The 144,179-nt window shown below is 38.3% G+C and overlaps 1 long non-coding RNA gene across 3 annotated transcripts in view; it reads right to left on the minus strand.

The window, feature by feature from the left end:
* LOC135299689 (uncharacterized) overlaps nt 1-4,164 on the minus strand; it is an 18,377-nt gene extending 14,213 nt beyond the window's left edge. For all 3 annotated transcript variants that reach the window (XR_010361650.1, XR_010361639.1, XR_010361643.1), the window contains exon 1: nt 3,853-4,164. This is a non-coding gene — a long non-coding RNA (uncharacterized LOC135299689). The remainder of the gene's footprint in view (nt 1-3,852) is intronic.
* Between the last annotated feature and the right edge of the window lie 140,015 nt (nt 4,165-144,179).

Genomic DNA, 144,179 nt, shown 5'->3' on the forward strand with positions numbered 1-144,179 from the left:
TCCTGGAACAAAGATAATAGATTTACACATACAGTAGTTGCTTTATATTTATCTCCTTAAACCTATTTTCATTATCGCCTTAGAATTAAACAGTCACTGTAAAGCCATTATCCAGTCACAGGTTCACAACACATAATTTGATTAAACATATTACAAAATTAAAGAAAGGGTTTTTTTCCATCGTGCTTTACCAGAACCATGAAGAGATGCCATGCACAACAATTCCCTCCTCAAAACAATTCACACAGACACGTTCTTTGTTTGCAAAGCTTCTTTGTCCTGTGATGCTTAATTAAGGATATAATGGAGAATATTACAGTCATTTTAGAATCATTTGGAAGTAATGATGCCTGAGGCCAAGCATGGAGCTCTGTTTAACTCAGCTAAACGTAGAAATGTTGGCAATGGCCATTAAAAATGGACCCTATTGCCATCCCAGTTTTCAGAAATAATTTGCTGTTCCCTTCTCCTCCCTTCTCCCCCCGTAGCTACACTTTTTAATTTCTTGGGTGCCATGCCTCTCAGCAGCATAAAGTTGCATTTTGTAAGAGCTTATCTTTCTCCTTTATTAAACAGCAAGCCTTGAAATCATTTCATGCTAGCACAAAGTTCCCAGAGGCATGTAACTCCCATCACAGGTTGTAGCTGCATCTATTGAGTTAGTCACGTGCATCATAGAGGCACCATAGCTGTTTGTGCTAAATAAAAAGATCTAGAGGTGAACAGCTAAATTCCATGAAGACTTACTGTAGTTTTATGGGTTTTCAAGAGGACCTCTCACCAGCACAGTCTAGTTTCTAAGGAAGATCAGGGTGGAGTTGTTACACCTCAAGCTCTAGTCAGACTAAGAGGAATTATTTTTGATATGCACAGTCTTACTAGAAAGTTTTCCAACACATATACTTAAAGCATGCTTTCATAAACAGTGTTTGGACTGTAGTAAAATAATGATTTTTCATAGGTATTTTACAGAGACACTATGCACCATAGATTAACGGGTGGAAAATGAGGTACTTCTTCTAATGAAGATTTTGAATTTGTCTCAAAATCAGTTTTATCAATCTTAACAATTTATGGAATCAGAATAAAAACCTTAAATATACAAGTCTGTTCCCACAGGAGAAGGAGTCCTGGACTATGCTAAGCCAGGTTAGATGCTGGAGCAATGAAAGACAGCCCATAGTCCAAAATATTTGCTTAAACCCAAGGGAGATCTCTCCAGTATAGCTCAATGTTTCACACTCATTTAACTTCTCCATTGAAACAGGTAAATTTTGATGCATAAATCTGTGCACTGTGAGGTGGACTGTTGCCTTAAGCTGCCATTCCCCAAGGCAAGGCTGCCAGGCATAGAACAGCAAGTTTCACTCTTTTTTTCTACTCCAAGAGTTAGTACCTCTTGAAATCTTTTGTTGGGGAACCAGTACATGCAATGAGCCCATTTGAAATTAAATCTATAGAGACAGGGGAGTTGGAAAACTTCTCCAAATTCTGTCCCACAGATAGGACAGTACATTAAAATTATCAGCAACTCAGTGAAACCAGCAGGAAAACCTCCAGAAGCCTTTTTTTTTTTTTTTCTGGTAAATCCTCAAAACTCTCAACCTTTTCTGCTGTGCAAAAGCAACAATATGTTATTTATCCGTCACTCCCAAGGCACAAGTTTCTAGATTAATATCCCCAGCCTTCTGGACATGCCAACTTGAGGTGAGCTTCTGCCCAGCACAGCCAAGGTGTAAAGCAAATGATGCAAAAGGAACAAATCTCATCATAACTCTGGTTGCTATATATTTTTCTACCTGCCCTTGCTTATCAGCTTTGAAATAGTCCCCCTCAAAGCCATGTATACATTTCAATTTTATCTAATATTTTATCTAATTTTTTTTTTCCCTCCACAGACTGGAATGTTTCTTCTTAGGCTAAAGAAATAAGAAAAAAAAATTAATTTTGGAGCCATGCACTCCAGGACACTTCACATTAAACTGTAGACACTACAGGCAACTAGATAACACTAATAGCACCTGAGGCAATTTCCCCTCCTATATTTCTTCTCAGTTGCCAGCTGGAGTCTGGGCTAAAAATAGCCTTGTCATGACAGAATAATGAATCCCAGCGATAAGTGTATTTTGCAGAAATGCAGTGAGGTCATTATCTGAGCCTTAATGGATGAACAGGGTGGGAAAGAGAGGGAAGGCGTTATTGGGTGGTACAATAAAAATGCAGAATGAATGAAAGAAATGCGAACAAACGTTACTCAAAAGGCTCTGAAAATCATAGCCTGCTTTCCTGTTTATGTTAGTGTAGGAATAATTTACATGACATTAAAAATTGAAAATACTCATAAGAAATTCTTAGCTGGCAATTTGTCTGCATAAACAATTACTGCTTTCCAGGGTCTGTGAAATTATTCTGTTTTATCTATAGGACATTTCAATAATTGTTCCATATATCTGTTAGTTACAGTACCACTGTACCAATATGTAAGGGAAACATAGGCCAAAGATTATCCACTTAAAAAACCCCAAACCAACCACTAAGTCATCCAAATCCAAGACCTCTGAACTTGTTGTTGCCTGCAGTATTTTATCCCTTAAAACTACAAATAAACAAAGAACAGTATAGCTACATTCTCATTATTATGATCTGTGTTGAAGCTGTAAATCTGCAGCTAGCTACATCTGACTTAGGGCATGAATTTCAGACTAAGATTACCTAATGAAAAAAAATAAAAATCTTATTGCTGCTGTAATAGCTAATATTACTATGCCCCCCCAAAAAATCAGTCTTTTTGCCTTCCAGACTGCCACTTTGACATAATTTGCCCACTGGCAGTTTCAGCTTTTCCTCTCTTTAGAAACCATATGATTGTATCTTTCTTCATTGTCTTTAAAGACAGCACTAAGACAGAGAAAGTACATTTTAATACTCATATTTTAAGCCAGCTGTCCTTTCTCCTCATTGAACAGGGAGCAGAGAGGTTTCCACTTAGGAGAAACATCTTATTTCCACTTGAGAGACACATTGTGTGACTGCCTGAGAGAGACAGGATGTGTAGATATACTATACACGCCAAAGACCAAGAAAGTTGCTGAGAATGGTTAATAAATAATATCAGATAGTTAGTTCAGCAGGTAGAGGAGGGGAACTTGCTCCAGAACATTCACAGGGAGGCCTTGATTCCAGAAAACCACAAAACCTGCTAAGCTTGAATTGAACTGCCTGCTTGGGCCCAGCAGCAAAGCTTAATTGCTTATTTTGCAACACCATCAGAATGCAGATTTGCTTGGTTAGAGCATTTAATACAGCATGACTTAATGTTCTGGACTCCCATGCATTAGGAGAGAAAAGCACAGCAATAGGTCTTGTATAAAAGTTTGATACATTAAAGGCAAAATAAAAATACTTTTACTGCAGACCAATTATCAGTAACCCACAATGTAATGACAACACTTCAGACTAAAGAACAGAGGCAGCCGCTGGTCCTGCAAGCCTTTATTAGCCTGCACTTCCCTACCATGAGTAATTTCTTCAGGATTCCATGAGGCTGCATAATAGAAAAATTAAACCATGTATCATCATTTGAAAAGCACACATCTGAAACAAATACCATCTACAGTCTCCACTTTATTTGCTAAGCAGAGGAGAGAAAAGAAGGGAAAAAAAGTGAAAAACTTCTCTAACAAAGGGCTTGCTTTTCTCTGTGGCTGAAGAGAAAAGAAGACATTATCACCAAAAAAATTGCACAAATATTAACAGTCAAATGATCACTACATTTTCAAGTTGAAGAGGTCAGGATTGATTTACCTAATAAAACTGGTAGGTCTAGACTCATCCTGTCTTGTCTCAGCTCACCTTTTTCAAGAGAAGCCAGGACATTGTGTATGGATGCAGCTCTCTTCACAGAGACCAGCAAGCACAACCTTCCCAGGATTTCTCCTGGGGAAGGCAGTGAGAAAGCACAGAGAAAGAAGAGAAAACAATTCTTATCTCTATTTGCTGCTCCTGTTGTTTGGCACATGTGGAATGTGTTATGGAGATTGTGATATCAAAAGTGATTTGTTAATTGGGCTCTGGTGATGGTTGTTTTGACTGATTGACTAATTAGGTCAAAGTTGTGTCGTGACTGTCTGTAAGGAGTCATGGGTTTTTCTTTAGTATAGAATAATATAGTATTAGTGTAGTATGTAATGTAATATAATATAGTTTAATAAAGAAATTGTTCAGCCTTCTGAAATCATTGGAGTCACTGCATGTTATTCCCTGGCTCGGGGTCATCCTGCATCAATAATTGAGCCTTCTTACATGAGTCCCAAAGGTAAACCCCTAAAATGGACCCAAATCACAGCATTTGTGTACGCACAATGGCTACTTACATCTTCTAAGTCTGGTTTTCAATACAACTATTTAAGTCTACATTTCCATCTTCTATTGCTGATATCTACTCCAAATCTGGGTTTGGGGTTTTTGGCTTGCTTTTATTTTAGAGAAAATTCCTTCTGCATATTTTTCAAGTGAAGAGTTTGTCCCACACAAACTGATAGAGCAGGCTGTAATCTTCTGTTCATCTACACTGTGCACTTGCTGGTGCTTCAGGAGATATGACCGGGGTCAGACAGGGGCTCAGACTGGGAAAGTCTGCTTGTAGTGGTCTATGACCCAGCCAGTATCTCAGGGAGGAAAATGGATATGGCCACAAGCTCTGCCCCCTCACTTTGGATGTGCCATTTCAAGAGATACTGAGGTTATGATACGGAATGCACAGACAATGACAGCCCAACACTGTGCCTAAGAAAGGAATGGCTGGAGGTTTAGGTATGAAATGGATTGGCAATACATATTAATCTTTTCAAATTCTATAAGTACACCAATTTGATAGTTCCAAAGCCAGGCTTCTGAGTCTTCCCAGGCTTCCTGGCTAAGTTAGGATTTTAATGTTGCTCTTTCATCTGTGATCTTGCTGCTGTCGTCCACTCCTTTTTTCTCCTGCACTCTTGGCTTACTGAATACATTATGGTGAGAATGGAAGCACCAGTAGTAAACAAGAACAATTACTAAAACTTGGTAGCTGAGGAGTTTCTTCTTATACAGAAGGCAAGTTTTTTAATAGTTGGCACAATCGTAATGGATGACCTGCCTCCATGTTGCAGCCACAATGTCAGGAGGGACAGATCACCAACACACAATACAAATATACGTTTATAAATTGCACTATAAACAACATCTGAGATGCAAACCTTTAACAGGAAAAAAATTAATTAATTTTTCATGCATTTAAGCATGAATTAATATTTATTAACTCTTTCCAAATATTTGTTTAGTACCTTCAAACTGGCACTGATTTTTACATTTTAAAATAAATAGCAAAATACAAATTAAAAGAATTTGCTGGCAAGCTAAATAACCCCCTCAAAGATATTAATATTCAAACATTCTTTCTTCAAATAATTTGGGGACAAAAAACCCCCAACAACCTAGATTTAATTTTAATATTTTCTAGGCAAATGTTTTAAATAACAACAAAGCAGTTTGGAACTGGAGAACAGCTCCTGGAAAGAAGTTTTGAATTCATAACAGCTGAGAAATGGTTAAGTAGAAATTTACTGAAACACAATTGAATTGATGCTGTGCACAATGCAGCATGAAATAAGGGACTGAGAGGAAGGAAGCATATTAAGGAATTAAGAGTTTCTATTACAGGCTCATATCAGCACATATCAAAGATTTATCTTCCTTCAGAAATTTTGCTCTCAAGCATATTCACACTGCTTGCTATGAAAACAAAACAAAATTTAAAAAAAGAAAACCAAACAAAACCTTCTTCAAAAATACTTAGTTTAATATTCTCTCTCCCATATGTATCTCAGGCAACAGTAGATATGATCAAGTAACGTTAGTCTAGAATAGCAAACATATTACATACAGAACTGTTGTCGCTTCTAAGTACCAGAGACATAGGATCATGCATTATTAGTATTAAACAGAAAGAAACTTTCAATACTTCCTTTCCTAACACTCCTCCAGAATGCAGCTGCCACTTCCCAGCTTTGTTTTCTGACATCCACATGTCTCCTCTACACTCTGTTCTATATGTAAAATAGTTTCAGGGTTGGCTCTGGACCAAGACACATGCCAGGCCATCTCTCCACTATCTCAGATAATGAACACAGGCTCCTTTATCTTAGTTTCTCCAGCAACAGCATAGAAACAGAAAGAAGCAAGAATACTAACACTGGGCTAGGCAACATTAATTACAAGGTACAAAACCTGCTGAGAGGAAGGAAGCATATTCCAGAAAGGACCCACATATGTTTCATAACTGGAATAAACACAGCATATCCCAAAGCTACTTGCAAATGGAGCCAAATCTGAACACAAAAAATACATCCATTCAGCAGCATGCAATTTCTCTTTCAATTTAAGGATTGTGTCCTTGCTGATGAAATTTTCTAATTCAAGCTACTTGATTAAAATTCTGTGACTAATACATGCTTAGATAGCAGCTCAACTGCATGCAAGGTATTCTTCAAAGCAGATTTGGACAGATGTATCTATATTGCATTATAGATGCTGTTGCCAGACACTAGCAATAGCTCCCATTTTGAGCTTGTGCGTCAGTCAAGCGCTTATTAAAAGGTGAGACCGTTTGGGGAATTTTTCTTCAATGACAACAAACCAGTGCACTTTCAATTTCTCCAGATAGGTTTATTTTCACAGTTTAACTCTGTGACTTTATTGCTTCAGAAAATATAATATTCTCCAGTGTCTCAACAAAAGATACCATATATCCCACCTGCTCCCACAGGTACTGGAGCCCGATGTACAGACCAACTGAAAAATGTCAGGAAAGCAAGACAAACTGAAGAGGCCTCACATCATCACCTGATATGTTGCCCATATCAAAGAGGTACATGTGGCAACTGCTGGTGTGGCTTCCCTGCAGTACCAAACCCTAATGGTCACAGAAAGGCACAGGTGAAGCACAGTCAATACAGGCACTATCAGAAGCATACTCAGATCTTACCATGACAGTAGATGGATGAGATCAAAACCTGCATAAATAGGTTAATTCCTCATGTATTGCCTGCACACAAAGGTCTTTCTTCCCTCTTAAACTAGCATAAGGCATAGAAATTAGAGCAGTTCTGGAGATAGAGCAGTTTCTGATACAAAGCTTCATGTAGCAGACACAAAGTAATCCTCTCTCACTGGCAGGCTCTCATCCAGTTTAGCTCACCATGTATTTCTGAAAGAGGTGCATTACCACTTGCTGAGAGAGACCACTCACAGGGGCATTTTTCCTCACTGTCTGTGTAGATTGTGATGTAAAACTGCATAAATCGTCATGGCATTGAGTTGTGACAGCTGCTCCAACATTCCTTTCTGCACCATGAAGACAAAATCCTTTGAAGCAAGAGCCCCTGATCTGATCTGAAGATAGTGCAACACAGCTTTCAAAAACTATACCAGATTCACAATAACCCTGACTCAACTTTTGTCTCAGATACCTGGTGCTCATGGTCTGCTACTGCAAACCTCCACAACCAGAGTCATGCTGTTTGTAATTTGCTTCTTAGGTAAACATTAATGTACCAAAAAGAGACACATAGCACATGGAAGAAGCTTTTGGTCTATGCTTGTAAGATTTAACTTATTTTTTAAAATACATAGAAAGAGAGAACGTGAGAGAATGCGACTTGTAACATCAGTTGAGCATTATGAATCCAAATCTACTGTCATTTTTGAGAATATCTGATTAAAATCAAGAAGTCTATAATAGCAGTCATTACTTCAATGTGGAAATTAGGGGTATTGTTAATCCTTTTCATCATGTATCAGCTCCCTTCTAATTGGATCTATATTCATTACTGAAACTGAAATTAAAGAACAGCTATGAAAGGCTTTTGATGTCAGCTGTATATATCATGCCCCGAATTAAGTTACAAAAATGGTTAATACATTATGTGACTCTTCAAGCACCTATTTCACTCCATTTAGCTGCACAGGTCCTGAGTACTAGCTGAGGTACTGCACTAACACAGCAAACTTTTAGGACTGGTAGAAGAACTCATTCCATTTGAATTGCTGAAAAATGCATGGATCATGACACCAAACCTCCTTGAAGTCTGTTGGTTTACAATTGATTTGTCTGCCAGATGCAGGATCTGCTCAATAAATGAGGTGTAGGACAGGGAAGAAATAGACACTTTCAGTTACTTCCCACCAGAAATGCCACAAGAATACCAAGTAAAAGCTGTTTGAACTTGGGTAAATGTACTATGCCATGGCCACTGCAAACTTTTTTTTTTCCTAAATTAACTGTGGAAGAAAAGAAGAAGAAAAGAGGAACAGTTTGTGCTCAGTTTCAGACTTTTTTCAGAACTTCCCTTCTGTCTCACACAGGTTAATTTTTTCTTTTCTTTTGCACTGGATCAAAAGGAAGGAGAAAAAAAAAATAAGTGTATTGTACCAGTCCCTCAGACTGTTAAAATTTTCTTTCTCCTACTTTTTGCCATAAAGGCAAAAACACATATATTCTCATGCCTTCAAAACCTAAACCCCATAGCACTTCTTGCTTGTTATGTGTGGCACAAAATCATGTGGGAATAGTTTTCCTTACCTTAACTAATCCAGACTGGAGAGGCAGAAGAGGGAAGAACAGGTTGCCCTAACACTTTCATTTGCTCTCTTTTGAATGCAATCCTGTTTTCCAGGTATCAACAGCAAACATTTCAACTAACTGGAGAAAAGGGACGAGCTCTTTGTACCTCGTAAAGATAGATAAAATAAAGAAAGACAATGCAGCAGCTGCTACAGGATGCCAGTTTGCTGCACTCTGAGCTATAACAGAGCAAAAGCTGGCAGGAAAACAGTGGGTGCAGTCCAGAAATCTGCTTCTATCTTTGGGCTGTAAACCAGTATTTCCCAGTAGAGACAGACCAGAGATCTCCTACTTGAATGAATACTCCTTTTTCTTTAGGTCATGATCTTTAGCTAGTGCTTACAGGCCTCTGAGAGGGGCTCTTAAGAGCTTTAATAAGGGTACTAAAGCATGTTAAAACATGTTACACTTTCATTTCTGAATGTGGAACTACTAGACAAGGCTACCTCTCTGGATAGGACTGTTTAGGTCCATAATCAAAAAAGCATTTATTTTGTGCAGGTGCATTCTAAGAGAAGGCTGGGGCAGACCAGCCTTCACTGAACTTTAAAACAACTTAAAAATATTAATATACTTCTTACAAACAGTTTATTTAAAAAAGGAAACTCTGTACTTTCCCAGCAAGCCTGAGCTATCCACTAGCAAAAAACGAGCATAATTTCCAAAATGAGCATCATTTCCTTCCAGAGAGTATGTCCCCTTGTCTATGGGAATTCTGCCTTATCTGGACTGCTGCAGGTTTAACCTTTCTGCCTTTTCAAAACAGCACACCTGACATTTGCTCAGACTTTCAGAAATGAAGCAGACAAGCCACTCAAATTTTATTTGACCAGAACAAAACCTTGAAGTAATTAATGCAAAGTAGAGTAAGAGAGATATGGCTAAAGAATAGGTATATTCCATTTACTCCAATTATCCTGGCTATAGTTCACCAGTTTGTAATGATAAAAAGCCATTAATGAGCTTTGTCACTGATAGCATTACTTTCTAATCTTAATTCTTTTAAGATTATTAGCTTTAAAGGCACTTGAAAGAAGATAAATTAATTTATACTAAAATGAAATTGAAGAGTAATGCTTAGATGGAGCAGTATCTACACAATAAAGCAGCTTTACAAACGTTCACTTGAATAAACATCACTAATTCACTTGTTATTCACTAAACACTATTCACTAAATTTGTGAGGAAACAAATTTTGAATAAATCACAGTGACACACGTTGAAGTAAAAAAACCACATAAAAGTTAATCACATCCTCCAATTTTTTATTGAGTTTGATGTTCACCCGAGCTCTCTTTGCTTTCTCTATCATGTTGAGAACTTTTCCTTGGTTAGTCATTGTGTTTCTCATGACAAATTTTAGAAATTCCTCTTCCTAACTCAGCAGGCCTTCTTGGGTTGGGGATTCGCATGGGGGGAATAACCCAAACTACCTTTTTTTCTCCAAGAAACTCATGACAGAAATAGTTCTAATAGGGAAAGTTGGTTAGAAATGTAATCGAGATTATGAAGCAAGTAGCTGCTGGAGGCACTAATGCAGGACATTTAAATCAGTTGGTTTTTGGATTTTTTTTTTTGTTTTTTTTTTTCCCTTGGCTGCTAGTTGAACATTTTTATTAAATGAGAAATGTCATCACTCCTAGCAACAGGGGCTTCTCTGGAGTACACCTGATGAACTTGAGGGATATTCTATCTTTATTAGAAACAGTAATACTATCTATCCGAGAAAGGCATGCAGAGTTGCTCATCAGTCCTACAGTAAATTAGGCTTTAGACCACTGAAGTAAAATCCAGAACAGAGACAGAAACCTCCACAGTGGGATCCATATGTCTATATTTAAGGATCTACCATCATTTTAGACATCCCTAGGCTTGAGAGGCATCCATACATAGTAGATAGAAAGGGTGAGCTGTACTTGGCAAGATTCTTTAAGTAACTGCATTATTTTAGGTATCGTAAGATAGTCCACGAGTCCACCTACATTTACAATCTTGAGTTTTGCTCTCTCCCACCTCCTTGCTCACTACACATAGTGAATTAAATATTTAAGAATAAGATTCAAACCATATAAACTACATATAGAGATTTTAAGTAGTATGTCCTGCTCCCAAAAAAGGTGAGTGCAGGGAAGAACAGAAACAAGTAGATTAATCAGACTTTAAGCTCTATACACATGTATTAATAAGTTACAGTACGACATCTTTGCTTGGGATTTACCTGGATGCCAGATTCACAGAGATGTTTACATTCCTGCAGGGTTTCCTGGCTTTAAGTCAAAGACAGCTGTTCTCCACCTCTTCCTTTCTTATGGAAGTCCACACATAGCTCCAGCTCTGTTGTGGGACCAGCTTTAATTTGTTACTCACTCAGGGGCTGCCTCCCACATCAAGCTCCCTATGGTCCTGCAACCTGGCAGGACATCCCAAATCAGTGCTTGGTCACAGCAGGCCTGGGAACATTCACATTAAACATGAGGGGCTTGGAGAGTTCAGGCACATTCAAAATTACATGGTACCATTGCAGGAGAGATGGCTGTGAAAATGCCTTGCGATACTAATTAGTGAAATGATTTAGGTTAGAAAGATCTGCTTGGAAACTTCTCTGCTCCAGGGAAAGTGAGGACTTGTAAAGCAAGTACATAAGAAATAGTCTTTCTACCCCCTTCTCCACAAAAAAAAAAAAAAAAAAAAAGAGAGAGAGATAAAAATGCACTAATGATACATGTAATGCTGACCATAATCCTAGCTGGACTGGCTGGCACAATTTCTCACTTTCACAGCTGGAAGCACAGATGCTGTGGATGTTGAGAGAAAAGGGGGAGACAGGAATAGGTTGAGCAGCCAGGTGGTTCCTTTTCCAGCACATCATCTGGAGTTCATGTACTCCAGCAGAAAAGAAAGAGCTGTCTTCAGGTCCTTGTTCCACTGCAGTAAATGAATTCCTAACTCACAGATGTTCACTTAATTCATGATGTTGCAGAAAGTTTCACTGGCTATGTCAGAAGAGCCCTGCTGGTTCCAGGCACCACTGCAGAGGCACAGCACCTTTCTAAAGGCATTGCATCTGGATAATTGAGAGGGACTGTAAATTCTAAATTTTATCAATCTTTTGCTGATAGTTATGTTTAATGACTTGCAGAGAAAAGTGGATTTGGGGACTAGAGGAATTTTCCTAGGCAAATGTCTTGCGGCTTTTTCTTGTTAATATTCAATACTGAAAAATAATCAAGTATTAATAAGTGGATTAAAGGGAAAATGGGGATATTTGCTGCCCATATGTCTTGATCAACAGATCACTCCCACAGTGAGAGCTACAGGGCCAGTTCCCTCTACTTGCCAGGGGCAGAAATCCTATGACCTCAAGGATATAAAACTGAAATAAAACTAGGAGAGGTTAAAGCCTTAGTCAGGATTAGGGAAATATTCGGACTCTATCCACATGGGTTTTGCTGTAGCATATTCTTAGAGCTTCTGGCCAGAAGAATTTCACTGCTTCCTTCTATACACATACAGGGCTGATGAAAAGGTATGGGGTTTTCAAGACTGTCCAGTTCAGCTACAGCCTTGGGCATCAGCAAACCTTCTTAGCTGTCAGAGGGAGCAGAGCTGGGACAGTGCCAAGCACTTCTGCAATCCCATCTGCCCAGGGGAAGGCATGGAAACGGGAAGGGATGAGAGGATTGACCCCTCTGTCAGGAAAGAAAGGATTTCAGGCTCCAGAAATGTCAGATAGACGGTCTACCAAATTTGTCTCTTATAGACCAGAGAAAGAAAGAAAAGCCCCTTGAAAAGTTTGCAGCTATGTGTGGGATGATGCTAGATGCAAGGAAGCTCTTTTTTAGTGTACATTAAAAGTATGTAATTAAAAGCCCTTTAGACCCATCATTTATCTAAAAAATATTTAAAACCAAACACCACAACACAGAAAATAATGAAAGCCAAAACCCCAAATATAGAAATAGAAATATTTGTTATTCTTTATTGTACTTGGTAATTATGGGTAATGATTTGTTTTTCATATTTATGAGATTACAATACTGCATCAAGCTGTTCAGCTTTTCTTTTACCTTTCTCTGGACATAGAAGATATGGTTTGATCACAAACTTTGTACAAAATTTACAGGAAATACTGAAAATTCTTTCTTTTCTCAAATTCCTTGTCATAATTAAGTACAAATACAACTAAAAATAAATTTTGGAAAAAAATATACAATTAATTAAATCAGTACTTTTAGTTGCCTAGTTTCCCCTTATTTTTTGATGAAGAAAACCTTTATCAATCGCTGTCTGCTCTTCTCTTCCCAGGAGGAAAAGGGCTTCAGCATGAACTGAGCCATCATCTGTTGTGTGTGACCTCCCAATATGTGCACAGCAATTTACCTACTAAGTGACTTGTCAGCACATGCACTTCTCAGCTCTGATCCCTGTACCTATAGCTTTTCATGCTCAGTGGGTGGTCAGGGGACATGAGAGTGAGCCAAGAGAGAGCAGAGCCATGAGAAGCCAGGGAGGAGCCCCTGCAGTGGGTAGGACCACAGGGGTTAGTGTGTAAAAGCACAGAGAAGTTGGCATTCCCATTTTGCTCCTCGGGAACTAACCTGACTGTTATTTGGGAGGTTTTCCCTGATGCTTAAAAAGACATTTCTATTCTATATGAGGGCTCTCACTTCTTTCTAAGTAAGTGGTGCAGAACACTGTAGGGTTTGTGTACATGTGTGCCATTCATTGGCTGTTCAACACAGTGGGACAAAATAAAACATTTGCTTCTGTGCAGGGCTAACATGTTGCTTGCATGAATCCTACCACTGGGACTAACCCAAAATGTTTAAAAAAACGCAGCCTGGGAGCCACAGATATGGCTTTAATGGAGAGCACTCAACAACCGTGGCTACTCCTGATTCTCTAACGGGGGCTCAAGTCTTCTCTACAACCAGGAGAACAGATCTAGGAAACATCATGTTCCAGGGCTACCTCAGTTGCATCTGCTCTACAAGTAAACTGAGAAATTTAACTCTAGGGGCATCAACAACCTGGCAATTTTCACTAAACTTTAGCTCAAGTTAAATCTTTTGGCTAGAAACTTGGCTAGAAAATGAAAACAAATGCACTTTGATTCACAGGTGAACAATTTCTTCAGTCAGCTGCATCAGAGCTTTTTCTTTTCTCTGGCCACAGAACAAACCTGAAGCTGCACAAAGATTATTTTCTTTTCCTTGAGGGAAGAAGTCTAAGTTTAAGTAATAATCAATAGCAGACAGTAAATAAACCAATTTCTTAATGGATTGCAAAGAGACTTCAGAGGTTTATGTGCTGCATGGCAGCCACTACCAAAAGAGCAGGCAATCATCTTTAAAGAGCAAAGACAAAGTGTCTGTGCCAAAGAAAGGTCACACTCAACAACAAAAATACATGCTAAACCTTAGAAAGCCTGAAAGCAGCTGAGGTAGTAGGATGGATCATTCTCTCTCTAAGTGGACAATGCATCTTGAAGAATGTTTGCCACTGCTCTGCTGTACAAAAACTATTGCAATTCCCAAAGTCAGACATAAAGGAAGTAACAGCCATCAACAATAATATAAAGATCCATATGCTACAGCTTAAAAATTTTTAAGAAGATCCTAGAGGGTCCAGAAATAAACTTTCTGCTGTTGAAAAGCAGTCTGAGGCACTGCTGATGATATGACATAATGCAGATTTATCTGTATTTGCAGAATAGAAACAGTTGTCACAGAAACAAAGGATTAGTGACCAATCACACCAAAACATAATCACAAATATCTAATATTCATAGCACTAACATTCTTAAAATTGTATCCCACTCAGGTCAATTCACATAATTTGCTACCCTTTGTATTCTCTTTTTACACCTTCGTTCCCTCCCAAGCTCTTCTCCCTTGCCACCTTCATTCCCTTTCTAATAAAAAGCCACTGTGTCTTTGCACTTTCCGATGGGCACAGCTTGGCTGATTTTACACTCTTATTCAATGTTTGTGACATGGTAGTGTTACAGTTATTTCAGTCTTGGTCAGCAGTTATGTTATAAGTTGCTACGCCACATTTTGTTTTACTTGCAATGTCTCTCTTGGCTTCTGCTTCTCAGTAACTGGAAGCCATGTGTGGCCTTTTGTCAGCACAACTCAACAACTTCTATGCTTTAGTTCCTTATCTGTATTATGGGTGTATCTTTTCCAATGCCACTTTCCTGCCTTATCCATTTCGAAAAATGGACAGTGGACATCCCTTCATTTAAGCACCTGATTGCAGATGAAGGCATTCAAGTAATACTGATGTAAAAATAGGCAAGCAGACAAGTAACAGCATAACCACACACACCTCTAAACACTTCTTTTAACCTTTGTCTCCTTACCAAAACACAGCTAGAAAGTAGAGTTCCCAAATTGAAAAATAGAATAAATCTCAAGATTATTACACCATACAGTTATACTCTTCCTCAACTTACTGCATCTACTTCTTCTTAGAAAGTCTCTACTTTTCACATTCCCAGATTATTTAGTCAAAAATAAACTAAGACAAATATAGCTGGAGTCCACAAAACACAAAAAAAGTGTAACAATATAGGGGATACACAAAAGTATCCCCTATATTCTTATAACAATTTTGCTGTTGTGCTTCCAGGGAAAAACAGTCATGGGGTTCCTGTGGCTACCTATGTTCATATAGCAACATTCAGCAGCTGCTCTCCACCTGTGCCAAACACCCAATGTAAGCACACCTTCTTGGAAATGAAAAAGAAATGCGTTCAACAAGAGAAGCAGCAGTAGGTCCCGTCTTTGGACCTGGGCTGAAGAGTTGCAAGAAGATGCAGTAGTTTGAAAGCAAATAAGTTATAAAAGTATTTTGGCCAAGTTTCATTTTCTCCTTGCAATGGTCTACCTGAAGCAAACAACTGTTTTTCTTGATTAACCTAGAGTAGTTGAGTTTTCATTGGTGAGCACTTATCTCATGCCCTAAATAGACTATCATTCAAGCCTGGAGATTTTATTCTGATGAATTACACTATGGATGTGAAAAATCAAAAGTAACAGTCAGGAGCTGCTTTCCCACTGCATATTTTTGAGTTGCACTGATTGGTTGCTCAAAAGCAAAACCTGTTTAAGAAATCAAAACAAAATAGCACAAATGAAATAATCTGAGGAGAGACAAGAGAAGCATAACATTCACAGTCTATCCATGCTGTATACATTGGGTTCAAATGTTAAAAGAAATAAAAACCACTTCTGGCTACAAGTGATACATGACTGAGATGTGCTATAAATTAAAATCTTTGGATTTGATAAACTGCATAACAATGTCATGAAAATTTAGAAGTCCTACCACTTTTAGCAGGGGGAAGAAATCTCTATGATAGCATGCCCTTCAGCTCTCATGGTGCTAAACCAAAAAGTCATGGATTATAAAACTATTAATTAAGCTTAAGATAAAACTGAAATCTCTAAGTTAGGCACCTTTTTTTTTTTTTTTGGTGGTGTTTTGGGGGGGTTGTTGTTTTTGGGGGTGTTTTGTTTTATTTTGTTGGTTTTGTTTTTGTTTTGTTTTTGGGTTTTTTTGTTTTGTGGTTTTTTTTGTTTGTTTGTTTGTTTTGTTTTGGTTTTTTGGTGTTTTTTTTTTGCTGATGTTCTGCTCCATTACCTGTCTGAGAAAGGAGCAGATGGTTGTAAAAGATTCAGATAAGTATCTTGCTAGGGAGAGAGTAAATCCAGCTGGGCGATTTTAGCATCTGTACAGCTTCCAAGAATACAGAGAAATGCACTGAAGTGGTTTAAAAAAAGGAGCTGGAAGGTTGGAACAAGGGCAGGCGTGGTGTGGAGCAGGTCCATTTGAAAGCAGCCTGGATATCAGTTGATATTCCTCACATTATTCTGGATTTCTGAAAATTTCTTCACGTTTCTTCTTTCTGACTCCATTTCTTTTCCAGATTTACTAGTAGGACAGTCCTTTCTTGGTGATACTGGTGCCCTAGGGGCTTTGATTCTACATGCTATTTAGAACCTGATCACCAGTGTGGGTTCTTTGAATTTTAATGCAGACACCAAACTTTCTTAGAGCAACATACAGCTTTAGGACATAATGTAAAATGTGACGAGCACATGGGAAGCTAAAAGTTGAAGGCTATAGTTGATGCAGCAATGTGTTTTACTATGTAAATTACTTTGTAATGCTTTAGCTTTAAAACCAGAAGCATTTTATTTATTTTGAAATAAATCTGACAAGGTTAAATCAGACAAGTCACCAGTGTTGAAGGATTGCCGCTAAAAGCTAACTTACAGGTCTGACAGGGAAGTTGGAGGCTGAGTTTGCCCGACCTTCAGAAGCTGTGAAAGACACTGAGAAATGCAGGGGTCAAATCCACCAAAGCCAACTGATCTGCTCACAAGCACTAGGGTGTCAGGGCATATTAAACAGGCGAAACAAAAAGCACAGAGGATGGATATATTAGGAAAAGAAAACAAATTTTGACAGGAAAGTTCTGTTTCATAAAAGGTACAGACAGCAGGGGGGCTGGAGTTTAAAAAGCAGGCAAGAAAGCCAGCATTAATTAAGGTCTATTGAATAGGCATCAGAAATATGATGAGAGCAGTCAGGAGGCCATGGACACCTAAACTGAGCTGGTGGAGAGGACAGAGGAGAGCTGTAAATCCAATCTTCTGCATCAGGGAGGGAGACTTCATGAGGACAAAGTGGGTATGACTTCAGGTGACTGGAATCTCCCCTGGAGCTGCAATTCCCCTCACTCATTTACATTTATTGCTTTTACTGATACTCCTTTCCTTTCTCTCCTGTTGATTTCTACTATTATGTTCTCATTTGTGCCTTGCTGATTTAAACACTTGTGAGTTCTGGGAGAACAAAAGAAGATGTATTGATGAGACCCCCTACTTCAGAAGGAGAAGAAATATACATGAAAATGACAGTTCACTTTTGATGACTTAAGGCTTTCTAAGTGCATGCATATCTGCAAATGGTGGGCCAAGGCTCTCTGTCTTTCTGCTTTAGGAGGCACAGTACATGAACATTAAGAGAGGAACCACTTAGAAGCCACATCCTTTGAGACTACTGAGAAACAGCTGGAAGAACAAAGAATATGACAAAAATTTATTGTGTAAAACTACACAATAAATCAACATGAAGTAGCAGTCAGGCGAGCAATAAGCCATGACAAATGCAGGTATGAGAAATAAAGTCATACAGAACAGAGACAGACATCTGGTGTGTATCTCAGCAGGTTTTTTTTACAGAATAAAAAGCAAAGAAATACAAATAAATAGCTCATTTGTGATCTAGTTTAACAGATAAAAAGCATAACAATGAAATTTCCAGATGCCAGTAACAATGTCTCTAGCTGCTTAAGTCACCAGCTTTCTATCTATAAGCAGCTTGTTTTATATGACTGTTATTTTAAAAATATTATTCAATTGATTTTAATGGGGGTTAATTTTAACTTTTCCCTAAAAAGTAATTGTGCTTGGTATTTGGTTAGCACAGTTGTTGCTCTCTGAATATAAGGAAATAAGAAAAGAGAAATTACAGTTAGGTCATTGGGCCTTTGATTTGTCTTCAGAGAAAGCAAAAGTGGTCTGTGATCTTCAAGCTGAAAAACAGAAATCTGTACATCTTATGCCATCTCCTTTCTGTGCTCCTGGAACATTTCATCAGATGGCTGTTGTTAAAATAATACACAGAATATATGAAAAGGTGTTATTTGGTTGTTTTTTTTCCTTTTGGAGAGAGGAGTTCATGGTTTCAGGGGCTTAGCCTGTCAAGATTTAGGTATAGAAAGAATAGTAACCATTAAGGGAGAGTAATGACAATGCTGAACATAAGGTCCCTTCTGTGAGCATGCAATGGGACAGACTCATTTCATTCAACTAACACAGCACCCATACTCCAAACCCTGTAGGATAAGCTCTGTGAGAAGTAGGTATGTTGTATTTCCATCCATAATCCTTAAAGACACCACCCAACAAAACAGATGCCAGAAGAACTCTAGAAGCAATGAAGAAGACCTAAAAAGATTGGCCTGAGTGAGTGAGCTACTTCCTGAGTGAGGTTCTTCCTTCCTGTCTCCCCCAACATGGGATTCCCTGTGGAACTGGCAGCTCCCCAGATTTTGTCAGCTGTTAGGCTTAGTATCTTCACAGGGACTGCTGTGCAGGATGTTGGCTGTTGAACAGAGCCATCTGTTTAACCTGCTGACACAGGCCTTGAGTTAAAGGGTTTCTCTGGGGGACTCTGAACAGCCCACTGATCATTCCTGTCCTGCAAGGAGGGAGTCATCTGGCAGGAGCATCAGCATGTGCTTTAAGCAATGATGAGCATCAGATATTGACATTTTGGAAGAACCCAGGCTGAAGAACTGCACAGAGACCTAGACCACCAGCCTGTCTGGTAGAGTCATGTCTGATAGGGATTGACTTTTCCAAAGTACACTGTGCTCTCTCCTTACTCATGGAAATTACCAAAGCAAAAATATGTATCTTTTAATTTGGATAATTATTTTGGCATGCATGAAGTGGCTGTTGATATCATATTGCCAAAGTAAGAAGAACAAGTGGAAGGTTTTTGTTGTAAAATGGAGTGCAATAATCAGTAACTAGACAGAGACATAATTCTTTAGTTTAAATATTGAAGGAGACATTATTTCATCTTCTATCCTATATAGAATTGTCCTTACATCAGGATTACAGAATTTCCTAATGAAATTAATTACATCCACATTTGAATGATGCATATGTTTTGGGGTTTTTGTTTGTTTTTGTTTGTTTTTTTTTTTAATTATTATTTTCTGACTAACAGATTCCCAAAATATGAGAAGCCTGAGCAGTGGCAGGAGCTGATAAATGAAAAGCACCTCCTGATAAGCTATCCGTTGATTTTACGTTTTGTTCTTAGGTATGACAGGTGGAAGAGTTTGCTATCTTGGAGTTGAATACAGACTCACAGCAGAGGATTGTCAGCACCTTCTACAAGTAGGAGGAGAAAAGTAAGAGAAATGGAACAGACAGAATTCAAGCACACATCTTTTTGAGTTTCATCCAAAACTGTCCTGTTTTTAATGCATCTAAAGAGACCGTCACATAACTGATTTTCCCAGGTATGTAGTGTACCATAAAAAAAATTATTAATACATGCATCTCTGGAAACTAATATTTCTTGAAAATGTTTACCTCTGGTTCTCCTCTTACAAAAATCAATTAAACCCATGTTTTTAATGCTTCCCTCCTCATTGTTGTGAACTGGGGTTCCCAGATTTCCTCTGTCTCTCCAAACCCTCTTGAAAATAACAGCCAGAGGAAGAAATAGGGTGACCTACATGGAGGACTTATATGGAAAGAAACCTTGTCAGGCTGGGCAAGAAGCTCATTTCCTGGTAGTTTTTACTCCAACCTGTCTCCTCTTTTTTGTTCTAGAAAGACAGAGCCATGAGCATTTTTTCATCAAGTCATCTAGTCAATGGTTTCAGCCCTCCTTCCTGGTTGTAAATGATCCATGGATTCTTTTTGATTTGCATTAATATGGTGGATGTTCAAATAAACCAAATGAATGGTTTATGCAAATTTGACTGTTGTTTTGAGAGATTTCTCATTATTCATGCTGTGTGATTGATTGTCGAAGTCTCAGGGTATTGTTTCTATTCCAGGAGTGGAGAAGTCCTACAACCAAAAGGAGATTTCAAGATGGCCAAACACCATCACGGCTATTCTTTATACAAACATCAGTTGTTACCAGCATCTAAAATATTTCCTCTTTTTGCAAAAGAAAAATTAATATATAAACCAAGCCAAGGTTTTTGACATGTGAAGCAAAGGGAAAAGGATAATTTAATGAGCCTGCTACTTCTCCCCTGTAGAAATTTTCATAATTATGTGGCACTCACCCAGGAGCAATCTTTGAAATTATTTGGCAATCATTTGCAAATACATAAAAATAGTTTGTCATATAGGAGATCTTCAGAGGAAATGCCTTTAAGACTTGGTTAGTGGTTTTGCTCAGCTGATTAGCTAAGCTACCTTAATGTCACATTCTTTTTTAGGTGATTTCCTTTATAAACAAGTTAATATTGATATTGTTCACCTGTTACTGACATCTAGTCACTGACAGTGGCATGCACTGAAATCAGAATCTTTGGAGAAAAAGTGGTCAGAACAACCAAGTATCTTTTGTGAAGAAGCCCATTGCTTAAACTTAAGATCATACATAAGGGATCTGAATGCCAAATGGGAGATACTTCAGCTGCTCTTCCTCACTGTTCCCTCTTCTTAAGCCTTACAAACTTGCTACACTTGTGTAGCTCATCTGAAAAAAAAAAAAAAAAAGAAAAAGCACCTAAAGCCCATTCACAAGGGAAGGCAGTATTCTATACATTAGTATGTATAGAGTCCAGGGTTGGACATACCCTTAGCACACACTATAAAGTCATTATTTTTGTTCACTCTGTGTTTCCCTCTGTAATGGTGATTTAGGTTATTTTCCTTTCACAACTTTCTTTCTTTAAATACCACACCCATTACTTTTTACAAGGCACTTACATTATACTGTAGTCAACATGACAGCACAGAGGAACAGTCTCAAACAACACAGCTCCCAGAAATCTGGTATTTCCCAACCATCTATCACTTAGCGCTTTTTTTTCCCCCTCCAAATAAGGACCTCACAGTAAGTGCTGATATAATACTCTTATAGTCAAATGCACTGAAGGTCCTCTTAAAGGCATGTGGATACTGCCCTTCAGCAGGAGACTTGCCCTTCCTATTACCTCTGTTCTGCCCCATTTTTGAACTCTTCCTGCCCTTTTATCACAAACTCAAAAAGTCACCTTGTTGCACCCTTCTTCAGTCCCTCTCTGCATCAGCCGGCCCTTACTAATTTGTCTTAAAGTTTCCTTTGTTCTTTTTCCCTGCTTCAAAATAATTTTTATGCTCTGCTGCCTTTATAGGAAGATATATTGATTCAAATAGAAAATCCATGTTGTTACTTCCTCCCTCCAACCCCTGTTTATTGACGATATTTGGAGGGATGGGAACTTTGTACATCTGGAAAGCACCTACAGCAGAGAATCTCAGCAATAAAATCTACACAAAAAAACAAGAGACCTGAATAGTGTTTCAAGAAAACATTCCAGTTTCTGTGAGCCAGTACTGTACCTTCAACAGCAATTTCACTCCTTCTCTAAAAGAAAATTTTTACCCTCATGCATGAAATGTGTTTCCTCTTGTACACTGAATAACCTTGGTCCTTAATCTTTGGTCCTAAGTCTAGATCTGAAAATGCTGTATCTGTGGCATGCCAGATCTTTACTTCACCTAATGACTGAACTTTCTGATCTCAGACATTTAATCTCTGTGTATAAGCATGTCAAGCTGGCTCGGAAAATGAGAGTTGCAAATCACATTATCCAGAAGAGAAGTCAAATTCTCCCATTATATGAGCAATATATCTTTTATCTAAAAGATTTTAGATATATTTTGTAAATGTATTTTATGTACATAAATGTAAAATACATATGCACTTTATACATATATATACATTATGTAAAATGTATATGTATTTTGTACATATATTCTATCAACATATGATTTATCTAAAAGGACAGATACAAAGCAACATCTAAAGATCTGACACCAATTAATATTGCCCCCTAATTTCTCAAAAGAAAATTAGTGCACATAATTCTTCACACATTTATCCATCCTGGTATTTTCTGACACAACCCAGTTAAGAAACTAGGGCCATGTTGATTTATACCAGCTAAGTATTTTGATCCCATATTTGCTAACACTCTTCTGGTATTTTTCTTCTGTCTGTTGACTTTTTATTATTTAATTAATGTGTGATTTATTTTGATGAATAGGACAATTGTCCTCAATTTGCTTTTGTAATTAAGGTACATGATCAACCATTTGCTATTCAAAAGTATGTTGAACTGTTAAGGTCTGTTTAAAGAAAAAAAAAATAGTACTTTCCCTCTACAGCAACATGTGGAGTCCTTGAAAAAGCTGTAGAGATCTAGAGAAAACAATTTTAAAGTCCTTACAAGCTAAGTACTTTGCACAGACACATTATAAAGCTCTTTTCCATTTCTCAACAAGAACAATGACTTTGTAATAGAAATAAAAGCATAAAAGCATTAAAGTTATGGTGGTCATGGAGCATGCATTCACTGCACAAATATGCCCTATATTAATTGAAATGTAGTGACTGTGAAAATATTAACCCCATGCCAAGGTAGGTAGAGAGTAGAACACTGAATTAAATTACACTAATTATTTATTTCTTTTACAGCTATATTGCATTTTATTCCCACTGAATTCCAACCTGCATGAATAACTGAAATACTCACATGTCAGAGACAGGCTAGTTTTGTGGCATTTCCACCTGGGTCTCTAGCAGGAGAGATTACCTCATGAGGGAGCCTGTTCCTAAGTATACTGCAGGAAGATAAGACATTCAAGAGACACATCTCTCTTCCTGAACTTCTCTGTGCTTCACTCTACTGCAGTAGCTTCCAAACTTTTTATTGCATCCTTATATTATAGCAGCACAGGGAGAATGGCATTGGCATGTATGTGATAAGTTTGCTTTCAGATATGGGCAAAAGATAACCAAAGATATAGCAGGGTTTACCCTGCCCAAATATTTATAGGAAAGAGCAAACTCTTTAAAAGGCCAATGTAAATAACAGAAGAAAATTTTTGTTTACATTTTTATCTTGTGAGCTAAAGCATGAAAGAATTCAGCACCTTGCTTAGAGATCTCATTCCTGATCTGATGCTACTTGCCACCAGACCAGTGCTTTAATCAGTGTTAACTCACAACTTCCATATGAAGCTCAGTCTTCTCTTTCTCATTCTTTCACTAGAAAGTGTTGAGAAAAGCTACTGGAAAATTGGCAACAAAAAATCATTGAGAACACATTTCAAAAAAAAAAAGAGTTATCTATGGCAGTGGTCTTCACTGTACTGACACAATTCGCTGAAATCCTATTGAAAGAACAAGTGTTCTTCATTTGAAAAGGAAAAAAAAACATAAGAAATTCTTTCATAGTGCTAAAAGATGGGAAAAATTTGCAGCTTCCAAAATGTGAGGTTCTGGCCCAGAGTGAAAAGCATACCAGGCACATACACAAAAAGTTCTAGGACAAATACTTTCAGTAGATGAGCTTACATGAGCAGCAGAAGCCACAGAAAAGCACAAACTAGAGATAAAGGGAAGGTAATGGACTGAAAAAGGAGTGCAGCTCTGAAGAATAGCCTAGAAAGAGAACCATCTGGGCAGAATTATGTCTAAAATATGTTGGCAATGAAATATGCCCTATTCTATTCCTTGTGGGTTTAGGAAAAAGGGATTTTTTTCATTTTTTTTAAACAAATAATTTTTTTTGCATCTTTTGTTCTCTACCAATCAGCAGAACCTCAAATCTAACTTTTCTAAATACTGTAAAGATTTTTTTTACATTATTTTAGATAGCTTTTTAAAAGTATGGAGAAGTGGTGATAAATTTTGGCCTAAATTTTAAACTGCAGAAGACCAAAATTCAGATATTAGACATATATTAAAACAGGTAAATGAGCTGAGTCATTTAGGAATAACTCAGCACCACTTCTAATTTAAGATAACTTCAAATGTTTAACACTGAGCTCTGACGTCTTAAATGTCAGTTTCCTTCCTCAAGAAAGAATATTCTTTTCAAGGAGTAGCATATCTTTGTTAGACTCACTGTTAGAGTTGTGCCAGAATTTTCTGGCTCAGTATGAATGTCCTGTGGTGAAAGGAAGTTCACTCACAAGGCCATTCCAAACTGGCATTCAGATCACCCGAGGAATGGTATGGAAGATGCAAACACCTTGAGACATTGGGTAATACTTACCTTGCATGTCAGATTTGCTACCCTAATATTGGCTAGGACATTTTCTAAGTACAGTGATCTCAACCTTCTAGGAATTTTTCCAGCTGAATTTTCAGGGTTCAGTGAGTCTGGGTAAGGCTTGGATTGCTTGAGGTGCACCTTTGAAGAAGTACAAATCTTCTCAAACTCAAAATCAGTACTTATTTAATATCTCATTCCCTTTAAAGAATTTATTAAAGAAAAGCCAGACTAAGACTATTATCATTGATTCAGAGCAGCAGGAAATATAGATTCACTCCATCAAAACTAAAAGCCAGTATGTTTCTTTTCCACTTGTCACAAACAATATCTCACAAGCCCATACCCAAAACCTGACATTATCAGTTCAGAACCACCCAGGTTTACCTACAGCTTATTACTCACAAATATTCATAGACTTTTGATGTCCAAAGTAAACAATCTGTCTTTCATTTTTACCCCTTGCTCACTTTGAAGTTGTCAGCAAATCTCAGATAATGGCCACTTGATAATGTTAAGGACATAATCTCTCTCCAAATAAATTGCCATAATCATCCACTTCCTGTTATCATCTTTTCCCTTACTGTCAATCCATTCATATGCTTTTTCTCATACCTTTAATTATTTCCTTTTTTCTGCTTTTAATGTTTGTTTCTTATTTTTTAAATTTTGCTCATTTCTCTTTATTGCTGAATGCTTTGAACTGTTTCCCCTCTACATTTTTGTTCATTGTTTTTTCTTCAGTCTTTCAAAGTATTTCAGCTATCTTTCAAATGGCCTTTTATCCTACTCCTAGCTCATTTTTAGACTCTGTTCCTTTCAACTTATTTTCTTCTGTTTTGTTACCCATTTTCTTTAGATTCCTTTTCAACAGATCTGACTCTCTCAAAATGTTTCCTTGGAAATACCTCTGACATGCTAGCAATGTTTGAACCAGGATGATTTCCTTTCCATAGGTGAAAATAGCATGAAAGAATGGACTTGACATCAAAGACCCCAAAAGACACAGTCTCTGTTAATAGCCCATCTAAATGTCCAGAGGAATTCCTAATTAAAATAGGAAATGATAGAACAGACTTTTTTCACATATAGTGCTGTGCCTGTTAATATATGTTATACTGTCTGTGAAAAATGAAATGCAACACTAGACAGAAGTTGAAATACTCCAGGAAAACACAATTTAGGAGAGTATCTGGACTGATGTTTTCCACAGATTTAAAGACAAAATGCCATATGAGCATCAAACTACGATCCTACTGAAGGAAAAAAAAATATAAACCCAGCACTTATAATGCCTAAGCTTTTAATTTCTTCAGCACTTCCAGACAAATAGCAGTTTTACTGTGAAAACAACAGTGTATATATGCATGCCTGAAGTTTGGTCTGGCTCTTATGGAATACAATATTTAATGGTCCACTGGAGGCACGGTGTACATGTTGTACTAATTACTCTTTGAAGACATACTCTCTGCTTTTTATCAGGAGCACAGAACACAGCATGTGCATATTGTTTCCTACAATTGCTTTGTTCAATAAATGGGCTTTTAAAGCCAGAGGTCTCTAATTCAGCATGGGCAGTCCTTATGGTTGCAAATGGGGGACTCAATATTGTCAATACTAGCTTCTAAAAGATAATAATAATAATAATAATAATAATAATAATAATATTGAAACTTACTTACCTTTTTATCAGTCTTTTGAATTGGAAGACTCTTCACATCAGTCATAGTTAACGTGTATGGAAATGCTTCAATCTGGCTTAACCTGGCTTGAAAACATTTTGGCAGAGCCTTTAGCCACTGGCTTAAGTTTATCTGCCTGAAGACCCTTCTAGATCTGGGTGTGAAAGGCTACCTCCAACATCACAACCTCACCTTATTCTGCTTACCTTACCTTGTCTCCTCACCTTGTTCTGCTCTTTGTTGTGGTTTATCCTTTACAGCCACCTCGGCTTCTCCTCTTCAGACTTGCAGAATCCCCAGTAGAATGGCAGTGAGTGGCCAAAGCACAGGGCCATGTGTGAAAAGTGCAGGGTCACTGATCTCAGCTCCAGTTTGGGAGAGTGTTTCAGCACAATTTTAGTCCTGGTAAGGTGACTTTGCTAGACAAGAGAAAAATGTGACCTAATCCATTATTTGCTTCTACTGATTCTGATGGACTCATATTTTTAGAAAACTTATATCTTTTAGAACTATGACAAAAGTGTTCTGAGAAGAATGTTAGTGGAAGTAGGTTAAGATATGGGATGTTTAAGCTATTTGGGATTTCTCTGGGTATCCCTTTTAACTGGTAATACATGCATGGTGAGTATATCTTCATGAGATAGATTTAATAGGCTAAAGAATAAGGTTTTTTCCTTAAGTATGCTTAAGACCAGCACACCCTTTATGTAGCTAAGAAGAGAGGAAGTTCAAGATATTTTCTAGAAAACCTGAAGAAGTCTTAAACAAAGAGAGAAATAATTGATCCATGTTTAGAGTTCCAGTGGTGAGCAATTCTGCGCTAGCAAACAATGATATTTTCACCCCTTTCTTCATGCTGCTTCTCTCTTAGGAATAGCTAGCACTTATTGATTACTATTAGAGAGCACACATGGCTAAAAGAGCAACATCAGCAACAGGCAGCACTTTGACTGTTATTTTTTTCTTAAAGACTCTGAAAACAGTGTAGGAAGGGTCAGCTGTGGAAACAATTAAAAAGGTCTGAAACAAGAAACTGTGTCCCCAATTCAAACTCCTCTCCCATCAATGTAATAAAGGTTCTTTAAAATAAATCCTCAATGAGTAGCTTGTAATGATATAATGTTTTGTCAGTTGAGTGTGGGATAAAATGTTAGAACTCTTAAAAAACTAAGCAAAAACAAACACTAACAAAAAGCCAAACTGTTGGAACATCTTGTAACTTTATAAACCTCAGTAACTTTGGAGCCTATTTTACCCACTAAATAAGTAGAAACTACTTCCAGCTTTGCCTCAATGTGATTTAAGGGTGGTTTCTAGGTACTAGTGGACAGAATGGGCATTGGCCTCTACAGTAGAATGGTCTGTAAAACTAAGGTAAAACCTTTGCTGGGTGCTCAGCATCCAAATACCTCTCTCAAGATATAACTAGTGTACATTAGAGCAAAAAGCACACACAAATATGTGTTGCTCCACTAAGATGCACAAGCTGGTCGTGCACAAGCTGTATGCAAGTGTCTCCTGGTAATATTTGCTGGCTATGTAAGTTTCAGGGCTTGGTTAGGTCAGGAAGTGTGCATGGAACCTGAAGAGCCAGCACTCAAGTTTGTGAGAGAGATGCAGTTTGCTCTATTTATGCTGTTCTTTGCCTCCTCACCAAACTCATATGCTATTTCTGAATTTACCCACAAAAACTTTGAAAACATATTGGAAATTCTTGTGATTATTTCAGATAAAGAAATTAAGTTGCAGAAATTATGAACAGTATTCTTTCAGCTAATAATGTGCCTTATTTTGGAGACAAACTCAGAATAATAAAGATATTTAGAAAAGTATTTTGCTTGGTCTATCCAAGTAGTTTTGAATGTTTAGATTAGAAAAGCAGTAATCATCAATTTAGGACAGTGTGGCACTGCAGAGTAAGGACTGCAAAGTTAGCTAAATTAGATATGACCAACCAGCCTGAAGCTTTCAGTGAGTTCATATAAGCACAACATGCAAAACACAGCCTAGCCAGAAGAGCTGATGTGGCTGGGAAAAAAAAAAAAAAAAAAAAAAAAAAGCATAGCTAGTTCAGCTTGAACAGAAAAAAAAGTCTGTTGGGACAAAATCTGTTTTGGGCACATATGGAAATCTGAACCTTCCTTCCATATTCTTTAGCTGCACAGCATGACAAGCTGGAAGAAAGCACAGAGAAACAGGAGCTTGAAGCCACTGTATAGGATCAGAGGCAACTCAGTGCAAAAAAGCATGTGAATATGAATACAAGAGCCAGCTGCAATTGTGGAGACAGGAAAAAGCAGCTGGAACAAGACAGCAAGAGGAAAGCCAAGCAAGGGTTGCTGAAGAGGCAGAGGCAGGATCCAATATCCCAGGTTCTGCTTGCTCACCTCACTTTACACCCTTGGGAGCTGTGTACTCACCTTCTCTAAGAGATCTCTTTTCCTATGGAGACTCTCATATGTTACATACTAGCAGAGGTAGCAGAAAAAACATTACATACCCATTCTGATCTTTAAGTATGAATGAGAAGGACAGGAGGGAGTATGCTAGTTGTTCTCAGGACTCCAAGTCCAGATGTTGTGACAGATGTCTGAAGAATCACTGTTGTTAAAATTGCAACAGATTTGTCTGAAAGCAACAGTTTTTGAAAAATATGCTCTGAAAAGAGAGGGGATAAAGAATGAGAGACACAGGAAGAAAACACCAAAATGCCAAAACAGAAAGACTGTGAATTTTTCAACTAAATGGTTTCTCTGTGATTCACTGATTCACAGAAATGAAACTTTCCACAGCAGACTGTTTCTAATCATTTCTCAGGCAGAGGCCCACAGGCACAGCGCAGACCTCCTGAGCTGACAAGAGAAAGACTCATTGCACACAACTTACTATTGCAGGCTTAGAAATTACTTAAGTTCAGCTCATTTGCTCTGGGCTTATATTTCTCATTAAATACTCTCACCAGCAGACTACACAGCAGGAATTTTGCCACTGTTTTTTCTTACAAGATCTATATGTGTGCACAGACACACACACACACAGACATGAAAACCCCAAGAATATATAATATTTTCCTTGTGTGGCATAGGAATACTCTTCTTCAATTCCAAGCACTTCAGAGGCCGAGGCAACCATTTGATAACCCACTTTACTAATACGTTAAATAAAAATTATTATCATATCTATTAAATGCTAAACACCTATTTGCTTCTTCCAGCCAGCTGATCTGGAAATACATCTAAATTAAAGATGGCTAGTGCAAATGTATTAATTCACTAGCAGCAATATGAACATCCTTGTAAATGAGAGCTGATCAGGTGCCAAGCGAGCTTGAAGATATTTTACAGCTTTCACCTTTGCTTTGCTCAAGTTAGTGTGAAAAAGAGAACTCATATCTTTGACCTTATGAAGCAGCTTTCATCCATAAATGTGAAGATTTCTAAGCTGAGACAATAATTTTCACTGAGATGAATTTGCTACTGATGGTATAAAAAATTCATCATATGGGTATTTCCTCAAGGGTGAAATATATTTTTAAACAGTGTGCATCAAAGAAAAACACTTGTAGATCTTCCCGTTTGGCATGGAATCTGGGGCTTCTACAACCAAATGGAAAAAATATAATAGTGTGAAAAGATTTTAAGAACTATATGTATTTTAACACTGTTCTCACCCATACCTCCAAAAGCTTTTAAGAAGTAAGAGTCATATTTTCATGACATTTTATAAGTGTATCTACTGAGAAAAAGCAACATATTTCATATTTGCTTTTATATTTCTAGAAAATATCTCTGAAATTCCAGAAGCTTGAACAAGATCAACATCTTAACATTGAAAACAGAACTAACATTATTAAAAAAAAAAAAAAAATTAACCTTGCTATTTTGCATCATGTCTCATTTGCATCTTAGGGAAGCTCATAGCTGTTTTTTCATCCCACTCATTGACAAAAGGAGGTATCAAGTAGTGATTTAAGGTATTTAATCTATGCTTAACAACTTATCTTGTAATTTGTAATATTGCTAATGAGTTGCTTGTCAGGTAGTGGAAAAATATCTTTACAATTAGTGGCTTGACTTCAACTTATCTTTCATCTGTAATATGTTGCAGATCTGCACTGAAATTAATGGCATTATGATGTAAAAATGTAAAATTTGGGTAAGAGAAAGTTTAAGTGAAATGTAGCCAGATTTTTAGAAGGAAGGGAAATATAGCAGTGGTAGGGCAATTCAGTTTTCAGTAAGTCATTTTAATGCTCACTTTGACAAAAACAGAAGTCCTGGGATATTGTAAGGTGTCTTGAACTGAATAATGAGAAAATTAGCTTAAGACCAGAAAGAATCTGAAAAGGAAAGGTAATTCTTTGTCTACATTACGATTCCAACCTTGTGGAGAGAAGCCTAAATACAAACAGATGTACGTCCTGGCACGATATCCAGTTAGCCATCATATTCTTCTTCAGGAAAAACTGAGGACACTTAGATGAATGCCTTCATGTCCCAGAGTCAAAAAGAATAAATATCCCTAAATCCATTCATTTTCTTAAATGTGCTGTTTCTAGAGCTAGCTGAAAATTTCCAGACCAGGCCTCACAAATACTTGAGTCCTGAAATCATACTTTGTTCCTTTCTCCTCTTTTAGTCATTGCTTATGAACATTCACACTTGTAATTTTTTGTTTGCACATATGTTTAGACAACATCTGTTCCTTGTTCCCATCTGGTTAAGATTATCTATGTATCTATGCATGAAAAAGGCAACTGCTTGTCTGCTACTGTCACTTATTTTTATCTAACTTTATAAGCCAGAGGGAGTAGCAATGGAATAAAGCAGGAGGAGAACCTCTGCCTTTCATTAATTGCTGAAATGCATGACTTTCACATAACTCATATCATCAGCAAGTAAATATCAAGGCACTTTATTGAAGGAAGCCAGTGTCATTATCGTCAACTTGGAAACAGAAAAAAAAGACAAAGAAAGGACACCTGACCACCTGGCAGAGGTCACCAGTGGATGAGTGATCAGTGGAGGATCTTAGCCTAAGCACCAGTTCTCCTGCATCCTAGCTCCTGTCTCTCTCCTTTACTCTACACCATCTTCTTATAATAAGGGCATGAAACAATTTGTTTCATACAAATAGTTTGAAACAAATAGAGAAGATAAGAAGGGGTGTATTCATAAAGGGATAAATTATATTGGATATCCTTGGGACAACAAATACTTTTATCAGTGCAACCTAAGTAGATGAGTTCTTTTGAATGATTGATAAAGAAATTTGGACAGCAGTCAACATATAGAACCCTGCATCTGTTACATTTCTTGTTTTCCATCATTGAAGATGGCATTATTTCCTACAGGTTTGGTGTTTCAAAAAGATAGAATTTGGCTTCGATAATATATTCTTTAAAACTGTGCAAGTTCTCACAGATGCCCATCATAAGAGAACTACAATATACTTGGTAATAACATTTATTGGCTACAAGTCATGTCTGTGATTACCTCTCCTGTCAGGCATAATGTAAGAATATGTTTAGCTACAGATTTGATGCAGGCAGTCAGGCTTTTATAATGAAGGGGTTTTTAGTTATGAAACCCTGTTTTTCTAACTGTCTGGTATTGTACAGCAGAAGCAATTGTGGCAGAATTAAAGTTCCTGCTTTTTACCCCCATTTCTATTTACCTATCTGCAAAACAATCTAAATTTTCACTGCAATTCTCCTTGACATTTCCCTTATCTATTTTCCTTTCTCATTAGTCTGCCTCATGAGAAAATATGGGTGCAGAATACTAAATCAACTTTATGGTCAACACATCTGGTGTATATTGACAGACAGATTGTCCCAACACGAAAGTCTTGGGCTTGAGGGTTTTTTTTTACCAGAAGCATAAGAACATGTTCTTCTTGAACTGGAATACATTCAAGAAAAATCCATGCAAATAAAAGACTGTTATTCACCTAAAGGAAGCAGGTGGCATCATTATAAGGAAGCAATGCAAGAATACAAATGAGAGGAGAAAGATGTGTTTTCTATCCTTTTTCTGAAGATTTGGGTGGTTCATTTAGTTTACCTTTTTGATTATATATATGAAGAAATTTTCATTAAGAGGTATCCCAGGAAGAACCGGTCTGTGTCCAAGGACTTGCGATTTTTATTTTAATCTTGACAAGGCAGAATACAGTATTGCCAGGGGTCAAGACCAAGCATCAAGATTTGTGATTTCATTTCCTGGGGACTGATTCCCTTGATCATTGTGTTCAGTAGGATGGGATTCTGATATCAGCAGCAGGTCACAGGAATTTCCATGATACAGATAAACAAAATATTAAATTGAATGTATTTACACAATGTGTTTCACTAAGGGTCTTCATGACCCACCTGTGGGGCAGAGATGTTTAGCTCTGCTCATTTGTCATCTGCAGAACAGAAACCATATGACTTTTCTGTAGTCACACAGAAAGTAAGAAGTAAAGGATAGGACAGGCCTTTCTCTACTGTAGATACTCAGCCAACCCTTGGCTTTGACAAGAACATAATTTTTCTTCAAACAGAAGATTCAACCAAAATTGGTGGCACCCACCAAACATGACTGCTGCTTCTCCACTGCTGCCAGTTTACTGCAAGTGCAGTGTGATGTGTTGGACCATTTTTCAAAGTTCCTGCTAGCCACCAGCAAAAAGTATTTTGGCAAAAAGATGCATTATAGGCCCTTACGTTTTCACACTTCATCTGTAAATAGGATGTAATGGGAGAATCTAGACAGCAACAATAAAATTGTTGAAAAAAATGAGAGAAGGAAAAAGAAGGCAGAGCAACTTTGTGTTTCTAACACTCTATAATGTTTTTCTTTAGCACCAGTGAGTCTGAAGTTTTAGTTAACTCTCTCCCGAAACTTACAAATACAAACATGGCATGAGATACAAGCAAGTGAATAAGGGTATCCTAACTAGATCCTGCTCTTCACCCACTTGTAAACGTCCAATGCAATTATTCTAACTCTGTGGAAAAAATCCACAGAAAAGCACAAAATGGCTAAGGTTGGAAGGGAACTCTTGAGGTCACCTTGTCCAACACCCAGCCTAAGCAGGATCACCTAGAATTTGGTGGCTCAGGACCAAGTCCAGGCAGCTTTTTGAATATGAGATGGAGATACCCTCAGAGTAAAAATGTGCATCCTAATGTTCAGAGGGACCTGCCTGTGTTTCAGTGTGTGTCCATCACCTCTGGTCCTGTCATTGGTACCACTGACAAGAGCCTGGCTCTATTCCTTGTGCACTCTCCCCTTCAGGTATTTATAGACATTAATGAGGTCCCCATGAGACTTCTCCAGGCTGCAGAGGCCCATCTCTCTCAGTCTTTCCTCACAGGAAAGGTGATCCAGACCCTTAAACATCTCTGTGACCCTTTGCTGGACCTCAATGCATCCATCTCTCTCTTGTACTGGAGAGTCCAAAACTGGACACAGCTTTCCATGACTGACATCAAAAGGGCTGAATTAAGGGGAAGAATCATCTCCTCTAACCAGCTGGTAGCACCTCAACACTCCTAATGCAGCCCCAGGGACCATTTCCCTTATTTTTTGCGATGCAACTTTGCTGGTTCATGTTTAATTTGGTGTCTTCTGGGATCCCCAACAGTAAATCTAGGCCTAAAGTCTAACAGTAGAAAATTTACACTCAATCAGCAGTTCAGAAACAAATATTGACTTAATTTCCCTGATATAATCCAAAATTTAGATATCCATTTTTTTTGTAAGTTCAAAGACTCTAGAAATATATTTATTATGCTACATATTCTTTGTTCCACAAAAATACTAATTTGTCAAGATTCAAAGATGAAAAATATTACTTTATGTTTAATTTGACAGGACACAGATGAAATAGTTTAATTTCAGCATTATTGTGCAAAATTTTCTGTTTCAAGACCAGAAACATTGTCATTGTCTGCAACTCTCTAAAAAGAGTCTTTTTTACAAGACTGCTAAAACAATTTGTTGATTTTCCCAAGCAGTGGACAAAAGTTTCTGATCCCAAGGCTTGCCTCCCATGATTTTAATCTGACTGTAAAATTCCAGTGTCCACACATCTCCTTTCCCACCCACAAAGTGAAACCCTCAGTCCCTTCACCTCTTGTCCCCATGCTGCTCTTGATATCATTTCATGGCCTTGCTTTGCTTCCAAATCTGAGACAAAACACTAGGAAGCACTCAAAGAGTTCAGAAGCCAAGCTGTAGTTATCTGTCATCTCAGCAGCCTCTTTCTCTCTTTAAAATCCCTCTTTGGTTGGATGAAACTTGTGCAAGCAGTAATCACAGCCTTCTTACAGTGTTTACTGCTCTCTGTCTACTCACTGTGGAGCCAGATTGAGAAACAGAAGAAGAATGCCAGCAAAGTACATTGGAAGAATGTAAAAAAGAAGTAGAGAAGAAAACATGCATCATATTATTAAATACATTCTTCAGAACTGAAGTCAAACATATCCAAAAATCACCTGCCTTTTTTATTTCCTACAAAGAGTACTCCAAAGTTCACAGGCTTTTTTAAAAACAAACAAATACAAAACCACCTACAGATGCATTGTGATTTGAATGTGACAGATATACTGGAGCTGATAAAACTGTCATTTCATACATCACCCTGATTAGGACTGGGAGTTTTGGGTGACTTCCCAATACACTGCATGTCTTCTTCAACACTGATGGGATTAGGTAATGCTAGCAATTTGGAGGAGATGCTCAGCACTTTGCAGACTTTGAGACTTTGCAGTCACTGATAAGCCAATGTCTAAAAAATACATTCTTCAGTGTGATTTGTATAGGTGTTCTCAGAACATGTCAGAGCTGCATAGAATCTCACCACTCTGAGTTAATGCAGTTGTTCAGATTATGGAAATGGCTCTGGGTTTAGCGTACAAGTAGGCGTGTTCTAGCAGCACAAAAGTGGAACAAAGAAGAATAAGAAGAAGATGAGGTTAAGGAAGATGGGGGAAAAGGAGAAAAAACAGAAAGAAAAGAGCAAAAGAATATTCTCAAATATTAGAATAGGCTCAAATATATGAGCCTATGAAAATAATAGACTCATATATTAGGCTCAAATATATGAGCCTATGAAAAATATGCAAAAGATGCAAAGAAGAAGAAAAAGAGAAAAATAATATAGTTGTATAATGACAGCTTTTTAAGACCATGAATATATACTAACAACAACACTGCAAACTAACATGCTTCTTTTTTAAGTCAAGTCTTGCAAATCATACTAAGGCAAAAGAGTATACTATCTTTAACACTGAGTAGGATTTTCAGATTTCACCATTTCCTAACAGAATTTATACTTATTGTTCTCTTCTCTTTTTTATTGACACTGAAATTCCATATGAAATCTTAGTTTCGTTGAAATTAATGTCAAAACTCTCTTTTACTCTAATGGACTCAGCATTTTTTCATCATTAGGTACTACTACATGTATTAAGTAGCTTACAGACATATAATTCATTACACTGGAGACATATTTTCAGTGGCCACAGTAAAAGAGCACAGGGTCAAAGAAAACACAAGACTTTTTTATCTTTTATATTTATCTTAGTTAACAAAACTATACCATATTTTCATGCACACTTTTGAGATGGTGCATGTTCTGCTGCCCAAAACAAGTCAACCTAACCACTTCTAGTGGACAGTTTCTAATGTGAATTTGTTCTCTAAATCAACTTGCTGAATAAATTTATGATGAAGAGAAATGATGGAGATAAGAGAGAGGAAGAAACACAAAGTCAGAAATTAATATCTGTTGCTGTCCTGAGGGATAGGTCTCTTCAAGCCTTCGTGATGTTCAGGCCCCCACTGTGGAGGCAGACACAAGTTTGCTCTGCCCAAGCAACTCCAAGTCTCTGACTGTAGATATTTATGAAGCAGAAGCACGTAGCTACTTCCAGCCTTGCAAGCACTAAATTTACATCTAAACATAAAATATATTAGCTACTAATCTTCTTGTAACACGGGTGGAACATGCTTATGTCTGTCCGTGAAAGGCAGTGCAAACGTAGTCCTCTCTCTTTCTTCTGTCACTCATCACTGATCTAGTTTATTTGCACTGGTAGATCTTCTCAGAGCAGCATTCTCTTACTCCAGATCTTGTTTGAATCCCTCAGTTCAGCACAGCACCAGCAAGAGTTCTCCACTGTTTGCTCTTGTGAAAGAAGTTTTAATCTGATGTGTTTGAATAAGCCTGCACTGCAAAGCTGCAGGCAGCAGGTAATTCCCTCTCCATCACAAGATTTAATTCCCAGTTTCTAGGGAGTGGCAGTTGAGGGTGAAAGCCACAGCAGGTAGGAAGAAGGAGTGCTGCTAATTATGAACTGTGTGGGGGGCACAGATTTTCTTGCTCTCAGTACTACACAACACCATATTTTCTATGAAGCAGATCCAAATGGCAAAGCACAGTGATGTCTCTGGTGGCTCTAATGCAGACAGGAGATCGCCAAGAACATTTCAGTAGAGCTCCACTGATTTCAATAGGCTACAGAAAGAGCTGCTGAAGTTCACCTGCTGAGAAACTAATAATGGATATGGCTCCTTTTTACTCCTCTTCTTATTCTACCTGCTCTTAAGTTACTTATGTACCGATAAGAAGGTGTGCATAAAGTGAGAGAGAAAAAAGTGGGATTAGGAGGAGAGAAAAAAATGAGGGAGTTGGAAGAAAGGAAGGAGCTAGCAAATGAAATCTTGCCCTGATTATCTCATAGTTCTAATCATCTGAGAAGTGGGATTGGAAAGTACAAGAAAGAGAATAAGGAGCTTAGCGTAATGAATTAATTCATTGTTTAGGTTGTCTTCTATTCTTCAGCACAGAAAAAGAAATCAAGATGAAAAACAAAAATGAAAGTTATTAGAATAATTAAGACATAATTATGATGTTGTACTGATTTGGCTTTTTTTCTAATTATGAAAAAAGAAGCCAAATGGATCCTACTTCATAAAGTTATATTATTTCAAAACCAATAAAATTCTTATTTTTTCAGAGTAAAACCTTTTGAAGTGTGCAATTAAATACCTTTTGAAAAATAAAGGAGTATTGTACTCAAACTGAAAAGATCAGCAAAAATAATCTATTTTATATCATGCTAAGAAATTATGAAAGTCTACTCAGTTTGGACTGTTCTGTGCAAGGCATTGCACGGTAAGTGTCACCTCTCTTTCCTCTCATACCCCTACAAGAAAGTGTTCTCCTAAATGTGTTTCTGGTGCAAAATTGGAAACATGGCACGCATCTGAATTTCCCAAAGCTAAAAATTCTGCTCCTGAAGAGTTGACATTTCTAGTGTGTGATCATGGAAAGCCTCTGCTCTGGATGACCTCTGCCAGTGCAGATCCTCCAGTGTAAGGAGTGAGAAGTGTGTGGCTCCAGCCCACCTCAGCACAATCACTCTGGACCCTGCAGCGGGAGATCTGTTTAGCTGCTTCCTGCTGAAGGAGCAGAAGGGCAAAACAGCAACGGCCCCAGCTGACTTGGGAACCCCAGACTGCTTCTCCTCACAAGTGCCCTGCTGGGGGCAAAGCTGTGGGGACTACAGGTGGAGATCCACACAGGTGCTGATCCTGACAGGGAAACCACTCGTGTGCAGCCGTGGGCAGTTTTAAACCTGCTAGTGAATCTGAGGGAGGCTACCCCTGAGCCTTGCAGTGATTTGACAGCATGTACAATATGCATAATATATGCGACCAGCACAGAGACAGGGAGGATGCAGTAAACAAATGGGTGCTGTAGTGGAAAATATATGCATCACTTTGACTCGACGAAATTAAAAACACGCTGGAGCCACTGCTGAACACACAATATACTGAGATATACCGAGCTCCCTCGGCAACAACTCAGAGGTGCATGGTCTAGGGCAACAGCTAGTGCAGCTAATTCTCTGAAACACAAGGTGAACAAACTTGTGAGGATAAAAATACTGTGGCCAGCCTGGCTAGCAAAACCCAAAGAGAGCAGCAATATAATCAAATGAGGCTGATGTCTACTAATGCAGTGATCAGCCCCACAAAAGTCCTATGCAGGTTGTCTGGAATACACAGGATTTTGTTTATTACATCTGGTTACATTACTTCTTTTAATATCTTATGATTTTTGCTGTTGTTTTGGCTATGTTACTTATGGTGGTATATATTTTAAATTGTTATTATAATTATTATTGCTATTACTGTTATTATAATTATCATTAGGATCATCATATACCTCTATAACCCCTGCAAATACTGAAGATGATAAAATGTCTACTTTCAGAAACACTTTTAGAAAAAGTTATTCATCTGAGTCATTGGTAAATTTTGTCTTTTTGTCTTTCTCATGAAACTTATGTATGAAACTTACAATATGGAATTTCTTTTTTTCTCACAGTAATCCTGATTGTTGGATATTTCACATCATCAACAGACTACTCACTTGCCTAGGCTGCATTTTCCAGCACTGTGTCAAATTTGACTTTATGTGAGGATTTCAAGGAAATGGGAAAAGAAGACTTGAAAGGAAAGAGCTAACGACACCAGCTGAATGGTGTATGATATAGTGGGCCAAGATTTCAGATGATGTAAATAGTCATAGTTTTGCCAAAACTAGCAGACTTGTACTGGAAGGTAACAGAATATTTTATTAGACAGAAAGAGTATTTAACGGGAAATTTAATTTTCCAAATAATCTATCCTAGTTAACTTGTTTTGGGGATTTGAGACCTGAGAGAAGTATTTGAGAGACTTCAGAAGCAGAAAAAAAAGAAAAAAAAAAGGAAGAAAGAAAAAAAGAAAGGAAAAAACCCAACCCAAAATAGATGCTATATCATGGGAGTTTATGATCATTAGTAGACTTGGCACATATTAAAAGTTGTTCCATAATGCAGTCATTTTCATTTCAGCTATTTCTCTGCACTCTTCAATTATTAAAGTTTAATGCACAGAAATCCTCAGGGACTTTCACATTTATTAACAAAGCATTTTATGTGCTAACAGAAAATCCCAAAATTAGGAGAAATCATTTACAAGCAGACAACAGCTGTTACAGCATTAAAACTTTAATTGGCACCCCCTAACAGATCATTGGGTATTTCAGTCATCCTCTTAAGGATGTGATAATCCTTATGATATTCAGAAAGGGAACAATTTGTAAGGACAGGGTTGCACATTAGCAAAGATTGAGTGTGTGTGCAGATGCAAATATATATCTGTCCAAAACAAATGGTGCCCTGAGAAGACACTATGTGTGAGTCAGGCACCTGAATTCTGCCATTTCCCCCTAATTTTATAAAAACAATTTCTCTAATTTACTTCCCTACCCATTCCTTGCCAGTACATCTTAAAAATTCTTCAGAACTAGGGTCAATTGTTAGTATTCCTTCCATTAGACAGAACTTTCCACTACCTTGATAATGACATTAATGAAAATAGTGGGTATGTTTTGTTAACACACAAAAATACACGAAGATGATTATTTGAGTGCTGTGCAAGAAAGAAGATTTCTGCGGAGTTTCTAGCAATTGGAATCTGTACCAAAACAAATAAATCAGTCCTGACAATGCATCCAAACTCTTCTATTGTGAAAACAAATATTTGAACAATTAGGTTAGTGACTGAGAGACAGAGAACTTCATAGATGAAACTTATTAGTGGTCTGGCTCAATGGCACATTTGGAAAAAAAAATAAAATTAACAGGGTAATTGGTAGAGTAAATTATCTCTGTATTTCAACATCCATTTATCTAAAACCTGTACTGGAAAACAGTACAGGAATAAAACTGAAAACCCTTGTTGTACTTCTCCTCAGGGATTTTTTCCATCTGTGAACAACATTGTTACAAAGTTTTCTCTATTTCCTTCATTCCCAAGCACCCTCAATAAAACACTAAATGAGAATTCCAAAGATGATTAAAAGCAGTATTTAAAAAAATGCCTTGGGGTGGGTTTTCATCTCATAAGCAGCTGCTTAAGTGTTTTTGTTGATCTTGAGTCTTAGAGGAAGGTTTTCTCCAGTGGTAGGAAATACATAATAGTTTCACAACTTAGCCCTACTAACAAAATATATCAAATGCTTTCTTCACAGCATAATTAAGAAGATACTTCCTAACGTTCCTGAAGGTTTGACTTTGAAAATTATGTGGGAAACAGAAGGCTAAATAATAATTATTATTACAATAGCAACCCAACTATTTAAAGCTGTTTCAATTAACTTCAAATTTAAGCATGAAAAAAAAGGCAATGATTCAATCGAGATTTCAAATTGTTGATACCAACTAAAAAAAAAGTAATAAAGTGTAAACAGAGGTAAGAAAAACATATTTGTAAAGACTTGTCCTTATCTTGCTTTCATGGGCAACCCTCTTATTAGCTTGTGTGGTGTTATTTCATTATTGTATGTTTTTTCTGGTCAGAGCTAGTTTCCAGCTTCTGGCCAAAGAAAATACCCAGTTTATCTTTCAAAGCATAAATGCTAAAGGACTGAATGTGGACAAATATAGATCTAATTTAGCTCTAAGCAAGATCCACACTGAGGAATTTTTGACTCCACAGAGTGATTGTAACAGGCTTCCACGTATCTTTTGAGAGCCTATTCTGAATAAAAGAAAATCCTTCCTAAATACCAGTCATCCTTTTCTAACCTGTACACAGTGACATAACACGCTCTCAGGTTAGTTTTTCCAACATCCATCAATTTTTTAAAAAAATAAAATATCTGGATTATGAAAACTGCTCCTTGTAATCATCTTAAATAAGTTAAGGAATTCATGTACACCTTGAGGCGAAAGGAGATCTTTCACCCAAAGAACACAGTTACAAATAACTGATACCTCTTCTTCTGCATTGTTAAGGAGATGCTTCAAAGAAATTTGTATTTGATGTCACTCTCACAGCTATTACTCATCTGTGCTTATCTGTGCTTATCAACTGCAAAACAAGTCCATCAAGAATTGCTCAGAGGGGAAAGCTGATAAGAAAGGTAAAGGTATATCAAAAAATGAGTGACACCCTATTGGCTTAGCCTCAATCACTCTTAACATACTTTATTTTATATATATATATATGCCTGTAACAGTGTTTGAACTTCAATACATTAAGAAAACAGGCAGGACCAATACATTTTCAATTTAGATACTGAACAAATTATATTGTAAGAGTTTGTATTGTGTAACACCATAGTACTCTAAAACTAGTATTCAGCATACATGGCAATCAATACCGTAGACTGCAGATTATAACTCATGTTTTATAAAGTTTCTTCTGACTTTCTGTATGCATTTATATACATGGTGCAGTCCATCTTCAGTATCATTTTAATAGTTTGGATGACATAACATGAATGCCATAACCACATGACCTGAACCTCATCTACCTGCACAACATTTTTAATAAGATATGCTCCCTTGAGGTGGCACTACTTGGCAATCCCTCTCACACCTGTCTCTGCCAGTTCAAAGTAAGAAAGACTAAGAAGGGTTCAGGATTTGGATGCAATGCAAGGACCACACCGTTGCTTTACATTTACCTGACAACAAGGCAAGGAGCCAGACAGACGCATGCCAAAGCTTGCAGAGGTATTAATGAAAATAATGTGGATTAAACACATAAATTCACATAGTGGGAAGGCTTACTTGCTGGATCTCCAATATGAATAAATGCCAAAGAAGAAGTAATCTAAATGGTTATTAGCATAATTTGAGTGCTGAGTGCTGTTCTGCTCCAGCTACAAATGTGATTGAGACATATGCTTGCTCTGATGGAGGAAATTAGCAGAGGATTACCGTTTTCCCTAAGAAGATTAAACTAAGAAGAAAAAATAATTTGCTTTCCATTGCACTGCTATACCGTCTACCATTAAAAGAAAGCAGACCCCATTAAAAAGGACCATCAGTTTAATGGAAAGATTATTCTGACAGTTGCCAGCTTTACTGCCTGTTTAGTCATGTAAGTCAAGCCCACATAAGAAGCAACAGCAGAGGCTGCTACCTTAGCCCAGACAGTAGAAACATAAAGAATTCATAATGACAACATTAAACAAAATTAGGAGATCAGGAGTTTGTTTTAGATTCCTGCCTTGTCAGCATCATAACATTATCCTATGATCCCATCCCATCCCAACAGAGGAACCTATTCAAAACTGCCAGTTATGGGAACTGAGGACATGGACAAGAACAATTATATTCCCTTTACCCTAACTCTGCCCAAGCATTCAAGATATATTGCATAATTCAATTTCTATGTGTTCTGACTGAAAGTTGAAGTACATAGGAAAAGTGTAAAACAGTCCCTCTTAGTATCCTCAGATCCGTATTTCATGTGCCATACATCCATGTGCCAGACACGGGAAAGGGCTCAGGCTGCATGGTCCAAGTACACTGCTAATGAATATGAAGGCAGTGGCACGTGCAAAAAGTCAAAGAATGTGGCAACATTAACACAATGGGCCATAACACCTTTCCTCATTACATGACAAAAGACGCCCTATCCACTCACACAATTGCACAGTGGATTGCACAATGTTCTCTTACCAGTGCAGACAGACAAAATTTAAAAGTTTTGCAGGTATTTTTAACTGTTTCACTAGCAGGATTTATAGTTTTCCCCTTTTCTGCAATAGCCATAGCTGAATAAAGATAAGTAGTAACCTTCTTGTATGCAAATGTTTCTTAGAACTACCTGGGTATTTTCTTGAATAGAACAGTTTAGACTAGAAATACTACTGATACATCCTACTCATACCCTATGCACAGTGTTTCCCACTGCCTCAATCAGGCTCTTCAAGACACAGGAAATAACAAACATTTGGCCCAGGACATTACCTGGAATTTTGCTCTAGTGAATCTGAACACATTCCCCAGCTCTCTAAAGAGCCACAGTTTAGACACAAATTTATGATGCCTATTTGTATTAATCCCTGCATTTCTGTTCAATTGAAGCAGTCAACTGCACTTAACCTTAGTCTGCAATTAAAAGTAGTCATATCTAAACCAGTTGTGTTACTACTGTCATGTTAAGGAAAAGCCTCTTCACCTTGCCTTACACAGCCCACTCATTTGTGAAGCAGATAAAAGAAAGCATTAGGAGGCAAATATGCACTAAAGTTAGTCTTAGGTCAGTCCCAAGCACAAACACATGTTGCATGGAGAATGGATGGAGAGGAGCCCTGGACTGGGAGGTGTTTGTGGACAAGAAGCTTGACATGACACAGCAGCGTGTGCTCACAGACCAGAAAGCTAACTGTATCCTGGGTTGCTTCAAAAGAAGGGATTCTTTTCTGCTCCCATGAGACCCCATCTGGGGCCCCCAGCGTGAGCAGGACATAGACCAGCTGGAGTGAGTCTGAAGGAGGGCTATGATTTTTAGGGGACTGGAGCACCTTTCCTATGGAAACAGGCTGAGGGAGTTTGGGTTGAGAAGAGCCCAGAGAAAAGAAGGCCCTGGGAAGACCTTAGAGCAGCCTTCTGGTACCTAATTGGGGCCTACAAGAAAGTTGGGCAGGGATGTGGGAATCCATAAAATCAGAGAGTTTTGAGAAAGCTGTAAAAGGCAAGCCTCAGAGACAGCAGAACTATGATTAGAGCTAAGCAGTAGCCATAAAATAAGTGAGCAGAAAGATTATGTAAAAAGTAGAAAAGTAAGGACAAATGGAACAATGGTCTGTGTATTAACCCTTGTCTAGAATAACTCCCTAATCTGCAGAAAAGTATATCTAGTAAGATATTAGGAAGTTCTAACCTTAATAATGGAGCTCTGTGCATTGTGTTTTAAGGTTTACAAACAAGTATTGTATTCTAAATAAGCAAGCATTGGTTTAACCGAACGTGTGCTTATAGTGATTGGATGGAACTACGGTCAAGATGCTTTTGCTTTGTGCAATTAGTAAAAAAACTTATAAAGTAAGTTGTAACATTAAGTGCTTGGTCTGCTGCTTGGGATGTGAGCTGCTGGCATCTTCCCATTGTCATACCGTGTAATGAGACTGATGCTGGAAAGTAAAATGGCTCAAGACACGTTCCTAGCAGTCCCGTCCCATTCATGATTTGTACATAGCCCCTGGCCGGTGATACAGGGACTTTTCACAAGGACATGTAGTGTCAGGACAAGTGGCAATGATTTGAAACTGAAAGAGGATAGGTTTAGATTAGACTTTAGGAAGAAATTCTTTATTGTGAGGGTGATGAGACACTGAAACAGGGTGACCAGAGAAGCTGACAATGTCCCATACATGCAAGTGTTCAGTGCCAGGCTGGATGACACTTTGAGCAACCTGATCTAGTGTCAAGAGCCTCTGCCCACAGCAGGTGTCCTGGAACTAAATCTGTAAGGTCTCTTCCAACCCAAATTATTCTATGATTTTAGTCACAGCTCTAGAAAAGTGCTAGAAAACACAAACCCCTAAACTGCTGCTCCATAATGGCATTGGCAGAGTGGATCCAGGAGGCATTGTGATTCACACACTCACGGCTGAGTCACCATTCTCCTGTGCTTCCTCCCTGTTCTTGCCTGACAGCAGTTTATGGATGGTACAATTATTAGGCATCCCCTTTGCTTACTCTGTACCAGATTAGCTGTTCTTCCAACTGAGTGCTGATAAAGGGAATGATCTGAACATGTTGAACAATTCACTTCAATATTTCTGGATTACACACAGGGGAATTTTCCTTCCCTCTGAGCCTGTTTTTTGGATATGTAACTCAAAACAAAAGATGGCCAGTTGCCACTTCATGAGTTCAGTGCAGAATCACAAAAAGTAAACAAAAGGCAAGTCTTATTACGTTACTTCATTAATGTAGATATCTGGTCTTGTTAGGCAGGTGCAAGACAAATGTTTGGGTTTAATAAATAGAATGTATCAAACAAATAGATGCTTTTGAAGGCAAATGGGGGAGATACCTTTTGCATCAAGAAAATGTCCTTTTCTAAAGGATGAAAAGAGCTATTTGCATTACATCCTCAGAATGGTCTTGTTTACCCATTAAATGCTTTGTCTTGTTCCGGTTTCAGCCTTTGTATAAGTGTTCAGTACCTGTCTTACTAGTTATCTATGTTTTCTCTTAATATTAATCTTTTACCTGTCAGTGTGCTGTCCATTGAATGCCAGCTGTATTCTAGTAGCAATGCCAGGGAGCACAGGGCAGGGTCAGGGGACAGGCCAAGACAGATTGCCCTCTGACCAAGGAAGCATTCATCATCTACAGACAGCATAAAATAAAAAGGCTCCTGAGAAAAGCAAATAATTTGCTAGAGGTGACATTTAGCAGCTACTTCAACACCAGTTTTGATTTTTAGTCAGTTCACCCAAGCACAATCAAATTGTCCATAGCAAAATCGCCATTGTACCACTAAAATGAAGTTTCCTCCCCCAGACTGAAGATTCAGGTGCTGCAGGTAGCCCAGACATGTGACACACTGATGGAATGCGAGGACTCAGGGCTGCCTGTTTGGATTCAGGAAAGGAACTGCCTATACAAACAGATGATCATCACAGATCCAAGTCCTGCAAAGGGGGAAACTGCAAGGGCACAAAAATCTCTTGCATGGGTGGCTGTTTTGGATGTAGTACAATGTGCATTGAGACAAGAATACATCAGGGAGATGACAATGATTTTCTTAAGGAAACTATAATTGTTTTGTCTATAAACTGAAATCTTTCAGTAACAGAAAAAAAAAGAAAAATTGAAGCTACCTAGAATATTTATAACTCTACACATTGAAAATAAACAATACTTTGTTAGCATTCTCCTTCTCCTGATTTCTCCTGCCATGAGTTTAAACTGACCACAGTTATTTGCTTCTTGATAACTACTTCTCAGGACTGCATGGTATCAACTTTTCCAGTGCCAAAGCAGACTCTGACATAAGGAAACTAGATTTTGCTTTCAGAAAGGAATACTGTTAGATTTACACTACTTAACAGACGGCTTTCTTTTACTCAAAGACAGCTCAGACTAAGTAGTAAGTCTTTGCCCTTCTGATCTCATGGAATTAAGCAAAAGCAATCAAGGAGTCATTTTTACAACGTGGAAGGCACTTTTTACACTGCTTTCAGTTCTGCTAATATGGATGTTATCCTGATCGCAAGGCCATTTCATACTTGGTCTGTCTGGGTTTTTTTCCAACAATTCTCCTCACCCTCCCCTGAAGGAATTCCATAATGGGGACACAGATGCTTCAGTCCATACAGGCTGAAGCAGTCCCTTCATGCTAGACATTGTGACTGTAGATGCTAAATAATTTCAGTAGTAAGTGCCATCTCTCCAGCAGGTGAACAAACCCACCCATGACTGATCTCAGCCTGCACAGCTCACAACCTATGAAACAGCTGGTATTCTCAGTTCTCAAGTCTCTGAGTAAAGGCTACAGGGCAGAGAAACAATCAGCTTCTCCTTGCATGTTTATCAACCCAAATGTCTGAAGCAAGACTAATTAGAGAAAGAACAGTTATTCACTATGTCTGGACAGAATATCATTCCAATATGCTCCAACAGCAGCTTATATGACACAGGGGAAGCTGCCAGTCTGGATCTCAGCCAGGAGTACATCTCCTTTTGCTCTTTAAATCGACAGGGATTTGGCCACTGGCTGCAGTGGGAACAAGAATAAACCCTTAGTGCTGCTGTGCTTGCAGCAGTGCTCTCTGTGCCACCCGCTCTCTCTCTGCTTCCTCATTAACATCCTCTAATTGCAGTGGCTGTTTCGGGCTGGTTTACACTGCCCAAGGCAAATGAGAAAATGCCCACCTTTCCACCAGAGGGTCATCTGCATAAACAATTAATGGAGAGTTGCTGCCCTCAGCTAATGTCCTGTCTGTCAGGTTGATATAACCTAGGGCTAGTTAGATGTTCTGAACAATGATCAGTTGCTGTTAATGCTCCACTAGATTATTAAACTCCTGTTGGCAGGCTAAAGCATCAGGCAAACGCAGTGGGCTTCTTTATTAAAATATTGAAAAGACTGCATCCTGCTGTCAATAATGGTTTTGATCTCCTAAAAGAAGAAAAATACCTTGTGGCAGAAATGTAATTACAAGAGAAACACTGTACTTCCCTGATTTAGAGCAGATGGAGAAAAGGTCAGCTATCAATTAAGACATAGGATAAAATATTCTCATATAAGGAGAAGAAGAGAATGAATGAAAATAAACTCCTCTGTATAAGAATAAATGTGTTTTCTGTTTCACTTATACTACAAGAAGGTGCCTACACAAATTTAGAAGAAAAACCTCTTATGTCTAACCATGGAGCTCCATGACAACATTTTAAGATGGAGACAAAATCACAGAAGTTTAATGGTGGGAGTATGAATCACCACTAAATATGTGCAGTGACTGGCCCAGGTAGCACAGAGAGGACAGCAAAATTTGTCACAGGCAGGTGGATCCCAGAAACAGAAGGATAGACACATTAGATGAAGTAGTTGCATTTAAATCACCAGGTTAGATTTGCCCTTGGTGCCAGTCAGAGTATGCTTGGCTTATTGAAGTAGGACAGGAAAAAGTCACCTACTGTAAAATACACGTGAATTATTTTTCTCCCAAATGAACCACACACTTTTGATTTCATTCCACATAGTCTTCAAAACCTGAGACCTGCATTTAAGCAAGACCTGTCCTGTACAAGGTTGCATTTTTTGTTTCCTTTCAGCACCATCTCAACTTAAAATAATGAGGTTTTTTTTCTTTCTGGCAGAAAGGATATTTCTTGAACTATTATTAAGCCTGTCATTTAATGTTTAAAGTTTGGTGTTGTTAACAGACAGAGCTGGGTCCAAAGACAGGGAAACTCCTTGTGATGAAGACTAATTGGAGGAAAAGAGTATGATTTTAGCTGAACAATTCCAAAAGCACCAAACATTTCAAGAATTGTTCATTAAAATAAACAGTAGTTAGTTTAGTTTGGATCTCATTAAAACAGCCTTTAAATGTCATTTTTCTTGACCTAATTTTTTGAAAGACCAAATTACAGGAGAGAAAGCACAATTTTTACATTTTTACCCCTTTTCTGTATATATGGAGAGGTCCTGTCCTGAAATTTTCATGCTGAAATAAGGTGTCTGCCTTAGATATATCCAAGTTCATTTAAAAAACAACTAGAAATTACCATGGTAAAAATATTCTTAATCTTTACTCATTAAAAAACTCTTCAAAGTAAAATCATGTTTATGTTCTCCTGAAATAGCCGTGAGATTACAAGTTACATTTAGAAATATTTTTGGGCATCTCATACATTATAAACATGCATGTACAGCATGAGCCATGCAAAATTAATAAATTATAAATAATCTTCTTTCTTTTCTTTTGTTTGTGGGCATTTATTCTTGTATGATTATTAAAAATATATATTAAAAATAATAATATTTTATTTAAGTCCTGTTAAACTTTAAAGAATGAACTAGACAGTTCATTACTGATGAATGGCAGTTTAACCTAAAAATTAAAGTCATATGATTACTTGTACTCCTTATGCAGTTGTCTCCAACTTCTATCATGTTTATCCCCTTCACTTCTCACCCAATATATTTCTTTGATGGGTCCAAATAAAGTCTAAGACTCAGAAATACGTCAGTGCCAAATACAAATGACTGGTATGCATAGACAGGGCTGAACTCCTTTGTGTCATATAAGCTACAATAACACCAATAGCAAAGTTTAAGTACAGATAATTCTCAAGGGGAAAGCAATTAGTAAATGTGTCTACATTTTTAAGACATTAATTTCTTTCTTATTGATGATTGCACTGTGAACTAAATCTAATTCAGATCTTAACATATAGCTGGACTCTATTTGTTTTGAAAGAAAGCCTCTCTTTTCCCTGGTTTCAGTAGAATATAAATAGATATTAATTGTCAAAACATCAGAGTTGCAGAAGATCATTTTCCTGTTGCTTGTGCTGCAATTCAATAAGCTTGTAAGCTTTTGCTGATTTAATTTCACACGTGCCAATCACTTTCAAAATTTTGACTCAAGAAGTTAAAACCATGGTCCATCAATGCCTGCAAGCTGCTGAGAAATCAGCTTGCAGCTACTACATGGTACATTCAGCACATCACAGACTTCTGCTTACTCTAAAGAAACATTAATAGTCACAGAAAGTGTACATCCCTGAAAAGGTCTGAAAAACTAACATATATGAAAAGATGAAAAACTCTTCTATTTGCATTTCCAATAATATTTTTTGTATAAATAAGAGATTTTTTTTTTCTTTAGCGATACAAGCTAGAAATTTCGTTTTAGGCTCTGGTATAAAAAAGTATAAAAGGCATCCAGCTTAAGAACAGTGCTAAATATTATAAGCTTTGACCTATAATGCATTTCACTCTATCCTCCTCAACCACTGCCCAGTTTCTTCACAAAACAACAGTGAATTAGATCTAAGATTTCCTTTTACATTGCCTAATAAACTTTTTTGAAACAGTCACTGCTAAATCTGCCAGTAAATCTACTTTCAGAGCTATTTCCTAGCCTTCATAAATTCAAGTTTAACATTTTGAGGTAAATTTACACATTGAAAATACTCAAAGCTATTCTACTAAAGTCTAAATCTACACATAGGGGATTGAGGATATACTATATTATGGGCACCATTGATATTTACACTGCACAGGTTGACTTATTCCGTACATTGTATTTATACCAAACATTTTAAAACTCTCATCTCAATTTCTCAGATACTAGATCTCTAAATTCCAGGTCCATCAATGCAATCTTTCAAATAGAAGACTGTATTTTAAATGAAGATAGCTTAATTTTTTACAGTACAGAACTAACATAACAAAAAATTCAAACCAATTGTAGCAGGGATTAATAAAATGCTTACAAGGAGAACAATATCTGAAACAGTTAATCAGGTTTGCCTGGCAGAAATTAACAACATTTATTTGATAGTATTCTACTACTCATGATAAACCAGTGCAGTTTATAATCCTGAATCGCTCACAATTGTTTGGCTCTGCTATTGTTTGGTAACTTAAGTGCCTTGTTTTGCATATGTTTCTGAGCAGATGGAGGGTGAATTCTGATTTTGGTATTTAGTAGATGGGTCATTGAAAATAATTTTTAGTTAGTTCATATATTAGATCTTGAAAAATAGAGGCCTAATGAACTAATTTACATATAATTATTAATAATCATAATGGTATTATTCTGAGTAGGCAAGTTGCATAACTCATGTACTCAGCCGAGGGGTACATACAGCTCTAGTCATGAAAAGCTCTTGCTTTATTCAGTAGAGAAAGAATCACCTAAAAATAGCAAATGCCAGCTTGTTCCTTCTGAAACGACTTTGTATTTTAAGATGCAAAAATATTTTTTAAAAAAAAGCGTCTTATTCTGTCATTCTCAGATCAGAAAACCCCACTTTAAATGGAGCAGAAAGCTGTCAAAGGTCAGGAATCATTAGCAGAACTAAGAGTAGACCCTGTATTCCTGAGCTCAGCCCAGCCCAGGTCTCTCAAGCAGCACACTGCAGGATCCAACCATAATAAGAAACCTTCAAAGTCACAGGCCACCAGTCCTGGCTCACAACAATAACTGTTCAGCCATGATAAGGGATGAAGATACATCTTTCTACTTATCCATTTTCGTCCCTTCCTCTATCTTTTCCTTCCTTCAACTCTACTTTGTCCAAGACAAATTGCTGGGCATTCCCCGCCCTCCAGGAGGAAGAGGAAGAGGAAGAGGAAGAGGAAGAGGAAGAGGAAGAGGAAGAGGAAGAGGAAGAGGAAGAGGAAGAGGAAGAGGAAGAGGAAGAGGAAGTGGGGGGTAGGGGGTGGGGGTGGGAGGAACCAAAACAACAAAGCAAAAATCGACAAATAAACCATAACTTACCAAAGTATCATTACACTTTATTCCAGAACTGTGAACTGTATAGAAAATGAGAAAGGATCAGCCGTTCGTCATCAGTTCCTCACTGCTTAGTGAAGGTCAGGGTAATCTAGACATGTTGGAGCTGCTCTAAATTTTTCTTTGGACCTGGATCATTCCTTCATTCCTTATAGCATTTAGGACTATAGCAAGAGGTCAGTTTTTCCTCAGTCATTTGGAGGGACTATGGGTCTAACACAGCTGAGGATCCTGAAGAAAATCTCCAGGAAGGATCAAGGAACTCTAAGCATCATAGAGGAAAAGCAATTCAGAGGTGATCAGAGAGCAGGGAAGTCTCTGAACCAGGGTGGTGGTTTTGCCTGTTTTAAAGATGGATTTCGTTTCTGACAACCAGAAAATGTCCTTCAGTTTGGGTTATTTCTTGGGGTCTAATTAAATTATCCTGGGTGTCTTTCTCTCTGTAATGCTCATCAGGAGGCTGACAGATTTGTTTCCTGCATCTCAGGAAAAATTGCATGCATATGTCAGTGGACAAATCACAGTCTTCAGTCATGGTTTCTAGCAGTATAATATAAATAAATTAAATCACGTAACTGTTTTCTGTGAGATCTCTCTCTTTTCTCCCTCTCATATTTACAGATTCCTCGCTGGGCATGAGGCCTATGCAAATGTAAAAAGTGACTTTAGGGATACAAAGAGCATCCTGCTTGCTCTGAGGTTTTTAGACTGTCTTGAACAGATTATTCATGATTGTATGAAAGCCAAGAGAACAATATGGAAAACAGATTGGCTATGCACCTACAGCCCAGTGCCAACTTGGCTCTGTGTTTAGAGGCTGACATAATTTCTTGAAAGAGCTGGAGCTACAAGTCAATGTAGTTTGAAGAGGACACTCCGTGAAGCTGTGGGCAGATCACATCTCAACATGCTTGGGCTTCATGGCCCATTATTAAGTACCTATGAACTGGAGGTGTGGGGGAGTTTACCTTCAAACCATTGATATTACTTTGGCATGAAATGTATTCTGTGCTATACAGATGGTATTAACTAAAAGTCTAAAGCACCCATATAGAGAAAACAGAATACAGCAAACAAACAAAACTACAGAAAAGGGTTCCCACATGGAAAATGCTTTTTAAAATCAAAACCACGGAGATTTAGGATCTTGACATATTTGTATTTTTCAAAAAAAAATATTTTTCCAAGGAGCAAAAGTGAAGTTAAAATCCTGGAAACTAATAGGAAGTATTCCTATAGTTAAACAGCTGACAACTGCTGCAATGTATTTTAAGAAACGTTCAAGATTGCCCCATTTTTTTCCCCTCTTACTTTAAAAAACTAAAAAGAAATAGGGGAAAGGAAGAGTGAGTGAAGAAACAAGTTGCATGAATTGATAACTCAGAAGACGTTGAGGATATAATTTCTGAGTATTAGGGAATCAGCCTGATTAAAAAGTTCATTATGGGATTCCAGGACTTCAGGAGTTCAGAGGAACCTTGGGAATGCTTTTAGATCCTGGACTCCAAGATGTTATTCCTACTGAAACCTGAGGATGAAAACCTAGAATGCTCACAGGTAGACTGAGAGATTGCTACACAGCCTGCCTACAGTGATTTCATAGTCATAGAATTGCTTAGGTTGAAAAAGACCTCTAAGATTATTGAGTTCAGCTCTAAATTTAACGGTGCCTAGTCCACCATTCAACCATGTCCCCAGGTGCCACATCTACACATCTGTTAAATACCACCAGGCATGGTGACTCAACCCCTTCCCTGGCAGCCTGTTCCAATGCTTGGCAACCCTTTCAGGGAAGACTTTTTTTCTAGGATCCAATCTAAAACTCCCCTGGCACAACTTGAGGTTGTTTCTTCTCATCATGTCACCTGGGAGAAGACTGACCCCCCCCACCTGGCTGCAGCCTTACTTTAGAGGGTTGTAGAGAGCAAAACGATCCCTCCTGAGCCTCCTTTTCTCCGGGCTAAACATACTCCTTCAGCCTCTCCTCATCAACTTGTGCTCCAAACCCTACCCCAGCTCTCTTGCCTTTCTCTGGATGCGCTCCAGGCCCTCAATGTCTCTCTTGTAAAGAGGTGCCCAAAACTGAACACAGTGCTTAAGGTGCAGCCTCACCATTTCCAAGCACAGATGGATGATCACTGTCCTGGTCCTGCTGGGCACACTATTGCTGACACAAGTCAGGATGCTATTGACCTTCGTGGCCACCTGGGCACACGCTGGCTCATGTCCAGCCAGCTGTCAACCAGCAGGCCCGATCCTTTTCCACCAGGCAGCTTTACAGCCACAACTGTTAGTGAGAATCCATTAAAGAACAACTAGTTCACGTAACCAAAGAACAACAACCTATACTTAGTAATACAGTGACGAAGACATTGACCTAATTGAGCAATCAACTAACGTATGCCAGGAGAAGCCAAAGATTCTTAGGCGCTTGGATTTCTCTTCTCACTCTCAATGTTTCATTCACCTTTCACGCGCAGGATGATGGGTCAAACACAGGTCTGCCACGTGCTGAAGCTTTCATTCCACTAAATTTCATAGCTATAATCATTGGATCAAGTTTCCACTACCAAACTGAAATGACACATCACTTTTTGACCTGTCTTTGTCTTTCCTCTGAGGAGAAAAATGTCTCTTCTGCTTACCCACAGCTTCTGTACTGCAACAAATCTGAAGGTAATATTACAAATGTCATTAAAACAAGAATGAGTGAATATCATCTATGAAGTAGCTCGCTAAACTATTATTTTGACTCCACTTTTTCTCACAAATTCAGTACTAAGTTGGGACAATCTAGTTTCAAGGAGATCAGTCTGCAATGCCATCCATAGGTACTGACTGCACTGATTTCTTGTTTCTTGCACTGAACTGTGTGCTGGGACTTTTGGGATAGATATGATGGAACAAGTGCCACAGTGACGTGACCTACCCCATGAATCTTCTCCTAGCCTGTTGAAGGAGAATTTGATTCACTAATGGGTATAAACAATTTTGAACCAGCATCTCTTTTACACAAAACACTTCCATGTTCAGATATTTCAGGTTTCAATGCTGCAATTTTGTTTTTGGCAGGAAGGTGCAGTTACAGTCCAGACCCATGAAGCAAATCAATTATTAGCACAGAGGAAGGGACAGAAGAAGGGAAGAAAAATTCACAGTGACTTTTTCCTGTGGCTGGATAATAAGAGAAAATAGAGACATCCTTTCCTGCAGAGATCCCACATGCTGGTATGAAGAGATATATAGGGAGAATGTTTACAGAGGTGCTGAAATATTTGAAAATTATTTATCCTGGGATTGCACAACAAAGAGAAGAGTACCAAGACCACCTTATCTTAGGCCAACTAGCAACAAAGTCTAGTCTGTGTGAGAAAGGTCCCATTTTGGAAGTCTGTGAGAAATATGGTGATGCAGACTTAGCTCTACAAGAGGGTGAGCCACCTGACCTCACTCCTGTCAAGGCACATGAAAGCAAGAAGCATTAATAGATTTCTACATATCTGTAATAATGCCACTGAATCAAAATTACAGCAGTCAACACCACAGACACTCCCCAGAAAGGAAACACTGAGCAAGAGAATTAACTTTTTTTTTCACTAAGGACCTTTCTGGTCCTTCTAGAGCTGCAAAAACAGCCCATCTACCTGTACCAAAGTACAGGTAGATGGGCTGCTTCATAAAAACTGCAAATAATTTCTATCCACCCCTCCAAATCACATATATTAAAATGTATATCAGAACTACAAAATCACAAGTACTTTTGTTTCCTTTTTTTTTTTTTTATTTGGGATCCTGTTGTGAGTCTTATCAGAAATCTCAGTAAATACAAATTATATGTAATTTTCAAAGAATCCCAATTTCTGAAATACCTAAAAAAGGCATTTATATGACAGGAAATAAAGTAGCAAATACCATCTGATACTTACTTTAGCTGTAACTGGCAACAGAAATGCATATCATATATGCACACACACGAACACATGCACACCTCTCAACTTTCCATCTCAGAGTTTTTTATAGATTCTATGTAAGACATAGCCCTGTGCAACATATAAACAGCTGTGTTTCAGCAATATTTACAGCGAAGCTTTTATTTAAACTAAAATGATCTATCAGGGTTCATGTCACAGTTAATACAACAAAAGTAAGAGGAAGTACTGTTCTCAATTTAAGACAAATACATATTTGTGAGTTGGTACATATTTCCCCAATAAACCCCTGAACAGAACCATGTACTCTTTCAAGCTGGATACAAACCTCAAATCTACTTAGACACAGCTGTTGGGGTAAACTGACTCTGCTTGCTTCATAAACAAAAATAATTAAGAACTTGATAAAACACATGCATCAAGTTGGAGACATCATGCTACCAGCACACCCTAGTACAGAAAACCAAAAATCATTCCAGAGGGAAATCATTGCAGATTCCACCAACAAGGAAATTTTTACCCTGAAGCTCCTCTTCTACTACTTTTGAAAGGGAAAAGTATATTGCAACCTGTCTGTTGCCATTTTGCACTTTTGAACCCACGGGGAATTGAATTGTTTGATTTTCTCCAAGTTCAGAAAGCTGCTGTGTAGTTGCAGCTAAATAGAAGTTTGAATAAATAAATTTCTGAGTCATCAATCAACCTCTCATTTACTCATTTAGTGGGAGGGTGAATGTTTTTTATGAGTCTGGTGGAGCAGCATGGAGGTTAAGAACATGCTCCATCTGTTTGCTCACTGCTCAGCAGTGCTCCCTGCTTCCCAGCGCAGGGAAGGGAGGAGATTCCTGCCCTGAGCAGGGAGGGAGTGTGCCAGCTTTCCGCTAGCACGGCTCCATTTGACCTCTCGCATCCCCGTTCTCACAGCCTCCGAGCAGTGGATGCCAATCATACCGAGCTGCAGAGTGGGTTTACAACAGTCCATAATATCAGCACATTTCAAATGGCAGGTGGAGACATTTCTTTGTCAGCACAGCGAGCTGTGCAGGTTCTGGAATAAGCAGAAGTGATATAACACGCCTCACTGTAAACTGCAACTCACAGGAAGCAATCAAACACTCAGGACCAGATTCTCATCTCCCTAAAATGAACCACTTTCCCTAAAAATGAACAGAGTTACTGAAGCTAACAACACATTTTATGGATTACACTGAGAGCAAGCGTAGATCTGAACATGCTAATCCACATTTGAATTTAGGAATTTGTGCTGACTTTGATTGCGTGTAGGCAGAAGATGGCCTCTTACCACTTACATGAGGTCTCAGTAGCTCAAAACCAGCAATGCAAAACAAGTGTCATGACCGTAATTTACTTCTTAGGAAAGGGAATTTTCAAAAAAGATTAAAGGAAAAAAGGCATCCATCTGTCAGACGTAGGCTTCTCATCTCTTGAAAGAAGAAATAAAACGATGAACTGAAAGGGAAAGGAAGAATAGAGAATAAGGTGAAGCCTTACTTCACTGCTGCTTTGCACAGCTTCTTTGAAACCAGAGCATCTGTGTTGGTGTGCAGCACTTGAAAGGGCCAGAGCAGGATGAAGGGGAAAAAAACCCAACCCAATAATGTTTCAGTGGATATCCTGAGATAGCAGATGTTTCTGTGCCTTCTTCACTGACTAAAAGACAAGTTTGCATGTTGTAATGGTCTGAAAAGCTACTGAAGATTGCAAATAACAACAAAATATTTTCTTGTTATTACCCGCAATTTCAATGTTCTTTGACCAGTAGGGCACCACAGAGTGTCTACCTATGCATAAAGAACAGCTACAAATACCTTTGTAGGTTCAAATGATTAGTTAAGCTTGGAGAAGTGATACCTAAATCATTCAGGATCCCTCTACTATACTGTACTGCATCCTTTTCTCTGGACAAAACCAATATAAAAATGTGAAGTTAGTAAATCAGAAAGAAAAAAAAAAAAAAGGAAAAGAAAGGAAAAAAAAATCTATCTGCAATTCCAATATCAACCAGATTGGTAAAACCTTCCCTTGCAAAAGTACTAGGTACAGAAAGTTAGTTTTTATCCATATGCACTGTAGCTTTCAAGATTCAACTCTTATGCCCAGAATAGTAGCTTGAAACCTCTACCTCCACTCTCTAGTCTTGGAGTCCTTTGGCAAACAGTTTAGAGAATAAGATCACTGAGGGTGAGGAGTGATAATGCCTAGCAGAATTTAGCCTCAGTTATATTTTCTGCTTTTGTATAGCATAATGACATAGAGATACAGTAAAGTGCTAATCAAAAAAAAAAAAAAGGAGGAATTATCAGGCCCTGGTTTTAAAATCATTCAACATATAATTAATTCTTGTATTTGTAAATTACATAGGAAATACAAATATATTTAGAAATTACATTTATACTTCCATTATAGAATGATTAATAATCTGCTTTCAACAAATATATGAAATGTTAATTGGGAGAATGTGTGAAAGTTGCTAAAAGAATTTTGGAGACTGGGAGACTACTGGATTTTAAGGAGAGAAAAACACTCCATTTTCAGTTTTGTAACAGTTTTGTGATTTTTCAAATAGGCAAGTGAAATGAACACCTAGATTCCACTTAAAATATATATTGACAGTTTCTTTCACCCAACAGATTTGGTTTTTGAAAAGGATAATGGATTTATAATACTACATGTAACATATTCCCTGATATAACTCAGTCATATTTGTGGAAGCTGCAAAGATTACTTCCAGTATTTTTTAAAAAAATAATTTTGCATCCTTTATTTTAGATTGTACTATCAGAGACAAATGTCTTCAAAGAGATTTTCTCTGAAAAGTAAGCTATACAAAAAATGCTTATCAAAATTTTTTAACTACATTTACTTGACAGAGAGAAAGCTGAGAAAATGCTAGATTTGCCTGTCTAGATAAAGATCTGGAGGACAAAACAGTGTAGTGCCTGTCTAATACTGATTGCCCTGAAGTCCCTGAAGATTTTAGAAACTTTGACACATAATTGCATTTCCATGCACTCTAGAATGAATGCAATGTCAAATTGGTTCTGTCAAACAAATCTGACATGAATTGCTCAGAAGTGAGGTCACAAAGCTTCCTAGCTGCAACATTTTAATTGAAATATCCACTGTATTTTAGACAGTGCAGAACAACAAGCTGAATCATCATGTAAGATCCTACTGGAACATCTATTCTGGTAAAAAAGACAACAAGTTGTACCATGTGAGCAGCTGATGTTATCAGTCTCAATGTCAGAAAGCATGGAATTAAAAGAAAATATTTCTTTCAGAATGAGGTATACCATGCAGATTGATATATGGATATATAGGACATCAGGATCAGGACTACAGTAAAAGAAAACCCAGAATTCAATAGATCTATGGCAATACACAGGTTTCGTTTAGAAACAGTAGCAACAATGAAAGAGTTGAATCGAAGAGTAGCAGATCACCAGGTTTTTAAAACTGAATTTTTTTGGCCCCACTCAGGTCAGTAGCAAAATTTTCATTAACTTTCATGTATCAGGATTTCACCCAATAGCAACAAAGGAAAGACAGCAGCTACCATTTACGAAAACTTCTAATCTCTTGCCCCTGTTCCTGTCAGTAACTCCTCTCTGATGCCTAAAATCTAAAATGCAAATAGGAAAATAACATGATATAGCAGTTTTTTTCATTTTGTTTATGTAATAAATGACTGACACTTCTGTTTCCCTTTTTTGTCATCAATTACAAGCTATTTGCTAAGCTTTTTTTAGCTTCACTACTAAGTTGAAGCTTGAGACTGTGGGCTTAGGTGATCCCATGGGGGAATCTAAAAAAAAAAACAAAAAAAACCCCATGGAAACTGTGGCAGACGTGCTCTGGCTGCATTCTCAGAGCAGTTTCCTGCATGTACAGGCATAACTGCCATTATTTCTTTTAATCCTTAGCCTTTACCTCAGAGCATCTGGAATTAATACACAATGGTTAGTTTTAGCTCCTAGTATTTTTTGTAGCCTGGTTTGATCTTTCCTCACCACAATTTTTAACTCCAAGGATATGTCTTCATTGCTGAGTTAATTCACGCCAGTTAGTGTAGATCAAGGTGAAGGCAGATACATGCGACATAAATCTTGAGCAGCACAAGGCAACCAGATGACCACACAAAAAGATCAGATTTGTGTGGGGAGTATAAATATGTCAGGATGTGCTGAGCTTTAGCCTAGACTTGTATTAAAAAATCCTCAGCTCACAGCTGAAAGGGTATTTGTGTGGATTTCTGATATGAATGGTCTTCAGTGAGTGACAGTGCTTGAGTTATAACTTGAGTTATATGCTTTAAGCTCACTGATCCCATACATTATTTGCCCATGATGACAAAACAAAGGCATGTCTGGGCTCTTCCCTCTGTGAGACTGGGGATTGGAGACACTTCTTCCCCTTATGTCTCAGCTGGGTCCAGAAGACATCCCAACACACCTCTGCTGCCTTCCATCTCAAGACATAAAGATACTTCTCCAATTTGATATCATGAGCTATAGTGCTCATTTACAACCAAAATTTATGTTCCCTCGTTATTGTAATTGTTCAGCTCAGCACTGTAATTTTAAATCTGCAGCTTCAGATAATCAAGGCACTCAAGTATGGAACTCTCTGTCACATCTTTACGCTGCAGTTGAGATGCACACCAGATCACATCAGGGATCTGGCAGCTGCCATGCCTTAGCTGTCTTCTGATCCATCCGTCTTAGTTGCCTCCCATGGAAACTGGGGAGAAAGAGCACCAGGGAGGGAAATGCTTGTGTTCTGCTCAAGGTGCCATGCTAGCACAAAATTTTGATGCAGATGGAGCACAAACATGAATCTGACAGCTGGATAATTCACCCAGCAGCTTTGGAAACTTTACGGAATCACAAAACCAGGTGTTTTTTTCTTTTTTTTTCCCAGGAATTGCCAGTTTGTGAACAGCTAGATGTTGGGACAGAACCATGCTGATTTTGATTTTGAGGCCATTTTGTTTTGATGCATTCTGGGAATGCATAGTTTTGATTATCCATTTTCGAACCAAATTTTCATCTCAATTTCCATTTCCTTTAATACATCACATGAAAAAAATAAATCAGGAAAAAACACTGTGCACAAGCTCCTCTGTACCCAGCTCCCCTTCTAAAATTTCATTTATTTAGCTTCTCACTACTTTTTGCATCTATTCTCTCTGGGATTTTTAATGGGACAAGACAAAAAAATAAGCTCACAAAATTGGATTAATATACATTTGGATATAAAAACAACCAGTTCCCACTCATCTCTTCTCAAAAAGAGACTGCAGATACATTATTGCATAAGAGAACCTCACCCAATTTTTTAATTTTCTCTAACTCAGTTTTCAGTGTGGGGGAATTTTTTCCGTGTGTTTTTGAGTTCCCTGTCCGAAACTTGTCACACATCATAAACCCCAGTGCCATGCGCCTGAGGTTTGACAGGCTTTGCAATGCTGTAGGTTTCACTTCTTTCTGACATCCTAGCAATCCTTGCTGATGGTGACAGGAAAGGCCAGAGTGGAATATGAAAAGCAGCTGGGACCACACTGGAGTAAGGAGTCATTGAAGGCTTGTCCAGGCTCACTGATTTTGGTTTCAGATTGAGGCCAGCCTTTAATCAGCTCATGGCTGTAATTTTCAAAAGAACATATGCATTATTAGTCAGGCTTTTATTTATTGTCAGATCTTTGGTATTTAAATTCCTCCCTGATTTTCTGATCTCTGGTAAGGAGGGAGCAGGCCAAGAGAAAAGAAAGCTGACCTGCTTCACTAGATACTTTGCTCTGTTGTTGCAGATGAAGTGTCAGGACTGGTGCCAGTGGTATAAGGAGCCAGCTTTATTTAGTATCCAGTCTACTGTATCATTCAGACAGTAATTTGAGCTTCTTCAAGACACCTGCCCTGAGTCTTGCAGGACTCAAATGTCAGCAAGTAGGGACAGAGAGTAAATGCCTCCCCAGTTTTTCTATTTGTATTTCTATTTCTATTGGTGAGCTATTCTTCAACTCCTTTCTTGCTTTTCAGGTCATGCAGGTATATTCCCTGATGCCAGGAAGGGTCATGGACAAAGGAATATATACAATAAAAGCCTGCAAGATGGAAAGACAAGTATCTTCAGGGGCCTGAGTAAGGAAGTGTGCAGCAAACACTAAAGGAAAGCTAGAATGGTGCTGGCAGCACTGCTATCTCTGACAGACCACTGCAAACCAGAGATGAGTCATGGGGACTAAGTGTGTAATTCACACAGTCTGAACTGCTCCAGCAAATAACACATAAAAAATCAAAACCTTTTCCCTGCACATTGGATATAGAGAAGCAAACAGAGTGAAAGCATGTAGTAAGGGACCTGGCAGTACTCTGCAAATGGAAAGGCTATTTGAAAGGGGATGCATGATCTAAACAATCAGAGAGAAGAAAATGAAGTTCAATTCCTTCACAAAATTAAAGCAAGTCTAGATCAGTCACTATTAACCCCACTGAGAAGAACAGCTCAACACAGAAGAGGGTGGGCAAGATCTCTGACCTTGTACAATGAGGCAAGTGCCTCTGTCTCTCTGTCCAAAAGAATTATAATCTCGCTTAAGGCTGGTGAATAATTTCTGCTGATCCATAATGAGACACTTCCTAATTCCACTGGCATGAAAGGTGAGTTCCTGTCTTAAATATTGCAAAGGAAGCTTACAATTAGTCCAGGCTGTCAGCAGTCCCCCAGGAAACACACATTATTGCTGCAGGTTCTTTAATAGGAAGCACATTTGAAATGTGCAAGGGAGGGTTGCATTGATCCATGGAAATTAGCTCAATATTGGAGTAGTATGTGTGAATTTTCTCATGGTCTCAGAGCCAAGAAGAGCAGGAACATCAGAGAAAAAGGAATTCCCCTCTGTCCAATGCAATAGGGACACACCAGTAGGGTAGACTCCAGACACTATTCCCAAACTACCTTTTCCAAAAGTCTGAGAGGTGTTTTGTCTCTTTGGTATGACATTTCCACAGGAAAGAAATACACAATACACTTAGAAGGCTATTATCATTCAGGAATTAAAGGCAAAAGTACATTCCAGTTCTGGATACAAATTAGTGTTCCTGGGTAATGGTAGGGAAATGCTACAAAAATGGTTGTATGAGGCACCAGACTCCTGCATAGCACAAAGCTGTAATGAAGTTGGACCTTGTGACAGCTCAACAAGAATAAAGGGAAGAAGCAGTATCAAAAAATTTAACAGATCTCTTCCTCAGGAAAACACTTTCTCTAGGTGGACTTTCAGTTGTGAAAATCCTCTATTGCATAATTTGGCATAAACACTAATGCTGTCCTGCTTCAAACACCAAATGGAAATTTATTTATGTTTTTCTGCACCATTACATCCTGAGAATTACCTGAACAAAATCTATTGGTTTGAATCAATATTTCACTTTACATCCATGAGAGTCACAATACAGTTTAGAAGAGCTGCAGTTCCTGGCTTCACATGCTCCTGTTGATTTACTTTCTTGGCAAACTACACCTTGCCCAATTCATTAATATTTCGGTAGATGTTTCACTTCCTATTCTGTGACTAGTTTTAAGATACAGACACTTCCTACAGATTTGAGATGATCTCTGCCCTCCATCTCTTCACACTGTAATGAAAGAGGTGGTGTGGAAATTATTCAATAAGCTCCTCTATCCTTCCAAAATCCTACACATGGAATAAATTACTGCAGAGGAAAGATACCACGTGGTCTAAAGACTATCTATAGTCTGACACTGTAACAGTGCTTTTGAATAGCTCATTCCAGCAAATAGCAAAACATACATTAGCAGGGGAAATCTTCTCTTCCCTTGCAATATGCGGCAAACATTTTAGAAACACAAACTTTAAATTGGGTGCTTTTTTCTCTCTCTTTTTGAAAGGTTTGGTGTTCCTCTTTAGCTTTTTTTTTATTGCTTCCTACACTAAAATATGTCTCTGAATGATGCTGGAACCTTTCTCTATGGGGCCTTCATTCCAAAACCATTCAATTCTCCCTCCATTAACTAAAATGGCAGTTATGACTCCTGTTTCCTCCTAATCCAAATATTCATCCCTCACCACAAAGGACTGCAGCTCTTTGTTTCTTCTGAGCTGCCATTCTTGTCTGTGCTCCTTCCCTGGGCTGGAGGCCACCAAGGCCATCAGGCTCACCCAGTAGACTCCGTTTTCCCATTAATTTTATCCTCCCTCAAATACAATCCATAGGCAAAGTAATTTCTGTAGTCTGAGATGGCCATCTTTGGAGGGAAAAATATGGTTTCAGTTTATGCTATATTATTATATGACTTACCAACAAAAGCAAGCAAAAATCATGGAGTTTGACTTCTTTCCATCTTATGTAGCCTTTGCTTAGAAGAGAGGTACACTCCAGCGCAGTGAGAGAAAATTGCCTAAGGCCCTTACATATCCTGTAAGTACTAGATTTTGAGTATAAGAAGTGGCAAGGGTGACTAACATTGAAAGCACAGTTAAATGTAAGCAATCATGAATGTAATAAAAAGTTCCCTTGGGGCTTTTTGGAGGAGTTAGCAATAAATACAGCAGATGTTAGCAGCTATCATTAGACTCAGATTTTCTGTTGTAGCTGTAGACTGCTGGATATCATGTTTTAGTTTATACCAGGCATGCTTTTCTTAGTCTCCCTTTGCCAAAGAGTTGGAAGTAATTGACAGATGCCATCAGAGATCCCTACTCACACTTTTGAAACTCCTCACTGCTGCCTTTCTTTCCTTACACATACTTATCACAGGTAAAGAAGAAACTCCAAATTGTGTCCTTTAGGGAACTGTCTGATTGGCCAATCTCAGATGGCCTCCATCACACATAGCTGAGTTCTCCTTCTCTTCCTATGGTTAGGAGGACAGCTGTTGTAGTGTAACTCTAGCCCTGCACCTGGACACACACATTAAGCAGAAGGAAATATGCTGGATACCACACAAAATAATACTCATATTGTCCTTCCTAGGCAAGACATACTTGAGGCAGCATCATCAATGTCTTTCACGTTGTCAGTGCCACATAACAGACCTCTCTGTATTTCCATGGAAATGACATCATGGCTTCTGTTTGACATTCAGTGTTACTCATTCCCATCAGTCTTGGTGTTTGGGGCTCCTACTTAATTTCTTTCACCATTGCTTTACTTTCCTTCCTTCAGGTCCTATTTTATAAGATGTTAGCTACACAAAGAACCTCCTCCCACTAGGATTTTTGCTATTCCAGTTGCCTGACTGCTTAGGCTGGCAGAATACTTGCTACAACATATACCACATGAACACAATGCTGAGCAGCCTCTCTCTTCATAGGGCACTCAATAAGCTACCTGCTCCCCACAGATCAGCAGTCCAGATTCAGGCTGCAAGCTCAGGGCAACCCAATCCACATGACCATTCCCTCTAATCTAGATGGTTTTAGAAATCTAGCAACCACTATGTCCATAGCCACCTCCTTTCTTATCTTGTGATTTTTAACTGTGGCTAGCTTAACATCACACACTACTCTAATTAATTAAACCTTCTGCACAGATATAGGATATAGGATCACCAACACAAATGCTAGCATAAATCAGTTGACCAAACACAACTGAAGAAATGTGAAGTAGAAAGTTAGAAACATCTTTACAAGTGATCCATAACATTATACATCTCCTCTGTAGTACTGTAGACCTTATGTGTTAGAAGTTTGTTTTTCAAACTCCAGAAAAGCGGAGTTTTTTTCCTGAGCTGAGCAACAGCAGGAAAGTGAAAAAACAAAAAAATGAAATGGAGATAAGAAGTGAAAAAAGAAATTCTGAAAATCAGAACAAAGAAAGGAAAGTGTTAAAAGGCTATGCAGTTTATTAATGGGCATTAATGAGTATAATTTTTCCTCAGTCTCTTGTGTCTTACTGCTTTGCAAATGCATGGCCATGAACAAGCCAGAGAGCAGTAACACTCCTATTTCTGCTTATGGGGCTGTCACCTCCAGGTAAGTGAAAGGGACAAACACTTGGGCACATAGTGCTAATAGTGCCACCAAAAGTTTTACAAGAACTGGTTACCAGGCAACTGTTTATGAGAATAATTTAAATAGCATCCTGTTGCTACTCAGATCTGAGAAGAGTCAACCTGCACTGGTGGTGTCAGGCCACTTGGGAGAGCATGGCTGCTGCCACAAACGGGTTTGCAGCAACCACCCTCTGCTTTTCCTGAAGCTGCCCACTCTTCAGCTCTAAATTGTGTATATTAAGAAGGCAACTCTTAGAAAATGTGGATCACAGTGCATTAACTAACTAGGTGAATGTTTAAGGGGGCTTCTGGATCTCTTCCCATTACCTTGATGCTTATTTAATGGATTAGGTACTCTCACACAATAGTGATAAGTGGCATTTATGGAGATAAGAGAGAAATAGTGCTCCAACTGGGCTGGTAGTAAGCAAACAGGGGCACTCCTATAATGCTTAAGCAGTGCTCTTTGTTCTGCTGCTTTATCAAATACAAATTTTTCTCTTTTTTTTCAGGTAATTTTACTATAAAAAGTAATGTTTTTATTTTGGCATCTTTGTTTTGTTTTTTGGTGGGTTTTTTTGGGTTTTTTTTGTTTTGTTTTATTTTTGGGTTTTTTGGTGGTTTTTTGTTTTGTTTTGTTTTTTTATTTTTAAGTTTCCTATGTATGAACACAATAAATATGCATATATATAAATATACAGAGATTTATACACACAAGATATTTTTAAGTATTGGCTTAAGATTTTAAGGATACCACAGAGGGCAGAGTTCAGGATGCAAAATAAAGGACAGCATGCTGGCCTCTCCTCATAACAACCAGCAGCAGAAAAAAATGCATTAATCCCACACTCCATGAAGCTTCAAAGCATCCAGCTGGATGTGCTGTTTCTAAGCCTTATTCATCTTCTGACCCCACCACATGCAGAGTATTTGGCACTGTGTACGTGGGGAACATGGAGAGGAGACAGAGATGGAGGCTCCCCAGGTCTGCCACCACCTTGAGGGGTGACAGTCTGAAGAAATATGCCCAGAACTTTTTTTTTTCTCCTGTTATGAGAAGAATGCAACCTCAGGGATGCAGAATTCGCTTTAGAAGATTTCTTACAAAACTGATTAGGCAGATAGATCTGTGTGGCTTCAAATGCTTTTGAGAGCTTTATTCACCCCCTCCTTCATTTCACCTTATTTAAAATTAACTTACATTCTCACCTATACTTAAGCAGAAACCGTTGCCATGGTAACACTGGAGGTCGTCTAAATCCAGCATATGATGTAAGCAACACAAACGAGTCCCTATAGAAAGGGAAACTGGCACCACACACAGACAGTTCTGCAAGGATTAGTTATGGGGGGAGCAGAGGAGGGAGCAGCCCCTGTGCTGCCACCCCAGGAGAGACCACAGCTCTTGACTGCAAGGCACCCCTCGTCCTTCTCCCTTATCAGACACACAGGGAGCTGAAAACACAGAGACCAAAGCTCTGTAATGAGCTGGGGAAAGTGTGCCCTCAGAGCCGACCCCAGCACTGATGTGTCTGAAAATCCCAGCAAAAGCACAAGCCCTGTTAGTTCACTGGCAGCATGAGGTGAAAGAGGGAGTGTGGATCACATCGTCTTCCCCCATCCCTTCATTTACTGCCAGTTTGAAATGCCTGGCCCCTCCCCACTACTCCCACACTGCTGGTGTCCCACTGCCAGCTTGCTGGCTTGCCATGGGCAGAGCTGTGACTCAAGGGCCAAGGCAGCACCATCGTGACTTGCACAGAGCTGGTCATACCCAGAACCAGAGATGCTATCAGGTTGAAGCACGGTTTGCTATCATCACTTATCATCCCATGATTTTGATGTTTGTGGGATGTACTAAATTGTCAGTTGTCTTGGCTAAAATACCTAAGTAACCCACATAAGAGCTGTAGTACTGATCCATTCAGCTCTTACACTCCTCCTGGCTCTGCCTGTATCTCTTAGCCTGAAATGCAGAGTAAGAGGAGGTTCAGTCGTCACAATTACCGCCACCATTTCCTTTTTTGCTCAGTTCATTACTGGTTTCATGTAATGAAAAACTATTCATAAGACTAGAATGAGACCTCCACATCATTTCCCACCGACCACTTAGCTGCTATCAGAATAGCAACAATTGCTGATTTGAGCTGGAGCTGAAACAAAGAGACCATTCCTTCACTTATTGCCCAATGCATCTGATGAAAATTATTCCACACGGCACCCTCACTGACAGAAATCCTCTTTAAAAACACTTATTTCTCTTCCATCTATGTGACTTGCCTATGTATTCAAAGGCTTTCCAGGATTTTAATTCTCCTCCCTGACTCTCTGAATCCCAGGTTTCGTGGAATTTCTGTGTTCATAAATCCCTACAAAGAGTTGATTTAACCATGGAAACAAGATTAGATCTGAAAAGAGGGAATTTAAATAATAGATACTAACCATTATTCTACAAAATAAGGTGGGGTTTTTACAGCTGATAAGGCCAAAATAAAGGCTGTATTTTTCTGTCCTTTTCCTTTTCATATAGAGAAATCTTACAGACTGCTACATCAACAGTCGCAGGGTTTACAGTGGAGCCTTTATGACAAGGGTATCAGAATCTAGCACAGGAATTTAAGGAGGGCAGAAGCTATTTTTGTACAACTGTCATTTGATCTTCTTGGACTATTTCTATCTGAGTATTGTGAGGATACATATAGCAACATATAGCCTTTTTGACAAGAGCTCCTCCGCTTCCTATGTTGAAAATTTGCTGGTAGTTTTGACTAAGCAAATAATCAAGGAATGACTAAATAAAGCATTGTTGTTGACATTTAAATAAATGAATAAAATAAACAAAAGCAACAACAGCTACCAAAAAACAAAATTGCCTACCAGTGATGACTTTCCAGCTTTTGCAGCTCTCATTTCAACTGTGGTTGCCTCCTCCAGATATTTTTAAAATCCATATAGATGCACATATTGGACCAGATATTCTCCTACTTGTGATCTCTGGAGATTTCAGCTCTGTGAAAGCTCAAAAAACTTACTGCTTCTGCTCACCTCCTGTTAGCTTGGCAAAATAAATCACACCAGAATTATGCTTTTCACTTAAATTTCTGGTATTTTAACTTTTTTTTTAATCTAGCTAAGCAATTAGTGACAATGTACAATAGCTAATGATGGTCTTCTAAATTTCAAAGTTTATTCTTAATATTCCTACCTCACTTAATATTCCTACCTCCACACATGAACCTGAAGTTGATTCACAATGAAGTAAGTTAGGCACAGTGACTTTTGAAAGTGTTTCTACTGTGCATGGTAGTAGGCAGTGATAGGCATAGTCAGACACACACTTTCCAGTTCTCCACTGTCTCAAACCTTATATAATTTCATTAAAACCAGCAGAAATCAAATAAAAATTGGACCAAATCAGAATGCCACACCTTTCCAAATGCTTTATCCTGGTGTGAGTGACTGCATAATATGCTAGTCAATGGGAAATCAGCTTTACATTTTTACAGCTTAAGAGGAGATTTGAGCAATCCTCTGGGCTCCTGTTGAAATGGCCCACACAGGAGCACAGGAGGAGAATGAAACTTTCTGCCTGTGATTCAGGGCTTGCAGTTTATTTATTTTAGTTTCTTTTTTTTTTTTTTGAGACTTCACCAATATTCTCTATCTAGAAAGTTTAGGAGCCATCAGAAAAAATTAACCTTTGGCCAGAGACAGTTCTGCTATCGGGGAGAAGCTGGAGTAGGAGAGAAGGTCATGGGATGCTGCCAAGTATGTTCAAGCTGCACTCAACAATTCTGTGACGCAAACGTCATCCTGTGCCCTTGTCAGACAGCATTCCTACCTGCACAAACAGATGTAGGAGCTCTACTTTTGGGCTCTGCGCAATCATGCATCCTAATCCCAAATGGGTGCCCAACATGCCATCATTTCTCATCATCCTACGGTCTTTAAAATTGTCTCTATCAATTTAGTCTCCAGCATGTTTTGCTGGCAATAACAAACCAAGGAATTGTTTGGAAACTGACTTTCTCCTTAACAGCTAGGTAGCTGCAAGAAGTTCAGTAGTCAGGGGAGGAAATCAGAACTCCTTATCCATAATGCCAAACTTATATTCTAACCCCTTACAGCCCCAATACCACACCCAATCAAAAAAGCCTGGGAAGGATCCCTGCTTTGCTACTGGCTGTGCATTATGTCTTCTACAGATAAAAGAGTCAAATTTCCATATATCCATTAAAAGGAGAACTAAGCTTTTTATTCACACACAGAAAAGAAAAAAAGGAGAAAAAAAAAAGCAGCGTGAAAGACTAGTTGGGGAGACTCAGAATAGTGAACACAAAAAATGCAGTATTCCAGCCCCTGACCAAAAAGGTATTTCTTTCACATACCAGATTCACTTACCACCATACACATATTTAAATGTATATATTTACATATGAATGATGCATGCATATATGTGTACCTATAGATGAATATATTTCTTCCAAAAGAAAGAGCACAATATAAGAAGTAGTATTACCTGCAACTGGGAGAGATCAGAGTTTTTCTGTGGAAGGTGGAAGAGCCTGCATGCGAATGAAAGTAGTTTAGACCTTGCCTACCAGCTGAGACACATAAACCACAATAATGAGTATGCTGTGAACCACATCAAGAGAGAAGACATTCTGCTCCACAGCTCAGATGAAACACATGCATGCAGTCAGTTTAAGAGACCAGCTTTACCCTGCAACTGGTCAGTAACTGAATATGCCCAACTACCACACATCAGAGGAGAAGAAATAAATTGAGAAGCACAGGTCACTCAGTCACCTTTGCCCATTCATCCATAGGCTAAATGAAGGAACTGACCATACTTCTTACCAACCTCCTTTCCTAAAATGGACAGCTATGAAAAAAAAAGGGTAATCAGATGCAATGTTTGTCTTGCTTATTTATAGAACCAGGCATGTCTCATTAAACCTTTAGCCTTAGCAGGTATGTCAAATAGGGTGAGACATGATGAATGGCAGTTCTGACAAAACCTGAAGCATGTTGCTAGACAAGATGATTTCTTTACTGAAAAAGTGAACAATAACTGATGAAGCTAAAAGTAGGTAAAGTTAATTTTGCATTTTATTGGTATAGTACCCATGTGATGATTTTTCCAAGCACTTTACTGAACAAAGCTCTGTGGGAAGCTAGATGAAGAAAGGTGTGTGGCATACTGTATAACAAGGCTAAAAGACTGGGCTGAAAATAGCTGGGAGGTCCCTACTTACTCTCTTCATGCAGGTGTAGTTGAATGCCAATGCAGAGGTCATGTAGGAGATTGTTGAAATCACCTAAGGAGCTGGTAAAAGAAAGTGGGACTTGTTTAATGAGCTATTAAATAAGGTAAAGGCTTCTACTGAATATTGATCTGACAAGGTGGCCGCAGTTACTAGGAAGATGCGCACACAGGCTGCTAAAGTGAGTCTATCTGGGTCTAGCTATAGCCCTTCTTTGCCATTTAGATGGTATTTGAAGTGAGACTGGAATAAAAGCAGTTTCTAAGGCATTAAAAAGCATATTTCTGACACCTCAGGTCAACTGTCATTTTATTTCCAGGGCAGACATATAACTACTCTATGTGGAATTTATTTAGTATAAAGCAAGCCCCGGACAGGTTATCCATGGCTGGTTTCTCACACAGCCTCCATCATAATAGCATTGCCATTTTCAAGCCACATGGATAATTTCTTACCCGTGGTCTGGTCTCAGCTGCCTGAATTCCACTGGGAAGACAAAAAACCAGGGAACAAATTAACTGCCAATTATTTCTGAAGCTAGCTGCAGTACTTTTATGAGGAATATATTTTTTTCTTGGCCCAGAACACTTGAAATTAGCAATTTTTCTTTTTCAGTTTATGGCATAGAAAAACAAGGCTGTTCTTGAGGGAATGTTAAACTTATATATTCCTTATATATTCCAACAATATCTCCAAAGAAGCACTCAAAACCTGTGGCAAAACCTAGAGCTGAAGTCCTATTCCCTGAAACTTTATCCAACGTCAACAGTATAAAACCAAACCCTACCAAATCTATTTGGGAAATTATGGTATATTGATGATATTTCTTTTTCCTTTATTTCTAATGGCTTTTTTTCCCAGGCCTTCAGTACACTGAGACTGTCAGCAAATTTTGAGAGAGGAGCACAAGGCAAGAACATGTTTATTATTGGTCCACTGTTTCAATAAGAGCATAAATTATTTCTCAAGACCACCATGTCAAATATTATTTACATCTCCAGGAGCATACTTCCCCATTTCTTTAGTACAATGACTGAAAGAAAAGACAGAAGATATAGTGTGAATTATTAGAAAAAGCCTAGCTGTCTACGATGTTGTGAAATAAATTCCCTGGGAGAATATTACAGGTCTCTCACTGGAACGTCTAAGGTGTAGCAGAGAATGCATTAACAGAGGTGCAGCAGAAAAATATCTAAATCTCACAGATGGGCCAGATGACCTAAAAAGGTTTTAACCTCTAATACATAGGATTCTCTGTTATATGGATTTTTTGGATTTTTTCCCAGTATTTGTCTTCTCTGCCTGATTGCAAATCCCATTCAAACGCAGATTTCTCCTGCATGATGCATCCTTTAAAATGGCACTCACCAATTATCTTAGCCATTTAATACCTACAGAGTCTGTCCTTTTGGAATGGTATAAGCCTATTTTTTCCCTGGATATGTCATTAGAATGGATCTGTCACTATGTTTCTGATGACTTGCACAAAATAAGAAGACAGGACTGATTGGAAATGTGTTAATTATATTTTAACTTTGCAATGCAAGTCAGAAAATATTAATAAGACTGAAACTTCAATTATTAATTACATAACGAGTAACATAATGCAGTTTTACAGTCTAATTCAGACACATTCCTAAATAATTTAATTCTGAAAATGGTGTGACACAAAGGGCTTGGATCCGAGTGAAATCAAGCAGCAGTGGGAATGCAATAGTTTCAAGGCTAAGAAATCAAAATTATTTTCTCTCCCCGATCTACCAATTCAAATATTCTTCCATTATACAAATTATATTGGAAAACATAATCTCAGCATAATATTTCATCAAAGAATAGGCCACCAACCAGTTATTTCTTACATTTATATCAATGGCAAAAACCTGCACGTCAAAAATGTGCAGTTCCAAGTGTGTGACTGATGATGTTTGTTTCCTGATTATTCATCATGGGTTTTAGCTGCTCTCTGCTAGATCTTTCTTCAATACCTGTTTGAGTAAATGGTCATATTTACTATTAGGGTATAGGATAGTTCGCAGGGCTAAGATGTGAAATGAATTGTGGAATACAGAGAGTCTTCAGAGTTTTTTTACTCTGATGAAATGAAAAATAGGCATATTTCAAAAATATTTGTGAACAAAATTGTTTCCCATTCCTCCCTCCCTACCCCCCCCCCCCCCCAGTCCTAATGCACATATGCCTAGATTTTGCTGAAAATCTGACAGACAAAGGATTTGAAGGAAATACTCCCACGCCTGAAAAAAAATCACATGCTGGCTGCTGCAAGGTGAAAGAATGTGATCTCCGGATACCTGCCCCTGTTGTCTGTCACCCTTTAATCTCTCTGTCTGCCCCCTCATCAGGCTCCATTCACTGCCCTCTGCATCTTAAAACACCTTGCACATGAAGGGCTGAACTGCACTTCTGCAAAACCTTATGGTTTTGGCAAACTGGCATTTTCTGACAGCAGTGAGCACCCACGTAGCTTTTCGTTCTACACCCTGTCAGGGACTGGGAGGATGCTAGCAGAGGAAGGGTGCAGGGAGCCTAACCAGGGAACATTTTGATAAGGATTCTTATCAGTTTTCGGTGGGCTGCCACATCCTTGCAAGCACATTGCAAGGCAAGGAGCTGAAAGGGTGACCCTGGTGCCACCCACACATCAGAGTATGAAACAGAAGGAAAACGTGGTGACCATTATTCTTTTGTTGAAATCTATCCTGGATCCGCACTGCCATGAGAAGGAGTACAGATACAGGAGCCAGATGGAGCAAACGCTGGTGTCTTTCAAATGCCACTACCACAGGGAAAGGCGTGCATGCACTCGCACACACAAATAACAGGAGGGAGCAGCAGCCTGAAGTGAGAAGAAATAAGGTTGCTGTGGGCAGGAGGGCTGGGGAAGGGAACAGATTGCTGCTCTGCTTCTTGCACCTGAGCGCCCTGCCAAATTGTCACTCAGGCCAGAAGTGGCAGCAGAGCTGCAGCCAGTGAATCCCTGCCAAGCCATCCCCAGCCAGCCTGAAGGGAGCCAACATGACCTCCCGCTCACCTCGCATGCCGGCCAGCTTCCAGGTAGCCAATGTCATCAGGAAAGGATTGCTTCTCTGCATGTGCTTTTGTCTTTCTGGCTGAAATATGCCTCTCTGTGTGTCAGTGACGCAAGCTGAGCCATGGGGATACAAACACTGGTACTGCAGGTTTTTCAGTTGTTGTTGCTTCTGAGTGCAAAAAATAACACTCACTCCTTTTAGAGGATAAAGTAAGTTTTCCAGCGCTGGTGAGAAATCTTGCAATGCACACTGAATGAATACTGAAAACATGGGTGGTGTTATTTCTTTAGCCAGATAACTGTATTCTTTTCAGCTCCTTCCTACCTGCACCCTTCCACACTGTATAAAGAAATGCTCATTCTCTAACTCTGAGGGAGAAGAAGACATGAGTATCAGCACAAATATCTGTCCCCATGGGCGTCTGCTGACAAAGCCATCTTCAAGAAAGCGCATTCTGGGTGCAAGCTGCAGACGCCAACAGAATGCAACGTGGAGCCATCTAGTCACACGCACCAAGTTGTTTATTATGGTTAATTTTATGGTTATGAGGTTTTTTACTTCTAATTATGCTTATTTAGGCAAAGCCAAAGTGCTCAGCTTGGGAGGCACATACTGAGGTTGCGATTGCACTGTGTGAGATGAACATATCTTCTTACTCCCTTGTGGAACACCACTAGATTCGTCCACAATAAACAGCAACAGAAATGACTGCATAGAAAAATGGAAGATTCCTGCAGTAGCAATACTGAAAGCAAGATATGTCTGTGCTTATGCTTATGGAAAATAAATTCCATTGACACTATTTGCACCTCTCTTGGCTCTGTTACTTGCATGGCCTAAAAACCCTCCTTCTGCACCTCCTTCTCTTCCCCTACATTTTGCCCTGTAACTCGATGAAAGCAGCACTTATTCAGTTGGTATTTCTTTGACACCATATGTGCAATTTGCACCAAAAAAGGTTTTGGCTAAAAACGGAGACATTTACTTCATACTTCTTTCACAGGCAGAAGCATAGTCTTAGATTTCTTTAAAAATATATAAATCCCTGAACTATGTATCCTCCTTTCCCAGAATGAATCCTAGAGATAATTTTTCCTTTAAATCTTTAGCTTACACTAAACTCTATCTTGGTAATGCCACATATAATGGCATTCTAAAGCAAATGTTTTCTTGCTTCACAGTGCCTTTTAAAAAATGATAATTTGATGCACAGAGACAAAACTGGGGTGGGGTGGGGAGAGAGATTGCTGGCTCAAGTTTTACAGAGTTAGAAAAATTCCAACATTGCCAAGCAAAAGAGTGAGAGGAGAGGATTAATGCCAAATGCAGAGGACTATCTTTCAGAACCATGAGCACAGCTCTGGTGACTGCAGAGCAAGCTGCTTTGTTCTGGGAAAATGCATTAGACACAAAGGAAAATTTTTCTCAACAGAGCAGCAGGTTTTCTTTTTCTTACTCTTCCCCACCTCTCCTTTTTTAAAGGACCTTATTTTCAAATGTCATGAAATACTGGGCAATGGAAACTTTCCTTCATTGACAACCATGAAAGTGAAAAAATTCTATAGCTGTATTATTTTGCAGTATTATACAGAAATATAGGAAGAGCCATGTTATCAAGTGTTGTACAATGAACATATTTCCTCAAATCCACATAATTAATAATGGGCCTGGCTGAGTAGAAACACAGTTTTCATTTTTAAAAAATGCTTTGAACATAGATTTGGCAAAGTAAATTTCTTTAAGTTTACTACTGTTAACCAACATTAAAATTTTTCATGTCATTTAGGGGACCTCAGTACTGTTTATGTTCCAAGCATTTTTCCCCCACACATCACTAGACTCAGTGCAATCTAAGCACATACTAGGATTTCATGGAATTAATCATAGAATCATTAATAGAATGGTTTGTGTTGGAAGGGACCTTAAAGGTCGTTTAGTTCCCACTCCCCTGCCATGGGTAGGGACACCTTTCAGTAGATCAGGTTGCTTGAAGCCCCATTCAGCCTGATTTTGAACACTTCCAAGGATGGGACATCCTGGAGCAAAAACTACAGGTATTGCCTTTGTTTACAAGGCTTAAGAAAGATGATGTAGTGATTTTTCCAGTGACAACTTAGAACTATTCACAGGGTAGGCGCACTGTTCAGATTAAGAGGGAACACAGAAAAGGCTGCATTGGCTTTTAATTTATAAGTACCAACTAAAAACCAAGCATTTCCCATCAAAACTTTAATTATTTTCCATTCCAGGTGTGGCATATCTATGCATTAACTAATTCTATGATAGAGTAATCCAAGTGAACATTCAATTTTGAAGGACTGCATCGTCTTTATTTTTTTTTGCAACTTAACAAGTTGCAAGGTTGTTTACTGTAAGCAAAAAAGGTGGCTGTTCATCCTCCTTTCCTGACATGCAGAAACCAATGCAGTTCTCTAAGAATCAGCTTACAATATCAGTTATTATGGTAATTATTCTGTAAACAGTTGTATATTTGTGCCTTAATAAGTGATATTCATGCAGGAGACAAAGCAATACCACAGTTCAAGGACATAACCTCATATCATTGAAGACATTGAGAATTCTGTAAGACAGTAAAACTGTTCTTAAGTGGTAGGTGAGTTCATGAAAGACAGGAACCTGAATCCATTGTTTGAAGGAGGAGCTGAAGTGTATTGCTTAACAGAGTGGGAGGAGTGAAGAGAAACATTTTGTCCCATCAGAGAAAAAGGTTCACTTAGTTAAGATCTCATTGAGTTTAGAGGCATCTTGTATCACCATGCAAAAATATCCTTATTGCTGAAGTCTTTGTCCACACTTCAGTTAGTCCAATATGGTCCTCCCTAGATAACCTACTTCTCAGAAACTCTTCCCTCAACTCCTAGTTCTCACTTTCACCCACAGACATCCTGCAAATCTAGAGCTGGGCAGGAATTGGAAAGTGTAGCTTGAGGGAAAACACTTATTTCCAAAAATACTTCTGTATCCTTTGAAACTGCAATTCAGAAATGTAAGAGCTTGCACACAAGGGAAATCTATATAAATATATATATATATATGCACACACACACATTTATATGTGCATATATATACATATATGCGCGCGCACGCGTGTGTGTGTGTGTGTGTGTGTGTGTATGCGTGTGTTTAATAATTATTCTAGAAGATAGGAAATTGAGTCCTTCAAAACAGTCCTCCAAATTTCTTTGCTTCACAGTTCTCCAACTGACCTCAGGCCTGATAGCAAAACAGTAAGTTTTCCTAAGTAGAGTAAATACTCTCTGGAAAACTGCTTAGCATATATGCACTCCTTCATCAAAACTCTGACAGTTTTGAAGCAGCAAATTGTTAACAAGAACTACACCTGCAGAAAAGGAAAACCTGCATATCAATCCAGGACCATATTTAATTCATCAGTCCATTTATAGCCATCTCATTCTCTATTTCTTCCTCCTCCAGTGTGATTCAGAAAATAGGATACTGACAGTTGTGTCAGCGGTTTGACTCTTATTAGTTTTACTGCTGAGTAAAACAGCAGTTGTGATCCCTTCATGAGCCCATCCCTAGCTCACCTTGGCCTAGTTTAGCTTGCCAGCATTAAGTCTGGTGTAAGCCCCAGCAAGGTAATTAACTTCACACTTAACTTCGCTGTACTCTTTATATCACAGCTCTTACAGGATTATCTTCCAAAGTTGAATGCCATATTACGTCCTGAGGTGTCCCTGGGTGAAAATTGTACAATGCAAAAAAGTGACCTGAGGACAGGCAAGTCCCTGTTTTGCCTGCCACGCAGCAATGCACGTAAAAAACTGAGCACCCGCATGGCGACACACATACCAAAGTGTGTCAAAGGCTGCTTAGAGAGAGAGAGAGGTACAGTAATCACACTGACGTATAATTAGCGAGCTTAAGGCTGTTATATATTGCATCTTTCTTTTATCTTTGACAGGCTATAAATTCATATGCTGCGGGACTAATGCTCACTTCCCAACCCACACTTCCCAGGAGACCAAGATACGCTATGAAACAACTTCCCCAAGACACAGTTTTCCTCCTCCTATATGAAATTCCATATTCTGCTCCCACAAAAATACAAATCTAGTCATGCACTAGGCTGATATCTTGCAAGACCCTGGGCTGGACCCTCTGCCCTCTGTTCAGGTGGAATGGGGGTGGCTGCAGCTTCCCAGTGGGAATCAAACAGTAGCTGTCACATCTGAAGTTATTCACAAAATAAACCCATATTCAGTTGCTTTGAGAAATCCTCAGTGAGGGAGGTGTTTATTCATGACAGCAGAATGGAATGCAGGAAGCAATATCAATAATATTACATCTGTTTGCACACACTGCAGCTGTGGAAAATCCTTGAGCCCTGAGGTTTTAAGGCTAGATGGGACTACAGAGAGCCACTTGAATGACCTCCTGCATCACATTGATTTTCACCCTGTACTTCTTGAAATCAAGCCCAAAGCTTCATGGTTATAACACAAAAATAATAAGGCTCTGTAACTTTAATGAAACTTTTTCTAAAGTATGCACCTCTTGGTAATCTGTACCTCTGAAAAATCACCTTTGTTCTTATCTTTTTTCCTGTTTTACTTGCAACTGCATTTTTGGTGCTCTTTTTGTAGATAGGAATAGACGGAAATTTCAGTTGCACTTTTTAACCTGTCTTTGAGCACCAGGAACAATTTCACAGGTGCTATATAACAAAGGGAATATCACCTCCATAATCCTGATCATGACTTGTTTTCTCAGCAGCTAAAGGACTATACACATGTTTTATACATAGACTGAATATTTGGGGCAGAATGGTGTGTTGCTAGCATGTACACGTTATGAGAGGCATTATCACAGACCACCCAAACCATTATTAAATCCAATCTTTCTACATATGGTGTTGCACTGTGCTTCATGTGCATTTCTTTGCTCACAGTCAGAGACACGCATTTCACAAATTTGGTTCAGTACATATGGCTTACATGTGTTTGTTCCTAACTTTGTGGTCTTTCAGCTGGCTACATTAAAAAACACTATTTGATTGGAACCACATGACTCAAATATTCTAGGTTTTCATATGTATGCCATATAGCTAAACCCTTGAAACAAACATTGTGAACCTGCCTGTTACAAGGCTAGAGGTTATACCAGATTTGCCAGTTTTTGTAGGTTTTGGGTTTTAGGAAATGAGACTAATATGGAGAAAAACTTCAATCAGCTCCTACTTGACTTATGCTGGTTATGGAAAGTTTGCAATACTAGTGATTGTACATATTATTTGCTTTGGGACCAAGCAAAATCAAAATACTTAAAGCCTCATTTTTTATTTAAAACTATTTGATGATGAAGCTGCCTGAATATATCCATTTTGGTTAAATTCTCTCCTGTGCTGCATTGCAGAGTTAAATGTGTTTAACAGTATAGCTGAAAAGAGACATAAGCACTGCAATATACAGCATTGCCTGAGAGCTGTGCAGCCACTTATGGGACCTCAGAGCTCCAACAGCCATTTCATGACATTTAGAAAAAGCATTTTGCCACACACGCAGTGTGTTGGGAATGCCAGTACACTCAAAAAGATTAGGTGGTCCTTTGTATCTCATGTCTGTACTCATGCTCCACTGCCATTGAACCTCACAAGTAAAAGCTGACTGCCATTGAACCTCACAGGTAAAAGCTGATGAGGAAACAAAGTGCTCTTTAGGAGGCTGTCCCTTCTGCCATGGGTGAATCTGGATTAAGTGTGCACAAATACATGTTTGGAATATGCAAAAGGACAAACTGCCTAGAGGTGCTTGGGAAAAAAAAATCTCCCTCATCTTTCACTGTTTAAGATGAGTTTTATTTGCATCATCCTACTACAAATAGAACCTTCAGAATTCCTACTGTCCTTGCCCTAAAGAATTAGAAAATATTTTAATTTGTCCTTGTTCTGCCTGTATACTCATGTAGTCACCTGTCAGTCAAGTGGGTATTGTTCCCTGGCTATCCACTCTTTTGCTGATCTCATTATCAGTTTGATAGACAGTGCACTCTGTTTATGGCTGTTATGGAGATTTGTAATTGCTATTAAAATTCCAAAACCAAAGTTCATCTTTTTTCCCTAATGTCCCTGAGACATTTAAACAATAGCAGTGATTAATTTAAACTGAAAAATACATTGTGGTTCCTTGTAAATCCAAATGTTCCTTTCTCCAATTTAAAGCCATTAATAATCTTAGTGACTTCTGAATTCCTTATTGAGCCTGGACTATTATGATTAACCTGTTGCTATTGAGAGAAGCTGTCTGTTTTCCCAGCCATTTCCTGGTGTCAAACTCAGCTCATACTGATTGCAGCACAGACCATGCCCCTTGGTCAAGGAAAAACTCCTTTCACTCTTCAGCAGTCAGCATATCCCACAGGTCAATAGGTTTTCAAATTCTGCTAAATATAACTATTTAAAAATCAGTCATTATTACTACTCACTTCCCATGCATCAGAACCAGTTAGTTGCAAGTGTATGTCCTACTTGCATATACTCACATAGACAGGCCACAGGAAGGGTGAATTTTCATCCAGGGAGAAGAAAGTATGACTTGTTCCAGCATCTATCTCCTTGTGATCTCTGACACCTCTTGCCAGGTTGATGACATCTGTACATTGTTCATGCATCTATCTCTTAGAAGTTAAAATAATAAAAAAAAACCTACCTGATTATATGTCCAAGTGGACTACAAGAAAAAAAAGGTTTTATTAATACATGTTCAAGTGGTGATGGCAGGGGTGTTCTGTGATATGTATTTCAAAAGCAATGCACTTTGTTCTAATATATTGAAAGAAAAAGTAGTTTTCATGAGGCAGATTAAATTGATCAGTCAAAGACAAAAATATTATATAAGGATAAAAGATGTGAAACAAAAGTTATTTTCAAATCAAGATCAGATTATGCTTTTGGTTAAATTACCCAGGTGGACAAGAATTCCAGTGGTATCCTGGCTGGTATCAGAGATAATGGCCAGCAGTGCTAGGAGAGGGATCATCCTGCTGTACTCAGCACTGCTGAGGCCACACCTCAAGTGCTGTGTTCATTTTGAGCCCCTACCCACAAGAAAGACCTTGAGCTGCTGAGCCATGTCCAGAGAAGGGCAACAAAGCTGGTTAAGGGTCTGGAGTACAAGTCTTAGGAGGCACTCCTAAGGAAGGAGTGGTGAGGAGGAGGCTCAGGGAGGACCTTATCACTCTGTGCAACAACCTAAAGGACAGCTGCAGAGAGTGAGTGTCGGTTTCTTCTCTCAGGTAACAAGTAACAGAACAATAGGAAATGGCTTCAAGTTGCAACAGAGGAGGTTTAGATTACATACTAGGAAAAATTTCTTAATTTAAAAGGTTATTAAGCACTGGAACAAGCTTCCTAGGAAAATGGTAGAATCACCACCAGTGGAAGTACTCAAAAAAATGTGTAGATGTGGCACTTGGAGGTATAGCTTAGAGTTGAATATGAATGGTTCCATGATTCTATGTAAAGAAAAGACATTTATCTATCCTGAAGACTAGAAGAAAGTCTCCAGTAAACTGTAGATTGATAGAAAATCTTCCCGCACTAGAACTAGTGTAGTAATGTAGTGTGGAAAATTTTATCATATGTATATCTTTGTGATATTGTCCCACCTTTGTGGCCAGACTTAAGGACAGGAGTAGTTAAATTCTCTGGGGGGAAAAAAAAAAAAAAGAGAAAAATTAGAATAAAAAGGCAAAGATAAAACACCTCAGGTGAACAACTTCAAAGATTTATCTTCAAAGGATTTGTCTGGGCCACCAGTTTGGAAAAATCTGTCTACCTAGATATGAAAATGGTTTTCTATTATTAAGCACAGTATGTGAAGTTATTCAACAGTTACAGAGCCTCAAGCCAGAGAAGAGAGTAAGTTGCCAACAAGAATGTCAATTGACAACAGTGAGTCATGCTGTAAGAGATGGAAAAAGAGAGAAAAAGAAGGTTCAGCAAGGAATTCTACTCAATTAATCCTAGAGATGGAGGTCAGCAGGCTACATATTGCACCAAACCTTTCAGGATAAGAATACATATAGAATAAATATATAGAAAAAAAATATATAATCCTTTCTATATAATAAATATATAGAAAGGATTTTATTATTATAACTTCATAATAGATATGCTTTGTAACTCTAGATAAATGAAAATATACTCTGTTAATTCTAACAAGCCTGGTTTGTACCTAGTCTCTCTAACTGCTAACCCCACTTTGCCCAGAGAACAAGGATTTTCAAACTCCATATGCTTCTATAACTGTTACGGGCAGACGTATTAGAGGATGGAAAACACCACCATCTTCCTCAACCTCAAGAAATCCAACCAAATGTACTTGAACCAGGGGCTTCACCAAGAGTGATGAAAAAAAATTCAGGGTTATTGCAAAGTACATATTCAGGAATAGTTAAAAGAGGTGCAATATTGGCAGTTTGCTTTGTGAATGTGACACCAAGACAGAATGTGTTAAGGCAGAAAGTATGTTAGACACTCCTCTCAACATCCAGAGAGCTTTCCTGCCCACATCACAAGCCTAACTCAATGAAAAATGTGAGAAAACTGTGTGAGGCAAGGCCCGTAACATGCCTGCAAGCTCTAGTCGCCCTAATTCATGTGCATCTGCGAGGTCACTGTTTTGTAGGTGTCTATAACAAATCTCCTGTAGGCTTCAATCTTCTCATCAAATCAAATGGCCAACACAAGCAAGGCAGGCTGTCAGGCACATGCTTGCCTATTTTTTTTTTTATGTTGGTGCAAGTCTAATAATAAAGTCATACCTCACCCATAAGCCATTTCTTATTTCTTTTGGTTAAAAGGCATTGTTGGCCTTCCTGCTTTGTGATGATGTCATAAAGAAGCTGCAGAAAGCTGTTGGAATGAGGAAATCTGCCTAGAGGGAAAATTATTCCTCTTTGAGAGACTAAGGCTGTCATTAAAGCAGGAGCATAAGCCATTACAGAATGTCTGCACCTTATAAAAGAAGGCTATATAAAGTCAGGAGGGTATACAGATTTCTGCTCCCTAAAGTGCAGCAGTGGATTGAATTCTGCTTACTAATATATGTAAGACATCCATATAAAAACATTTTTTACCAAGATAAATGATGAAAACTGAATTCCTTGGAGTCTGACTCATTCATTACGTACCGTGCCATGGGAGTGCACGTGTGTTGGAGGTATTAGCATGCTTTCACACCTGCTCCACCATGGAGCTCAAGATGTTTTTCAGAGAGGCTTTTACGGTTACAGAAATATGTCAAAAAGCTGTGCAGCCCCAAACTATCATACTGCCTTCCAAACTGCCCCATTAGAGATCAAATGAAATTTAAAAAATAGGAAAAGCTCTCAGTGTTTCCCATGTCCACTGGCTGAGCACTCCTGTACAGAGAAGCAAGCTCATCTTTCATCAGTTTCAATAAGTGGATGGTAGAACTGGCCGCAACACCCAGATTAGAAGATATCGACTGTCAGATTTCATTGCATTATCCAGGCGGTCACTAATTATGGAGGATGATGTTCGCGTCTTCCAGCATCCTCACAAAAGCGTGTTTTGTTTACACTGGTTTTGCCAACCACACATTCTGAATGAGCTATTGCTCTCTTAAATCAACAAATTATATACACACCCTGAGAGATGGGAAAAAAAGCAATACTGGAGGGGAAGCAATAAAAAGAATATGTCAGAGACTATTTCAGCATGGTTGTAGGAGTACAGCTAGCGGACAAAAGCTACACGTGAGGTAAGCAAAATGCTGAGGGCTTGGGCCTGGAGCCAGAAAAAGCCTTGCTGGATGTATCTTTTTTCAATAATGAACTCCCACCAGAGCCTACACTTTATGAGCCTGACACATCTAAATTACGTTCAGCAACATTTAAATGCTGAAATAATAGGATAAATTCAAACCAATTAGAGAGCATATGGAATATTGCCTTCCTAATGTTATGCATAAGCATCTCCTGTCAGATTTATCAGATTAAAGACCCCAACTGCTGGCAGTGATCAGATCCACGGTGATAAATGGGCACAAGGGTATGGGCAAAGTTGCATGTGATCTTTGAGGTGGGCCTAACACAGGAGAAGGAATCTGCATTGCAGTTGGAAGCTTCTCCCTTTGTTTGAAAGAAGCAGAGAAATCACACTGAATTCTCAGCCCAGTCAAAGGCTATTGTTTTGCCAGGTCAGTGCCTTGGATGAAACACATTTTTCTTTTCTCATCTGGGTATTGTTATCCCAAGATGAATGCCCCAAAGAACACACCAATTAACCTTCAAATAACAGTGAAAGGCTTTCCTTTGATTCTTTCAGCTCAAAACAGTAACAGTCCAAAAATTCTGAGATTTAAGCAGAATCATAAGCATTAAAATCCAAGAATAAAAAAAGGTATATAAAGCTCCTTTAAATATCATAAGGCAGAAAATAAAGTACCAGCAATATCATCAAACGATCAGTCCAAGGCAGACACCAAGCACAAAAAATGTTTGCCCAACTTTCTGAAGCTTGGTAAAATTACAAGCAAATTACAAGGAACAGGAAAAAAAAGGATGAGTTGTCACCTTTGCATTTGATAATGATAGATATAAAATAAACCATGTCAGGTGTAAAATTTCTTTGTACATTTTGACTGGTTCTCCAGGAATTTATTGCTACTGTCTTGTGCATGTTAAATCAAACCAAGTCTTCTAAGACTATTAAATGAGATTTGATATGGTCAGTTTGGAGTTTCAACCTGAAGGATTGCAGTGAAGTCAGACAGGTCAGTCTTTAGATGCCCAGCTGAGGATCTGGTGTCTACAACTGTTTAGCCAGTTGAAAATGCCCTACATATCTACAGCTTTGATTTCAGATGCACTGTGCCAAATGGATAGCTTCCAGGTGTTCTTTGAGTCTCTCCTGTTACCCACCTGCTGAGACACTCAGCAGCATACTGAGCTTCTGGCCTAGGTATGGTGTCAGCATAACCTCAGACCCAAAGCCCATCTGCTGAAAAGGAGCACCCCAGAGAAAAGGCTCTTGTTCTCTGGAAACCTTTAGCTGGAGGAATACCCCCTCATACTCCAGTAGCCCTCTGCTCATATTGGTCCAGCCCTGGGGAAGCTGAATAAGCTTACAGCAGCAGCAGGGGCCATAAAGTATTCCAAGTTAGGCATGCAGACCTGTCAGGAAACCATGCATCCTTTCCTCAGTACTGGCATTAGTGGAACAACTGCTAACAAATATTTAGGATCCTGGCACAGGATATGACACAAGACTATTTAACCTGCCCACAAGTCACTTTAAAGCCAGCCAGTACTAAGAGTGCAATTTCCCTACTAATCCTCAGTTTCCTTTTACAATATACTTTTCACCCATGTACCTTCAACTGCCTTTGTACTTCTCATCACTTTCAGAATGTTCAACCTCCAAAAGGTAATTCAGCACCAGGAATTTAACCATATGCAGGATGGAGACTCTAAGAAAAAAAGATTTTGTCACACCAGACTTGGCATTTTCTTTCTGTTCCTAGAGACATCAGTTTAAATGATCCATTCAGTTTGAATTTAAACACACTAACCTAACCAATTTTTGAAAATATTATAAGTGGCAGAAGCATAACTTTTCAACATCTGTGATCACCATTGTTCTACATTACTACCTGGAGTCAAAAAGAAAATTTAAAAATACTTAATGAAACATATTTTTCCTGCTGCATATATGTTTAAAAAGTGCCATTACATCTGTTTCAAGTTCTGAGAAGCAACAATACAGTGTGATTAAATACTGGCCCATTTCAATCCCTGACCGACACAAAATCCATATTCTATTTACATATTTCATGTGACTTCCTCACTTAACCAAAGAATAAGTGTACAAACAGCCGTGTAACTTTCCTTCCTGTTGTTTTGCCAATACCTTACTATTTCATGCCACACACATTTGGTCCAAGAGCAATCTTTTTTCCAAAGCCTCACTCCCACTTATGGCAAGGGGGTCTAAGCACAAAGTTGAGACACAAAATTTCTGCAGCAGGCAAAGCAGCTAGGTTCCTAAAATGACACTGAACAGATGTCACCATACTCTGCCTTTAAATATTCTTTTTTCCTAACATTAGAAGGCGGTGATTAAATTCCCTGATGACTGGTCACAACACAATGTAATGCAAGCAATAAAGTAGTTTCTGTTCATAGCTTTAATTTCAGTACGCAACAAAAAAATTTTGGTGAGTCAAAAAAAATTTAAGCAAAGCTTAGTCCTTTTGATCAAATTATAAAACTGCTCTCATAAACAACTATGATATAAAAGTGACCCATCTCTTCCTTCCTCAGGTATTCATATGAATTCAAGATTATGTTGCTTGCATTTATTATGCGTTGGTTGGAGGAACAGGATAGGGATTTCCAACCTCAAGATATAGCTATCAGACAAAAATGAGATAAAAAGAAAAAATGTCTTTTTCAGGAAAATGAGTGGGGACAGATGAAAAATGTGTAGATTCACTTAAAAGAGCAAAATTAATAATTATCACACTATTTCCTTTAATCTCTCCATGTTGAAAAGCAAACAGAGCATGTTATTTTCACACATCAGAATTTGTTTTTACTGCAGCTACCAACAACAGTTGTTGATAGAAATGGGGGCAAAACAAGGTGACTTTAAAAGCATTCCTTCCTAAAGAACCAGCAAAAGTTCTCAGGGCATGAAAGTGAAATAATGGCCTGCCATAAACTCTACCTCCAAATTTGATAGTAAAATTTGATGAGAGTAATACATCTGCATTCTAAAGCAGTAGAGTTCAGTCCCTTTGTTTTCACTCACTCAGAAAAAAAGAAAACAAAACCTGTATCTTATCTGTGCTGGTACCTTCTGCCTCATGAAAGTGAAATTTCAGTAGATCAGAATGACTGTATAGCCAACTGGGCAACAAAATCACTAACTTCTTGGTATCTGTTGCCCAAATAGCAAGACAGTAAATTAAACTTTCATCTCCCTTTCATTCAAATTTCACGGCCACTGTGTGGCCACACACTGTGGAGTCTCACCAGTCTCTCTTTGTGTTTGCATCAGCAAAAGCTACTGCCACAGAAGTATGTTGCAAGCACACACCTCCTCAGACACCTCTCTTTTCTCTGAGACACACTAATCTGCCAAAAGGCAAATACAAACAATGGTGTCATGCTAGCCAGCCCTGAGCACAGCTGGCATGGAGCACTGGACAGATAGCCAGGCTCAGAGAGCAGAGCAGCATATTCACAGTGTCAGCATGATTGAATTGTTGTCCCTGCCCTTAAATCACTCTCTTTGCACTGCAGCCTTGCAGGAAGTAGGATGTGTGGAACCCAGAGATGCACACATTTTTCAGCACCTTATTTCAGCATGCCAGGAGCCACACTGTTAGAAGTGGAGCAGCTAAAGCAAGTATAAATAAAGTAAGCTGCAGAATCGCGAGTGGGAAACAAAGCAGTCCCCGAAGTCAGATGTTTGACCCCAGAAAACTGTAGCTGTGTATTTACTTTTGCATCACCCTACTTTTTGAGCACTTGCTCAGAGCAACTCTCTGGTGGGAGAGGTGACAGCAGGATGGCCAGGGTGTCACACAGCCTGTTGGCTGTCTGCTCCTCCGAATCTCTGGAAGCAGGGACTGTGCAGTGCAAGCACTTGCACCATGGCACAGTTCTCTACACAGAATATGGGCCAACCGTGCTTGACATTTGCCATGTGGCGGGCAGAGCTGAGGCATACCACTTGGAGAAAATATGCAGAAGATCCTTTGAGAAAGCAGTAGCCCAGTGAATAGAGGACATTTAATCATCCAGCTGCTCCCAGTTTGACTCTTCTCACTTTTAGCTGGCTGCTACACAGTGCCCCAAGGCAGTCCTCTCCCCTGTCGTTCCAGCACCTGAGATCCACACTTGCCATGGAAAGGGGGCCCCAGAGACTTGACCCCTCCTCTCACGGAAAGGAGCTGGGGCACTGTGCAGGCTGCCTGCTCCACCTCCATCCCTGTGGGGGCAGGGACAGCATTTGCACCATTTTGCAAAGCTGTCACACCGTGTTGTTACATTACAATGTGCAACCATCAAACAGTTTGTTCAATTCCTTCTTGATTAAATTCAGCTTCATTAAACCTAAGTAATGTCTCTGTTTGGCTTTAACAGCAACTATATTTCCATTCTAAGTGTCTTTCTGAATATCTTCCCCTTTTAGACCTTTCTGCAACCTCAGAGTGTATTCATGTTCCATTCCATTTTTTATTTCCTTTCTCAGTCTTTTTCTTTCCATGCAGGCAGCTTCCTCCCTATGAACTTTGTTGAAGCATCTCTCTGGTTCCTGCCTTTCAGTATCTCCAGGGGTCTGATTGTGCATGCAGCCCTTGAAGCTGAATCAAACAGGCACCTTTGTCCTGAGACGATGGAAAGTTAGCTGCTTTGATTCCTGTTGCTATTGCATGCAGCGGATAAAAGTGGCAATGCTTAGACAAATCAGGCATTTTCCTGGTGATTGTATAACTCTGCTCAGGTTTCATTTTTACACAAACATGATCTTTCTGCACAGACTACCTACCATCACCTAATTATCATTCCTTCAATACATTAATTTGCATTTAGCGTACAGTGTGCACACTAACAGGCTACAGTGCAAATGAGAGGGAAGGGGTGTTGAAAGAAAAACCTACAGGTACCTGAAATAGGCAGAGGAAGCCAGAGTAAATGCAGCTTCATGTCTCCTCACCAAATCGACAGGCTGAGCACAAAGGTGTAGCGGCAGCAGTACCTGCCTAATTGCCCCTCAGGGATCACTGCATCCTCTCCATGCACCTTGCTCCTGTAACCCGGGCAAGATACCCCATATGAGAAATGGCTGCTTCTAAATACCTGGAGCCTTTAGTAAGGAAACATATTTTCAGTGAAAAGACTGCTTCCAGAACAGAAAAGAATATTGGAGTAAATGATAAGCAAAGGCATGGTGGAATACAGCGTGCTGGTTATGCAGGTATGCAGAGATTGAAGCAGGGGAGCTCTGCCCTCCTTTTCACTCGTCAGCACATCTTTTCTTTCCATCTCTCTTAGCAAATGTCCTTGAATTCTTCTTACAGATACGTTTGTACCATGGGAGAACAAGGAAGTTTACTTTAAAGCTGTTTTACAAGCTTTTATTTTAATGACACTTCGAGCCAACAGGGGTCTGTTTTCTGTTTTGGTTGCATGTATAATCTGAAGGGGATTAATGTGGTGCTGATTACTAGACTAAAGTGGATCAAAAAATGTTAAAGCATAATGTATCCTCTCTAATGTTTAATAATAGCTGTAGTCGTTGGTACTCCTGTCATTTTAGACTCTTTATTAATTTTGGTAGCAATATAATCATTCAGTGTTACAATTGCTCCTACGTTACCTTGGATGACTTTTGGAAAAGCAGGAGCTTTTGTAACAATATGTTGTCAGTCTCCAATGTGAAGAACTGGAAAAACTTAAAGCAAATTTTCACCAGAGCTGAGAGGGCTGCTACTCTGTACAATTTCCTTACTCTGGAATTTAATACACTGGCATAATTTTGTTGCAAGCATTGAGGGTTTTATTCGTAGGTGAAATGAAGAAAATCACTTTGTTTGGTGAACAGTTATTAGAGAATCTGCAGAGAAGATTTTTTTTTCACAAAGCCAGATCATTCCATGAGCTGGCTTACAGCACATCTCCTCAAGACTATATTAGCAAAGAGACAGGGAGAGCAATCTGGCAGGGGCCGGGGGGGGGAAAGCCTATCAACCAGTGAGTGAGTGGGTGGGAACTTCTTAAACTCAAATTGCACTTGATCAAGAAATGTCTTGCAGTTACCCCAGAGGTGAGTATAACCGATACAGCTGAGAAGCTAGGAAGCACAAGTCAAAATGAGGGGGAATCTAAACTTTTTTTTTTAATCATGCCTGATCAAATAGCTTTAATCATTATGTTTCAGCCTGACATGATAGCAAAGAGAAAATGTGAAGAGCAAGTATTTACCATTGAAAAGTCAATTCCTCTGTCACTAGCTCTGGCAATAGTATCACTATAATTATGAGTTTAATATCTGAAATTCGTTGATTTCATATTTGCATGCATGTATGCTAACTAAAATTAATTAATTTTAATTGCATACACCAATTACAACATCAGGCTCATTTTCCAACATATTATTCCTCACTGATTACATATCCTCTAAGATTGCTTTAATTTTTCATTTTGTGCTTTAAAGTCAAAGAATAATATGTATTTCTAATTAAGCTCACTTACATATCTCACTGCTGATTAAATCACTATTTAATATTTTATAACACAAGCCACCTTTAATTTCCCCCACTGAGAGCAAATGCCTTGCAAACTCTTTTCTTTCTCTCTCTGTTTCACCGACCTTGCCAGTGGTGTGTCGCTACAGGCAGATTTCTTCCATCTTCACAGCAGAATGCCAATGAACCACCTTGTTGACAGACTTTCATCCTTGGAGGGGGAGGCAAGCACCTTTCTGACCACAGGACCTGCTTTGAAGAGATCAGCAGCCTGCCGCCATCACTGGCAGAAAAGAAATAGAGACCCAGGAGAGATTTTTAGCAGTGTCTTGGGGGATTGCAGGTCTTGCTGAAAGTCTCTGGAGCTGACACATTTCAAACCTTTTAGTGGAACCTGGAAGTCCCTCGTTGGAGCCTACTAAAGGCTGAATGTTGAAAAATGAAGAGGAAAAGGGCATTCTTTTCTCATTCCCAACCAGCACTGCAGAATGAGTCTTGCCAGTCAGTCCTGAGCCATGACTGCATTAAATCCAAAGTCTTAACAGAGACTAGCAGAAAGTACTAAGAAGTCCCAAAGTTGCTTCTATATGGCCATGGGTATTATGCAATTTGGGCTGTACTATCTACACAGTCTCATTTTTCCCATATCATTCTTGGGGTAGGAGGGAAGAAGAAGCTAAGCCAGATGCAATCCTTAACAAATTTGACTTCATAGTAACCAAAAGAAGAAACAAACTCAGGCTTGACCCAAGATTCACTGAAATTAATGGGAACGCTGCTGATCATGTTGCTAGAAGTATGATTAATTCTATGCACAATGGATACAGGTGTTTATGCCAGCAGCATAAATTTAGGAAGACCTGTGCTGACTTAGTCTCTGAATGAAAGCAGAGAATTCCCAGTGTTTTTATGCATGACACTTTCCTGCTGCTGCCCACTCCCAAGTTATTCAAAAAAGGTACTCCTTACCTGAAATATTTGTTAAACTCTACCTTTGCAGCAGTTAACTCTTTGTTAGCATCTAATTAATTGGCTAGAGAGTCACTGGCCCAGACTCATCACACCTTGCTGCTGGCATGTCAGCAAAGCTGTCTCTCCTTCCCATGGGGAGGGAGAAGGAGAGAAAAGTCTTCAGAGCATGGCTGAGCCTCTAAAAGCTCTGTGTTCTGCTCTCCACTGACTACCAGAGCTTTAGCTGATTCTCTACCATCTAAAACTAGTTAAGTGTGTCATTGTAGTAATGGCAGGTCTGCAAATAAAAAAATCAAGATGGGATGTTGCAAATGAGAAAGTTTTTCTTGAAACTACTGAATCAACAGGGAGAAAAATCACCACCAGAATACTCAGCACACTAAGTTTCTTCCTGAAAAACTAAAAAGTAGATATGGTGCAAATATTTGCCAGTGCCAAAACGGGAAGAAAAAAATCAAAGGAAAAATACACTGTTCAAATCCTTAAAATACTATATTCAGGAGAAAAGAGAAGACATAAGGAAGAAAATTTTGGACAGAAATAAGAAGATAGGCAAACTTCTCACCCCAAAAAAACCACAAGGAAAGAACAATACGTTTTTTAAAACATCCCTGTGTCTCATCTCTCAAAAGTAAGAAAGTAATTTCCATCCATTTTTCTTCTCAGAACTGGCTGATTATTCAGGCTATATTCAAGACATAAATGTTGCTGCTGTGTCCAATAGGGTAGTGCAATTCGTCCAAGAAAAAAATGCTCTCTCTCTAAACTAAGACTGATGAGCCACCAGACTTTCACAAACAATAAATAGAAGAAATGGAAAAAAAAAAGGATCTGGTGTGTGAAGCTGTATTGTGGGAAATCAGCTGAAGTTTCTACTACAAGTCCTTCTAAGTTAATTCAATTTGTCATCATCTAAAAATAGTGAAATTGAATCAGAAAGGAGCCAAAATTCAGGCAACAGTTGGCCTGTCACACTTCATCACCTGTGAAATGGGGATCATATTCCTTTACTTCCTTCAGAATAAGATCATATATATTAAATATATGTGTCATCTCAAGTAACATAGTAGAGGAGAAAACATTGCTTTTAAAGTAGAGAGAAATAATAGAACAAATCATTCAGACTTCCAGACTTCCTCAGGATTCATTTCCTTCTATATCTTAAGTCAGGAGATATAGATAGATAGATAGATAGATAGATAGATAGATAGATAGATAGATAGACAGACTGTTAGATATTTTATTTATATGTTTCTCTTTACGTGCCAGAGTCAATACAATCTGTGTGTTTTGGCATACCATTTTTTTTAAGTGCATGGGTTAATTTTGGGCCTTTTTTGTTTTGATTTACCATTCATTACACCATGCATGTTTCCTAGGCCTGTGTACTATCTGAGATGACAGTGTTAAATAGGATGAACTTAATCTCTCTTTAGTTTAAAAAGTAAGCCCCTACCCACAACTAACTGACCAGACTGCTTATGTTGACAGTGGGAAGTGAGGACAATTTATCTTCTGTATCTCAGACAAACATCTACAAATGCCCATTGAGAGGTCTCTTCCATGGACTACAATAGGCCCAGAATTTTTGGTTAAACACTTAAGATTTCAATGCTAAAGTTAGGCAGAATGAATCCCATGTTCCTGGGAAAAGAAAATGACCAGGTTATCCGGAGTGAAACCTTGAGGAGACAAGAGAGGAATACTTCATGGATGAGACAGTATCCAAGCAGAATACGGAGACATCTTAAGGTGCTGATGACTGAGCATTTCCATTGACTGCGATCAATGGCAATGCCCATGGCTGAATATTTTTTTAATCTCAAAAATAAAATTCTTCCCAATGAACTTAAAAGAGACCCTTATAAATGGTCCATCATAATTTATAGCAGGGGACAGCAAACCGTTTGGGCAAGGCAGAAGCTGGCTTCTGCTGTTTATATTTCTGTTGCATGCGCAGAATCAATATTAGAGCTGGGAGCATCATAGCTGATCCTGTGATCATATCCCATATGCAAGGGAAGCTCACAGCAACAAAAAGACTGTTAATAACCAATATTGATTCACCTTTCCCTAATATATGGTCAAAAATGTCATCAACAAGCTGGTCAACAGCCTGAAGCAATGAGCCCTATAATAGCCTACTAAGCAAAGAATAACACAGAGTTCATTTATTTATTCCAATGTCACATCAATTGCATTCAATTCTCTGAGAGACGAATGCATTGAGAGCAAGAGATTCACAGGACAGCTTCTTTTGCGGGTGTCACACGTGTGTTGTGCCCCAACATTGTGCTAGCTTTAGAAGTCACTGAGCTGGCTTACCTAACTCTTCACCTCCACTCATCTTTGTTGTTCAGTTCTCTGTTCAGTCACAAGAGCTAGCATTTCAGTTTTATTCTTTCTCTTTTACCAGGCTATTAAAAACAGTATATCACAGCAATTATGAAAGGTTTTTTTGATTTTGCTGCATTGAGGATGATACAAATGTAGAAAAGTATTTTGAGATAGAAACAATTCACCTAAGAGCCTTTCCGACCATGTTTATTTCTCTCATTAAAATAAGTGATCATCCAGGGAGTGAACAAGAGCTACCCACAAAAGCCTATAGATCTCTCCTAGGTGAAATCTTTACTAACAGCAGCTAGATAACACTTGTAAATTAAATGGTGCATAAAGGCAAAGCAAGTAGAAAATATGAAAATACTCTAATAACTCATTTCTAAAACTACATTCAACTGAATAATATGGCATAAGTCTAGTCCTATGAACCTTCCAATGTCATTGCTATTTGTTTAATAGGCTAAAGATTCCAAATGTACTTCATTGGGAAGTTGAAGATCTTTGGAGAAGAGGTGGAATGTTTTTTTCTTTTTTTCTTAATTTTAATCCCTTTATAGGTTTTTCCTTCTATATAATATTAATTACCATGGTTTCCAAGCTCGTGAGAATCACAATAATGTTTTTACGATTAAATGTTTTTTGATTTTTTCCTAGTGAGGAACTTATGTTCTGTTGAAGCTGGAAGCAATTTGAATAGAGAGCAAGCATCCAAATATCAACCCATGGTAAATTACAGAATTTCAGTTAATCCCCATGAGAAAAGTTGAGGGCTTTGATGCAACTTGGATCCAAAGGGAAATAAAGCTTGAGTTTTGAACCCCTCCTATCCACCTTAAATAAAAAGATGTTTTTTAGAGCTGTTTTTTTTTCTCCATAAAACTTCAGACATCAATGAAGGTGACAGAGACACGTCCATTTAATGGAATATGCATGGCTGTATAAATAATAAATATAAGCTCAGCAGCATGGCATACATGAGTCATATACACAAAGAAGCCTCACTGGCAAGGTAAGAATAGAATTCTGCAACAATTCTGAACAGAAATTGATGAAAGGATAGTTTTCAAATTTCTCAGGTACACAAGGACAAGAAAACACAGATCAGGAAATTTTAAAACAACCTCACTGTCATAGAAACCTAGAAACATTTAGGTTAGAAAAGAATTTTAAGGTCACTGAGTCCAGTCATTAACCCAGCACTGCCAGCCCTACACCATGTCCCCAAGTGCCAAACCTACTTATCTTTTAAATACCTCCAGGGATTGTGACTCCAGCACTTCCTGGGCAGCCTGTTCCAATGTTTGACAACCCTTTACATAAGAAACTTTTCCTAACATCCTATCTAAACCTCCCTTGGTGCAACTTTCCACTGGCCAAGAGGTTGTTTCCTCTTGTCCTGTTACTTGTTACTGGGGAGGAGAGACCAACTCCCACCTGGCTACAGCCTCCTTCCAGGAAATTGAAGGGAGTTGGGCTTCCTTTTCTCCTGAGTGCACAATGTCAGCTCCTGCAGCTGCACCTCAGCAGACTTGTGCCGTGGACCCTCCACCCTCTTTGTTGTCCTTCTTTGGACACACTCCACTGCTTGGGAATCCAAAGAATTATTCTAAGAAAAGCAATCCTGTAAAAATGGCAGGATATAGTTCAGAAGTTAATGTCTCTCTGAAATTTCTGATCAAATCTGTTTTAGAGATAGGCAATTTCCTTCCCAGTTCCTCTCCCAGTAGCAATTCTAAAAAATTACTGTGCATTTGAAGTCAGCCTGGATCTTCCCTCACTGCTACATGACCATCAGTAAATAATGTATGTGCAGAACTAATTAGATCTGCAATCACATCTCAGTAACTCCACTTCCATCTATGTATATATTGAACTAGCACAACATCACTGGTCGGATACAGTCTCTTGAGGCTATCTGATGTATCCTTTAATTAAAACTCAGAAAGCACTTCTAATGATAAATATACACAGAAAGGAACAGAATCAAGATCTCTTCATGGAGCTGTGCCGCTTCTGGAGGATGAGCATGAGTAAAACAAGCACTAGAGACATATTTTTGCCACAGAAGTCAGCAGATAAAACTCTGAACACATATGGAACAGACCTGATAAGTTAAAAGGTGACACTTTATTATTGTCACTTTTCAGAATGGAATGGAACTTTCACAGCATATCCGCTAAGTTTTTTTTCAAGAAATACTCTGGAGTGGCCAACAAATTAATTTTGTATTAGAAATGTCCAGCAAGTGCTGTAGGACAGTCAGGATTACTTACGTGGTTTTGAAAGTATTCTTTTTATATTGTTTACCACTTAAATAAGAAAGAGAGAAAATGAAACCATTAGATTTTATGGTAAATATATGTAGTCAGTCTCTTCTTTTCCAGTCTTGTTAAATTTTTGTAATAACTACCAAAGAGGTCAAACAAAAATGGCATCTACAAAGCTATGTGTTCTAGTAGAAACCCACAGAAATGCCAATTAAGTATAAAAGATCCTCAGAACCATCTGAAAATTGGAGGATCCAAGGACATATCATTGCCTATTCCTTTTTTCTATTCTGACACTTTCTATTAGTGGGATATTAAAAAATGTCTTGTTTTATTCCTTTCTGCTCTGATGGAGGTGTCTGTGTTAAAATAAAAATAAAAATTCAGAAGCATGTTTTGATTTCAACTAAAACTATAACATGAGACTAGCCATACTCAGGCAGATGAGAGTTCTATCTTAATCATTCTCTGACATTGGACAGTAGTACATGAGCAGGTGAAAATATAAAAAGTAATACAATTATGGAATTATATTTTCCTAGCATAATCACAAAACAATAATTGTCTTTAGCATCTTAACCTCTGGAGATGGCATCTGAAAGCAGCATACTCTAACACAGCAATATTAGTAGAAAATTGAGTAGGTCAGTTGACATTGTGGGGTTTTTTTTAATCTGGAAAATTCAGATACTGCACAGATCCCAGGCATATTCCAAAATATGCCAAAAGCTCCCTTTCCTTGGCAAGACAAAAAAGACATACACAGATTTTTTTTTATCAGCTACCAGTAAGACTACTTATTTAGAAGCAAGGTTTAGTTCTCTCTCTCTCTCAAAAAATTTTTTTAAAAAATTAAAAAAAAAAAAGAAAAAAAATATAACCACCACAGCAGTTATTGAACCAAAGCTTTAGTGAAAATTCCCAGAGGAGACATTGCAAAGATCAAAGACAGGTAAACCTTATATTTAGTGATGGACAGTTTGATTAACTGAGTTCTCACATGGCACTACTCCTTTTCATTATTCTGAGAGGACTACTTCAGCGCTGCACTCAAATGCCACTGTCATTTCTTTTCCAGGAATACCTTTGCCCAACATTTTTCATCCTCTCTGATAACTTCTGAGTCACAATGCCTTACTATTTAACACATAACCTCTCATTTAGATTGCTATAACCAAGTACATTTGGGCTCCTGATTAACCACCATCTTAACAGTTTTCAGTGTTTGGGTTACACAGTTAGATACAGAGGTTACTGAAATCCCTTTTTCCTTCTTTGCATTGAGACATCACAATTAAGACAGTTCAACAACTCCAGAATAAACGATCTGTGCCTGAGACTCTTAAAGGCAATTGTAAAAACACATTCTTAGTTACCACAAAAAAAAGAGGGAGAGATTTACTTAGATGGAGATTTCCAAAACATCATCCTTTTCAACACAGAAAAGGCCAGAGATAGTGGTCACGAAGGGTTGTTACTGGATTTTTGGAAAAGACCAATTCAATCTGATCACCTTTGACCTGTTACAATAATAGTTTACCCATTGAACTACATATAAATGTCAATGTATAACACATTTACCTTTAGACTAGATATTCTCAGATGTGACATTCACTTCCTGAAGCATTTTCAAAATCATTACCAATTCCTCCCCCAAGAACCTTTTTAAAATACTAGGAGAAAGTCAGATAGATTTGACCTTGATGAAAACATAGCGGAATTTTGTTTTTTAGGGATTTCCATATCACAGCTTATTATTGTATAGAGTGGATTCTCTAGAAAGATATTTGTTCTATAAAATGCAGTTTACAGTTTCCAGTCTTTTTATCTCTTTCAAGAGACAAGTTTATTTCCTGATATATTTTTCAAAAGACTCATTAAGGGGAGCTCTGTGGGGCTCAGAATGGTGATTCTAAAACTTCAGGCAACAAGAAAAGATTTTTTCCTGTCATTTGTATAATTTTAATAATTTAAGAAAAATAATTAAAGAAGCCGAGGCTTCATATTTACAATACAGGGATTAGATAATTATGTCTCATCATATCCTATACATTAATGTTGGGGGGAGTTCTAACAGCATTTGGCAGGAGTAATGTAAGTCATATTAGAACTCAGCAATTATATTTTCTTTGAAACTATTGCCTCAGAAACAACAAGGGATAACTAAAGTCTTGTAGACTTCTTTTGGATTAATGAGAAAATTTAATATCTGGCAAGGAAAGAGAGATTTGCCATTTTCTGTAAAAGTGGAGTATATTAAGTGTAGCCTCAAAATTTAGCAATTTTTTTCTCCCTACAAAGTATTAAAGAATTAATTCCACCAGCTTTATTTAACTGGAATATTGTAGTACCTATCTAGTAAACTACCCTTCTATGGAAATCAATGTATCGTGGTAGCTACTATAATAGAATACATTCAAACCAACACAAAGTAAATGCTCTTGTATGAAAGTTAATCAACATTGGTGAAACAAAAGGGCCTTTGTTTCCTTGTTCTGAAAACTAAAAAATAAGATATGAGATGTCTCTACTCATGAGAAATGGATAAAAATATTTTCCTTGTATTCAGACTCTGCTAGAGTTTAAGTACCATGGTCTTTGGATTAGACTATATGCAAACATCCAATACTAGGATGATGTTTGGATACTTTGCTGCATTGCCCAGAAGCAAACTGCACACAAGCAGTTGCTCCACGTGCAGCCTTTGTCTGGACTGCTCAGCTCACTGCTAGCGTGACAAAATGGTAGGCAGCAGGATGAAATTGAATGTATTCTCAGAGCTCATGTCTAGTAATTTGCACAATACACAGTTATGAAATAATCCAACATAGGGAAGAAGCCACACTAAAAAATATAACAAAAGACAGACTTTTGGAGGCAGCAAACAGAAATGTCAGATACAGATATGAAAACTATTTCTACTTCCTAGCTGAAGGTGCTCCATGCTTACAATTTCCCGCCCAAATGTAGAATGTATTACAGCAGCCTGATGTGGAAAACTTACAAGACTTGGGGGTTGATTTGGACAGATTTAAGATTTACTCTTAAGATACGATTTAAGATTTACTCTTTTTGCTTCAAAATGGAGAATGGACTGGGAATCTTATAAGGGAGACTTTTGACTTTATGAGGCCAGTCTCAACCAAAACAAGGAAAAGAAGGTTGAGGGGAAAATACCTGAGGAGAAAACATACAAAAAGAATATTTCACATTCTACAAAATATATGGTCTAAGCTTCTTTTGGAAAAAAAAAAAAAAATCAGGGATCATACAGGTAAACTATTGTTTTTTCTGCAGCTCTAGCCCTAAAGAGAGACAATTTAGGAAGAGATCATATTTTATTTAAATAAACAAAGCTACTGGAATGAATTATGTGCAATACAATTTAAAATGGCAACGCTTTCCTTCAAAAGGATATTATTGAGCCATACAAAATCCTGATGGGAAAAAATGGAACCATTTGTAGATGCATAAACTGCCTGCAAATAACAAAAACAATAATGTTTTGATAAGTCAGCATCAGGATCAATACATAGTGCTTTAACACAGAAAAATACCACAGCTATGACATGGAAATTATTGAAGAACTACTAGAATCTGCTTGAAGAAGGAGTGGTTGCTGCAGCCCAGCTGCAAGAAAATAAACAGAAAATGTCACCAGTTTCCTTAATGTGACAAAACCATGTTTACTAAATGTTGCTTAATATGTATATGCAGTTATTAATCACAGTTTCTTTTCAGTGTATGCCTTTGTTGCCTGGACCTCATGTTACCATATTAATGTAAAATAACAAGAGCTGCCCATACCCAAATCAATGCTGAAGTTAAAGCAGACTTCTGGAATTAAGGAAAGCAACACCAGAAGCCTAGAAAGTGATCCCCAAAGTTACTGAAAAGGATTGGTACCCTGCCAATCAGTATGTTTTTTCACCAACACCCTGTCTCGGGCAAACGGAGGCCTGCATCTGAAGGTACCAGTGTGCTTTAGTCATTTGTGGTTGGAGCAGGAAAAAGAGAAAAGTAAGTGAGAGAAAACCTCAGCACGAATCACAGAATCATAGAATATGCTGAGTTGGACGGAACCCACAAGGATCATTGAGTCCAACCCTTATCCCTGCACAGACATCCCAAAAGTCACACCATGTGCCCAAGAGCATTGCCCAAATGCTCTTGACCTCTGTCAGGCTTGGTGCTGTGGTGTTTGGCTGGGGGAGCCCGTTCCAGTGCCCAACTACCAAACAATGAAAAACCCTTTCCTCATACCCAACCTAAACTACTCCTGACTCAGCTTTATGCCATTCCTTCAGGTCCTGTCACTGGTCCCAAGAGTTTAGGGATCAGTGTTTATCCCTTCTCTTACCCTCCTGAGGATATTCAAGATCACAATTATGTCTCCTCTCATTCTCCTCTTCTCCATGCTAAACAGACCAAGTGACCCCAGCCACTCCTCCTATGGCTTCCCCTCAAGGCCCTTCACCATCTTAGTTGCCCTCCATTGGACATTTTCCAATAAATTAATATCTTTCTTATATGGCAGTGACCAAAACGGCACACAGTGTTCAAGGTGGGAATTCAAGGTAATTGTCCATCTGAAAAATTGTTCAACTGAAAGGCATGGATTACAAAAAGCTAAGATTTATAAAATATTTTTTTTTCTATTTTATCATTTGAATGAGACCCCATTAGAGCAGTGGCTGAGTGGATGGCACAAATTACCACAACCTTGAAGCAAGACCTTACCTTTGGTTCAGCATTGAGGGATCTAGACCAGTCTTTAATGTACAGATGAAGATCCCTCATGCTTAATAGGAATTTACATTAGGAGACCATCAGCTTCAATGCTCACAGCATTAATATTTTGAAGTGGTAAATTTCACTTAAGCATGATGGGGAAACAAAACAGTACCCTAAATAGCTTTCAGGGTTAAAACTGGAGTGCTTTAATAAACGCATAAGAGGCCATAGTCTCTCTTGAGAGCCATTGTCTCTGGATAGCTTAACACCCTAAGCAATCTGAAATCATCCAGGTGTTAGATGACTCAGGGATACAAAGCTTTCTCAGGATTCATAACTTTGTGAGAAAGATGGGCAGCAGTCTCATACGTATTTTACTGTGTGTCTGATTTAAGTAGTGACACAGCAGACTTTAACCTCACTTTAAAAATTGTTCCGACATTGACATGTCTTGTCACTGACAAGTCATCTTAGGAGTTGAACAATGTGGAGTGCAGGGGTTAATGCTATTCTGCCATCATAATTGTTGATTTATTTCTGTATAAAATGTTATTGTTGTCCAGAATAAGACAGAGCATCATGATCTGAAAAGGCTGCAAACTAAAACAGTTTTGTCTAAAATTTCTTTTTAATGACCTAGTAAAATCAACTGAGTACCACATAGGTCAGCATTACATGATTTGGCATTAATGTTAAATGTGACTAAAAACATCCCATGGAAACAAGAATCAAAGTTGTTTTGCGAGCAATGCATTTTTCTTACTGAAGGCTTAATAGCTATCCTTAGGGTTTGGATATTTTAGTTGATTTAGAAAAGGAAAAGCAAAATGAATAAAGAGAGAGAGAGAGAGTCACTTATGCTTTGACCTTAAAGAACAAGATTAATGAGGTGCAGTGAACAATGAAATGAAAACATTCAGTTTGGGCCAAGAAGCTACTTAGTAACTAGCAGAGCTAGGCAAAGGTGTGATAATTTTTAAGATTTGAAACAGGATGGAGAGTGACAGTATCCAATATTTTCAATGGGTTTTTTCCCTTTGTTTTGGATTAACTAAGCCATTTTATTTTGGTATTTTCACATGTTTACATAAGAATCTGCTTGGTTTTATTGTAGGACAATTTTAAAAATAAAAAGTTTCAGTGATTCCTACTTCTTCCTTTCAATATACCTGTCACTTCGTTTTCAATTTTTAAAATATAAGGTGATACACTTCAGCTATCTAAAGACAACTTGCTTTTTTCTTAAAAGGACAAGAGATTTTTGCAGAAGAGCTAGTATTTTTTGAAGTTCAGCTGCAAGAAAATAATTTTTATTATTTTCTTGCAGCTGAACTTCAAAAAAAACTATAAAAAAAAACTATAGCTGAAGAGTTTTCGAGGAACTTTTTAGTAGATCATGACAAAAATAAGCCACATGCCATCCCAATAATTTATATCATGTTGACTACATAAAAATATTCTAAATGATACAGTATTAATACTGCCTCAATGTATCATTTAATGACTGATTTAAAAAAATATTGCCACCCATTGTTTGGATTCATTACAATCTTTTGGAAATCCAGATACATTACACTATTTTTTACTTATTCTCCCTCTTCCCTAAAGTTGTTGGGAAGATGAGAAAGAAAGCTCTTCTGACGGAATTCATATTTTCCAATGCTTTCTACTTAGAGAGGACATATTTTACTCCAGTCTGTGCATCAGATATCCTCTTTGCTATTTATGGAGGTACTGCCACCTATTAGTATAGCAGTTATTTTCTGAGGAGGAAAAAAGAACAACAAACTTGGTAAAGTTACTTCACTAATTTGAAAACCATTCATAGGAGGATTTTCATGCTGAATAGGAACTTAAGACTAACAAGAACTTTGTAAATGTCTTTCTATACACTTCAAGATAAAGGGATGTCTAGATTAGCAATGGCTCTAGGCAACTGGTCAAGGATGCCTCTTCAGTCATGTTCTGCTGAAAATCAGATGCTCAAGAAAGCACAGAACACCTAGAATCATAGAATGGTTTGGATTGGAGGGGACCTTAAAGATCATCTAGTTCTAACCCCCTTGTCACAGACACCCTCCTTGCACAAGACCAGGCTGCTGAGAGCCCCATCTAGCCTGGCCTTGAACACCCATGCCCCAGGAATGGGGCAACCACAGCTTCTCTGGACAAACTGTTCCAGCCTCACCACCTCCACAGTGAAGAATTTCTTCCTAATATCTGATCTGAACCTTCTCTCTTTCAGCTTGAATCCCTTCTCCCTTGTCTTGTCACTACATACCCTTGTAAAAAGTCTCTCATCACCTTTCTTGTGGGCTCCCTTCAGGTATTGAACGGCCACAATTAGGTTACCCTGGAGTTGTCACTTTTTCAGACTGAACAATCCCAACTCTCTCAACCTTTCCTCATAGGAGAGGTGCTCCATTCCTCTAATCATCTTGCTAGCCCTCCTCTGAAATTGCTCCAACAGGTCCGTGTCTGTAGATGAAACACTCCCTGAATATACTCTTTCAGATTTGAGTCATTCAAAGATTGTAATTTGGGGTTTTTCTCTGTTTAGTTTTTAACCCTTACAGCCCTAATCCTAAAATTTCACTCTTATCTCTAAAGGTCATCCCAGAACATGTAATTTATATAAAAAGTTTGGATCTTGTTTCCTTTATACATTGCTTTACACTTACATTGAATTTCACCTGTCATTTTAACCCAGTCACACAGCCTCATAAGAGTCTCCTGCAATTTTCTCAACAAACTTTCTTTTTTTCCCCCTTGCCTTGTTTACTTTAGTGTAATTAGAAAAATTAGTTGTAACATTGTTCAGTACCTTTTCTGGGTCGTTTATATATATGCTCAATAGCACAGTTCCCCAAAGAACATCATCAGTAACTTCTTTGTGACAGGAAGCAGTGATTGACACCTATTGTCTTTTCTACCTTCTGGCAATTTTATAAAGACATTAATTGTTATAGCTTATTAATTTTCTTTTTTTTTTTTTTTATGAGGAACCTCACAAACTGTCTTTTAGAAATGCAAGTATTATGTTACAAGTGGAGTAGTGGAGTTTATCAACTGGAACTCCTTTTCCACATGGCTGTTGATGTGAGTTTGTGAGGCAGACCTTTTTTTAATTATTTGTATTTTAAGCTAAAGCCAAGTTCATGACTTCATGGCTCCTCTCTCTTAATTCTATAAGTTTCCTATTCTATTTCCTTTTCTGTTGACTGGTAGAGACAGATTTACATTTACCTCTCAATATTAACATCTTGTAGTTCCCATTATCGCTTCTGAAACCCTTTAAAAGTCCTTAAAAACTCTTAAAAGCCTGGTGTCACATTTGTCATCTTCCAGGCTTCCAGCAGTCTTAGACAAAAGCCAACATACCACAGCTCACAATTCTCACAATTCCATTGTTTTATCCCTAACTTCAGGGATAGAAGTGTTAGATCACCACTAACTCAAACAATTTGTTCCATAACCTCTTCTTGTAGTCATTTAAATTCCATAAAATAATCTCTGATGTGTCCCTGACCAAGATGAGTTAGGCGCTGGGCTTTCTGCCTCCCCTCATACTGGAGTTGATTGCATGTTTTTAGCCTGCTTATATCTTTAAAATATAGTTTCCCGGGGATCTATGTAAGCTGGAAAAGGTCCCATTGAAATCAGGGAAACATATAAAGCAGTAAACGCACACTCCAAGATCCAGTTTAGCCTCTAGAGCTGTGGTGTTTGTTGCTCCCAAGCTATATAGGGTTGTTGTATTACATGAGAGTTTGTGTCCATATGGATGACACCACAACTCCCACAGCACTGACCCCATCTGCTCCAGGTGTAACAGGATCTAAATGGAGCAGAGAGGCATGGAAAGGGAGAGAAGACAAAGAGGCATAATCATTAATATTGTGTAACTCCAGGTATTTTTAGCTGCTATACAGATATCCAAATCCCTTTTGAAACTTTCTGAGCTCTTGACCTCCTTGACTTGCAGTGCCAATGAATTCTTCAGATCACATCTTGAATGAAAATGTGACTGGTGGCCAGAAACATTACTAAGCAGAACAGTCCCATCAGTTATAATTCAATAGGTACAGTCCTGCTGCTTAACCATTGACATCTCTATTTCTTTTATACAGGTATTTGGCAGCAACAATTCTCTGGAGCGAGGCTAAAATACAAAGGACAGGCTTTTGAACATTTGACTTCTTAGGGTATTTAGCTGGAAATCCCTCGTTCCTTATGGCACCTGCAGATCTCAGCATTCCTTTTTACTTTCAGATTTTTTCCTAAATCCAACTTTGCCTTCCCACAGGTGAAACATTTCATCTTAGTTTTATTCATTCTGCAGTTTTACAATCCATTAGCCTGCTTTCTGTCAGTTATCAACAGGCTTTTTACATCACTTAGTGCACAAATCAGTGCAGAGGAAATGTCACCAAAATTTCTAGAGCAGGGAGACATGTAAAGGAATGAACAGACTCTCTAAGGAAAAGAACCATTTGAGGAATGCTTTTAGAAGGACCAGAATGTGACCAAGCTGATAATATAATATAGGTACAGCTGCTAGCTTGTGACTTTTAATACAGAAATGAGAACATGAATTAATTTCCTTGATCATACTGTTTCAATCTAAGGAAACCTGCAATAATTTACATAATTCCCATCTCCTCTCTTTCTGTAGGCAATTTAGGACAATGTGTAATGCTTTTAATCAGTCTTTTATTAGTATCCTAAAAATGAAATCTTCCAAAAACAGGTTGTGAAGAAATATAAACTCATGTACAATTAGCTCAGTTTAAAAATGTTTTCTCCTAATGGGATTATGTTCTGTAAATGATCTTGTTTCTATGGCAACTGCCACAAAAACCACACTGTGTTTTCAGTTCAATAGCAACTACTGCACCTGTGTACCAACCTTTCTTTCTGTGGTTTGTGTTTTTGCTTCTGAGACAGTGGTGTGGAAGCAAAAAAAAAAAAAAAAATCTGTGACCTAGAAAAGTTCAGGCATTGTTTCAGCTGTGCTTGCAGGTACTACTGTTAACTGTACTTCTCTCTTACTTTCTTGGAATTAAGTTCAAATTATCTGTATTCACTAAGCTGAAAAAAACCACCCCAAAACTATTGATGGAAGTATGTGTGCATGTGTCTGCAGGGAAATAGAAAAGCACACTACTTAGTTTGCATGGCACCCTAGAAAAATGGGTAGATAATTTGCACAACGATAAAAAATTATCTTAGGAAGCTATGACCCATATAAGTAAAAGCCAGCAATGAACAATTCTGTGTGGCCACATAGCTGTCTATAAAAACCGTCATATGAAAAGCCTTTTTCAAGGTTCTTCTTTCCACTCAAGCCAAGGAGACATCAGAGGCATAATTTCCATATATTTTCTTGAGAGTGGATGCTGAAAACGCAAGAGAATGAGAAATTATTCTTAATGTTATCTAAAGTAAGGTGAGATAAAGATAGCTCCTTTTTATTTTTAAATGTGTGGCTGAGTCTCATTTGGAGTCAGTTGCACTGACTTAAGTGATAGAAGTGAATGTCAAGCTCAAGAAAGAAATGTTGATGAGGAGAAAAAAGAAGCTACCTGGCAAAAGTGGAATTTATCACTAGAAAAGTTCACATAGGAACTCCAGAAAAGTTTACGTCCAATTCCCTACCTAACCTATTCATTATACTCTCTCTTAAAAATAAAAAATATCAAACAACTTAAAATTCCCTCCTGAAGGAAAAGATGATGCTGCAGTTATAATTTTGAGGGGCAGTCAGACACAAGAGTGATGGATGCTGAGTTTGAACACCAATGAGTTCTGTTTCTCTAACACCTATTACCATTTCTGCCTTAACAAAGTTTATTATTCCTATACTGTCTCAACAGGAAAATTATGCCCTTTGTTTTTGCAGGAAAGTAAACATAAATCAGCATGCTATTTGCAAACTGAAATCCCTAAACAAGGTGTACAACAATTTCTTCAAAAGACATCCTAGACAAAAGAAGGTCAAAACCAGCCAGCTTTGCTGGAATAGAAGAGTGTCTAGCCTGTTCAGAGAAGAATAGGGGAAAAGGGAATTATCAGATGTTACTCAGTGAAGTACTGCACAATCCACTGTATTCAAGAGAAGAGATGGATTCAAAACAGCTAAAAGAGACATTTTATCTAGCAGTCTTGAGAGCCTGAAAGTAAAATTCTGTTACCAATGTGACCTCTCAGCAATAGCTACACCTCAAAAAATGCCTTCATATTCCTTTCTTCATACACAATATACTACTTGCACCATCTCTACAGTCACCACTGAGGCACCAGCAGTGTGAAGAATTTGTTCTTATGTTTGAATTTATAAACACCAGCCATCCTTCCCTTTCTAGTATAGAATTCAGTTTCTTCTGCTTAGCAGCACAGAATACATTCTCTTTGTCATAGATTGACAAACAAACAGGTTTTACCACTTTCACTCAAGTAACAAGGCACAGAACAAAAGTCCCTCAACTTGAGTACAGAGAATTAAGCCCTATCACCAAAAAGGAAGAGAGAAGTAGAGATAGAAGAATAACTACTTTTTTTGGTTCCTTTCTGTTCTCCTAAAGCTAATGCAAAAGATGCTTCCTGTTACCTGGAGTATTACTTATTTTTTCTCACTACATATGAAAAGTAAAACATAGAATGGTCCTAAATGATAACCTCAGACTTGAATAACATGAGCTCACTCTAGTTTTTCATCTGCTGACTGAGGCCCAGTGTTAAATTGTTGAAAAATTAATTATTACTATGACAAACATCTGCAAGTAGACATCCACTTTGACTTACTAGTCAGATGCAGGCCAAATTTTCAAATGACACTATAAAGGGGGTGATCAGCTTTATTCACATACACGAATCCTATTGATTAACCTACGCTAATAGAAAATAATTGCATGAGATAGCAAATTGTTCTGTCACACTAATATATGAGCAATGGTCATCATCTCTATGATGACATTCATTAAGACAGAAAATTATTTGCTGCCAGGGATTACTGCTCAGCTATTCCCAATATTTTTAGACAATGGCAAATGTGGGACATTTTTTTGCCCAAGAAATGAAAGAGGAAAAAAAGACAGACACAGGACAAAGTGAAATTCTGCATGCTGGGGTCATTAAGTTTTCATTCTGTGTATTAAACATTAATGAATAAACTGGAATGTAAACAGTGATGAATAAAAGAAAGACTGCTTTGTTTTTTACCATTTTTATTTAACTCTCAGGCAAGACATTTTGTTTCTGAAATATTTAATTTAGAGGTTCTTGATAGTCTCTTCTGTTATAAAATACCAAATCGTAATTAGATCATGAGACTTAGCTAGCTGGACTGAAATGCCAAAAAAATAAAGGTTATTTAATCATCAGAGTAATAACAGTTCCACTCTGAAGAGGGCTCTTGTATAGTTTACTCAAACCAAATCAAACTGCAGCGATTCTTGAATAGAAAACACTGCAGGATCAATATTCACAGTCCTGCGAGTATCAGAAAACCTGGGTTTACTCAAAGCATTTTCCAGGACATATGAGAAAACCCTGAGTTCATTGCCTGGTTCTGACCTGCTCCCATTTTTTTATGTGTTAAGGAACATACATTGGACCCTAAATCTCTCCATGGAAGAGATGGTTTCCCAACATCCCTCAGCAGCACTGTCGCTGCTGCCTCTCAGAAATCTGCCCACAGCCTGCTTGTGACCAGGAGCTGGAGACAGAGCCATGCTAGCACAGAAAGCTGTCCTTGGAAATAAATTACTTATGGCACAACACAATTGAATCTGTTTCTGAGGTTAATCCATAATGACACAAATGGCTGGTTTTGCCTGGGAACTCACTCTGTTAAGCAAGTGCTGATCTTCCTGGGAGAGGGAAGTGAATCGTGCTGACTCACCAATGCAAGCATGGGGTTGGAAGGAAGATTGGGAATGACCCTGAAAAGTGAAAGCCTAGGCAGAACAGCCCTCAAGGATGCAAACTCTGGGACATATCTGGAGGCAAAATTTGGTTCATAATAATTATAAATGCCTTTGTAAGTGAAAAGTCACTCCATAATAAGATTAGTTCTGACAATCTGAAAAACATGTTGGCTATATTAACAGCAGTCTGAGAACAATTCCAGGCAGGTGTCTATAAGCCATCAGTATCTATCTAGAAAGCACTACTAATTCAAAATGAGCACAGAAGGTAACAATATCATTTGCAGACAACTCGAGAAGATAGCGCAGAAGAGTGAGAAATAGGCTTCATAAGTCTTACAAGGTCTGCACTGACCCCTCTCACAGCTATTCATTCAGTTTGCTCTAAATTCCATTACCGAATGTCACATAATCAAATATATATTATAATTATTTATAAATTAAGCTTCCATCAGAGGAAAGGTAGTCTTACTTCCCAGCCATAAGAAAAAAAATCCCAAACCTATAAGATGTGCCAGAGATAAGGTGAACTTATGTGATGCACTTCTTCCACAGGAACTACATCATATGGAATCTGATCAGAAAACTAAGATGTTGATGTTATTGTGCACAGTTGTAATTGATCCCAGTTGTATGCTCTTTTAAAGTCATAAAAACATTAAGAAAGTATTGTATACTATTTCCATGTTCATTTTCAGTTCAGAAGCACTGGAATGTAAGAACAGTTTTCTCTATAGGCAGACCAATACAACGCCCTTTTCCGACACTATGACCTTCATTTTTAATATCAGGACCAACTCTAAACTCCTCTTTTTAGACAAAGTTACCATGAATTTTATTAAAATAAAAAGGACAACTGACATTTTCAAAATAATAATTAAAAATATGTTCTCATAGTACCTCAGATAAATCCTAAAATCTTACACAGTTTGTCTTGAAAACCAGAGGCAAATGTAAGCATGCACCTGAGCTCTGCTTTTCTAGTCACCAGTTGGAAGTCTGAGCTTCAAAATCCATCACAAAACCAAATATCAGGCTGTTGACAGTTCTGTGATTGATATGTCGGTCTTGGCTATGTATAAAACATTGAATATTTATACCCAGTGGAACAGATTATTCCACAGTCCAGTGGTGGTGGTTCTGGCCTGGGACATAGGAAAGTGTTTCTAATCTCCTGTCCCAGTAACACCACAGTTCTTTATGTGAAGTAGAAAAGTTTGCAGACTATTCTGTATTTGCCTATGACCTCTCCTTTCTTTCCCATCTACATCCCTTCAGTCAAAACTTTCCCATCTCCTTACTTTTATCTGGAAGAAGCTCCTTAGAAGCAATTGTAAGGATATTCCCATTAAAAAAAAAAATCAATTTAATGATCTGGTTTTCCACCAGGAGCCCATGTTGTCAGAAAAATGTTTACCATCTATAAAAATGGTCCCCTGACATGTAGTTACAATTCTCCCAGGAGAGAATCATCAGCATCAGCAAAATCTCAGCTCTGTCCAGCCCTGACTTTTGAGAAATGTGGACTCTGGATCTTCTCAAGCAATGAATAGTAAGCAGAGACAAACAACTGACAGGGACATGCTCCCTCAAAAAAAAAGGAAGAAAACCTCAGAAAGTTTATTTATCATTCTGCATCTCTGAATCCTAACAATAGTACCTGCATGTGCTACACATTGCCACCCACCACCTCTGCATTGTGTCAGGGAGGACTTGAATCATCTCTGATGGACGCCGGCACAAATCCCGCCAAGCATCTGACAGAGCGATCTGCGTGAGCTGCTCATGATTGACGCCAACCTGTTACAAGTCATTTGTCTCCAACAAACTGTTCTTAGCAGTTTGTTTGATGTATTTGATAGGAACTGGGAGCGGAAAATAATAATTTAATAATGCAACATGTCAGAGCTAACTGTTTTATTCAGTAGGAAAGCTGTGCTTTTTTGTTATATGTGTCGCTGGATTAAGCTGAAACAGCCAATGCTCTGGTCTAGAGCAACACTTCAGTAATGGATTAAGTGGTTTTAGTTGTGTTGAGAAGGGCAAACATAAAGGATTATTTTTTTTGCTGCCTTAATCTAAGACCAACCTGCCCTTCCTATCATGATGCACTGGCAAGCAGGGCAGTACCTCGTGCAGGACAGCTGCTCTCAGCACTGCTGAAATCCTGCCAGGGCAGTGAAAAAAGCCATTTGCCCAGTGGTAATTTGATCACAGCTAAGACACTGCAGGAGTTAGTAGCCCCTGCTTTGGCAGAAGTGCTTTATGCAACTGATGAGAGATACAGTGGTCAGTGCCAGGCTGTGTGCTGCCAGCACCATATGGAATTGTGCTCCCTTGATTGCTCTGACCTTCTTCATGAAGGGAAGATGTTACATGCCCACCTTGGCACCTTGTCTGGCATGTAAAAGTGTAAGGAGCTGGGCAAGGAGACCACAGCCCCAGCACCTGAAGCAGTCCACCACCCTCTCAGTTGCTGCTGCTCTCTGTGCATCTAAGAAAAGGAAACCAAAAACCAAACAAGACTCAAGAGAGAAGGGAACATTTGTAAGCTTCACTGATGGAAGAGTCTGAAATATTAACCATATTTTTAATATTTTTAGCAGTCTAAAAAACCCACCAAAGACAACATCACAAAATCACAGATGACTTTTACATTTTTTTGCCATTTGAAAGTCATAAGGGGTGTTGAGGAGATGGACATCCACATGTGGTGCCACCTGTTTATACCAGTAGCTCAAATTCCTCCATTAAAATGTAAATTGTTAATGGATAGACTTATGAAGTTTCTTCACCTGAGTACCTCTGTCATTTTGTCTTGAGGAGAAGGAACCAACACCCAAATTTTCAATAACCCCTTCACAGTTACCACTCCATCTTGCCAGTGAACAACAACAGACACTAAACTGTCACCAAGTAATAAGAACTGAAAAGCCCTGGCCACAGCCACAACTTCTCAGAGAATTTTATTGTGGTTAAGAAGCTGATTTTTCTCAAGCTGACACAACAACCAGCTTTACCCATGCTGCTACATAAGCTAGTCCATTATGGGCTACAGAAACCGCTCAAAAGCTGGGAAAGTACATAAATGGTTATGTCTGCAACCTGCTCTGCACTGCTGCAGCTACACTGACATCAACTCTTCTGGTATTTAAAAGAGTTTAGTATTTTGGTATTATTATACTTATTTAAAGCTGGTTGAGCCAAGAACCACAGTCCCATTTTCAGCTGCAGCACACACAATCTCTCCACTTAAAAATTAATCTCAAGGTCTCCATCTTACTGTCTTTTCATATCTGCTTCAGTTTTAGCAGATTTAGCCATTTAATCTTTCCAAACACCTTCCTCCTGTTTTGGGGAGATCTTTTGTTCACAAGGATTTTAGGGTTTTTTTCATTTTCTTTTTTTTTTTTTGGGGGGGGGGAGGGGGGATTGTTTGGCTTTTTTTCGTTTTTTGTTTTGTTTTTTTTTTTTAAAGATCCATTATTTCTGGCAGTTACATTTGTAATTTTACTTCTCTGGGTTGGTAACTGTAGACTAACGCTCAGGAAAAGATGGGTGCTCAGTTCAATGTTCCCAGGCTGAGAATGCCTTGACTCCTCCAAATAAGGAAAGCTTTTTCTAGAGGTGAAGCTTTTGATAGGCCATTATCTGAAATTATTAACCACCAACAAATACCATCTCATTCTCCCCCCAGTTTTAAAATTATAATCTAGTACCTTCAAGAACTGGAAGTTAGATAACTTTGCTGACAATTTGTACAGCAAAAGAAATAGTATATGACAGGAAATTATGAATTTCAACTCTGTAACCATACTTGGGAGTCCTCAGAAATATCTTATGAGAAGGAATCTCAAGTAGCTATTATTTAAACCATCTTTTATTTTCTAAATGCCCCTGAAGCAAGCGACGATTCTCACAACAGCAATAGATCTAGAGTGAATTTTTTTCTGTGGGGTAGAAGAGGATGACCTACATTAAATTCCAGTAAACACAGGGGAACAGATGCTCTGAGAGACATCAGATTGAGGAACAGCATGGTATATCAGTAAATACCAAGATTTGAAGTCAGGCTGTATTGGCTGGAATGCCTACCTGAGCCAAACATGCTCAGCCTGTCAGTAAATCTAGAACAATTTTCCCAGGAAATATTAAGGAAATTTCTTCTGAAATGAAACCCTGGCTGTGGGAGATTATATGCTAAGCTAGAACAGCTAGCGGTTTTGTAGACATTTTCAGAGGGACAATTTGTGGCCACAGGTGATGTTTATGCCTCTGTTTCATGTAAATATCAACCGTCTCTTGCACCTGTGTAGGCTTTTACTCATAACCAAACTGAGTTCTGCAGCTCAAGAAATGCCACATCTCTTTTTTGGCTCTTTAAAATGAAATATTGTAATTCACTTTAGTCTGCCCTTCTTTCTGGACTACAGGAAAATAAATTTAAAAACCACAAAAAACAGCCTGGTATTCTCTTGCTACAGGTTATGTCCTTTGACCATCTCAGAGTTAGGGAGCTGCTTAAATTTAGTCAGACAGGCTCTTCCTAATGACATAAGGAAGAAACAGGTACATAAGACCATTCTTTCCTCCTTAAGACAATGTAAAACATAACTGGGCTGAAGATACTTTACTACCACAAGTACTCTGGACTTTACTTTTTTGTCCAGAGAAAATAAGCAATGCTGAGTCTTTAGTATGCAAGACTACTAATTTCAAGGTTCTCCTCACTTTGTTGAATAAGTTGTTCTAATTTATCTAGCTGCCACAAGATCCTGCTGTTGCAATGCAAGTTACCCTCCAGGTTTTTAATATATCACAGACCATGCAGTTCTAAAAGCCAAGAAAAGCACTGCTTTCAACTATTTCCCTACTAAATTATGCATTTATTGTAAATAAATAACTTTTGGGGAACTTGACAAAATACTGTGGGGTTTTTTTTCTACCACAAGGTCATATCTGTCAATTATTATATAAGGAAAACAAAAATTTTCAATTCCTTTGTGTCTGTCAGACTCAAATTAAAAAGCTGTCTCTTGACTATTGCAGCTTCTGGTACTTCATATACTCAGGCATACTTAGAGAAGCATCTGAAAGAAATCCATTCAGTAGCAATCTTCTTTTCTGAGTATAAAAGGGCCGTCTCTCAAGAAAGTACTCCTATATTCCCAGACTACCTATTTCACAGGAAATAAAAAATGTAAAGCCCCAACTCCTTCCACTTAGTGGCACATTTGTATTACAAGAATCATACTCATGGTAAACAGCTTCTAACAAGAGTAGTTACAACTCCTCCCTAGAGAAGGAGGATGAAATAGGACAAGACACTGAAGATCAACATGAGGCTCGAGAACTGGAACCAGGAGAAAGATTTCAGACATCCAATCCCCAGAAAGTACTCCAAGGCACAGGACCCTTCTTGACAGATGGATAATTCCCTGAGTATGTGGCATATCTGACCTTTAGGACTCGAGTCTAGCGTGACTGATAAGACAAGTGTGAGGCTTAGAGGAAAGGTGAAAAGAACAAAAGACATTTGACTTATAATCTTTGTGGCTAGTTTAAGTTTATGGAAAAGGAATAAGATAAACAAGGCTACAGCAACACAAGACCAAGACACAGCAAAAAGAAGAAAATTAAGGGACATGAAAACTCTACAGGCATGGAAATTATTCAAACAGCATATTAGAAAGTGCAGTTAAAATTGGACAGACCAGATAATTGCCTAGAAATTAATAACCTAAATTATAGATCTAGCAGCAAATATTTCACATCTTTTGAGTTTGTGATAGTGGATGAAAACCAATATATTTAGACCTTTTAAGTGAATAAGTGAAAAGCTGTTTTGGTCCTCTAGTCTGCCTGCAAAAATAGAAAAGACTGAAACAAATTTTGAAGATAAAAAACAATTAAAATATATGCTAAATGAAAAAGGAATTGTAGCAATATATGGTGTAGCCTGCATCCAACTATTATCACTTTTGCTAATGAATCTGATTTTTTAAATGAAGGAAATGTTATAGGTCTCATTTATCTGGAATTAATTAAAGCATCTTTCAGGGACATAAGGGAAAATTATTAAACTAGAGAAAATTGGTAGTATTAAAAATATTATAATGCCTATAAAAATAGTTTATAGACAAGACAAGAATACCAGTAGGAGAGAATGGATATTTGGCAACCATATTTCACATTTTCATTACCAACTCAGGCATAAAAGGTAGGAGCACGCTGGTGAAATCCCAGAATGATGTAATACTGAGAAGCATCTCAAAGTGGCAAGGAATCTAGCATTGTCTTGGAAAACTGAGAAACAGATGTAACTATGGGTTGAAAATAACTAATTTTAAGTGCAAAGTCACAGCTTTCAGGACAAATATGAGTAATTTCAGCTAAGGATTGGGAGTTTATCCTATAAGATAAAAAGAAAGAAAGAAACCTAGCTGTTTATTTCAGGATGAAATACAAGCCACCAATGTGCTGTTGTTAGGAGAAATGCAATCTTAAGTAAGATGCCTGACACAAGGCACTTCCTTGGGAGTTAAGGAAATAATAACAGTTGTGCTGAAACATCATGTGAAACACAGCCCTGGCCAAGCAAGTTACAAAGTCAATTCAAACTGGAATGTGCATGAGGAAGAATGACTAGAAATACATGAAAAATTTCACTTCTGAAAAGAAAGGGAAACTATTTGGCTCATTCAGTGTAACATATCTTACACCATGGTGGAGCAAGTACAGGAAATGAGGAAAAATGTGAGTTGTATAAAGTTGTCACAGGCACAGACGGGTAGCCAGCAAGGCCGGCATGATTAATACACAGTCTCTGTTATCAGACAGCACAGGCTCTCTCATCTGTTTGATTATCTTTGGATTCCCAGCACAGATTATCAGGTGTTTGTAAGGAAGGAGAAGCTTCTCTCAAAGTGAGAAAGAATATCATGCTTCTGGAGTGACAGACAATTTTCCACTCTCCTACTAGAGTCCAGCTAAGCACAAAACCATCTCCACAGCAGCTTCATGATGAGGTTTCTATTCAGAAATCTATTCTCTCTCCAACTGTTCCCCCTCTTGTCCATTACCTCCAGCTGCTACTTGTAAAGCCAGTCAGGATTATTAAAAAGATATCAAGATCAGAAAAACAAATTTTAATACTTAAGTTTTTACTTCTTAATCTTTAGGGTTTACAAAGAACCAAAACTAAAAATCTTCTGTGTTTTCTGACACTGGTAGATCTTGTTGGATTTTGTGCTGAAATAAGTGAAAATGTTCAATATATTTTAAGAAGCAGGTTAATCCAAAGAATGGCCCAAGAGGAATCAGTCTCATCAATATACCTCATTCATGTTGTACCTTTGCTCAGCTATTTATAATCTTACATTCTCTTAAATGGCAGCTGTCAAAAAGAAAACAAAACAATCATATGCCTGTTCACAATAGGCAAGTAAAAGCTAATATTCATCTCTGTGTGGGATTTCTTCTGGTTAGATTCCACTAGAACATGCTGTAAAAATCACATAATTACTAATTAGATAATCAAGAAGATGACTGAGAGCCATTCTCCAACCCAGATAACGAGGAAATAAAACACCAAAACAGAAATAAAATTTCTGTTAGACGGAATTAGAGGAACTTTGGCATATTTGACCCAGTTTGGTGACCCTCTCACTTGACCCTTCCTGCTGCTGCTTTTGCAGTGCAATCCATTCAGTGCATCGGTGGGCGAATAAAATAACATCGGCCCACATTCCAGCAGACTGCAGGGAAATTAAGGAACTAATTTTGAATCACCATGTTTACAAACAGTGGCCCAGTTTACAGAGCTCTTCAGGGAGCTGAACTTTTAACGACAGTTTTAAATACAGTGAAATAGGTTTCAGAAGGAAAAGCAATAGTTGTCCAGAGACTGTGCAGTGTGGGTGGGAGCAAATGGCACTCCCATAAAGAACAGAGCAGCTGCTTCCAGTTCAGCATAGTTATGCAGTATTTAGCATATTTCACCCCTGAGGATGATTATCTTTCTGTCAAGAGCATAAAACACAGATAACTCATGAGCCAGTTGAATCTCTTTCTCATAAGTGGTAGGGAGGTAATGCACTGATAACTCTTTGGAGGTTAAATATATTTATTCTATTGGAACTAGCTTTTATTATTATGGCATTTGAAAGGGACAGATATTGTCTGAAATCCTGATTTTTCATTTCTCTGTCTGTTTGGGTTAGGCTTTTTATTATATCTGCATTATGCCTGCCACAGTAGAATATAAGAGTAATCCAGAAAAGGTAGTGGAAAGAAACATTGGATAAGCATACACATTTCTTCATTAGGCTTTAAGGTGAAAGTACATACAGCTGTTTCCTTTGGGTAACCTGCCCGAAAAGGAGATCAGTAATACAGACCATTATTAGGAGCTCTGTGTGTTGTTCCTGTGGTAAATAACAACAAATAAGAAATTCTAAGGAGGAAGCCATGAAATGGTGCAGTTTCTCTAAATCCCTTAAAGTTCTCATTGTCTTCCTCCCCTCATTTCATAACAATGTAGATTTCTAAAAGGAGCAACAGACAGTTTATCATGAGACCCTGATCATTCCACACTGAGCAACAATACCAGCCCAGCAGGACCACTCCTAGGGTAAATAATTGCTCCAGGAGATACTTGACTTAGGAGATTGTGATTGTTTAACAGAATTCTCAGAAGCCCTTGCCCCAAGTGATTTTTTTTTTCTTGTGACATATGTGCAGCTCTGAGACAACCCTTCATTTGTTAAGCTAAAGCAATTTCTTTCAACAGAGGATTGGCAAGGTGCATCATCAGGGAATTAGTATCAGGGATGCATCAGGGATGCCAGAGCCTTCAGTTCAGACTCTTTGGCATAATTACACGGCTAAGTTCAAAACAAATTCCAAAAGAAGCACCTATGCACAGCAACACTGCAGCTAAGAAAGACAGCTACAAGCACCAGTGGAACATTTTCCTGTTTTCAGGTGATTCACTTCCAGTTTGTCTCCTACTTTGAAGGGACTGTTCCCTTTTTCATTTAGGACAGACCAGGGGATTTTAGACTCCTGAACTGGACATCTGAGTTGGATGGTAAAGGTTAAAAAGGAATGTAGCAGTAACCTTCCTGTTCAGAAAGGTAGTTTTGTGTCATCATAAGAAGGATCTGTCCATTAATTATTCACCATTCTTCATTGTCAGCTTAATCTAAAAATGCATTTTGAAAGAATAAAATAGAAATACAGAGGTCCTTTACTCATTGTATCTCCCATAACCTTCATAAGCTAAGTCAATTTGGCCCTTAATATAACCAACATATTGAAAAAAATTTTTTAAAATCTCCAGAACTATTTTTCACAGAAATTACCTGACAGCTGCATTTGGGTAGAGGGCAAAGAGAGTATAGAGGGAGAACTCCACCTTCAATTCTTTCCCTGTGCTTTATAAATGGCTTTATATAGAGCAACACACTAACATTTTTAAAAGTAGATTGCTTGTATGTTGAGCTGAAAAAAACCTGTTTAAAATTCTGAAAGAGACTGATTATTCTAACTGCTGAACAGCTTTTCCATCTACGAGGCTCAGAAAGATTCATCTGTACAATACACCACTGTCACTCAATCAAATAAGTTTTATAATCCACTTTTGAAAGCAATAATTTCCTAAATTCTGTGAAAAGATCAGTCTTCTTTTCTCTCAGAGGTTATAAATTATCCCTATTACAACATTTTTTTTTACTGTTAAAATGCAGCTAACTATATTAGTGGGAAAGCAGGTTGAATGGTACCAGAGAAGGCAAGTAAAACAAAAGGCATCTGAGAGGTGTTCTGAATGCCTTGCTGCAGCTGTGGGGGGAAAGCACCTTCCCACCACCTATAGTCAGATAAAGCCTCAGAGGGTGTTCTCTGAAAACCTGGGATAATTTGGTCTTGGGACTCAGCTTTCATGATCAAGTACATGTGCCTCCATAGCTCATATTTCTATTTTTTTTTTCAAATTGCTTTAATAAGCACACAAATTGAAACTTCTCATGAAATTAAAAAAAAAAAAAAGAAGAAACAAGTAATTTGTTTCATCAGTGCCTTTTCTGAGTTCTATCCTTTGCTGCTTCTCTAACTGTTTTTATCTAATTCACTCAAGGTTTTCACTGTTTTGTGATGCATAGTCTACTACAGTGATGGTTGATAACAGACCAGGTCTGTATCCATGAAATGGGGGTAGTAATCTTTCCTTTTCTGCTTTTAGGCTGGTATTCGATGACAAAGCACTCAAGGAAAAGGGTGTTTCTTACTATTTACGTACATAGTAGTTAAGCATTTGTCTCATCTTTATGCTCTGCTTCTCTCTGTCATTTCAGAGAACTCTGATACACAAAACTCTGTGCATTTCTTTTTTTTTTTCCCAAGGAGAATTTGTCAAGGCTCTTCATGAAAAGACATTAATATTTATTTTTCTATGAAGCTGACAAAAGTAGAAAGAACAAAACCAACCCCTCAATCCCATCACCAAACTCTGCATTCAAAATCAGTTGAAAGGAAATCTACAGAAATTTACTTTCAATTATTTTAGGCAATATATCTCACTGTTTCAGTAACTGGACCCCACCAGTGTAACATCAGGAGGTAAGTAGGGCTGTTTTATAACGCCTATCCAGGCTAGGCACATTTTGCTTGCAAGACTCTTCAAGGCATGAGTGAAAGCAAAAGAGGGTGCATAAGAGGAATGGTAGGTTAGCACTCCAATAAGGCAAGAAGCAGCACTGAAAGGGGAAATGTGCTACAGATAAAGTTTCTACCTGTCTCAGGTGACAAGAAAATTGTCTAACTTCTAATGCAGCAGAGACATTTAAAGATATCTATCATGTTCACAGTACCTCTCTTGGGAATCACGACGTTTGCACACAGTTTAGAATCTGATGCAGAAAGGTTTTCTGTTCAAGCAGATGCTTAAGACAAACTTAACTAGACAGAAACTTCCTAGTAAAAAAAAAAAAAAAAAAAAAAAACGGAAAAAGTGTAATGCATTTATTTATAAAATGCAATTTTTAAATTTCTTTTCTCTCCAGGAAATATTTTCTTAGACTGAAATATTTTGATTTATTAATCAAATATTTAAATATCACTGTGAATTGACATGAAACACCACAGAGTCTCAAGGTTCTCTCCTTATCTATAGTCCAGACTCACTGGTCAGATTGCTTTGCTCCAGCCAAGAAAATGAGGTGTTCCACAAAAAGTCTTCAACCACAAGCACAGATAACAGAGATGTAATCTAGCAATGGAGCTTCATCCTGAGATGGGAAACAGCATTTGCAGGAGGCAGGATGATAGCTCACTTCACAAGTCTTGAGGCTGAATTCAGTGTTGAATATTAATGTGTAAGATGAAATATTTCTAAACATTTTGTGCAACATTTATTTCAGTACTGTTTGAGTTTCTTAAAATCTTATTAAGAATGTTAACAAACTTTAAAAAATAAAAAAACACCAATGAAAACTTGCCCACAGATCAAATAATGTGTACTATATACCCACATTTTCACTTAATAAAATTTCTTTTGTCTCACCTTCTAAAGATTTGAACATATACGTTGAGGTTGGCTTAAGTCAGAAGATAGTCCTCTTATTGTCTTCAGATTGTGTATTATTCCATTCCCTATGAGATGGAAACCCTTATCAAATTTTTTTTTTCATTCACTTACAGCCGTATAGCTTTCCTACGTTCTACTGCACTGGCTGAATCAGGACAGAAGACACCAGAGAAAATTTTGTACTTAACCTCTGAATTTTTGTACTTCTGGATATTTACTTTGTTCTTATTCAAACTATTTTGAACCTTCTCAACATAGAAAGCTCATAAAGAATTTAGGATAGACTTTTACAACTCCTAAGGTTTCTTTTGATATTTACAATTTATTCTGTTACAAAAATTGTAAGTGAACCACTTTTTCTCCATCAGTTCCTGCTGCTACCAGGGCAAAAGCAGAGGTGGGTAAATAAATTGAGCCATTTTTAAAATTTTGAATATTTTTCTCATTTTAACTGAAGAATTTACTTTAAAAAAAAATAATGCTGATGAATCACAGAAAGGTGGGATTATATCATAGGAGGGTCAAAAATAACTATGCTATTTTCCAAAACCATTTTCTAGAATTTTCAGAGCATTTCAGTGCTGAATATTTTACAAACTCTTAATCACCAAATCATCACACCATCACCTATATTTAAAGTATCCTTTCCATTCAGCAGTACTTACACATCGAATTAGACTTGCATCAAACTACCCATTTCACTACCACTTCTGCATTCAGCCCTGTTTGGGACAGCTGGATTTTTGTTTGTGATCTTATGCACTGGAAAGGATTGTGAGAACATGAGGACTCCATTGTGTTTGGTGGGTCCAGACTAAAGAACACTCAGCTCAAAACACAATTGAGTGTCTCACAATTGAGAACACTTAATTGCCAGACAAGTAAAATTTTTGGCTTTGACTCAGGGTTAATTTCCTAAACCATTATCTTTGTTGCTTTCCACCTCCAAAACTGGTACTAACAGGAAAACTTCAGCTATAAGGATATGAAAGGGAAGTTAAATGATGTAGTAGTTCAACTGCAAAAATTTAAAAAAAAACCCCTGGTTCTTATGTAATTCTGTAATTCTAGACAAACTGATATTCCTCAGCAGTAGCACACCCTCTTTCTTTCACATAAAGACTATGGGTTGTCTACACAGAGACCACACTGAACATGAATATAAACTGATACTAGATCAGAGTGGTTTCTCTGATTTGGAAGCGAATCAAACAAAAGCAAATTAGGGCATTTTTCTGTTGTTTTTTTTTTCCCCAAAATGAGAAAAGCTTTGCATGACTTTAACGTGGTTTAATTAATCCAACTTACATCAATTAGCCTGGACTAATTTCCCAGAGAAGACAAGTACAAAATTCAGGTTTCATTAAGTCAGCATTTGTACTAGCACAATAAAAGTAGTTGATTTTAAGTATATAGACTGTGATGGTAAACCCAGTAACATTCATTATGACTGTTCACATACCTGAAGGAAGACACAATTTTAACTGCTTACAATAAAGCAAAAGCATGAGGGGATAAAAAAGGATTTTCAAAATGGGTAGTCTAAAGGAGCATAAAATAGAATTGCCATCAGACAAATGAAATATCAATATTGCTTTGTAAAGTAAGTGTTTCTTTATGGCAAGATGGATCAGTTTCATTAACATATGAATAGGTTTTCATAACATTACACCGTTTAAATAGAAACAGTCTAACCAGTGGAACTTATACTCTCTCCCTTTTAAAACTGATCCACATTGCTTCAATCTGCATCATCTGTCAGCTTATGTGCAGATGTTCCCTTTCACACCCAAGCTGGCTGGTCAGAGAAGTAATTGTTCTAGCCGGAGGTCACCTTCTCCCAGAGAGCATGGGACATCTGACAGAAATTGAAGGGTGTCTGCTTTAAGGATGCTTAGTTTGCTTGAGGCAAATTTGGCCTTTACCTGAAACACTAAAAACACACAACTAGGTGCAAGTAATTTTGTCCAAAAGCAAATTAGGGCGCATTTCCACAAACCTCCTATTAGGAAAGGGATAAAAGAATCTTTGGGCAGAAACTTTCCTGCCATCCCCATGGGACCCAGAAAACCACAAAGTCAGACAGGGCTATACAAGTGTATGGAATGAAAACCAGATTGAGGCTTCTGAGACAGTGGATGATAAAGGGCAAGAAGTAGCAAGTCAAGAAAGATGCTGACATTATTTTGATGTGTCTCATCCTAGCTGTGCTCAGAAAGATCACAGCTCCCTCCCACTACAGGACTGCCTTATCACTGACCTGTGTTAGAGAGCAGAAAATTTTGCCAGACCTATCAGTCTATGGCATAATAGCCTTTTCCAGTCCAGGTCATCCTGACTGAATCAAATTACACCAACAGAACTCAGCAGTAACTGGAGGTTAATCAGTAGAGTCTGGAGGGAATAATGTCTTCACTTGGCCAGTGCCAGTGAAACAGGATGCCAGACCACAGCCTAGCCAAGCAAGAGTAAGCCAGAAATGGACATAAAATCGGAAAAAGGGTTGCACAAGTGTTTCTGGTTTGTCCAAGAAACATGCACAGAAACTACCTGATTATGAACAGACAAAGCATGCAACGTAAAGCTTATTTACAAAGGCATAGTGCAGAATGATGTACGTTTTAGTGAACCTAGACAGACCTGCTCCTTCCAACTGCTTCTCTCCTTCTGTCTTTTTTGTCCCCACAGTGTGGGCAAGAGCTTCTGCCAGCTGTTTCTCTGGTGGCCAAAAAACATCTGCCTTTTTGTCCCCTCACCATTTTACTTGGCCTGACTCTGAGGCAAATAGCATTAGTACTAGCTAAAGTCAATTCCTTCTGGGTTTTTCCTCCTGGGGTTTTTCCACAGAACAGCAACTTGAGAATAAGATAAGCAGTGAGAAGGGCAGCACTTTAAGCAAAGGGAAACACCCTTCCAGCTTGTAATACTTGACAGGTTTCTGCTAGTACAAAGGATTTGTCTTTTCCATATCAGTCCCCTTTAACCACAAGGCAAATATGAACCAATGACAAAATGAGAGAAAGGGCAAGTTGAAAATGCTAAAGAGCCTGTGGAGGGAGGAAAGACAAACTCCTGAGAGCTGAGGACAGCAGTTCCAACATGATTAATACATGCATGGTCTTGAACGTAAGCACTAATGGCATGCAATAAAATTGAGCTGTCTAGGGAAATCAAGCAGGACACACTTTGCAACACCACAGCCTTCCTCTAGAGTTTAATTTTCGTGTTTATCACTAACGAAATCCTTTCTCCAGGCCTCAGCACTTTCCCTTGGTTTTCTCACAGTTAGCCCTGCAGCTCAGGTGAGACAAATCTGGGGACCTGCTTACTGAATATGGGTGTAGCTCCGCAGAAACCACAGTTACTTCAGCTTTCACAGCTATTACATGATAGAAGAGGTCAGAAGCACCTTTTACTGTCCTGCTAAGCCATGCAAATATGGGCTGTGCTTTTGTCCTGCTTGACCTCTGCAGTTCAGCTCTTGGGAAAAGGGGAAATTTCAGAAAGGCATTGTGGTTTACCTAGTATCCCTTTGTGACTCAAACTTTAGTGTACCTACAAAATTACACTTTTGAATAATGATGATAAAAAATTTTAGGAGTCTTAGTGATTTATTGCTTGCACGTAGAAGCTTTAAATTTTCCACATTTATTCATGAGAGGGTGGCTGTCATTCGAAAAGATACAAAGCTCCCTCCTCTCAAATAAACAAAAATTAGAGGGGTTTTCTTTTTTTTTTTTTTCTATCCAGTAGCAAAACCACCTAGCAGAACACTCACTTAAGCCTCTTAAGGTATCACCATTTACACACAGTTCCAATTTATTTCCTTTGTGAGCTAGTTTATGTTTAATAGAATTTGACACTCCTAAATGTTCTGCTGAAACACTATCAAGGTACAAAACTAATAAAGATAATTACCCTTGCAGAGTGGAAAGCACTTCTGAATGGACTCATTGAACCAGACTGTTGCAGAAGACTTTTTCAAACACAAACAAAATTGGAACAGAATGCAGGCTATTAAGAAAAAATACAGTATAATCCCTTGCAATTTACATCTTCCAGATCACAATTTAGTCCAGGAGTTGAAAATGCAGTATTGAGTATGATGCAAAGAGTTACAAAAGTTTAAATATAACAGGCCATGTATATCTACATAAGAAAAGAAAGGAGGGAAAAAAGAGCATATTGACTTGTTTTCTAAATAACTCTAAATAAGGGAAAAGTACATATCAGTGTCTTGCACCTTGCCCTGGCACATCAGAGAAAACTGCCATGGGCTGATTTGCAAGCTATTAAAAATGACCTCTGCTAGTCACGTAATGCAAAGAAATGCCATCACCTGCCCACCAATTCCTGTCAGGGTTGAACTCATTCATTCTTCCTACTTCCCTGACAGGTTGTGTTTTTCTTCTAATAGCAAGCACTAAACATGACGGATGTCCTCACCCTCCTTGCTTTGTCACTCATCCTCTGCCTGAACTGCAGTTTGCCACATGGGAGGAGCAAGCCCAGCCTGATGACTGGCACATTTAACATACGTGCTGGTCAACAGATCTGCAGCTGGAATGAGCTGCTTTAACCTCACAAAGTTAATGGAACTAAAACATTTTCAATGCAAGCTGATAACTGACCCATCTTCTCTGTAATTATTCAAGGCAGTCAGATTTGTAAAGAATGATAAACTATTTTTCTGTACCAGCTGAGTTGGAGAAATTGAACAAAAACCTAAGCCACCCAAAAATTTGTTTATATTTGTTTGTTTGTTTTGTATGTTTGTTTATGCAGCTTGTGATTTTGAACTACACTGGTCTGTGTTGATATCCAAATTGACTCAGCTAGTCCTTGTGGATGAGGTGTACCCCACTCTATTAGGGTACCTAACTTGCACCTGTACTGAGCAGAATCACTTTCCCCAGACCTGCTGGCTGCACCCTTGCCAGTGCAGCCTGTTGTATGCCAGGTCTTGCTGACTGCAAGGGAGGCACTGCTGGCTCTTGTTCAACTCTCCCATCAGAAACTCATTTTCCTTCAAAACTTCTTTGCTGTTGCAGCTGGCTCATGGCCTCTGCTGTAGCATGGGAATATTTTGCCTCAGGTCAGGATTTTGTTGTCTTGAAATTCATGGATCTTCTATCATCTCATTTCTCCAACCTGTCCATTCCCCCCGAACAGCAACTCTCCCTTCCAAAATACTGACTGCTCCCACCAAACTGCTATTCTCCCCAAAGCTGATGGGAGTCCATTCTCTCCCAACATCCAGATAATTAATAAAAACACTCAATAACATTGGCCCCAATACTGATCTTTGAGGGACAGCACTGGCAATAAGCTGCCAGCTGGGGCTTTGTGTTGCTGCTGATAGTTCAGCCAATTTTCCAGCCACCTTATTATCTGTTTATCTACTCTACATATCATCAGTTTGGCTGTTTGGAGATTAGCAGACCATATTAAAAGACCTTCTAAAATCAAGGTATGCACAACATCCACAGATCTCATCTTATCTACAGAGCATTCCTTCATCACAGAAGGTTGTCAGTTTGGTCCTGCATAATTTGTACTTGTAAATCCATTCTTCCCATCCTCAGTCAGATTTCTCCCTTTCATACAGCTGAAATTGGCTTCCAGTAAGGATTTACTCCATGACTACCACAGGACTAAGGTAAAGCTGACTTGCCTTTAGTTTCCTGCGTCTTGCCCTTCTTTAAGATGAGTGTGAAGCCTGTTTTTTTGTTTTGGTTTGGTTTTTTTTAATAAACCCTTTTTAGCTGCCATCATCTTTTAAATGTGTTAGAGAGTGGCCTTAAAATTATATTGGTGAGCTCCCAAAATACATTTTTTCTGGTCCCATAGACTTGCTTACAGTCAATTACATGAAGCACTCCTTACTTTACCTCCTTGTAGCGTGGATAAGGATTCACTTAGGCCCTGCTAATAAGACCAAGAATTTGATGGCCAGTGCAATTGAAAAAAACATGCAAGTGAAAAAAAATCAAGTCAAGGACTGAGCATCTTTTCCCTGTCTTTTGTCATTAGGTATCCTGGTCCATGGAGTAGCAGATTCACACTTTTCTTAGTTTTTATTTTGGTACAGAAGTACTGCAGAATTTTTTGTCAGCCTTCACAATACTTGCTAGTTTAATCTCCAGCAAATCTTATTCCATCCGAGTACATGGGGGTGGATTTTTATTTTGAGATTAAAGGACCCATGAGCATGCATGTATTTTTGAATCAGTGTTTCAGTTCTGTTAGTTCAAGAAAGGAAAGATATTCTTTATTTTTTATACATAGTTAAGGAAAGCTCTTCCACCTGCCCACCCCTTTTAGACCTTGTTGGTTTTTTCTGTGCTTGTTCAGCTTCCTTTTTGACCAGCCCAGTAGAAAGGTGAAAATGGAAAGAAAAACTCCCTCAAGAGATGTAAAAAGAGTGGCTGCTTCCAAGCATATATCACCATTGTGTACAACAGGGAATCAAACAACTACCACTTATTTCTTCATTTAAATGATCTGTTCACTCATCTTACTATTGATTTTTTTTCTTTTACAGTAGGAAAAATCTGAAGAAATAAGATGATAATACAATGTTCTCCTGCACACATACACTTCACATCAATGCTTGACGTCCTGCATTATCCAAAGCTATTAAGTAGAAGCCTGAAACTGTAGTCAGTCTTGCATAAAGAGTTAGAAATGCCGTACTCTTTTTAGAATCAATTTACCACTGTGCTCACCATGGTCTCTGGAGAAAGACATTAGGCCATCCTCAGAAAAGGTTATTGAATCATTGTTTCTTCAACAGTGGTTTTCAATTACAAAAAAAGGGCTTCATTTTGCAAATCCTTCCTTGTGGCCTGTACACGCATGCACGACTGCACAGAAAGGATGAATGGAAAGGATTACCAAATAATTCATGAGGTCCTGTTGGCTTCACAGGGGTCAAGCACTTGACTTAACTTTCAGGTTTCCAAGCTACGACCTTCAGCAAGTATAAGGAAAAGACCTGGAATTGGATCTTTGTGACTAAAATAAAGCAACCAATGAGTCAAATTGTAATGGAGTCTTAAGAGTGTTTAGGAAAGAACACTTCACACTATACAATGGATTTGCTTAGAAGAGTTGACTCACTGGCTTTTTTGAAAATGAAGAGTAACCACGTGGTTTGTATAGCTGGGGGTAAAAGGACCCGTTCAACAGCCAAAGCGTAGTTTCATGTTCATTATTATTGTATCATATTCTTCTGGTGCCTAGAAGGTGCATGACACTTCACAGAAAAGCAAAAACAATTTTGAAAGATGCAGAGGGTCTAAATTAAACCTCCACAGTGGACAGGAGCACAAAAACTCCTATTGCAAATACTGTTATTTAGGCAGGTTTGTGTGCTTCAGAAAGCAATAAAGGGGAATGAGCACTGTCCTGATCTGTTTGTCAGGGATATCTGTACAAGAAATAGGCAAGGAACTATCTGTGGAAAAAAGACCTGACGGACAAGGGGCAATTGATGACAGATAATATATAGCGGCAGCGTAAGAGTTCCTTGCCCACATCAGTGGGGTTGAAACTTCATGACCTTTAAGGTCACCTTCAACCCAAACCACTCTATCACTCTGTGATAAGTCTTTTGATGAGGTATTTGCATATAAGGAATGTTAAGGAAACTTCCCTGTCTAAGGAGGCACTCTGGAAGTCACACTCCCACTACTGAATACTTTCACTGTGAAGACTGAAGCCCCTCATGGGTGTCCCACCTGACTCCCTACACACCCCACTCTCATGAAGTCAGACCAGACTTCCTTACTGATTTGACCCCCAGGCTTCCCACAGCAGAGCCTAAAACCTCTGGATCCATAATGCAATTTATTCATGGTGCAATAACAGCTCAAGTTGTTCATCCATGCAAAGACTGGGGTCTTCCTGCTGAGTCTGCAGCTCCTGCAGTGTCTCTGGAGCTGCTGTCATTCTCCTGGCTGGTGACACAGGTCCTCCTGCCCTTTGTTGTGCAAAGAGATAGCAGCTCAATCTGCAGCTTGTACACCTAGCTTCCTGCACTCAGTGTATTCCTCAGCTAGGAGAAAGGTCAAAACAGGAACTACTAACAAGGGAGTTTTAGCAAGGTATTACAGAAGTGTCAGGGTTGGAGGGCAAGAGGAGACACTAAAGACCAGGTAACAGCTCTAAAATACCATAGGAACAAGATGTAAAACCTGCAGAACCTTATCTCTACCAGAGTTTATGATTTAACTAAAAGTTTGTTTGACAAGACTCTTCCTTTTAGACAAAAAAAAAAGGGCTACACAGCACAGGGACACCTATCCCATGACAGTCAGCAGAGGCAACAACCAGGGAAGCAGGTCTGGAGGACTCTCGAAGACTTTAACACAAATAATGAAATATATCCACTGAAAGAGGACAGGTATACAGCACTATTATCTTTCTGAGTGCCCAGCTGGTATTGAAAACAAGCTTAAGAAGGGAGTGTCACACTGAGGGCAATCACAGAGAGGAGAAATTTTGTTCTTTCAAAAGGCAGAGGAACCATGGCACAGATTAGACACTGAGTCTGACAGAAATTCCCCTCAAACAAAAAAAAAAGCCACAGGAATTTTGTTCTCCTTCTCATGTGCTGTACAAACAGATATGGAAAAAGGAAGGAAAAGAAAGGACAGTGACTGGGGACTAAGGTGGCTTTTTTGCAGTATTTGACCTAAGCACAGAAGTGCAAAAAATATAGGATGTTATGACTCATGTGGTTATGAATATGTTATAAGGGGGACACTTTCATTAGAGGAAATCAAATCTAGAATTTTCCTCAGAGACTGCTTAGATGGAAGAAAAAAATTGTCATAAAATACTTTAATAAACAAACTCATAGTGAAATTATATTGTTCTATCCCTCTATGGAGTGTATTAATGTCAAGCCCATTCCAGGGACAACGGAAAGGGACAACTTCAACATTTCATGAGCCTTACAGAATAACAAAATCAGTCCAAAAACTTCCACTGGTAATTTAAAAAGGATGGTGGTGGGGGAAAGGATTTGGAGGACAAAGAGTGCTGAAACTGTAACATGTTAAACAAATGCATCCTACACTCCGTTAGGACTCTACTGGATGTTGCCTGTATAGTTTAATTAACAATAACTATCCACCCCCTGTTTTGCTGCTAATGTAATCTCAAAAGCACTACAGTAATTCCATTTGCAGATTTTATGGTAACATTTAAATTTAAATTCTCTGAGTACACTTAACTACACATTCAATGCAGATTTAATAAGGTGGTTATAGGTTCATTAAGTAGCAATTGATTATTAACTCTTTGCTGGCCTAGAGATGCGAATATTTGGTAAAGAATGGTATATTATAGAAAAGAGAGTCTGCTTAATACACTAACTTTTTAGCTGACTCCTTAACTCATCAAGCTAAACCAGTTTTGTGCATTCAGTAGTGAACACAGGGTCAAAGCTGTGGCAAGATGCCCATCATCTTCACTATGAGCAATATGTTTTATAATGTGATGGTTTTGTAGTAAAAGTGGATTTTGTAGCAAGTGGACTTTGTCCTCACTAGGAAAACTATTGCTAAATTAAAATATATTGGTAGTAATAACTTCAGATTTTCTTCCATTTTATTGATCTTGTGAACACAGCTGGAAAGATCCTCTCTAACTCACGTGCTTCAAAAAGTAGTTCAGGAAGCACAAATTTGATGGAAAGCCAATAGACCATGTTTGGTAGCACAACTCAGCCCCCAGCAGACAAGAGCAGTGCTCTGCCCACACTCATCTGCTCAGCTCAGGGTGGGTTCCATGCTTAGTGACAGATGAGAGGGGAGGCATTTGTTTGAGATCAGGATGATTCCAAGGTACACTCTGAAGTGGGGCCCTTTATGCAAAGTGCATTACTACCCATAACATTCTCATGTTTTCTGCAATTCATAAAACACCCAAAAAACTGTTCACTTTGTCCTTAATTATTAATAATCCTATTTTGCATGTCTTTGTACTCCTTTACTATTGCCACTGAGCTGGGAAGCACCATTTATATATCTGTCCTCAAGATTTTTTATGAAGAGGATTTGGAGAATTCCAGTTTCATCATTCAGACTCAACACTTCAGGTAAAGTCTTCACTGTTGTGTGTTACTAAAGTTTACCAGGCTTCAAGGCTGATCAAATCAGTGGCAAAATTTTAAGAGCATTTCCCAGACCAAAAAAAGCATTCACTTGACCTTTTAGCAGGATATTTACATAACAAGTAGGTGGTACTCTTTAGCATTTCACCTTACAGATAACACTCTATGTTTGAAAGCAGCTTATTACCAGCACCCACTGTGCTCTGCGGCAATATAGATAATACTATTTTTTGAATCTTGCTTCAAGAACTGAATAAAAAAGAAGAAAACAAACAAAAGCCAATTGCACTGAAAAGAACATGCTATAACTCCCAAACCCGGCTGTATATTCCCCAGGCCTGACATGTTCAGAGACAGCTGAGGCACATGTAGAGTTTCTACCAAGTAATTGAATGGCTTTCCTCTAAATTTCCTAAGAACAAACTCTATTGATTACTGGTTTAGCCAGCACAGCACCAATTTATTTTGTCCCATTTCATGAGAACAGAAACAAAAACCTTCCTCTTACCCAGGTGAAGAGGTGCACAGGACAGGAGCTTCACAGCTTCGTCCTTATAACCTTCTTGCTGCAGTCCACAGATCTGAGCTCAGGCTGTGTTGCGCTACTAATGGAATAATCAGGCCCCTCACACCTAATAAAGTACAACTTTATTAACTTAATTCAAATAATTCCCTTGTGCATGTGCAATTCTTGAGCTCAGTTATAATGACTTTAATGAAGAAAGCAAATCTTTTGCTAGTTAAATGCCAAACGTGCTTTTTCCTTCAAGTTTTTCTTCTGCTTTCATTAACAAGCTCCCTTTCCAAATAGCTGTGTGCATGTAAGGAGTGAACTCGGATCCGCATATCCAATTAAACCAGCTCATACAATCACAGCATGCCTTGGGATCAGCAGTTCAGACATGTTTTTTGAGATTAGGTATAAAGCCTTGTTCCTTCCTCTGAAATTGGAAAACAAAAAGATCATTTTACATTCCAGATAAATTAACTCATTGCCAGAATATCCTTCTTAATTGTTCCATGATAACAAGCAGGACAGACATCCTAAGAGACTCTGCAAAAATATAACCCATTCTTTACATTATACTTACTAGGTTTGCTAAACTGTAGAACACTTGTAAACATTAATTGGAAAAAAAATCTCTGGAAGTAATGGAATCTGGGATCCAAATCCAGACCTAAGTTTCATGGCTTGCTGCAGTTAAAACTGTGGGTTAAACTAAAAGTGCCATCCTGTGCTTTAACAGTCAGTAGGTTTTCTGTATCCCAACGAAAGAAAATACATTAAAAAAAGGCTTTGTTTATTAACAGAAAAAACAACACCCAAACACAACAACAAAGAAAATAAATAACTAGCCACCATTTCAAATATACTTTATCCAAATAGGTGTCCTACATTTAACCATGATTGATGAAAGAAGCCATCAGTCTTTTGAAAGAAGACTAAAAACATCCTTATTTCGTTCCTGGTTTTATTTCATGCTTTGTGGATACACGGTTAACATCCCAAAATCTCCTTTGCGTCACATTTCAATAAACTTGAGATCTGTAATAAAGCTTAAATTATACTTTACTTCTATTAAAACATTTTTCTCATCTTTGCATGACATCAGCCAAACTCATAGATTAGCATAGGCAATACATCTACTCTGCTATAAAAACTAAATAGAATTGGTAAACACTCACCTATCATATTTGTACATTTCAGTTTATGTCAAGACAAACACTGCTTATTGAGTATCTCAAAAAAAAAAAGCATTTAAACACATAAAGAAACCTCTTCTTTATTTGTTTTAGGCATTAACTTAACTGAAAATCCTTCAGAAATCACTTTTTGGCCTGATATTCTGCAGTAGCTCCTCTGAACTCCCGAGGCCATGTCCTCAGTTCACGTGGATCACCATTGTTTCACTGGCATCAGCTGAGCTAACAAACGTGCAGAAGTGGAGGAGCTCACCCCAGGGGTTGCTGTGCTATCAATTAGGGTGCACACTAGCAATGAAAAATAAGAAAAGGAGGGCTTTACTTCTGCATATCTGTCTCAAAGTTGAAAAGGTGTTTGAAAGGCCTCACCTTGTTAATGAGCAGATTTTATTAGAATCATAACACGGCTTGAATTGAAAAGGACCTTAAAGATGTATTTCTAACCTCCCCCAGCCTATTCTGTAATATGTGATCTAAACCTAGTCTCAGTTTGAATCCATTCTCCCTTCTCCTGTCCCCACCTGCCATTGTAAAAAGTCCCTCTTCATCTTTCCTGCAGGCTCCCTTCAGGTGCTGGAAGGCTGCAATTAGGCCACCCCCTAGACTTTTTATTTTCCAGGCAGAACATACCCAATTCCCTCAGCCTTTCCTCATAGGAGAGAGCTCTCTACCCCTCTAATTGTCTTGGTAGCCCAACTCCAGACTCATTCCTATAGGCCAAAGCTCATTCTAGGCTGGGGACCCCAGAGCTGGATGCAGGTGACAAAGCTGGCCATGCTGCTTTTGATGCAGCCCAGGATAAATTTGTTTTTCTGTGCTGTCAGTGCCAGCTCCTGTCCAGCTTCTCATCCACCAGCAGGTCCAAGTCCTTCTCAGCAGTTTCAAGACTTCTTTAACCACTGGGTGCCCTTCAGCAGTATGAATGACCTTCCTTTTAAAATGACTGCAATAAATAAGCCAAGAAAAATAATTTTAAAAAACCAAAACACCTTTCATTTTGATCAGAGTGAAAGTTTTTTTCTCCCTCCATGCAGAATTTCTTCCCTTCTCTACCATCAACAAGTTTAGTTTTCCATGAACCCATGATGATAAAACTGAGATATCAGTATCAAAGTGTTTGAGTAGGACTGACAAAACGAGTGGCTTCCATCAGAGTGGTGTTTAAAGGTATGGCAGTGAGTATTAGAGATCCCATTGACATCCACTGGGATGATCTGCCTAATTTTGTAAAGAGGCTCATCCTTCACAAGTAAAGCAAATGTTCCAACTGCATGCCAGCATTTCCACAGCACTGCCTCAGCCTACAGTACTTTACATAATGCTGAAAGGAATATGTTGTGTCTGCAAAACACAGCAATCAAAAATGTAGGATTTAACTTAGCTCCCTAGTGTGCATGTGCTGTGACATAGCTTTTATTTACCTGATTCCCCTCCCCTGAAACTCTTCACTCAGAAGGCATGGTAGGGAAATCATTAAGAGAAAAATACATGTGAGTATTTGTGTGTGTATATATATGTGTGTCCCTAACTTGTTTTATTCAGAAGCTGGATATGCCTAGGGCAACTGTTCTGCACCAAATGATCATATGCAGAGCAGGAACAGCTCTAACGATCATTTCTAATACAAAGGAAATGGATGAAATGTGATCACGAGAGAGCTTTCCAGCAGAAATGGTGAACATGATTGCACAGAGAACCAATGAAACCTTAAAAATTGTGCATCTCCTTGATCACTTAAATTCAGAAAGATGAATCTGTTACCAGAAGAGGTGCAGTGAAAGTCTTCTAGTACAATCAACAAAAAAAGGAACCCTTTTTTTTACATAAGAAAACTAAAAATCTTGGCTAACCTCGTCAGAGAAAGGCTAAGGGACATATGATTGCTACCTATATATATAACAGGGAGTGAGAAAGAATAGTAAGGAATTAAATAATTAATCAAAATAAGTATGTTTGTACAAGAACTAATAGGTATAAAATTGCCAAAATAGGTTTAGACAGAAGACTATAATAATTTGTCCAGCCTCCTGAGCTATGAGATTTTTAAATAGCAACAAAGGCAGAATAATGAACCATTTTCTAAAATGGAGCTTGAGAGGTTTCTTTGTAATGTTAGGCTACAGAGCAGACTGTGAGGCTCTGAAAATCACTACTTGGGCACCTAAATGGGATTGCTCATAGTCACAGGTGTCTGGGGGTAGCTGAAAAGTCAACTTCTTTTCCTCACTCACCATGGAGGTCTCTTCCTCTTTTACTCTCAGATTGCTTTGTGTTCCTAACTTGGAAGAAATAGACAAAGTTACACATTGGTGGCACACCTGTATTTGTGTGCTCTTGAATAGAGAACAACACAAGAGCAGGTGAAGATGCAAATGCAAATGATAGTCAGAAATCATAGACAAAGAAAGCTTGCTGACACTGCAGCACACAATTCAAGAATGGATCAAAGCCATCAGCCTCTGGAAGGAAATCATACTGCTAATGTTCCCATTCAATCAAACAATGGATATATTTCCAGCTCAATTTGTTAAGTTTGAGTAAGAAGAAAAATAACAAGGACTAATGTTCCTGAACAAGAGAAATTATGCCTAAACTTCTTTGCAGAGGAACACTGTGGGGAAAAAAAACCCACAAGCCTTGCTCTGAATGCTGCATTACAGCCATCATTATAAAGACTTCACATTTCTCCTGACCTTAAAAGAAACATTTTCCTCAGGAGAAAGGAGCAGATGGAGTCAGGCTTTCCACAGCAATGGGTTTTACCAAGAAAACAGTGGGCAGAAGGCCCTCAGGGGAATCCCTCTTCAAGCATGAAGCAACACCTCTCCTGTTCAGGACAAGGAAGCCCTGGAATATTTTATAGCATGGCTTAAGCCCCAGGAAGATTCTATGGCATGGCTGAATTGGTGTGTTGCTCCATAAGTACAACAGCTATTCAATTTAAGCTGGAGCTTCTCTTAAGTTATTTGGATGTTGCATAAGGATGAAGCATCACAAGCACTGCTGATAACAGGACAGAGGGGGGCCCTGTGTCACACAGTTGTCTTGGACGCAGAGCCATTCACTTTTGGCACATTCAGAGGAACACAGATACAGAAAGGTTAAAGCAGAGCAGTGGGAAACAATTCTTGTGTCTCTTTCCTCTGTTTCCAAAAGTTAGTCTTATACTTGCATGCACAAGTCTGCAGATGTTGTTGTGATACACATCTTCCTCTCTGTCCTTACACTGCATATCACCAGCTAAGACTGAGGATTCAAGTGAATCCAAAACCTGAAATTTAGGAGTTTACAAAACAGAATTAATGTTAGAGCTAAGTAACCTTATGTGCCCCCTAACCTACAGACTGCTGAGCAGGCACTGCTGGTGCTAAAATGTTTATTAACATGCTCTGCCAGGATATCAAGTAGGTATCCTCTCTATTCCTGAGGTCACATTCTTTTTGACTGTGCTGTCAGACAACAAGATTAGCTGAAAACCCTGTAGGTATCATGTCCGAGTTCATCGGCTCAAATACCTTACAGATGAGGAGTTCAAGAGCAGGTGGTCAGCTCATTAAATCCTGATTCACGTCAGCAGACCCTCTCCTTTGAGATGTTTCTGCCCCTTCCCTCCTCTCCAGCTCTCTGGGCTGGGGATGAGTGTGCCCACCCCTTTGAAGGCATCCAAATGCACTCTTCCATGTGTTTGGTCCAGTCTCTCATCACAAAAATCTGCAGCTGTTCCAGAGATGATAAGACAGGCTTAGGGCAGAGACTAGCCAGATCTGAAATTGTTGTCATCTTAATATACAGGATCTTAATCATATACAAGCAATCCCAAAGGACTACAGGTGGAAGAGTTAAAAATTTAAAAAGCAGGGAAGAAGTGGCATCAAAACCCCCAGTATTATCTCCATCATTCTTTGATTTGACCTTTTTTCCAAAGTGTTTGGGATTCACCACGGTAACTGATGGTGATCTATGAATAAGACTGTGCTGAAATTGCAATGGTTGGCCCTTTTAGATAGCAATTAACAGCAAATTGTCATGACAGAGCCTTCTGTGACAAAACTTTGTGTAAGTGGCCAAAACCACAGGATACATTTCATAATGATCACAGCCATTAGATGAAAATGGTTTTGGCATTGAAACATGAACAAATAAGCAAAAAGAAATAGCAACTGATTCTTAATTTTTTGTACGTTTCGGTTGGTTGTTTTTGTTTTGTTTCCTCCCTCCTCCTCCCCCCACAGTGAGATAGCATTTTATTTATGGGGCTGAATTTCCAAATTTTTTTAACATGGTCTGCTTTAAATTCAAGTTTGAAAGTAACACACAACACTATGTATTTTCTAAGTCTGCGAACCTTTCTCTCTCACCTCGTCTTCCATTACTGAGGAAAAGAAAGTAGCACAGAGAAAGTTCCTTCCTGATCCCCCTATAGGGTCACATAGTTCTCGCCAACAGCTCATTGTTAAAAAAGGCTTTGCTCCCTCTGCTGGCTATTCTGTCCTAATATAGCATCAAAGTGAGGAGTAACTGTGACATCAATGACAAAGTTGCAGTGAAACAAACATAGCTAAATACAAAATCCACAGTCATCCTCTACATAGTCTTCGAGTAAATCCAATTTGCGCTTAAAGAATCATTCTATTCTCATTAACTTTGCTGAATATGCCTTTGTCTCTAAAAAGATGTAGCGACAATATTACTTCATATGTAACACTCACTCTGTTTGTTCACTTTGCTTTTGATATTTACACCTGAAAACGAGTTCTGGGCAGGTACAGTTGGAACACCTGCGTGTACTTGTCCAGAGGACGCATTGAGCACAGTTGGATGTGGGCTGTGGTAAGTATCAAGGAAACACCACAAGGCCCATCTTCTCTTTCAACTGTTTCACAACAAAATAAACCTGGAGAACTTTTCTCTGCTTATGGAAAGAATAATAGTTGCTCTATGAACTAAAGTTTGGAGACAGAATTTGGCTGGCAGTAGTGAACAGGATTTCCAAAAAAGACATTCTTTTGGCTTTTACCAGGTGGAAGGAAAGAAAGTAATTGCAGTAGCATCCCATGAAAAAAATAATAACAGCGGGATTGTTCATAAATGTTCTGCTACAAGATGCAACTGTGTTGATTCTTTTTCCAGACCCATATCAAACTTCTTATTATGTCATGATGTGTGAGTAAATGTTGTTATCCTGGTTTCAGACAGTTTCACCTGGCATCTCAATTTTTTGAACCCATTAGTTTTTCCTCCTATTCATGAAGATAATAAGAACCTACATCCAGTAACAACATTTTTGGTCTGAAGCCAGTGTGACTTTGGAACCTGCTTATATGTTCCCAAACAAATCCACACCCCTTCAACCACTGAAATTGCGTTGGGGTTGTGTCAGAAGCTGTACAAGTTTCTGAAGAGTTCCTGTGTGGGGGGAGCAAGGCAGAAAGAGAAGAGAGACCTCAAAGCAAAACATTTCAGTGTCTTTCATGGGAAAATTCATCTACGTAGGACTCAATGCAATATAGATTAAGTCTTGACAACTTTCTGTTCTAGAGAGGGGGAAAAAACCTCTTCTTCTACTAGGACACAAAGTATTAATAGAGTTCCTCTTGATCTGACAACCATTGCTAGAAGGAAGTGTCAGCACCAGTTTGACATCACCGATTTATTTTTCTGAATCTAGAATAATCACTGTTCAGGCACCATTAGTATTCCTTCCTCCTTCAGGTTGAAAATACACTTGGCTTTTGTCCACAGACCCATCTGTTTTACTGGTAAGAGGTTCAAGTATAAACAAAAAAACAAAAACGCCTTAAATAAATATTTTAAAACTCTAACTATCAACAAACCAACAAAAAGTGCATGCTCACTTTGAAAAAGACAGTCCAGCAAGATTTTCCCCAGGGCACTGACAGGAGTTGAGTATCTTCTGACCGCCCATACATCACAGCAAAGTCATGGGATATTTCAGCTGAAGATGAAAAAACCCCAGTCACTTCTCTTAGGCTTCCCTCAGACCTCTCCCCTCACTGGGGGAACCCAAACTGGATCCCACAGCACACTGTTAAACTTCTGCCAGAGCCACAGTGTGGGCATGCTTGGGCCCCACTCCAGCACAGGGGGGAAGAAGAAAAAAAGGAAAGAATTAAGGCTGTTACCTCCTGAGCAGCTCATTCATTTGTTTGTGCTGTGGTTTGCCACACTGCTGACAAACAGTGAAGTTGGTCTGACCACAGGCCCTGTGCTCTGCCACCTTGCAAGCTCTGTGGAGCACATGCCTAACAGCAAAGCTGTACTTCAGGGTGCAAAGGATGCATACATATGTGTACATACATACATATATATCTACACACATATGTATTTTTATATATGCATACACACACACACATATAACTCCTAGAAGGTACATTTTAATGACGTGTATTACAAGACTGGCTGGTTCTGAAAGCTGAACAGAAAATATTGAAATAAATCCCAGAAAAGGTAGAGTCTAGAGTCAATAGCAAAAGATAAATGATGCAGTCACAGGATTACAATAGATCTATTTCTTCTCAGGTACACTTTTTCTCTCATGTCGTACCCACATAATAAACAATTTATATGTGTCACAGCTATATAACCTTGTCCATGGAAAAAGAAAACACTGGCACATAATGTGACAGACTAAAAATGAGCTTGAAAAATCCCATATACAACTGAAACAAGATTTTCCTCATGAAAAAGTAGGAAGAATTTTGAAAAGCTTGAGAATTGCAATGACCCAGTTGAGATTTCTCCACAACTGATGATCTAACACATTCTGTTTCTACAGGAGGTGAACTGAAATCTTTACTGATTCCGTGTCATCAGAGCCCTGCTTTTAAAACAACCTGAAGAAGTTTAGATCATGCTGTGTTTTAGCAAGGTTTGTGTTCCTTTCCAACTGCAGACTGCAGACCAGTGATGTTAGCAAGTCCTTTAGGTATTCCTCATACCTGAGTGTCATACCATGTGAAAAGATATGCTATTTAACACACTGTGCATACAAGTACTCCCAAAGATAAAAGCTTTTCCTCCCCTACACTCCTATTTAGTCTTAATGTTTCTCATGACAAAAGCTATTAGTTCAGCCTGTTGATGATGATAAACAATTCTAACTTGTGATTTTACCACTGAACTGTTTCTGAAGACATTTTTTTTGACACATAGGAAGTCAGCCACTGCTTTCTAATGTGTCTGCACATAAACCCTGAGCAATTTCGTTAGCAGTTAAGAGTGCAAAGCTGTGGTACACCAGCAACCATTAACAGACACACTGGAGGAGTCACACAAGGCCCATGAAATTCCATCTCAGAGCAAGGACTGCACATGCTCAGAGAAAATCCACATTTTGTAATGCATCTCCATCAAAACAGCACCAAAATCTAAGTCAAATAAAAATTAAACCATGATCCATGCTCAGAAGTGAATATAGGGGCCCAGAGATTGCCTCCTATGGATATAAACATACCATTAACTTAATTAGCAACAGCATTTAAGCACATGTCCAAAAAGTATTTTTGTATCAGAGTATTATTTCTCTATCCACTTGCCAAGTATGCTGCAGGGCCATTCTCTGAAAGCATCCACATCCATATTTAAAGGAGATTTAAACTGAGCCAAGCCTGTGGGGTCAACATGTACAAACTGACACTATGCCAAATTTTTGTCTTTTTTTTTTTTTTGGTGAAATTATACCGATTCAGAGCAGATGAAGCTGGGGTCTCTTGACTTTAATTGGAGCTTATATTCACTCTTTGAGTGTTTTGGTTGTGTTTTTGGCTGAATGTAGTCCACACTGACTAGTGTAGCCCAGTAGAGATAACATTACTACTGTATCAGCTTTTGTATCCCTTAAATAGTTTTGGTGTTAATACTGCAACTAGCTTGTCATGTTTCTGAATTAAAGGGATATATTAATGGGTTAAAAGTCCACACAAGCTAATCTGGGCATGCATGAAATCCACCAGAATTAATTAAAATGCTAAAACTGACGTATTCTTAAAAATGTCTTTCAAACAACTGAAGTTTCTCTGATATCCAGTAATCACATATGCTGCCTTACCTTACTCCAAAGATATTTCTGCAGAAATGCCTGCTAGTTTGCAGGAAATTCACCCTTAGCAGGGTGTCAGATGCTTGCTAATAGTGCATCAATCCATTGGCCAACACTTGCTCAGTGAAACAGATGTCTGGGTGGAAGTCAATACTTCCTTATTGCTTCAGTGTTTGAGCCACGTCAGGACATGCACATGTATACACACAGGAAATCACTAGCAAATTTAAGGGCAATTTTCCAAAAGGCTGAAGAAATGGCTTCTGAACTCCTTTACCTGATCAGCAGGCTGGACTCTGAGTCCTCATTACAGCCCTACAGGGAAGGGCTGAGTTTAAAATGTGGTGAGGTCAATATCTCATACTGCTACACCAGAACACCTCCAGTTCCCCTGTGCTGGACACAGCTGGATCAAATTTTGGATCATACCCTGAAAAATGTTCTTCTAGAAGAAATAAAATACTACAGTTTCAGACATACATTCCAGAAAAATAAAAAAAAAACCCGAACTGAAAATATCCCTCTAGTCATAAAATTTTCTCCTAATTTTAATTCAAACTCTGTTTTCAGCCATATAATACTATATGTATTTGAACTATTATTTACATTTCTATTTCCTTACAGTTTATTTGAACATTAATTTTAAATTGCAAAAATAATGGTTTGTAATGCACTCAACCAAAATTTACTTTTTACCTTTTTAATGCATTAAAAAGGGGAAAGTTGTTCATTTCACATACATGCAATTTTTTTTAGAATGATTGTGAATTGAAAAATTAATTACTTCCAGAAAGTTGGGCTAAGTGTCCACAGAAAATGCCAAACAAGAAAAATCAGTTGCTGCCTCAAAGAGTTTGTAATAAATTACAGAACAGGTGGAAGAAAAGAAACACTATTCTCTTGGCATTACAGCTGGCTGGAACTAAGCTCAGAATGATTTGCTGAGCTGACCAAAGTCACACTGAAAAGTAGTGTTACAGACAAGAAGTGAAACCAGTTTTGATTTTTTCCAGACAAAAATGTTTATCACACACTTTTTATTCTTTATAACTATCAAGACACTTAGGTTTTGAATTTCTAAATATGGGGATAGTCTCCATTTTGCTCTTAAGGGCAAGGAAATAAATAAATAACAAGGAAAGAAAGCTTGCAGCCAGTCACGGCTCACATCTCAGTCCTGAGCAAGTCTTTCTGATTAGGTATGATGTCCTAGAATATTCAGCAACTGCAGCAACATAAGGGCTGCTCCTGCAGAAAGCAGTCTTAACTGTGGCTGGAGTTGATTAAAAATGAAGAGGAGTTGAAGGAGACATTTTATATTCAGCAGTTCCACAGTTTCTGACAAATGTTTGGGTTTCCATGGAAAACTACGAGTCGGGAAATTTCATAGAAAGAATTAAATTTATTTCTGCTTAGCAAAGAATGAGTTACAAAAAGAAACATATGACACAAGGGGTGAGATTTCTATGAACACTCGGCACAGCTACCACTGCAAGAAATAGAAACAGTTTCATATCAACTAAAGCTGTACAAATATGATTGTTTTTTACTTGCTGCCTGAGTTTGGTTTCAGGTTACCCAAAAGGAAAAAATGTGTGGATTCTTGTGAAAATGACAGCATTGTTAAGTAAACATCTGTGGTTATGTCAATATTCTCAAATCACCCCATTATGCTTCTCAGTTAGAGAAGCACTGCTCTTTTCAAAACAAAAACAATGTTATTTAAAATCAAAGTATAGATTTAAGGATTTTTTTATTTCAATAAAACATTCCAATTCTATTTTTTTCTGTTTTCTGGGTGAATGTTGGATAGGAAATCAAAGTATATTTGGGTTCATAAATAGATGAAGATAACCCAGATTTGTACTTTTCAATAAATAAAACATTTAACAATAAAATGTGCCCCATCCCTGTCTCTTTGCCATTCCAATATTTAGCCTCCATGTCTTGCATCCAGAGTTATGGGAGAAGTCCCTTCTGTGAATCACCAGTAGAAAGGGAACAAGATCACAGAACCTTTCCCTTCTGGCTTACAACTCAACCAAAAAAATTAAGGAGTGAGTAGTACCAAACAGCCAAAAGTACAAATTTATCCATTCAAAGATGAATAAATGTAAATATACTTTGAACATAAATACTTCAAGACATAAATCTGGGACTGGGCTCATCAGCTGGAGGCTTCAAGGAAATGCCCATCATTTACTACAGCTGTGAGAAAATTTCGTAAAGCAAAATATTTATAAGAATGAAAGCATTTCATAGAGTAACAGTGTCTGAAATAAGATGTTGCCGTTTTTGGGAACACTTGCTTAGGATAGTTATGGTTACAAAAGTAAATTTACACTAGAGGTAAAGTAAACGAATAATGCCCAGTAATGGGAATAACATGATGCAAAAGATCTAATATGAAGTTACATGAGCTGGTTGTCAAATTTATCCAAAGGCTGACATGTTATACGCTAATTCCTTCATAACATTCTGTAGGGGTAAATCTGAAACAGCAGCAAAGTGTAAACCAAAAGAAAAAAAAATAGACTATGCTAGAGGTAAATTAATACAGGAAACTTCTAATCATGTGGAGAATGATGAAATTATTGAGAGTCATCAGGAGAAGGGATCAATGTCATTTGAAGATGTGAGTTTTCTAAATTTATGAAAGGGACTGTTTACAAAATCCCAGCAATGAGAAATTAAATTTATAATTTGAGTCCTTGTTACCTGATGTGCTGATAACTTAAGTGCCTCAGAGGAGATTCAATCATCTTTTGTTTGCATCATTTTTACAAGCAATTGTGCTTGAACCTTCTTCCAATTGCCAGGAAAAAAAAAAAAAAAAAAAAAAAAAAACCCTTCCACAACTAGTTGCTGCTGGTTTTATTTCACTTCCCGCTGCAGTACTGGAGCATGCCACAGCTAGACAGAAAACACTGGGCTATGTAAACTGGCTTGCCAAATCCACAAAATTGTTTTAGGCAAAGAGTGGCATTCACACAAGAATATTTTTACCTGATGAAACCAACTTACATAGACTATACACGATAATTTAGATGTGGACATTTTTCATTACTCTGGTAATATATTTTCTAGTAGTTCTAATAGTGTGAAAATGACAAAACTGCTTTCTGAGTGAGTTGTTAGTGGGTGAGGCTTTTTTTTCTTTAGGTGAGAAATCTTCTGGCAACAAAACCCTAGCATGAGGGCTATTTCACTCCTCTGATCCCTTGCAGAATTTTTGCTGAATTTGCAGTTTTATAACTCAGGATACATTTTTCACTCCTATGACAGGTGGCTCCACACAGGTGTGCTGGGACTGTGGAGCAGTCTATCAGCCTGTCAGCTGCTGTAGTCATCCCACTAATAGACTGCCAGGTCTCCTTTGTTATCCTGGAAACCTATCTTTTAATTTTTGTCCTTTTTTCCCCTGTATTTTTTCCCACTTTTTTTTTTTTTTTTTTTTTTTTTTTTTTTTTTTTTTTTGAGGGATTGTACTTTTACCGTGAGCAAAAATATCTGTGCCTCCTCATAAAATACCCCACAACTCCTGCCTGAACATATGTGATGCTCTACACATGCTCAAAACCCCAAGGACATCTTGCCTTGCTTAGTGAAATGAATTTTGTTGTTGCAGTTGTGGTCAATAAAGTTTCTTCATTTGTCTGGAATTTTAAAGATATTATTCAGAGACAATTCTCTGGTTCTCCAAAGGAAATCACAAGAAAAAAAGAAAATACTAAAAGAGCAAAAAGCACTATGTTTTCATTTTGTGCTGCTAAATGGAGACATGCTTTAGCTACAGGAATTGCAGACTGAAAACCTTCATAGCTACGTTCAGTTTATCACCTTAGCATGGCTTATTTTGAATTGCTGCATCCACATCAATAACTTGTTAAAAACACACACTGTATTCCAGGGCAGCCTAAAAAAATTAGGCCTGAGCTGACAATAAACAGCATAACATGAAAGTAGAGATGTGCCCTCAGCCAAGTTCCTGGTCCAGAATTCCTAAAATCCTTTACTGTTTAAAACACTGAAAAGTGAAAGTATGATTAATCTAAAAATTACTGTAACCCCAACTGAGCTTGTTTATCCTTTGCCCCTCTGATGCAGTAAGATTTAAGTTACTCTCATAGTTTAGCTTATAAGCCAACTCCATGACATTAGTTTGTGAATCAGTAGTTCTGTTAGAGTTAACACAGTGCTCCGATACCACTGCAAGGGGAAAAAACCAGCAAGTGCCCAGAGCAAAAAACCAAAGCCGATTAGCTCCATGGAGACTTGTTTCTACATCAGACTGCATGGCTTATTGCTTCTGAAAAAGACTGCAGTGTCAGGCACGTCAGGCTGGTGACACTGAAATTACACAGACACACACACACAAAAATCAATTTGTGAGCAAAACCAGCTGAAGACTGTGTGTGAAATATGCCCAAAGCATATGGGGGGAAATGGAGGGGGGCATTTACATTGCTATGTAGTCAACTCTGGTCTCAAATCTTTGCAATGCTGAGAGAGGTGGACACTTTTTCGTATCTCTGATCATTATATTCAAGCAGCTCCCTCTTAAGGTCCTGACTTTATAAACTTTCCCTATTCAGCAGACACTTAAGCCTCTCTTTCAACCTGTTCAAGTGGCACATAAGCAGGTTCTAAAGTGCTTTGATGAATAGCGTGGATCAAAGTATGTGCTTAAATGTTTTGCTAAATAATTAAAAATTGGCTTGAGAGCTGGCATAAAGACACTCACTAAAAATTACCAAGCTTCATGAAAATTAAATGAAGCAATTAAGCTTTGCTTTCCTATCTCTACTTCCAGAAAGGCCTATTAAGTCCAGCTCAGAAGCTCTGGTTGTTG

Source organism: Passer domesticus, chromosome 1, assembly GCF_036417665.1.
Source record: "Passer domesticus isolate bPasDom1 chromosome 1, bPasDom1.hap1, whole genome shotgun sequence".
NCBI classification, from domain to species: domain Eukaryota; kingdom Metazoa; phylum Chordata; class Aves; order Passeriformes; family Passeridae; genus Passer; species Passer domesticus.